The 143,072-nt window shown below is 45.3% G+C and overlaps 3 protein-coding genes across 6 annotated transcripts; 2 read left to right on the top strand and 1 right to left on the bottom strand.

Annotated features, from left to right (window-relative positions):
* The first annotated feature begins 19,302 nt into the window (after positions 1-19,302).
* On the top strand, positions 19,303-37,030 carry RAD21L1 (RAD21 cohesin complex component like 1). The gene is made up of 13 exons (XM_034407860.3): positions 19,303-19,787; positions 20,446-20,575; positions 21,090-21,189; positions 22,723-22,826; positions 23,004-23,168; positions 23,801-23,899; positions 23,983-24,105; positions 26,923-27,152; positions 29,268-29,349; positions 30,241-30,356; positions 31,355-31,447; positions 32,824-32,901; positions 36,203-37,030. Exons 1-13 carry the CDS (start codon positions 19,644-19,646, stop codon positions 36,389-36,391), a joined length of 1,653 nt encoding a protein of 550 aa, XP_034263751.2. The 5' UTR covers positions 19,303-19,643; the 3' UTR covers positions 36,392-37,030.
* A 10,112-nt stretch (positions 37,031-47,142) lies between these two features.
* On the top strand, positions 47,143-92,746 carry SNPH (syntaphilin). 3 transcript variants are annotated; one of them, XM_087888972.1, is made up of 6 exons: positions 47,143-47,234; positions 47,456-47,648; positions 79,119-79,203; positions 82,880-82,987; positions 86,276-86,425; positions 88,353-92,746. In XM_087888972.1, the coding sequence occupies exons 3-6, from the start codon at positions 79,160-79,162 to the stop codon at positions 89,593-89,595; spliced, it is 1,545 nt and encodes a 514-aa protein (XP_087745098.1). In that variant the 5' UTR covers positions 47,143-47,234; positions 47,456-47,648; positions 79,119-79,159; the 3' UTR covers positions 89,596-92,746. The 3 variants fall into 3 exon arrangements, with proteins under 3 accessions (XP_087745098.1, XP_087745097.1, XP_087745099.1); XM_087888971.1 differs by having other exon boundaries at positions 82,781-82,987; XM_087888973.1 differs by lacking the exon at positions 82,880-82,987.
* An 11,066-nt stretch (positions 92,747-103,812) lies between these two features.
* SDCBP2 (syndecan binding protein 2) lies at positions 103,813-132,295 on the bottom strand. Of its 2 annotated transcripts, none has more exons than XM_087888976.1 (9): positions 132,174-132,295; positions 128,609-128,805; positions 122,149-122,236; positions 121,373-121,482; positions 117,907-118,068; positions 111,999-112,174; positions 108,850-109,021; positions 105,687-105,778; positions 103,813-104,092 (listed from the first exon to the last, which is right to left on the bottom strand). In XM_087888976.1, the coding sequence occupies exons 2-9, from the start codon at positions 128,660-128,662 to the stop codon at positions 104,038-104,040; spliced, it is 909 nt and encodes a 302-aa protein (XP_087745102.1). In that variant the 5' UTR covers positions 128,663-128,805; positions 132,174-132,295; the 3' UTR covers positions 103,813-104,037. The 2 variants fall into 2 exon arrangements, with proteins under 2 accessions (XP_087745102.1, XP_087745103.1); XM_087888977.1 differs by lacking the exon at positions 132,174-132,295 and adding an exon at positions 132,036-132,086.
* Positions 132,296-143,072: the final 10,777 nt, after the last annotated feature.

Raw genomic sequence — 143,072 nt, 5'->3', positions numbered from 1 at the left:
AAACAGCCTTCCCCACCACCTCGGAGGCCCTCCGGAGGCCCGAAAACACCCATTTCCCAACTTCCAGTTGGACAGGAAGTGATTTTTTTGCTGTCTCCAGCCTCCAGAGACTCCTAGAGAGGAGGTGGGGAAGTCTGTTTTCACCCTCCCCAGACGCATAGAGAGGATCTGGAGACAGGTGAGAAAGAAAAACGGGCCTTCCGGGCCATTGTGTGCCAGGAGTGGGGGGGAGGGGGTCAGGCACGCACGCGTGAGGCGCATAGAATTATGGGCGTAGGCACGTGTGCGCGCGAACCTCCCCCACCCCTCCCTTCCTGGCACGCGATGGCGAAAAGATTAGCCATCACTGCCCTATACCATTCTGGATAAATGGTTGTCCGATCAAATGACACCTAAACGCAAGACAAGGAGCAATGGATGGAAACTGATTAAGGAGAGATGCAACCAAGAAATAAGGAGGAATTTCCTGACAGGGAGAACAATTAACCAGTGGAACAACTTGCCTCCAGAAGTTGCAAATGCTCCAACACTGGAAGTTTTTAAGAAGAGATTAGACAGCTACTTATCTGAAATATTATAGGTTCTCCTGCTTGAGCAGGGAGGGGGGCTGGATGAAGAATGAAGGAAGGAAAATAAAAGAGGTTGGAGGTAGTTAACCTTGAAAAAAAAACAATTTGGGAACATAGGACAGCCCTCTTGAATCTTGAAAGGATGGGATCTTGAAAGGAGTCTTGAAAGGGTGGGATCGTGAAATGATGCCTTTCTGGAAGTTTCTGTGGAATCTTAAAAGGAAGGAATCTTGAAGGAATGAAATCTTGAGAGGACTTTTAAAAGATGGAGTCTTGAAAGAATCTTGATAGTACAGTGGTATAATGCACCCTGTTATTAACACAGCTGCCTGCAATTTCTGCCGGTTTGAATCTCGCCAAGGCTCAAGGTTGACTCAGCCTTCCATCCTTTCTAAGGTAGGTGAAATGAGGACCCAGTTTGTGGGGGCAATAAGCTGACTTTGTATAAAATATACAAAAGGATGAAGGCTATTGCTTTGTCATGATAAAATGCCTAACTGCCATGTCTCCCTGATCCCCCGGACCCTCAAGGGTTAACTAACCACATATCCCATAATCCTTATAACCACTCCTTACCTCTTAACCCCTCCTCCTGGGTACAAAAGGTCCAACCGCATGGTCCACAGCACATTCCAGATGTATACCTGAAAGAGAAAGGTACAAGGTCAGTGACCTCCAGTACCAACTGATCAACAATAAAACTACTGAAAAGAATTGGGCTATGTCTTTGAGTTATTGGGCTAGATCCAGTTTCTAACAAATTGGTAGCAGAGGTCGGTTGCCCATAACTCCAGACAATGACTGAACCCAACACCTACCCAGAAGAAGCAAACAGAGCACAGACCAGAGCTCTTACCAAGAAGATGGCTGAGAAGCTTCCCACCAAAGCCACAGCCATGGAGGAGACAGAAGCTGGAAGCGAGCAGGACTCCAGCCTGGACTCACAATCAGACGAAGAGGGGCCATCCAAGGAGATCACCGCCCCGGAAGAAGAAACAGCACAAAAAATGAACAAATTCAAACTCTCCATCCTGAAACTGATGGAGGGAAACAGCGACAAAGAAAACCTCATCGCGGACCTTCAAAGCCTCTTCGAACAACAAGAAGCAGCGATCGAGGCCCCAAAAACAACCGAGAAGGAAAAGCCAGCAAAAAAGGGTAAGCCACCCCAACCCGATGATCCTGAGCCGGCAGAATCCATTTCCGTGCCCACTTCCCGGCGGCCATCTTGGGACGAGCACCAGCCAATGGGAAGCCAGGATTTGAATCCCTTGGCGCGAAAATGCCCGAACCCCGAAACAGACGAGGGGAGCTCAGAAAGCGACTACGAAGAACCCAGCTCTGAGAGCGACCACGAAGAGATCGCAATAACAAAAAGAAAAACGCCTACCGATCTCGAATTGCAAAAGGCAATCGAGACCATCACCGCTGCCCTAGGCTCCGCTTTCGAGCCCCCTGCGGCACTCAAAAAATCAAAGAGAAATCCTGGAGGGCACAAGAAGGCCAGGACAACCAACAAAGACCGGGCAACCGAGTCACAGCCAACTAAAAACACCGCGCACACCAACAACCGGCACAAAAGACCGCCCACCTGCAGGAAAAATCAACCGCAGAATTCGAACTCACCACCCGCTACACCGGCAACGCGAGGCCCGAGGCAGAGAAGAAGAACCGGCTACTCACCAACGCCACGACACCCATCAGGCCAGTCCACACGACCAGGGACCAGCGACCACGAGGGAGGATCAGCCGCCGTCGCCGCCATCGCCGCCGAGCCGCTGGGTGCAGAAAATCCTCGACCTACGACCTCCGCTGCTGCCGCGCCGCCGACCCGCGAAAGTCCTCGACTTGCGACCGCGTCGCCCCCTCACCTTCTCCCCTTCTTCGCCGGGGATCCGGCCGTCCAGCAGTGGTGTCCAGCCTCAGGGGGGATCTTCGGACCCACCGGGGGCGGGTCCAGCCTCCCACCGACAGGCCTAGGCCTAGGCCTGGGAGCTCCAGCAACAGGAACCTCACCCGATGGACTCCAGCGCGGAATGAGCTTCGCGCATGCCCAGTACCTGCCTGTAATAAGAGAAGCAAATTGCATAGATCCAAGCAAGTACAGAATGGCCACAGACATCCCAAAGCCTTATTGTGAGTTTAATCACAACTTGGACCATGGACAGCTCCCCCCAGTAAGTAACCTTACTAACATTTCTGGGGCAAATTATGCCAATTTGCCAAAACTGCAGTTAGATGGGGGTAATATTATAGAATGGAGCCAACAATTAAGGGTTGCTCTCATGAGAGAGAATGCACTGTTCCTAGCTAACAAACCTCCCCAAAAGCCCTGGTCATTGGAAATTGACTGCATTCATCACAGGGCATTTTGTATCATGTTAACCTCCATTCCATCTGCTATGTATCCATCTATTGAGGACAATCTAACTGTTTATGATATTATGCAAAAACTATGTAACCTGTTTTATAGTCAAAGCAGAGCCACCACCACTAGACTATCTAGGGAGTTCCACTCCACCAAGCATAAGGCAGGGGTCCCCATGAGTGAGCACATCTTAAAGATGAATGCTGCAAGGGCAGAACTCATGCAGAGGGGGGAAATCATCACTGAAGAGAGCATGATAAGCATAATCATAAACTCTCTTGATAGCAGCTGGGACATCTTCATGACCCAACTAAATAGCCTCAACTTGCAATACCTCACACTAAGCGCACTGACCAGTCAGCTCGTTGCAGAGGACACTCTGAGGAGGGAACGCCAACTAGCCAAAGGGGACCCTAGACCCACAAAAAGGGTGGATTTCCAGGATAGGGCCAGGGATACCTCAGAATGTTATTCTTGTGGATCAAGGAACCACTTAAAGAAGGATTGCCCCAGGAACCATAGGGATAGGGGACAGCACGACAGTAGAGGGGGAAGGTCACCCGAACGCAGGCACCCAAAGGAAAGAGGGCGAGGGTGGTCACCCAACCCCAGGAAACACCACGAGCGCAGAGACCACTCCAGGGACAGTAACTCTGGCTCCATGTATGGGATCAGGCACGATGACCCAAATGACAAACATAAGGCAGAGAGAAACACATGGCTCCTGGATTCAGGGGCCACAAATCACACTACTTGTAACCCAGAGCTGCTAGATTCACTCACAGAAATAGACTCAGAAGTAAAGGTAGCAAACCAAAGCAAGGTCAAAGTAGTGGGAAAGGGAAACGTACACATCACACAGGTAGGGGACCTAAAAGGAGTACTGTACGTACCAGAAATCCCCCACAACGTGCTAGCCATCACAAAGCTGACACGAGACACAAATATAGAAATAAAATTTAAAGATGGAAAGGCACACTTGATCAAGCAAGGGAAAGAGATAGGAAAGGTAACCATACACGAGGGGCTTCCCTACTTCACACCCAACGCAAGGGAGGAAGAAGGCATTGATGCCAGCACAAACCACGAGGTAGATAAGTATCCAGAAACAGAGGGGGTGCAGCAGGAGGCAGGGTGTAGCCATGAGAAGACAAACAAGTCTGTATCTATCGGCAAACCATTACATGATAACTGCGCCCACCTCCTACACAGGAGACTGGGACACATAAGCTTCCCCATTGTAAAGAAAATGACGGAATGTACCGAAGGTCTCAAAGTAAAGAACTGCGAAAACTACTTAGAGTGTTCAGTTTGTAAGCGTTCCAAGATCAAGGTTAAGGCCATCCCCAGGGGATCCAAACGAACCACGGAATACCCCTTCCAATTGGTGCATATGGACTTGGTAGGGCCAATGAAACCCTCTGTAGGACATAGGAAGCGATTCTTCCTCACGATTGTAGATGACTACACCAGATACGGGTATGTCTACTCCCTCAGACACAAAAACGAAGTGTTCCAAAGGTTTAAGGAATTCCACAGAAGAGTAGATATGCAACATAACATGAAAATAAGGCAGATAATGACTGATAGGGGGTCAGAATTCATGGCCAAAGAATTCACAAGGTGGCTGAGGGAGCAGGGCATAGCGCATTACACCTCTTCACCTTTCTCTCCCTTTCAAAATGGAGTCTCAGAGAGAAAGAACGGAGTGTTGCAAACCATGATGAGATGCGCCCTGGAGGATGCTGGGATGGGGCAGCATTTCTGGTCAGAGGCAATACACTACGCTAATTACACCCTGAATAGACTGTGGTCAAGCTCTATCAATAAGACACCATACGAGATGCTATACAACAGAAAGCCCAACATTGCACATTTACACATATTCGGCGCCCCAGCTGATGTCCACATTCCCAGACAGCTAAGAAGAAAAGGGGAAAAATTATCAAAAAGGTTAAGGTTCGTGGGTTACGAACCGGGCACAAAGGGCTACAGATTTGTCGACAACAATAACCGTTTTGTGGTTTCCAGATCAGCCAGTTTCCACGAAAACGCAAACTGGTCGAGGGTACACTCCAACGACATCCCAGCCAATAGAGTCACGTTCGAGCATGGCCAAGAGGAAAGGGAGGTCAGAGAGGTCACAGGGCACAAGGCCAACCATCGCAAGACAAGCGTCAAAGGTTGGAAAGAAGGGCACCCTTCACTGAAGATAGATGACCTGACGGACAAAGAGGCAGACATCATGCAGGAGACCGAGCCAACCCCCAGTAGGCCAATCAGAGAAACCAGAAACAAGCTACCAAAGAAGCTAGAGGACTACGTTATGACCATCCACAACACCCATTTCACGCCCAGCTCATATGAAGACATCCTCGGGCTCCCCCGGGAGGAGAAAGAAAAATGGATGCTTGCCATGGAGAAGGAGATGGAAAGCCTAAAGGACCTTCAGGTATACTCACCTGCCCAAGTTCCAGAGGACAAAAAACCAATAGGAACCAAATGGGTGTTCAGGGTTAAAACATTAGAGGACAACAAGGTCCTATACAAGGCAAGACTAGTCGCGCAGGGTTTCGCCCAAAGATACCCCGAAGACTATACGGACACCTACTCGCCAACCGTCAGGGCAGAGAGCGTCAAGAGCGCCCTGGTGGTGGCCACCATCCTGGGCTTGGAGGTCTTCCAATTCGACGTACAAACAGCATACTTGCACGCCGAGCTGGATAAAGAAATATACGTCAAAGCCCCGCCTGGGTACAACAAAGACAAGAACCAAACCTGGCTGCTGAATAAAAGCCTGTACGGGCTCAAGCAGTCGGGCAAAAGGTGGTACGACTGCTTGGCCAAGGCCCTCAGATCCATGGGCTTCGAGGCCACCTCAGCTGACAAATGCTTCTTTACGAGGAGAGAAAACGACTCATTCGAAGGTGTGCTCGTTTACGTGGACGACATCTTGTACATCAGCAAGCACAAGGACAGGTGTGACAAGTTCGCCACCGACCTAGGTAGCCACTTCTCCTTAAAGTCACTTGGAAAGATTGACAGATACCTAGGGGTCCAAGTGATAAAAACCAACAAGGGCTTCCGACTCTCCCAGAGAGAAAAGATCATCGAGCTGCTGTCCAAATGCAACATGTCCGAAGCAAAACCCAGCGAGACCCCCATGCAACCCGAGTTCCTGAAAACCATGTATGAGGAATCTGAACCCTTCACAGACAACAAACTATATAGATCAACGATAGGGTCACTGCTGTACATATCCAACTGGACCAGGCCCGACATCGCCTTGGCCGTCAACCTGCTGTCCAGACATGTAAGCAAACCTACGGTAACACACTGGAACGCCATCAAAAGACTACTTAGATACTTAAAATTTAGTGCAGATGCCCTACTCTGCCTAGAACCAGAAACATCCAAGGAACCAAAGCTGACCTGCTATGCTGACGCCGACTGGGCTGGGGACATAGAGTGCAGAAAAAGCACCTCAGGCTACGTGCTACTACTCAACAATTGCCCCATCCACTGGTACACTGGAAAGCAAAAACTGGTGGCCACATCAACCACGGAAGCAGAATTTGTTTGCCTATCAAAGGCCGCAAACAATTTAGTATGGTTCGATGACCTGCTCTGCGACATCTGGGCTGAACCCTCATATCCAATAGTTATCCACGAAGACAACAAGGCAGCGATAGAAATCTCTAGGGCCGATGCCATAGGTCAGCGTTCTAGGCACATTGACATTAAATACAAACACGTCAGGCAGTTTTCAGAGATAGGCTTCATTAGGGCAGTGCACTGTGACACAGAGGAGCAAACAGCAGATATTCTCACTAAACCCCTACCACATAAACAACATGCTTACCTCATGTCAAAAATGCGTGTTTGCTTATAATTCATGCCTGTACCAGTGTATTCTCTGTATGTATGCTAACACCGCCTCAGGTACCCAGTTAGGCATTTAGAGGGGGTTTTGTCATGATAAAATGCCTAACTGCCATGTCTCCCTGATCCCCCGGACCCTCAAGGGTTAACTAACCACATATCCCATAATCCTTATAACCACTCCTTACCTCTTAACCCCTCCTCCTGGGTACAAAAGGTCCAACCGCATGGTCCACAGCACATTCCAGATGTATACCTGAAAGAGAAAGGTACAAGGTCAGTGACCTCCAGTACCAACTGATCAACAATAAAACTACTGAAAAGAATTGGGCTATGTCTTTGAGTTATTGGGCTAGATCCAGTTTCTAACATGCTTAACGCATTGTAAGCCGCCCTGAGTCTCCGGAGAAGGGCGGCATATAAATCAAATAAAAAAAAAAAAAGAATCTTGAAAGGATGATTTTCTGGAATCTTGGGTAGATTATTGAAGAGAAGTAATCTTGAAAGGAAGGAAGGGATCGAAAGGAAGGAATCTTGAAAGAATGACATCTTGAAAGAATCTTGAAAGGATGGTTTTCTGGAATCTTGGATAGATCATTGAAAGGATGGAATTTTGAGAGAATGGAATCTTGAAAAAACAAAATCTTGAAAGGAATTTTGAAAGGGTGGAATCTTGAAAGGATGCTTTTCTGGAATCTTGGGTGGATTTTTGAAAGGAAGGACTCTTGAAAGTGTTCTTGAAAGGGTAGAATCTTGAAAAAATGCTTGAAAGGATGCTTTCTTGGAATTTTGGATGCAATCTTGAAAGGAAGGAAACTTGAAAGGAATCTTGAAAAGATTTCCCCCCCACCTCCCCAAGAGCGCACAAAAGGTGTGTTTCTGGATGCAATTCAGGGTGTCATCTTTAAAGGGTGCTTGTCATCTTCAAAGCCATTTTTGTGGTCCCCTGAGGGACCATTTCTATCCATCCAGTCTGGTCTGTACGCTTCCCACTTTCTTCTGCTGCTGTTGTTGCTTTTCCTTCTGTAAAAAAAATCAAACAAAAAAACTCAGCCAAGGAGCGCCTGGCAGGGCTGACCAAGCGAACTATTTTGAATGAACTATTTTAAGTGCCTGTAAAAAGAGCCTGTAGTACAGTGGACTAAGCACTGTTATTAACAACTGCTGCTTGCAATTACTGCAGGTTCGAATCTCGCCAGGCTCAATGTTGACTCAGCCTTCCATCCTTTCTAAGGTAGGTGAAATGAGGACCCAGATTGTGGGGACAATAAGCTGACTTTGTATAAATATACAAAAGTATGAAGGCTATTGCTTAACGCACTGTAAGCCGCCCTGAGTCTCCGGAGAAGGGCGGCATATAAATTAAAGCAAAAAAAAAAAAAAGTGAACTATTTTAAATACTGAACTGCAAACTAGGGCTTGCAAAACATTTGCCAGACCAATTCTCAAATACAGCTCATCTGTCTGGAACCCGCACTGCATATCGGACATTAATACACTCGAACGAGTCCAGAGATATTTCACGAGAAGAGTCCTCCATTCCTCTACCTGCAATAAAATACCTTATGCTACCAGACTCGAAATTTTGGGCTTAGACAACTTAGAACTTTGCCGACTTCAGTCTGACCTAAGCATAGTACATAAAATTATCTGCTACAATGTCCTACCTGTCAATGATTACTTCAGCTTCAACCACAACAATACACGAGCAAATAATAGATACAAACTCAAGGTAAACCGCTCCAAACTCAATTGCAGAAAATATGACTTCAGTAACAGAGTTGTTAATGCCTGGAATGCACTACCTGACTCTGTGGTTTCTTCCCCAAACCCCCAAAACTTTAACCTTAGACTGTCTACTGTTGACCTCACCCCATTCCTAAGAGGTCTGTAAGGGCCGTGCATAAGCGCACCAGCGTGCCTTCCGTCCCTGTCCTAATGTTTTCTTTTATTCGTATCCATTTAATGTATTCATAATTATGTTTACACTTGTATCTGTTATCAAATACAAGCTTGATGAAATAAATAATATAAATTAAAAAAAATAAAAATTAAATAAGTGGAGATGACCCAGAGCTGGCAGCTCAGTCAGTCTCCCTGCTGCCCTCTGGACTCTGCACACCGGTAATTACACTCCTGGAGCATCACACGGGCCATGCCAGCTCTCCACCTCTGCCAGGAAAACGTCACCCGGCACTGAGCATCTGACTTTCATGGCGGAGGCACCAGCTGCTCCAGGCTTTTTCTCTTCTCTTCTCTTCTGCTGATGCGGCGTCGAAGCTGCTGCTGCCTTTCCACTCGGCTGAACTGCCCTGACCTCATTCCTCAGTCTGCAGACTGCCAAGTCCGATGCCCAGCAGGGAGATATCCATGAGTCAAGCAACCTCCAGAAACAGCCATAAAATGATAGGGTATAATGAGGAATGAGGCCAGGGATGGACTGGCTGGCTAGAGAAGGGAGCCCAAGTGAGAATAACAGAATAACAGAGTTTGAAGGGACCTTGGATGTTTTCTATTAAAACTGCCCAGAATATGATCGGGCTCCAGCTATTAGCCCTGGACGACATCTTCGAATCTCGCTGTTTGAGAAAGTTGCATAACATTCTCAGAGACTTTTCCCATCCTGCTTACCATCTTTTTGGACTGTTGCCTTCTGGCAGAAGATACAGAACAATGAAAACTCGGACCACACGTTTTTCTGAATAGTTTTTATCCCAGAGCTATAATGACGCTCAACAATGAACTAAAGGGCCACCATCAGTGAGCTGTTGGACAGCATTACTTGGTCTGTTGTGTAGATGTTTGGGTGGTTTAGGGGTGAGGAATTGTGGTGGGTGGGAGTGTGTTTGGGGATTGTTATGTGTGTTGGACCTGGTCTTTGGGTGTTAAGTGAATTTCGTTATATGGGTATACTGTGTATACACGTACAATGACAATAAAGTTATTATTATTCTAGTCCAACCCTCTGCCCAATGGTGTAGAGACCCTACACCATTTCTGACAGATGGCAGTCCAGTCTCTTCTTGAAAGCTTCCAGTGATGAAACTCCCACAACTTCCGAAGGTAACTTCTATTCCATGGGTTGATTGTTCTCCCTGTCAGAAAAATTCTCCTTATTTCTAGGTTGAATCTCTCCTTGTTCAGTTTCCATCCATTATTCCTTGTCCGGCCTTTGGGTGCTTTGGAGAATAGCTTTACCTTCTCTTTAACAGATTAACAGAGTTGGAAGGGATCTTGGAGGCCCTCTAGTCCAACCCCCCCCCCGCCCAAGCAGGAGACAATTGCTGACTGATGGCAGTCCAATTTCTTCTCGAAAGCCTCCAGTGATGAAGGCAAGTGGTTCCACTGATTAATTGTTCTCCCTATCAGAAAATTTCTCCTTATTTACAGGTTGAATCTCTCCTTGATCAGTTTCCATCCATTATTCCTTATCTGGCTTTCGGGTGCCTTGGAAAATAGGTAGGAGAATGTCATGGACAGCTGAGTATCTATGGAGATTTTCAGTCCAGAGATCCTATACCATTTCAGACAGATGGCTGTCCAGTTTCTTCTTAAGAACCGCCAATGTTGGAGCACCCATAACTTCTGGAGGCAGGTCGTTCCACTGGTTAATTATCCTGTCAGGAAATTTCTGAATTGCTTCTCTCCATGATGAGTTTCCATCCGTTGTTTCTTGTCCTGCCTTCGGGTGCTTTGGAGAATAGATTGACTCCCTCGTCTTTGTAGGAACCCCCAGATATTGAAATACTGATGATTGATGCAGACTTTTAAAAACCACTTTCTAGAACAAACTGCACAACCATTCCCTGCACCCAGGCTGTTAAAATAAACAAAACATCAGTAAACAGCAATTATCCTAAATCAGGCCCATTTAACAATATTGGTGTGATCAAAGACCACTGTTGTTTATTTATTAGATTTTTTATAATAATAATAATAATAATAATAATAATAATAATTTTATTTCTATACCGCCCTTCTCCCGAAGGACTCAGGGCGGTGTACAGCCTATTTAAAAACACAAAAAACACGACAACAATTTAAAATTTAAAATCATTAAATAATTAGGCTCCAATTAAAATCCCAGAAATTTAAAATACCCCAATTTAAAACGTTATGTTAGTAACCCTGCCTGGCGGAACAACAGGGTCTTCAGAGCGCAGCGAAACACCCGGAGGTCGGAAATCTTTCGTATTTCGGGGGGCAGTTCATTCCACAGGGCTGGAGCTCCCACAGAGAAGGCCCTCCCCCTGGGTGTCGCCAGCCGACATAACTTGGCTGATGGCACCCGGAGGAGACCCTCTCTGTGGGAGCGGACTGGTCGGTGGGAGGCTATTGGTGGCAGAAGTCGGTCCCGAAGGTACCCGGGTCCTATGCCATGGAGCGCTTTAAAGGTGGTAACCAACACCTTGAATCGCACCCGGAAGACCACTGGGAGCCAGTGCAGCTCGCGCAGGAGGGGTGTCATGTGGGCGCAACGGGTTGCACCCATAACCACCCGCGCGGCCGCATTCTGGACCAGTTGGAGCCTCCGAGTGCTCTTCAAGGGGAGCCCCATGTAGAGAGCATTACAATAGTCCAACCGGGAGGTGACAAGGGCGTGAGTGACCGTGCGCAAGGCGTCCCGATCCAGAAAGGGCTGCAACTGGCGAATCAGGCGAACCTGATAAAAGGCCCCCCTGGCCACGGCCGTCATGTGCTCTTCTAAAGACAGCCGTGCGTCCAGGAGGACACCCAGATTGCGAGCCCTCTCTGTGGGGGGCAAAGATTCACCCCCAATAGTCAGCGATGGCACCTGCTGACTATATCGGGGCGCCGGAAGCCACAGCCACTCGGTCTTGGAGGGGTTGAGTCTGAGCCTGTTCCTCCCCATCCAGGCCCGCACGGCCTCCAGGCAGCGGGACATCACATCAAGGGCATCGTTGGGGTGGTCTGGGGTGGAGATGTACAGCTGAGTATCATCAGCGTACAGATGACACTTCACCCCAAAACCACGGATGATCTCACCCAGCGGCTTCACATAAATGTTGAACAGGAGAGGCGAGAGGACCGACCCTTGCGGCACTCCCCATGCGAGATGCCTCGAGGTCGACCTCTGTCCCCCTGCCAACACAAACTGCGAGCGGTCGGAGAGGAAGGAGGAGAACCACCGCAAAACGGTGCCCCCTATTCCTAACCCCCTCAACCGCTGCAGCATGATACCATGGTCGATGGTATCAAAAGCCGCCGAGAGGTCTAATAGGACTAGGACAGAGGAGCAACCCCTGTCCCGAGCCCTCCAGAGATCATCCACCAACGCGACCAATGCCGTTTCAGTGCTGTACCCCTGCCTGAAGCCCGACTGGTACGGGTCTAGATATCCTGCTTTTCTTGCCTCATAAGTGTTGTGTTCCACCAGCAGCCTCCGGAGCTGGCAGCGGAGTCAAACAGTGAGGAAGCTAGGGTGGACAATGGGCCAGTCCTGGAGTCAGGGGAAGGCCCGGATGAGGGCTCTGCGTCGGAGGCAGAGATGGGACCAGGGCCACCTGGGAGCGATGCGCAAACTCCAGAGCCTCCAGAGGCAGACAACAGAGAGGCAGAGGAACAGGAGGAGCCTGTTCCTAGTGCACGCATGCGAAGAGCTGCCAGAAGGCAAGAGCAGCTGAAGAAAAAAGGACGACTCAGGAGTAAGGGCAGGAGATGATTGGCCCCTCCCATAAGGCTTAAAAGAGCAGCAACCAGCCGTTGGGTTCTTTGTAGAAAAGCAATGTTGATTCCCGTGCTTCTTGTCAGCATCTCTTGAACTTTGTGGGGGTTTTGCCAAGAAAAGCCTTTGGCCGGTTGCCAAAGACATCAAAGGTTGGTGATAAGGCCGACGGACTGGTTATGAAGAATTTTGTGTGGGTTTTTTGGGGTGGGGGAAAAGAATTTTGTTTTGGACTCAGCTGAGAATGAATTAATTCTCAGCTGTTTTAATAAAATAAGTTTGTTGAGGGCTGAATTGTGTTTGATAATTACTACTTGGGCCTTGGTCACAACAATAAGTAACTCAAGGCAGTGGACATACATAATACTCCTTCCTCTTCCTATTTGCCCCATGGCAAAGACAACCCTGTGAGGTCGGTCGGGATGAGAGACAGGGAGTGGCCCAAAGTCACCCAGTTGGCTTTCATGTCTAAGGTAGGGCTAGAACTCAACATCTCCTGGTGATTGGCCCAAAGTCACCCAGCCCACTTTTGTTAGCCATGAAAGCCAACTGGATAATTTTGGAACAATCACCAGGAGACAGTGAGTTCTAGTCCCGCCTTAGGCATGAGAGCCAACTGGGTAACTTTGGAACAATCACCAGATGATGAGTTCTAGTTCTGCCCTAGCCATGAAAGCCAGATGGATGACTTAGATCAGTCACTGTCTCAGCCCAACCCATCTCATTGGATTGTTGTTGTAGGAGAGATAGGAAGAAGAAGGCTTACGTATTATGTATGTTCACCGTCCAATAATAATAAAAGAGGAATATAAATAAATAACAAAATAAATAAATGGTATAGATTCTCCTGCCTGAGCAGGGGGCTGGACTAGAAGGCCTCCAAGGTCTATTCTATTCTATTCTATTCTATTCTATTCTATTCTATTCTATTCTATTCTATTCTATTCTACTCTACTCTACTCTACTCTACTCTACTCTACTCTACTCTACTCAATTCAAATCTTTATTGTCAGTGCACAACATATGTACAATGAGATTGGTTGAGCTCCCTCAGTGCACCCCCAAACACAGAACAACTCAGTGAAGGCAGAAAATCCCTAACCCAATAAATCATATTAACAAAACACCCAGTCCTATTGCATTCCATTCCATTCCATTCCCTATTCTATTCCTATTCCTATTTCTATTCTATCCAATCCTATCCCATCCCATCCCAATATTCTATTCTATTCTATTCTATTCTATTCTATTCTATTCTATTCTATTCTATTCTATTCTATTCTATTCTATTCTATTCTATTCTACTCTACTCTATTCTATTCTAATATTCTGTTCTGTTCTATTTCTATTCTATTCCATCCCAATATTCTATTCTATTCTATTCTATTCTATTCTATTCTATTCTATTCTATTCTACTCTATTCTATTCTATTCTAATATTCTGTTCTATTTCTATTCTATTCCATCCTAATATTCTATTCTATTCTATTTTATTCTATTCTATTCTATTCCTCTATTCAAATAATTCTCTCAACACTGTCAAACTATTTACTAAGTCTGCACTACTATTAGTCTTCTCATGGTTCCCACCACCCATCTCCTCCCACTTAGGACTGTATGACTGTAATTTTGTTGCTTGTATCCTTACGATTTATATTGGTATTGTTTCCTGATTGCTTATTTGTACCCTGTGACTATCATTAAGTGTTGTACCTTATGATTCTTGATGAACATATATTTTCTTTTATGTACACTGAGAGCGTATGCACCAAAGACAAATTCCTTGTGTGTCCAATCACACTTGGCCAATAAAAATTTCTATTCTATTCTATTCTATTCTATTCTATTCTATTCTATTCTATTCTATTCTATTCTATTCTATTCTAATTTCAGTCTTCCTTATTTGCCTAATGAACGTCTCTTGGTATGGGCATTTCTTAACAATAGCCACAAAGTAAACTACTAACTACAAAAATGAGATTGTAATACACTTGGAGTTGGATGACGTCATCAGGCTCCGCCCATCCCCCGTTCGAACATGACAGTCCGAGGCTCCTCCTTCCTGCCCCTCCCTTCTTCCTTTCATCCGGCCCGTCCTTCTCCTTTCCCTTGGTTCGCCTCAGCAATCATCTGCGCGTGCGCGTCGGAGACGCGGCTCTCGGTCTAGAGCGCGGGAATGGTGGTGGGGGGGTGGGGGCCGGCGGAAAAAAAAATAGATTAATCCAGCGCGCGTAGGCGCGCTTGGCTTTTTAGAAACACGCATGCGCTCTTTGCTTGCGCTTTTGGGCGGGAAGATTCCGGAGGTGAGAGATGGCTTTGTAAACGCCTGAGGAGAATTTGCATGCTTAAATCTACAAAACTTAATTAAATCCTGTTGTTTTTTTTTCTCCTCACATAGAAACGCCTTCTCTTCTTTTTTTTGCTCCTGAAGGATAGGATTACGAAACGAATCACCTCAGCAAATGCCTTAATCCGATTTTTATAGCCCAGAGAGGAGGGGAAAAACACTTTCCTAATTGGCAAATAAGGAAAGGAAGGGGAAAAAAAACACACCATCCCTCAGGCTTCCTTCCGCAGCTTTTCTATCAGGTTGCCCGGCTGAGGATAATGGGATATGCAGTCCCCTGTGGAAGTTTTATTTTTTCATTTTTTTCCTCACAAGTTGCCCCTTTTTTTAGTGCCTTAATCACAGAGATTGGTTTTATAGTGTGGGTAAATTTATAAAATCACCCCAAGAGTTGTCAGTGAGATGGGTAACAAATTTATAATTATACATTATAAAAATAATAAACATAAATTTAATAAGTAATCCTAGGGCTGGAAGCGACCTCAGAGGTCTTCTAGTCCAACCTCCTGCCTCAAGCAGGAATCTTCATTCCATCTGAAAACAAATGGTGGTCCGATCTTTCCTTGAAAACTTCCAACAAATGAACATCCATTTGTTATTATGTTATACATTAGGAATGTTCTTTAGTTAGAATCATGGAATCTTAGGGCTAGAAGGGAACCTTAGAAGTCTTCTAGTCCAGGGGTCACCAACTTTTCGGACCTCAGGGACCACTAAGTTCATAATTTTAAATCCCGTGGACCGCTAATATGATCTGCCTAATGACCGGCTGGATGGGCATGGCTAGGTGGTCATGTGACTGGGTGGGTGTGGACAACTTGATGTCACTCACATCAAGTGAGTGGGCGAGGGGCACCTCGCCAGCCTCTACACGCCCTTCCCCTCCCAGCCACTCCTCCCCTGCCCGCCTGGGCTCCTTAGGGCCCCAACAGGAAGCAGTTGTTGGAGCCTAAGCAGCCACCACAAGAAAGAGTTGGCAAAACAGCTGGCTCAGTTCAAATTGGATCTGACCGAGAAGGAGGCTCAGCAGAAGCACATCATTGAGGACTCCAAACATACACTTTTCAAGCAGAGGGAAGACCTGCAGGAGTGCAAGGCCAGGTACCGGTGCTTGGAGGTTCAGCGGGCTGAGATGGTCAGCCAGTTCCAGGCCATGATGCAACAGTCCCACTGGAACAAGGCCCTCTGGTTCTTCGCCACCAGCGGCACTTCCCTCCAGCTTTTGTCCAAAGCCCTGCATCAGGAGGCTGAAGCAGAAGTTGGAATTTCTGCCCCACTCCAACCCACACAAGAAGACCCCGAAGGGGGAGACTCTCTGCAGTAACACAAACATTCATTGCACATATCTTGCCCAGGGTTTGAAGACCCATGATATAATGCAATATAAAAAATGCAAATAATTTTTCTGCAGGCCACCAAAATTTTCTCACGGACCACCAGTGGTCCACGGACCACCAGTTAGTGACCGTTGTTCTAGTCCAACCCCCTGCCTCAAGCAGGAGATGGGCACAGTGTTAAAAATGACAGAATGATTGGTTTGAATCCAAGGCAAATCATTCAACATCACAGTAATCCGAGCATATGGCCCTACCGCTGATTCTTATTGCAAAATTCAAGCTTAAATTGAAAAATGTTGGGGAAACCAGTAGGCCATTCAAGTACGACTTAAACCATATCCTTTATGCATGGAGGTGATGAATAGATTTAAGGAATTAGATCTGATAGACAAGGTGCTTCAAGAACTATGGATGGAGGTTTGTAACTTTGTACAGGAGGTGGTAACAAACAATCCCAAAGAAAAAGAAATGCAAGAAAGCGAAGTGGCTGTTTGAAGGAAAGCAAAAGATGAGACAAAGGGAAAACTATGCCCAACTGAATGCAGATTTCCAAAGAATAGCAAGGAGAGATAAGAAGGTCTCAAATGGCAATGCAAAGAAAGAAAGGAAAATAATAGATTGGGAAAGACTAGAGATCTCTTTTAAAAAAAATTGGAGACACCAAGGAAACATTTCGTGCAAAAATGGGCATGATAAAGGATAAAAATGGTAGGGACCTAACAAAAATAAAAGAGATTAAGAAGAGATGGCAAAAATACACAGAAGAACTATATGAGAATGATCTTAATGTTCCTTATAACCACAGTGGTGTGATCACTGATCTCAAGCTAGAGATCCTGGAGTGTGAAGTCAACTGAACCTTAGGAAGCATTGCCAACAACAAAGCTAGCGGGTGTGATGGTATTCCAGCTGAGCTATTTAAAATCCTAAAAGATGATGCTTTAAAAGTGCTGCACTCAATATGCCAGCAAATTTGGAAAACATAACAGGAGCCACGGGATTGGAAAAAGCAATTTATAATCCCCAAATGGACAAAGCCAAGAATGACCAAACTACCGTACAATTGTGCTAATTTCACTTGCTGTCAAGATTGCACTCACAATCCTACAAGTTAGACTTCAGTAATATGAGAACCGAGAACTACCAGAAGTACAAACTGGGTTTCAAAGAGTCAGAGGAACTAGAGATTAAAGTGACAACATTTGCTGGATTATGGAAAAAGCAAAGAAGTTCCAGAAAAACTATTCTGCTTCATTGACTATGCTAAATCTTTTTTTTTTATGTGGATCGCAACAAAGTTCTTAAAGGGATGGGAGTGCCAAACCACCTTACCTGTCTCCTGAAAAAACCTGCAGGCGGGTCAAGAAGCAACATTTAGAATTGGACATGGAACAACTGATTGGTTCAAAACAGGGAAAGGAGTACGAGAAGGCTGATATATTGTCACCCTTCTTATTTATCTTATATGTAGAGTACATCATGCAAAATGCCAGGCTGGATAAATTATAAACCGGAATTAAGATTGCCAGGAGAAATATCAACAACCTATGCACATGATACCATTTTGATGGCAGAGAGTGAAGAAGAACTAAAGAGCCTCTCGACAGGAGAGTGCAAAAGTTGGTTTGAACTTCAACATTAAAAAAAAAGCCTAAGATGACATCTGGTCCCATCTCATCCTGGCAAATAGAAGGGAAAGAAATGGAAGCAGTGACAGATTTTATTTTCTTGTGCTCCAAGATCACTACAGACAGCAACTGCAGCCATGAAATTAAAAGAGGCTTGCTCCTTGGGAGGAAAGCTAGGGCAAACCTAGACAGCATATTAAAAAGCAGAGACATCACCTTGCCAACAAAGGTCAGTATGGTCAAAGCTATGGTTTTCCCAATAGTAATGTATGACCATGAGAGTTGAACCATAAGGAAGACTGAGCACCAAAGAATTGATGCTTCTGAATTATGGTTCTCGAGATGACTCTTGAGAGTCCCTTGGACTGCAAGGAGAATAAATCAGTCAATCTGAAAATAACTCAACTCTGTTTTTTGGAAGGGCAGATACTGAAGCTGAAGCTCAAATACTTTGGCCACCAAATGAGAAGAGAGGGCTCCTTGGAAAAGACCCTGATGTTGAAAAAGATTGAAGGCAAAAGGAGAAGGGATGGCAGAGGAGGAGATGTCATGAATGAACATGAATTTGAGCAAATGCCAGGAGACAGTGGAGGACAAGGGAGCCTGCCATGCTATGGCCCATGGGGTTGTAAGAGTTGGACACGACTTGGCGACTAAACAACACCTCACAAGGAGCAACTGTCCAGGGTAGAAGTGGGCAATCTCATGATATGTCCTTTTTCCAGAGAGAATTTGCTAGCCAGAATTCACCTATGTTCACTGCAATGCTCTCTCCACTCATCTGGGGATATCTAATTTGCCTTGAAGCCCCACCAGAAGTTCAGTCCTTCCTGGAAGTTGTGGTGATCTTTTATGCAAATATATTTGAATTATTAACAAGGATCACAGACTAAAGAACAGCTTGTTAACAGACCTGATCTTTGAAAGATGTAATGGTGCTCCTATTCTGAGACCATCCCTTGATTCAGCCATCTTAAACAACTATCAACTAAGCTCCAACTTTTCCTGTTGAAAAGTGCTAGGGAAGCTTAATATGTTCAGAAATATGTGTCTTCTCTGGAAATTTCTTTTCTTCTTTTTATCTCACCCCAAATAGCTAGCTCTTCTTTTTGAATTTACTTGTATGTTGTATAAAGTAACCTCTCATGAAAGCTTTGCTTGCATCCCAAACCATTCTTATATCTGTACCTTTAAGATAATTATTCTTAAAAAACCTCTCCCAGAAAAGTATTTCATTTCTTGTGTGTATTTTCTTTGTGGTTTCTAAAAACAAATGTTTGCACACCCTCATATGTTTGATTATTGTAGCTACTTGCTTACTTAATACCACATGAATAAAATTGGACTCACTTATATTTCAAATAGACTAAAATTCATTGAGAAAACAACAATTTTCTTATTTTTGCAACAGAAGCAAGGAAAACAACATTGTTTCAATATATTCACTTTGCCAAAATTAATTATGTATTTCAGTAACAATATTATTAGTTTGATTTGGAAACTGTTTCAGTACATAAATGTTGCATGAAGACAAATTAATTATAACATATACAGATTATGTATCGTAAACGCAAGTTGCCAATAGTACTTTAAGCAATTACCTAGACTGTACACAAGTCATGCATTTGTTTAAAAGAACTTGCAAGCATGAAAACATGAAAATACAAATGAAAGGGCCTCCCCTTTTTTGTAAGTCATTTATTTCAAATTAAGATTGCCATTTTTTTTATTTTAGCTTTGAAAAATTACAAAAAAACTATGTATTCAACATTTAAAATATTTTCTTCCCTCTAGCTTGCCAAGTTAAGGAATACATTTCTGGCAAAATGTTCTACATGCAGCTGCTTATAAATAAGCGTGGGCCTTTGTCCAAGATATGGCTGGCTGCTCACTGGGATAAGAAAGTCACAAAGGCTCATATATTTGAATGCAATTTAGAAGCTACCATTGAAAAAATGCTCTCCCCTAAGGTATGGCTCTCATAAAATGTCACCAAAAATAATGTCTCCTATTTTTATTCAGCACTGGGTGTGGCATTGTAAATTAAGTTCTATAGCAAGACCTTGAAGATCTAGATATGTTTAGTCTTTCAGAAAAAACAAAACTAAAAAGGGTTGTCACACCAAAGAAAGTCAAGAACTCTTTATCACCTCGGTATGTAACATATAGAATAATGTTTTCAAGTTACAGGAAGGCAGATACTAATTTAAGATCAAGAAACAGTTCCTAACAATAGGAGCAGTTCAGTGGTAAAACCAATTATCCAGAGTGCTGGTAGGCTGAGAGAATAATTGCCCTAAAAGTCACCCAGCCAGCATTCATGCCTAAAGTGGGACTAGAACTCCAAGTCTCCTGGTGATTGGCCCAAAGTCACCTAGCTGTCTTTCATGCCTAAGGCGGGACTAGAACTCACTGTCCCCTGGTGATTGGCCCAAAATCATTCAGCTGGCTTTCATGCCTAAGTACAACATGATTAAGCCAGTATTTTCCGAAAGTGATGCCCTCTCTTCCCATTTGGATACCATTTGCTACTCTCTTTGACTGGTTTTAAGAAAAATGAGAACCAGGAAAATTACTCTTAATTCCATTGTGATCTTTTCCATAAATAATACCAACTTTTCCCCCCAGTTTAAAATTGCTCTTCGTACCTTGGGACACCTTTTGCTAGGAGTGGTGAGGATTTATCACAGAAAAACCAAGTATCTTTTGACAGACTGCAGTGAAGCCCTACTTAAAATGCAATCAACTTTTCAACCAGGTATGATTTTCCTCTACTTATTATTAACAAGCAGCTTATTAATGGTAAAGAAAGGGCTTTAATTTTCAAAAACAAAACAAGTGGTTCTTCAGAATTCAGGAGATACTTGAAAGGCAGTCTCAAGATCATAATAAAGCTGGAAGGAACCTTGGAGGTCTTCTAGTCCAACCCTTTGCTCAAGCAGGAGACCCTATACCATTTCAAACAAGTAGTGGATCATAAACTACTTCATTTAGAGATTGCAATTCTAAAAACCAAAGTAGAAGTAATTTCCAAAGACTTATTTCTGAATAGAATTGCCCTAGCAACAGAATATTTTTGTAATTGTAATGGTATTATTCAATTGACAAATGAAGTAATATTTTCTACCATATAATTAATGACCACCAGGTAAAAAGAAAAAAATGTGAATACATTTGCTGGATGCCTTCAAATACCTGCCCATTTTTATCTTGCAGGATATATAAAGCTACATCATCCCACAGTTAATCTTACTTTATGTATTTTTCTTTAGGGCTTGTTGACCTTCCAAAAGGAAATTCTGAGGCTAATTATGATGCCATCACACTTCCTGAAGAGTTTTATGATTTTGACACCCAACTTCCAGACACAAAGTAAATATTTTCCAACGTTTGTTTATTGCTAAGAATAGAGCAAGTGAAAAGGGAATGAATTCCTTCTGAATTCCCTTTTCTCAGGGATGGTGAATCACTCAAAACTTTATAGCAATAGCACTTATATCATTTAGACTCACTGCCCAGGGACCAGATGCGTCACACACTGGCCACGCCCATCCCCAATTTAGCAAAGGGGGGGAAAGTTGCGATACATCATGTGACAACAACATGTCATCGCGAGTTTGATATCTCTGACTTAGACTTACATACTGCTTCACAGTGCTTTACAGCCCTCCCTAAGCGGTTTACAGAGTCAGCATATTTCCCCCCAACAATCTGGGTCCTCATTTTACCCACTCGGAAGGATGGAAGGCTGAGTCAACCTTGAGCCTGATGAGATTTGAACTGCCAAATTGCAGGCAGCCGGTAGGCAGCAAAAGTAGCCTGCAGTACTGCACTCTAACCACTGCGCCACCACGGCTCTTGCCTACTTCTGCATAATACATGTGGAGGAACAAAAACACAATCCTTTTTCTCTGCTACAGGAAGTCATTTAGTGTCCACTCAATGTTACAATGGCATTGAAAAATGTGACCATTTTTCTCACGATCATTACAGCATCCCCCATTTTCATGGGATCCGATATTTGGCAACTGACCCATGATGGTTTCAGTGTCCTGGGGGTCATGCAATTACCTTTGGCCATCTTTTTGCAAGCAAAGTCAATGGGGAAGCCAGATTCACTTAACAACGGTGTTACTAATTTAACTACTGTAGAGATCCACTTAACGATTGTGGCAAGAAAGTTTGTAAAATAGGGCAAAATTCACTTAACAATTGTCTCAGCAAAAAAAATTTGGGGCTCAATTGTGGTTGTATGTTGAGAACTACCTGTACTGCCCTACAGGTCCTTCCCCATTATAAATTTTATTTTTATGGTGATGAATTTGAACTATTGTCTCTCCTTGCCTGTCAAATCCACAATTCTGTATAGCTATAGTTCATCTAGTGGTGGTGCAGTGGTTAGAGTGCAGTACTGCAGTACTACTTCTGCTGACTGCCGGCTGCCAGCAGTTTGACAGTCCGAATTTCACCAGGCTCAAGGTTGACTCAGCCTTCCATCCTTCCGAGGTCGGTAAAATGAGGACCCAGATCATTGGGGGCAAATATGCTAACTCTGTAAACCGCTTAGAGAGGGCTGTAAAGCACTATATAACACTAAGTGCTATCAGTTATTATGGTCGTAAGTCGAGGACTACCTGTACATTGTTAGTTTCTAATTCTTGAACTGTATTTTTGGGATGAAGACAGGTGAATGTAGTAACTGAAGCAGCCCTTGTTGCTAAATCTGTGCTACTAACCATTTCTTAATCCCTTTATGGAGTAGTAAGTGAAAGGCAGTAGAAGTGCAATTTCATTAGGATCAAATATATTAAAATATGATACGTTTTGTGAATTAGGACATTATGGTCCAGTTATGTAGCATTTCCTAAAACTCTTTCTTCAGTTCATTTTCTTCTTTTCCAATAGTGCCATTGAGGTCGCCCAACATTTTACACTGCACCAGAGCAAAACTGAGGACATCACATTGACAGAATTTTATGGGCTGAATGTTCTCCATAGGGGCAATTTTGGTGAGGTTGCAACTCTTTTTCCCCTCATAAATCAAAATACAAAGGGTTTTTATTTTATTTTCAAAAGTTGCTTTCTGGGTTCAGTTTTTATAAGCAACTGATTTTAACTCGCTGCAAAGTATTTGCATGTCCGAGATATATAAACATAGCTGAGTTATTCATATGTGTTTCTCACAGATGAAGACATTGAAATTCCAAGGCACGCTAGCTTTTTCAGTGACAGTTTCATAAACAGCTCCAACAGCCTCCTGGCTGATCACAGTTCTTCGAATTTAACTGGAGACAAAATTGCATTAGAGTATGATGGATTTGGAGATGAAGGAGCTGGAAGAGATATGATTGGTAGGTATAAACAAAATCCAGTCTAACTATAGCTGACCAATAGATTTTCTAAGATGTGCATAAATTACCCAAAAAGTTTAATAGCCTGGTTATGTTCTAGTAAAGCTTTTGCTTTTTTCTACATAGTCCTCGACTTACGATCGCAACTGAGTCCCACATTTCTGTTGCTAAGCCAGGCAGTTGGTAAATGAGTTGTGCTCCATTTTACGTCCTTTTGCCATGGTTGTTAAGCAAATTGTTGCAGATGTTAAGTGAGTCATGTGATCGTCAAGCAAATCTGGCTTCCCCCATTGATTTTGCTTGTCGGAAGCCGACTGGGAAGGTCGCAAACATTGATCACATGACCTGGGATAGTGCAACTGTCATAAATACACGCCAGTTGCCAAGTGCCTGAATTCTGATCACGTGACCATGGGAATGCAGCCACAGTCATACAGTAAAAGTGTGGGAACTGGTCATAAATTGCTTTTTTTCAGTGCCATTGTAACTTCAAACAGTTACTAAGCGAATGGTTGAAAGTCAAGGACTACCTATATAAAATATGTACATAAATATGTACATAAAAATAGGGTTTTTTAAAAAAAAATTATATACTATAATTATTTATTATATACTATAATTATTTTCTTAAGATGATGTTCTTGGAACTGACCAGAATGGCCTCCTTGCAATATTTGACATGGAAGAGGAACTTCCTTTACCCCCCAAAGATCCAGTTGATAACAGAAAAGGTGAGTTTATTTTAAACTGTTTTACTAGTGTGAATAATGCTTCTAGAAATTACTCCTAACTCTGTGATTGTCTGAATCGGCAGACCCTACTATGGATCCAAACAAGGCTGTATCTAAACATGAAACAAGACATCACCAACTTGATGAAACAACGTTATTGTGCAGTGAGGAAGAGGGCTTTGTTCTTTATCCTATTGTTGATCCAGGTTAGAATTGTTTGTTTCTGTCAGGAATAAAAATGCAATATAGAAGTGATGACATATCCAGAAAAGCATTTCATGGAAACATTTTTTTTTTTTCAATAGAAGTGGTCTTCTTAGTCTTCTTTATTTTCTAAAAAGGATTGTCCTTGATATGTTACATTCATTTGTTTATTTATTCATAGGATTTGCCTACTGCCTGAAACCAAATTCTAAGCAGCTTACAGAAATTACAAAACACAGTTCAAAATAAAATATAATTAATTACAACAGTAAATCTAAATCTAATTTGCCCGTTTTCAGCTCCTAAAGTAAGCCAGCTGAAGGAACAGACTTACTGGGAATCTGTTTTATTGTTAAGAGTATATCAGAACCTTGAAAACCTAACAGACATTCTCTCTCCTTCACCAACCCCTAACCCATACGCCTTATACCAAAGTGTCTATGGAGATTCTCAGTCATCTAGGTCATGGTTGTCCCAAAGGTGCTTTTTTCAAGAAGCATCTGGACTTTCTGGTTATCCTTTGGAGACGTTTCACTCCTCATCCAATAAGCTTCTTCAGTTCTGACTGGAGGGTGGGGAAGGGAAGGATTCATATTCCTTCCAGACAGCTGGCCATTGCATCCTTTTAGAGGGTCGTTGAGGCCACTTGGAGGTTTGTCTGGGTCCCCAGTGTCACCTGAGTGGTGCAAATGGGTGTGGAGCCTTCTTGGAACTGTTGAAAGGACCATGTTGTAGACGGGAGATAGATGATGTCGTATCCCTTCCCCTCTGTTGAGAGAGGGCTGTTCAATTTGGACACAGATGGCCTCTTTGACACCCTCTTCCAAACCAGTGGTCCTCTCTGTCCAAAATGTGGACTTTGCTGTCTTCAAAAGACTGGCCTTTGTCTTTTAAATGCAGATGGACGGCTGAATCTTCTACTAGATAAAAGAATGCAAACAACCAGGTGTCAGTCAGAGCTGAAGAAGCTTCTTGGATGAGAAGCGAAATGTCTTCAAAAAGAAAAACCAGGAAGGTCCCTGGTTTTTGGGACCTTATAGCAAAGAGAAATAAAGCAGAGTAATCTTGAGTTTCTTTCCTACTCTCTCTTCCCTTTAACAGCTCAGTTGGTGTTTATATAATGGGTGTTGAATTCCTCCTACAGGTAGGTAGTCTATCTATAGGTAGTCCTCAACTTATGACCACTATTTAGCCCAAGCTTTTCCTTGCTAATCTGCAGTTAAGTGAGTCACATGGTTGTTAAGTGAATCTGGCTTCCCGATTGACTTCGCTGGTCAGAAGATTGCAAAAGGGGATCACCCGACGCCGGGACATTACAATCGTTATAAATATGAGTCAGTTGCCAAGCATCTGAATTTTGATCATGAGGCCATGGGGATGCTGCAAAAGTCATGTCAAAAACGGTCATAAATCAATTTTCACTGCCAGTTTAATTTTTTTTTTTATTAAAAAGTTTTAAAAAGAAAATCCCCCCGCAATATTCCCCCCACCCTTTTTCCCTCCCCACCACCCCCACACCCCTTCCCCCCTTCCCATCCCGCCCTCCCCCCCCCCGGACTTTCCAGAGCAAAATCCAGGGTATTTCAATTAACAATCATAAGCTAAATTAACCTAACTATTCTTTAAACTACCAAATCCCTTCCTGAAAGCTTAACTCCACTATAGGTAACATAATACTTCTAAAGTTTAACATTCATTCATAACTGCCATTTTAATTTTGAATGGTCACTAAATGAATGATTGTAAATGGAGGACAACCTGTATATGCTGATACTCCTCTACACTAATTTAAATGCTACCAGCTGGACTTGCCCACTCAGGTAGGTGCAGAACACTATAGCACCTTGCCCCAACTCCCAACCTTTGCAGGAAACCCAAAAGGATACTATGTTGAGTAACTGGAAATGGAAAGAGGATAAAAATAGTCTCACCACCTCCATTTAAGCTCGACCCCAAGTCTTTCACAAAGAGTGACCAGTGTGGTTTACCTCAGGAATCCCCAAACCTCGGTCCATGGACTGGCACCGGGCTGGGTATGCCAGAAACTGGGCTACGCAAACAAGCGAAGCCCCATCTGTGGGATACAGGCAGCACATGAAACCACGACCCCTCCAGAACGCAGAAAAATCTCTCTCCAGGGACCCCCACCCTGTCGCCCCAAAGGCTTGGGGGCCATTGGTTTAACCTCATGCCCAGATCTGAACCTACCAGAGAGGTCTAGATCAGTGTCTGCCCCTCATCCACTTTTTTTTTTTTTTTAGTTTTATATTTTAACCTTGTCCTGAACAAAATAAATATAGGTAAAGGTAAAGGTTCCCCTCGCGCATATGTCCTAGTTGTTCCCGACTCTAGGGGGCGGTGCTCATCTCCATTTCAAAGCCGAAGAGCCAGCGCTGTCTGAAGACGTCTCCGTGGTCATGTGGCCGGCATGACTCAACACCAAAGGCGCACGGAACGCTGTTCCTTTCCCACCAAAGGTGGTACCTATTTTTTCTACTTGCATTTTTTACCTGCTTTCAAACTGCTAGGTTGGCAAAAGCTGGGACAAGTCACAGGAGCTCACCCCGTTACACGGCACTCGGGATTCGAACCACTGAACTGCCGGCCTTTCGATCAACAAGCTCAGCATCTTAGCCACTGAGCCACTGCGTCCCTTTTTATGTATATGTATGTAAAAAAAAGGTGGAAGGTTCTTTGCAATACCAACATTTTATTAGCCCTGCAAAGATAAATATGGATTAGTACGATGTGATAATTATCTGCTTAGCACTCCCTGGTTGGCATGTAACATGTCCTTTGTGTATGTCTCTTGTATGTAGCTCTCCTAAAGAAACAAAAAAGTAAAAAGAAAAGGAAGTTACTCATTGACCCGGTGAAGCAGCTCAGCAAAGCTACCATGCAAAAGCAGCTTACAAATTACGAGGATACGCTAGCCGCCTTGCATATTGCACCTCCAACCAAGAAGCTGATGGTTTTACAAGAGTTGGGCAGTGTAGACAAACTTCTGACCAGACCCACCCAACCTTTCTTTAGTGAAGATCTGCAGAGGGTAACAATTTAGGGCCTTATATGTTATTTTCATTATTGCTATATAACACAAAGTAGGCATATGTAAGCCTTTACCATCCTAGATGGTTTCATAGATTTAAATGATGGGTGGAGGGCAGGTGAAGACCAAGTGAAGAGTTTCTCATAATGATGGCTATTTGGTTCTTTTGTGCCTTCAACACTCTTTTTGACTCCTGGTAACTGCCTGATCTAGTTCCTGTAGGGTTTTGGAAACCTTTCTCCAACGTAGTTTGCCATTGCCTCCTTCCTAGGGCTGAGAGAAAGGGTTTGGCCCAAGATCACCCAGGTGGCTTTATGTCTAAGGCAGGACTAGAACTCGGAGTCACCCAGTTTTTAGCCTGATGCCTTAACCGCTACATCAAACTGACTCTTCAGTTGCAGGGGAGTCAGAATTAAGAGTGAGTTCTTAAGAGCTACTTATGGGATTTCCTGGGCATCTAATTAGATACTGTAGAGGTCTTTAATTTTATACACCACCATTTTTATGTCCTTGAAGTATTGCCCAATATTGGGCCTCTGCTTAGAAATTTATGTCAAATTCAGGGGTCTCCAAACATGACAATTTTAAGACTTGTGGACTGGGAAATTGTATCCTTCCTTTCCTTCCTTCCTTCCTTCCTTCCTTCCTTCCTTCCTTCCTTCCTTCCTTCCTTCCTTCCTTCCTTCCTTTGCCTTTTTGCATTACAGCCATCTTTTAAAAATATCTGAGACTGTGTGTTAGGAGTTGTCTGACATACAGATACACACAAATATACACCCACACCATTTGCTGCTTGCAGGTTCACATGTTTAAAATTGCAGTTTACGTAGCTCAAATTGGCTGGGGGATTCTGGGAGTTGAAGTCCACGAGTCTTAAAGTTGCCACAGTTGGAGACCCCTGATGTAATTGATGAATACTAATAGTGAAAGTTAGTGTTTAATGATCAGGACTGGTGATTGTCCTTTGCTGGAAGAGCAATTAAAGCCTCACTAGATGTGAATACATTAGTAAATGTAAAAGTGAAATATCCAACAATATGGCCACTCCATCGTAATTCAGGTAGGTGGTCTATGTTTCAGGCTTTAATGCCTAGTTTAACTTCACACATATCAAATATGACTGTTAGATGTATAACCTGCCTTTTATTCAGGAGTTCAAGACGGTATATATTCTGCTCTCTTTTCCCATTTTTCTCTAAGATAGCATCGATGATGTAGGTTTAGCTAAGAACAATGATTGGCCCAAAGTCACCCAGGGGACTTCCATGGCTGAGGGTACAATTAAAATGCCTGTAGTGCTCAACGTATGACCAAAATTGAGTCCAAAATTTCTGTTGCTAAGCGAGGCAGTTCTTATGATTTTTTTACCCCGTTTTACGACTTTTCTTGCCACCGTTATTAAGTCAATCACTGCAGTTGTTAAGTCAGTCCCATGGTTGTTAAGTGAATCTGGCTTCCCCATTGACTTTTCTTGTCCCAAAATGTGATCACATGACTCCAGAACACTGCAACTGTCACAAATATGAGTCAGTAGCCAAGTGTCTGAATTTTTATTACCTAACCTTGGGGATGCTGCAACAATCATAACTATAAAAAATGATCACCAGTCAATTTTTTTCAGTGCCCTTGTAATTTCAAATGGTCACTAAATGAACTGTTGTAAATCGAGGCCTTCCTGTATAATCCTTTTTTCCAAATGATATCATGTTGACACGCCAGGAAATGATTGGCTATTTTTCTCCTTCCTGTTTTAGTATAGTCTTGGCACTTGACATGCTTTTTCCAGCATAGTCAATGGTTATAGTCCAGCAGCAACTATAATGAAACCTAATTGATAGATTCCCGGGGCAAAACTGTTTCTAAATTGATCCAGCTGAACAGAGGGATCACTTTGTAGAGCAATAAAGAGCTTCTTGGCAAGATTAAAAAACAGATTGCAGTTTACGTGAAGGCTCACATTTGAAATAGCTTGACAGCTATATACCTAGACGTTATATTTAATTATGAATTAAACATTGCTCGGTAGCTGTAGAAAGCTTTCTGTAGCAACAAAAAGCTTAAGCAAAATAAGACTTATCAAATTACCTTGAGTTAATTTGTGGGGTTTTTTTGCAGCTGTTTGCTAAATGTCTCAAGATTAGAAGAAAAAAATGGCAACAAAAGACTGAAGAAAGAAGCAAACAACAAAATGCCCAAGGCAGGACTCTAGATTTTTTTCCCCTTACAATTCTTTAATATCATTACAGATAGTCCTCGACTTATGATCCCAATTAAGTCCCAAATTTCCATTGCTAACCATTTTTGCAGTTGTTAAGTAACCACAGCAGTCATAAGTACAAGCCCATTGTTTGCTGTGGGATCGGTTTTGCCAAAAATGGAAGTAAGCACCAGTTTTCCACAAAAGTATCATAAAATGTTGTTGAGTGACCGCAGGATATTGCAAACAGTCATAAATGTGGCTGTGCTGCCAAGCTTCCAAAATATGGTCACATGACCATGAGGAGTGGGGGGCAACCATCAGAATTTTGGATTCGGTTATAAATTCTCATTTTCAGATAGATTATAACTTCAGTCGCTAAGTGATCTGTCTTAAATCGAGGACTAGATGAAGTGGCACCTCATTGCTTCATGAAAAAAAAAATCTTAAATGTTTGACTAGAATATGGTGAACTGCAATTTGGACACATTGGAAATTTCAAAACTTAAATAGTATAAACTGAGATTATATGCAAATGATTATTTATTGGTAATGGCAATTAATTGATAAGTAATCCCGGATCTGCGCACCTTCCGCCACGCTGTGAAGACCTTTTTATTCCATCAAGCGGGCTTGGCCTAATCTCCTCCCTCTTTTAATATGTAAATTTTAATCTGTTTTTAAATTATTGGGGTGTTTTAATCTGTCTGGGCCAAAATGATTTAATTTGATTTTATCTGGTTTTAAGTTTTGTGTATTTATGTATTTTATTGCTTGGCTGTTCACCGCCCTGAGTCCTTCGAGAGTAGGGCGGTATACAAATCAAATAAACTAAACTAAACTAAAGTACCTTGGACAAGAATTAACTACTTTCTCTTATTATCAATATAGAACTATCAGTAGCAGAAAGCTTAAATATACAGCAGGACATAAATTATCCCCAAAAAGAATCTGTGTTACAAAGTAGCAGAAATGAAAGGGGTGACAATACATTTTTTATAACTATGGTAAGTACTTTCAGAACAAATTAAGCTTTAATATGTTTAGGCAATAGGTGTACTTCCATCAAAATGGGTAAACTGGACTTCTTACAAAGTTGACAAATTACAGTTTAATCCTCCTAAACCTTCTAAAATGTTCATATTTAACATCACAGAACTCTAAAATTCCATCACCCTCTTGAACAGGAGTGAGACGGATATATTTTTGACTTTCCAAACTTCATTCCTATTTGGTTCCTACTTATTCCTATTTGGTTAGTATTTTTACAAATATTAGCCAAATCCTTCTCTACTTAACTTTTAGAGATCACAAGCTTAACTGGGTACTGTCACTTAATTGAGCAGTTATTTATATTTACTTATTAAAGTATCTATTTCTAGCTCTTCTCATATCAAAGCATAATTCATGATGACTTAACAGTATTGAAATTCATAACAAGTTTGAGCCACAGTTAAAATGTAAATTTGGTAAAGAGACAGTTCATAAATATTATGGGCTATATAATTTCATTCACAAATGCCCAAATAAATGGGATTTATATCCCGATTTGCCTCCAGGCCTGATTACATGGCTCTTCCAGCCCCGTTTTATCATGATGTTAATCCTCTGGTTGGATTAAAAGATAAAGTTTGATCTCAAATTATCCAGTGAAGTGATAAGCTATCCAGTTGAATGGGGATTTTATAGCTTCAGTTCAACACTCTCAGTATACTGAAGGGGGGTGAAGGATCTCAGAAAAAAAAAGAAGTCATAATATTCTGTGTTTCTAATTAAGAATTGCCTGAAACAGAATTGTTTGGAATAGGGTAGGTTGTCATGTTTTCTACCTGCAGCTTCCATTATTTTCTCATTTCTTTTTTTTTTGTGTGAAGTATAAAATACAGCAGAGAAATACAGACTCCATTTTAACCATTCATTTTCTGCAGAATAATAAACACAGGAGCAGAACAGAGCTGACGCAGATTCGTTTCCCCCCCCCCCCACACTCTTCTTTTAATACTAGGAATCAGTTAATGACGTGTCTGCTTTGTCCGATGACCTTTTACCATCTTCAGTACAACAAGAATTCGAAAACGGGCAAGCTGTCTTGGAAAATGTAATGTTTACAATCATCTAAACTTCAATACCAAATAGTGACCATGTAGCACTTGTGGAACAATCTGAATCTGGACAATGGATCCTTTTCTGAATGGGAAAAAAAAAATATTTCAAAGATCTTTCCATTCCAGCTAGTTCTCGATTTACAGCCGTTCATTCAGTGGCCGTTGGAAGTAAAGACAGCACTAGATGAATGGTGGTTAAGATCGGTCCTTAGAGTTCTGGCAATCCCAGCATCCCCCCCCCGCCCCCGCAGTCACATGATTGCAATCTGGATATTTGGTAACCCGTTCCCAGAACCAATCGCCAAGTGCCCCCATGATCGCAAGATCACAATTTGCAACTTTCCATGCCGGCTTCCCCAGAAACTCAAAAGGAGATGCCAGCAGGGAAGATCACAAATTGCTGGGGTAAGCCTCCCCTACCTACATACCTCTCCCTAGCCCTTCTTTCCGTCCGTCACTAACCTTAACATTCCATGCACTCCCAGTTGCTATCGTCAATCCCACCGTTAGGCAATGCAACTTCCTGATCCACTTCCCACAACCAAAGTCAGTAAGGAAGCTAATAGGAAGTTGCATGACCCAGGTCCACAGGACAGGTGACTGCTGCTAGATGGGGGAGAAAGTGAGGGTGGGAAAGGATGTACTGGAGTGCACAAGAGAGGTGCAGGGTGTGGGTGCAAAGGTGCAAGGGTGTGTGTGAAAGGTGCTGCATAGTAAGGTGAGGATAAGATGAGGGGTGCAGGTTGGGGAGGGAGCATAGTAATGCATAAGAGTCACCATGTGCGTCAGGGAGCGTGCATGAGAAGTGCAGCATAGGGAGGGTGGCCGAGGCGCCATGGGGTAAACTCAGTTTTCATCCATTAGGAAAAGTGTCTTTTGGAGGTATGTTTTCTTAGAAAGTTTTATGTTTCTGATGCTTTCTTTTAATGAGTTTTTTTGCTCACCTGGTAATATCAGTAGAATAATAAATTTTTAATTTGTACTTTTGATTTGAATTCGATGTGCATTATTCTTTGCTCAGTGTGTGATGCAATTTATTTCATTTTTTAAAAAGTCCTTTAAGAATAATCAGATAGAGTTTTTAAAAATTAAATAACGTCTCTGATAGTTCTATGCTCTATGGGCAGTTTTACTGATACTTTTAATCAACTTTATTAAAGAATTGCAAATTTAGGTATGTGGTCTGGTTTGCCAAATCAATTATGTAGAACAAATGTTCCTAGTGAAATTTCCTAGAGAGGATAATAACTAGAAGACAAGGCTTGGGAAGTCATATATGAGCTATGTCTATTCTTTATTTTTTATGCTGCCTTTTATCTTCATTCAGGTGAATTTTATCAATAAGTAATTGTTTTGATCTGCGATATAGGGATCCCAGACAAGTAATTTGGACAATGAAGAACAAAGGAGAAGTAAGAGAACATTAAAGCTATTAAATACTTTCCGGGTAAGATATTACCAAACATAATAAACCTTTCTTCATATTATTTAATCACTAAAATGGCCTGATAACTCCAGTTTAAAAGGATGTGAAACTGTTTTTTTTAAAATATAATAGTAACATATAGAAAACAAACAGAAAAAAACAAATATATGTTGATTAACAATGAAGGAAAAACTCTAAATATACTAGGGTGATTAAAGCAAATTAAATGTGAGTTGGGAAAAGGCAGAAAGAATGACAGAAAAGACCTATATCCGTGTTGGCGAACCTATGGCACATGTGCCACAGGTGGCACGCGGAGCCATATCTGTGGGCACGCGAGCATTGCCCTAGCTCAGCTCCAGTGTGCATGCGTACGCCAGCCAGCTGATTTTCGGGCCTTTTGGGCCCACCAGAAATTGGGAAACGGGCCGTTTCTGGCCTCTGGGAGGGGTGGGGAAGACTGTTTTAGCCCTCCCCAGGCTCCTAGAAAGCCTCTGGAGCCTGGGGAGGGCAAAAAAACAGGCTTACCGGGCCCACTGCCATCGCGTGCCGAAAGCAGAGGGAGCGCGGGAGGTTCATGCGTGCATGCATGGGGGGCAGGGCACATTGAATTATGGGCGTTGGCACACACGCGCTCGAGCCCCCGCGCTCCCCCGCGCTTTTGGCACGCGATGGCAAAAAGGTTAGCCATCACTGACCTATATAATATCCATGGACATATTAATATAAATACATTTGATATCTAAGCACATTATTAAATCTAAAACTATCTAAAACTTCTCATTTTAGGCCATGAAGAATTTTTTTTAAAAAAAAACAACAGATGCATACCCTGAATCTGTTCCTTGAAATCAAGAGGATATTTGTCATATTTGCCATTCTATTTCTGTAAAATCATCCTCTTTGCTGTGCCCCAAGCTCAAGCCAAAGCTCTTCATGAAATGGCAGATAGCGTGTTTTAGCAATATAATCCAACCTCATGCTAAGGTCTTTATCATTTTACCCAGGCCGTAATTCTAGCCAGCTCTTATTCCTAAACTGCCAGTGACTCATCCTTATCCTGCGTTTTCTGGACTGAAAATCAAGAGGGCAAAAAGAATACTTTATCCTTATGCCAGCTGACTTGCGCTACCTTTTCCCCAATATTCAGTTGAAATGATGTGCGGATCTCTTCAGATATTCATAGAAGTGGTCCTCAACTTACGACCACAATTGAGCCCAAAATTTCCGTTGCAAAGCCAGACAAGTTGTTAAGTGAGTTTTGCTCCGTTTTTCGACCTTTCTTGCCACCGTTGTTAAGAGAATCACTACGGCCGTTAAGTTAGTAAAAAGGGTGTTAAGTGAATCTGGCTTCCCCATTGCCTTTCTTGCCAGAAAGTCACCAAAGGTGATCACATGACTCTGGGACACTGCAGATGTCATAAATAGTATATTCCATTAGGAAGTGTCTGAATTTTGATCACCTGACTATGGGGTCAGTCATGCAAAATGGTCATAAATCACTTTTTTCAGTGCCGTTGTAACTTCAAACGTGACGGTTCAAATTTACAAAGGCACCGAAAAAGTGACTTAGGATTGTTTTTCATACTTAATGATTGTTGCAGCATCCTCATGGTCATGTGATCAAAATTCAGACGCTTGGCAACTGATTCACGTTTATGACGGTTGCACTGTCCCGGGATCATGTGATCAGAGAAGAGTGCAGAGAAGAGCAATAAAAAGGACTAGGGGATGATTGGAGGCTAAACAGATGAAGAACGGTTGCAGGAACTGGGCATGGCTAGTCTAGTGAAGAGAAGGACTAGGGGAGACATGATAGCAGTCTTCCAATATCTCAGGGGCTGCCCCAAAGAAGAGGGAGTCAAGCTATTCTCCAAAGCCCCTGAAGGCAGGAGAAGAAGTAACGGGTGGAAACGAATCAAGGAGAGAAGCAACCTAGAACTAAGGAGAATTTCCTGACAGTTAGAACAATTAATCAGTGGAACAACTTGCCTGCAGAAGTTGCTAATGCTCCAACACTGGAAATTTTTAAGAAGATGTTGGATAACCATTTGTCTGAAGTGGTGTAGGGTTTCCTGCCTGAGCAGGGGGTTGGACTAGAAGACCTCCAAGGTCCCTTCCAACTCTGTTATTCTATTCTATTCTATCACTTCTTGTGTCCTTTTAACAAGCAAAGTCAAGGTGGAAGCCAGATTCACTTCGCAGCCAAGTTACTAACTTGACAATTGCAGTGAGTCACTTAACAAGAAAGGTCATATACAATGAGGTAAAAGTCACTTAACAACTGTCTTGCTTAGCAACAGAAATTTTGGGCTGCATTGTGGTCGTAAGTCTAGCTAGCACTACCTGTATATAAGAAGCCCCATAAACTACTTAATACAATTAGGACAAAAATTTTAAGACATGAAGCATTATAAATTAAAACATTCCAATTGATATCATACTGGACCAACGCATAACCAGGATGGAGATGGATCATCTAATCTATTAGCCATTTTTGCCTCTGGGCTCTAAATCAATTGGCCGAGCCAGAACTTCAGGCCATTCCAGAAGGACAAGAGGGTGGGAGCAGATTTAGCCAGTGGATTGCCCCTTGTGGCTACATGCTTGACAAAGTAGGATTAACAGATTAAGAGAGTTGGAAGGGACCTTGTAGGTCATCTAGTCCAACCCCCCACCCAAGCAGAAAACCCTACACCATTTCTGACAGATGGCAGTCCAGTTTTTTCTTGAAAGCCTCCAGTGATGAAGCTCCCACAACTTCTGAATAACCGAATAATAACAGATTAAGAGAGTTGGAAGGGACCTTGGAGGTCATCTAGTCCAACCCCCCACCCAAGCAGGAGACCCTACACGATTTCGGACAGATGGCAGTCCAGTTTTTTCTTGAAAGCCTCCAGTGATCAAGTTCCCACAACTTCTGAAGGCAACTTCTGTTCCTTCGGTTGATTGCTCTCACTGTCAGAAAATTTCTCCTTATTTCCAGATTCAATCTCTCCTTGATCAGTTTCCATCCATGATTCCTTGTCTGGCCTTCATCAATTCTGCACATTTGTTCTTCCACCTTAGACTCTCTATCCCATTTTCCTATCAACAGTTCTTAGTCCGTATGAACCGGCAAAGGCAGACAGCCTCTCTCATAAAGCTGCTTTGTGGTCCATTCCACATACAGAATTAGCCTCCGCTCATAATACATCCATCTCAGTTATTTATTTATTTATTTATTTATTTATTTATTTATTTATTTATTTATTTATTTATTTATTTATTTATTTATTTATTTATTTATTTATTTATTTATTTATTTATTTCTCCCCTGCAGCACTTCGAACAACAAGGAGCAAAATCGTTCAGCTTTCTCTCCCTCTGCAAGGACCAGAACAAGAAAGAAGTGGCAGAGAACTTCTACAGCTTGCTGGTTCTCCAGAAACAACAAACGATTGAGCTGGCCCAGTCAGCTCCTTACGCTGATATTATAGTGACCGCGGGACCCAGGTTTCGTACTCTCTGAAGGCCAGAGAAGGCCCCTCGAAACACAGATTGGAAACTGACTGTTCCCTTTAAGCAAAATTCAGCTTCCCTTCTCTGAGTCAAGTAGAGACAACTAGCAACAATTAAGCTATAATGTAAGTAGCCTGCCTAGCAGTCAAGCCACAAGCTGAAAGTTAAGAAAAGGATGGTTTTTAACCAGTATTAAAAGTTACACGGGCTACTTGTTTCTTCACGTTAAGTTTGCTTATTTTTGGTTCTTCATGCTTATTTACCTAGATGCCTGCTTTCAGGCATTCCCTGGAAGGGGTAGATACGGAGCAAGGATGCTGTCTCCAAAGTTCCACTTTTTCAAGCCAAAAATAATAGAGGTGGGGCGCCAGTTCTTCCCTTCTCTTCATCTTGGACCTTATCTGAATCTCCTGGCTGTCTCTTTTCTTCTTATCTAAAAAATGATAAAATGAAATAATTTGCCCATCAGAAAGCATTGGAGGGAGTAAGAATACGATGAAATAATGTGGAAAAGTTTTTAAGCTGTGTCTAATTAAGATATTTATCCATGCTGGTTTAAACTATGGATTTTATTGTACCTTATTTTGTTCTTGAAAGCTTTGGACTATAATGTGGTCTTAATTTAATTTATTAAACCTCTTAAACACCACAGAGAAGCACAGTGTTTTTTTTAAATAAAAGGTTAATTCGGTCTTTATAAGAACCGTAGGACAAGTTTCAACTGCTGCTGTATCCATGCCTAATTCTGTCCAGCCTCTGTTTAAAGAATCCAAGGGAAGAAGAGTCTGCAACATCCTAAGGCAATCTGTTCTACTGTTGAACGGGCTGACGCGTTAGAAAGATGGAAAGGATCTGTCTCAAAATCAGATCTCATTGGCCCTGTTTTCATATCTAATTTGGAATGACCCAAGATCTAGTTTCAGCCCTGAAATGAAATGTCCAAAAGGAACATTTTTAAAATTCCACTGAAGGCTCTTGAACTGAAACCTTTTGTCTGTGGAGATTCTCAGTCATCCAGATCATGGTTGTCCCAAAGGTGCTTTTTCAAAAGGCAATTCGACTTCGTTTTTTCCTTGAAGACGATTCGCTTCTCATCCAAGAAACTTCTTCGATTGGTGGAGGATGGGAGGATTCTGCATTCTTTCTGAGAGCTGCTGAGGCAGCTTAGAGGTTTATCTGTGACACTATCTCTCTCCTGTTTACAACATGGTCCCTTCAGCAGTTCCAAGAAGGCTCCACGCCCATTTGCACTATTCTGGTGACCCTGAGGACACAGATAAACCTCCAAGTGGCCTCAATGACTCTCAGAGAGAGTACTAATAACCAGATGACTGCAAGGAATGATAAATCCTTCTATCCTCCACCGTTCAGTCAGAACTGAAGAAGCTTTTTGGATGAGAAGTGAAACTCCTTCAAGGAAAAAAACAGTCCAGTTGCCTTCTGAAAAAGCATCTTTGGGACACTTTGAATGTGTATGTGTGTTTGCATGCACACGTAATACCAAACTTACCCTATAGAATCATTTTTTTTCATGTTTAAAGTTTGAGGGAAAAGAATACAGAATAATCCAGAAGTAACCCATATACCCCACATCTACCCCAAAGGGATGCTATTTATTTTAGTTACTATGCTGATAATTTTTTAACGTGTCTAAGCTTTTGATAATGCAGGATCCATTAAAATAAACCAAAGCAAAACAGAATAGCCTGGTTTAATGCAGGGGTCTCCAACCTTGGCAACTTTAAGACTTGTGGACTTCCAACTTTATTTATTTATTGCTTTAACTGCTTCATCATTGCATTCTTTACCATTAGGTCCTTTTAGGGGTGGGATGGATCTCGAGTCTTTTAAGTTTGTTGTTTACAAAATTATAGAAAGCGCAGTTGGATTTTGTGTGCAGAAGGTTCTATTCTTCTTTGATGTGGTAATTGGAGCTTTCTGTCTGTCAACTTGCAAAGCTTTCAAGTTGCCATGAGCAGGAGGGAGGGAGAACTGACGTGAATTCCATACATTCTTCCTGACCGCAATCAGAAGGAGGGTGTTAGGTTTCACAGCCAGCCAAAGTGGTTAATTGGAGAATGTGATTTATGACATGGCCAGAGAGGAGGGGAGAGGCAGGGTCATAGGGGAACGTAAATCTACGGAGGATCAGTCCTAACTGCATCCCAATATTGCCGGAATGGTGCTCCTAATAAATGACTATATTTCCTTTGAAGTTTGGATCATGGCTCATGAATTAATTAGGGCATCTTTCGAAAACTTGACACCGTCTTTATTTGGTGGCATATATTTTTGTAGCGACTTTTAAAGTTAGCTAACGTTAATTAAAATTTTAACGTTAATTAAAAGAAGGAAAACAAAATTCCCTCTCCCAATCCAGCTTTTCTTTCTACAACAAACTGCCGACGCTCTTAAGATTTTGGATGTATTGCTCAAAGATGCAGCACAACTGATTTTTCTTTCCAGCAATATTTTGCTGAAGCTCTTGGAATATAGTTCTTAGGAGACTATTAAAGGGAAATCGCACCTTTCTTTCCAGACTAAACTTACTTGCCTCCACTTGGCAGTACAGAAAGCTGTTTTAAACTGAAACGCATGAACAGCCCAGTTAGCTCAATTTTGCCCGAGGGATACCAGGCCATCGTATCACTGAGCTCAGAAGGCTCTATTGGAATCCAGTATTCGCCCCTTCCTCCTTTTCTTTTTTCCTCTCAATTTTTAAGAAGAAGCAGGCATGCTGAGAAGCAAGGTATCCATCTCAGCAAATGCCCAAATTTCCAAGTTGGTCTTAGGACTCCACTGAGACCCATCATCATCCTGGTGAAATAAAATCGCCAGCCTCATTATTGAAATGTGAGCTCACAGGCCCTGTTAAAGCAGCCAATTTAAAAGGAACCACAGCAGATTTCGACATTCCCAAGTGTGCCCCATTAAACGGCATCTAACCAGCCGTTTGGTTTCCCAAACTTTGCAGGAAAAATTACCGAGCTGTTTTTGTGAGCTTCCAGGCATAGCCGTAAATGCTTTTATTTCGATATCTTTTTTTGCAATATGTAAACACAGAATTTTTACTGGGGACAATGGCAGGGGAACAGAGCATTCCTGCTGGCTCTTGGAGAGCAATCCGAGGAGGAGGAGGAAAGCCCTGCCATGAAGTGTTAATACCATTTTATAAAGCCTTGGTAAGGCCACACTTGGAATACTGCATCCACTTTTGGATGCCACAACGTAAAAGAGATGTGGAGACTCTAGAAAGACTGCAGAGAAGAGCAACAAAGATGATGAGGGGACTGGAGGCTAAAATATACGGAGAACGGTTGCAGGAACTGGGCATGGCTAGTCTAGTGAAGAGAAGGACCAGGGGAGACATGATAGCAGTCTTCCAATATCTCAGGGGCTGCCACAAAGAAGAAGGAGTCAAGCTATTCTCCAAAGCACCTGAGGGCAGGACAAGAAGCAATGGGTGGAAACTCATCAAGGAGAGAAGCAACCTGGAACTAAGGAGAAATTTTCTGACAGTGACAACAATTAACCAGTGGAACGACTTGCCACCAGAGGTTGTGGATGCTCCAACACTGGAAGTTTTTAAGAAGAGCTTGGATAACCATTTGTCTGAAATGGTATAGTGTTTCCTGCCTAAGCAGGGAGTTGGACTAGAAGACCTCCAAGGTCCCTTCTAACTTTGTTATTCTATTCTATTCTTCCTGCTTAGATCCAGTCTCAAAAGTTGGAAGCGAGTAAATAGCAGAGGGACTGTCAACTGTCATAGCATCCTCAGAGTGAGGTGATAAATATTTAATTTAATTTATTTATTTATTGGTTCGATTTATATGCCACCCAACTCCCAAGGGACTCTGGGCGGCTTACAGCAAAAATAATGTGAACAATAAACATAGAAAAATTATTAAAAAACATTATAAAATCATTTTAAAAACATTAAAAGCCCATGCACACCATTCATGGCCGGATCTCGCAAGATCGCAAGAGCGTGATCAATGGCCCCAGGCCTGCTGGAAAAACCAGGTCTTCACCACTTTCCGGAAGGCCAATAGGGTGGGGGTGGTCCAGACCTCAGGAGGTAACTGGTTCCAGAGAGCTGGGGCAGCCACAGAGAAGGCCCTTCCCCCACGGGCCCGCCAGTCGGCATTGTTTAGCTGACGGGACCCGGAGGAGACCAACTCTGTGGGATCTTACCGGTCGCTGGGAGCTATGCGGCAGAAGGCGGTCTCGAAGATAGCCTGGCCCTGAGCCATGTAGGGCTTTAAAGGTAATAACCAACACCTTGAATTGTGCCCGGAGACCAATAGGGAGCCAGTGCAGCTCGCGGAGAATTGGTGTAATGTGGGTGTATCTAGGTGCACCCATGACAGCTCTCGCAGCTGCATTCTGGACCAACTGTAGTCTCCGAACGCTCTTCAAGGGTAGCCCCATGTAGAGCGCATTGCAATAATCTAACCGTGAGGTGACAAAGGCATGAGTGACTGTGAGGAGAGCCTCCTGATCCAAGTAGGGTCGCAATTGGTGCACCAGGCGAACCTGTGCAAAGGTCTGCAAGGAATATAAATCCTTCCCTTCCCCACCATCCAGTCAGAGCTGAAGAAGCTTCTTGGATGAGAAGTGAAACGTCTTCAAAGAAAATGCAGGAAGTCCAGTTGCCTCTTGAAAAAAGCACCTTCAGGACAACCATGACTTGGATGACAGAGAATCTCCATAGACATTTCAAAATTTGGGTGTATTTATGACAGTTGCAGCATCCAGGGATAACGTGATCACCATTTGCAACCTTCCCAGCTGGCTTCGTCCGAAAAGCAAACTCAACAGGAGAAGCTGGATTTGCTTAACGACCATCTGATTTGCTCAATGACTGCAGTGATTTACTTAAACCTGGCAAAAAAAAAGATCGTAAAATTGTGTGTGACTCGCTTAACATCCTCCTTGCTTAGCAACATTAATTGTGGTCCCGATTGTCATAAGTCAAGGACGACCTGTATACCGAGACATTCCACTTAGCCATCCTCAACAGCCGTGTTTCATCCTTCATTAACCATATCCACTAATATTTGATTAGCTTTTATTTTTCCTCCAAAGAGCGTGACAAGAGCGTAATAATAAATGAGTAAAGGAAAGGGGAGAATTCACACTGTGATGAGAGAAAGCTATCTAATAAAACATTTAAGAGGAGAACATTATTACTGCTAAGCAGGTGATGTAAACCTCCAGGGAATAGCACACAATGAGGAAAAAGACATCCCTGAATTTAGAAATGGAAGCATTAGAGAACCGTAGAATGAAACTCTTTTCACCAAACTACTACAACTACTACTAATAATAATAATTTTATTTCTATACCGCCTTTCTCCCGAAGGACTCAGGGCGGTGTACGGCCTATTTAAAAACACAAGACAAAACAACGGTTAAAAATTTAAAATGAATAAATAGTTTTGGCTCAATTTAAAACCCCAGAAATTTAAAATACCCCAATTTAAAATTATTATATTGATAGCCCGGCCTGGCCGAACAACAGGGTCTTCTACTAGGAGTTAAAGGTAAATGTACAGAATAACAAGAATTGGAAGGGACCTTGGAGGTCTTCTAGTCCAACCCCCTGCTTAGGCAGGAAACCCTACACCACTTCAGACAAATGATTATCCAACATCTTCTTAAAAACTTCCAATGTTGGAGCATTCACAACTTCTGGTGGCAAGTTGTTCCACTGGTTAATTGTTCCAACTGTCAGAAAATTTCTCCTCAGTTCCAGGTTGCTTCTCTCCTTGATTAGTTTCCATCCATCACTTCTTGTCCTGCCTTCAGGTGCTTTGGAGAATAATTTGACCCCCTCTTCTTTGAGGCAGCCCCTCAAATATTGAAAGACTGTTATCATGTCACCTCTAGTCCTTCTTTTCATTAAACTAGACAGACCCAATTCCTGCAACCGTTCATCATGTGTTTTAGCTATCGTGCGGTTTCCAAAATAACATCATATTTTATTTCTTTTATTTTAATAAATGTATAAGGCACCCCAACTCTGTGCCAGCTCTGGCAATTTATAAATTTGAATAAAGAAATAAACTTTGTTTTCCCGTTTGCAGGGTCTCCTGTATGATCCGGTACTACAAAGTCTAAGATCTCCAAGTGTAGCTCCTTCACTACAGGGAACTGTTGATGAATATAGGTAGTCTTTGACTTACGACCACAATTGAACCCAAAATTTCTGTTGCTGAGCCAAACAGTCATTAAGTGAGTTTTGCCCCATTTTTCGATCTTTCCTACCACCGTTGTTAAGTGAATAACTTCAGTCGTTAACACGGATGTTGTTACAAGCATCATAAATACATTCCATTGCCAAGTATTTGAATTTTGATCACGGGACCATGGGCATGTTAAAACAGTCATGAAAAATGATCGTAAGTCAATTTTTTTCAGTGCCTTTGTAATTTTGAACCATCATTACCGAATGGTTGTAAGTCGAGAACTGCCTGTATTTGAAGATGCAGTGATATTCTGAACATTTCATGACCCAACTAGGTAACATCATCAGTGCTAGAAGTGAATGGAGTTTCTGTATTGGAGGTGGAGGACTGTGGACTCCTAATGGTTTCTGCATTTGGTTGATTTTTTTTTGCAGATGTTTCATGACCCCATTAACATGATATGGCCCTATCTACGATAGGTAGATTTATTTTTATTGTTTCCTAATATGATTTGATTGCTTATTTGTACCCTATGACCATCATTAAGTGTTGTACCTTATGATTCTTGATGAACATATCTTGTCTTTTATGTACACTGAGAGCATATGCACCAAAGACAAATTCTTTGTGTGTCCAATTGCACTAGGTCAATAAAGAAGAAAGAAGAATGCCTGCCTACCTACCTATCTACCTCTGCTTCCATCCATCCATCCAACCATCCATCCATCCATCTATCAAATTTATATGCTGCCCATAACGCAGTTTGAGGTGACTCTGGGCAGCTTACAATATAATATTTTTTAAAAAGTAGAGATATAAAAACAATTATAAAAATAAAATGATTACAATAACAAAAGATTAATACAGACTGAATAGTATATGTATGTATATTTATGTATATATATATATAAATCTCATATATATAAGATATATATATATATATATATATATATATATACATACATATATATATACATATATGTATATATGTATGTATATATGTATGTATGTATGTATGTGTGTATATATATATATATACACATACATACATACATATATACATACATATATACATATATGTATGTGTGTGTGTGTGTGTGTGTGTGTGTGTATATATATATATATATGTTTTCTCAGGTTTTCGCGGGTGTTTGTATGTAGGTCTTTGGTTATTCGGGTCTTCTCCCACGTAAAATTGGAAGTGTCTTGGCGACGTTTCGACGAAGTCTCATTCGTCATCTTCAGGCTGGTGTTCTCGGCTTCATGCTTCCAGGAGCAATGTGAGATCGCAGCTGTCTCTTCCTTTTAACTGCTAGTGGAGGTGTGAGCTGATTGGGTGGGAACTTGGCTGTGTTCTGATTGGGTGGAGGTGTGTTCTGATTGGTTAGGGGCTTGGCTGTGCTCTGATTGGCTGGGGTTGTGTTCTGTTTGGGTGGGGGCTTGGTTGTGCTCAGCTTAGTCTGAGTTGCAGGGGGATTTGAGCTGGTGAGCTGCGTTGTTGTTGTTTGGCTTCGTGTTTGTGGCCGTGCGAGCTCTTCATGGTGGGTGTCAGTCTGCTTCATGTATGGATTGGAGGGGTTTAAAGTGGCTAATGATGCAGTATTATATATAATACTTTTTTAGTCAGGGTTTTTTCCTACGTAGCTCAAGATGTTTGTATGGCCATAGTTGGGTGATATCTCAAATCACCACTTTCAGGCTTTATCAGACATTTTGTGTTTGTCTGTTGTGAGACTTAAGGAAGACTGGGATATATATATATCAAGAGCCTTGGTGGAGCAGCGGACTAAAGTGCTGTTAAAGTAGCACTTAGCTGCCAACTGCCTGCAATTACTGAGAGTTCAAATCTCACCAGGTTCAAGGTTGACTCAGCCTTCCATCCTTCCGAGGTAGGTAAAATGAGGACCCGGATTGTGGGGGCAATAAGCTGACTTTGTATAAAATAGAACACTGCTTAGGGGGCCCCGAAAGCCCTACTAAGCAGGTATATACAAAAGTATGAAGGCTATTGCTTAACGCATTGTAAGCGGCCCTGAGTCTCCGGAGAAGGGCGGCATATAAATCGAACCAATAAATAAATAAATTATATATATATATCATATATAAGATATATATCTTATATATATATCTTACTTATAGTCATAAGTAAGCTTTTAAAAATGTCTTTTAGCTTTGCCTATTTTAATTTTTTTTTTAAAACGTTTAAAATTATTCATTGTTCGTATTCCGACCCTTCTTACGGTGGTCTATGATCCTAATAATGATTTGATTGATATGACCAAGTAAATTACTTGCTTGGCTCTGCAGGGAAGCTGGCAGGACAAGTCAGAAGGTGCAGCTGTGTGAGAGTCAAGCCCAATTGCCAGCTGTCCGCCTGAGACAATTCATTACCTCGCTGTTGTCTTCCATTAGACAATATCAAGATAAAACGTCTTTGACCTTCTGCTCAACCCAACTTGCCTTATGAAATATCACTTCCAATTATTTCCCATCAACCCCACTAACTCACCCAATTTCCAATGAATTGTAATAAAGCATTAAGTCATTCTAATGAACGCTTTTGGACAAAGAAAACGGATAGAGGAAGGCAGAAATATCCTCAGAAACAGAAATACAGGTGGTCCTCGAATTACGACTGCCATTGAGCCCAAAATTTCCATTGCTAAGTGAGACACTTGTTAAGTGAGTTTTGCCCCTTTTTATGACCTTTCTTGCCACAATTTTTAAGTGAATCACCGCAGTTGTTAAGTTATTAGCACGGTCGTCGTTAAGCGAATCTAGCTTCCCCATTGACTTTGCTTGCCGGAAGGTCACAAAAGGGGATCACATGACCCCAGGACACTACAACTGTCATAAGTATGAGTCAGTTGTGCCAAGTATGTGAATTTTGATCACAGGACTATGGGGATGCTGCAATGGTCAAAAATGTGAAAAGTGATCATACGTCACTTTTTTCCGTGCTATTGTAACTTCAGACGGTCACTAAATGAACTGTTGTAAGTTGAAGACTACCTGTATCTTTTAAAACATTGATCTGTATTCATTCCAGAAATTGCTTTGGATTTTTAATGTGATAGTGCAGGGGGAAATGTGAAATACATAGGATAAGTCATTATTAACTATTAACTATAAAACATTTCAGTACAAATAAAATAATTATTAATCATAGTTATCACATTCATCCAGATTATATATTTCTAATAGTAATATATATTTATATCAAATAATCTTTTATTATTTCATATTGTTTAAACGTACATAATACTATCGCTATTCAATTTCTAAACCTCTCTCTTACATTACACTTATCTTATCCTATAAAAATATGTATACTAATATTCCTCCTTTCTCTTACTTCTGTCTTTATTCTAACTTTTATTCAGGTGACTATTATATTAAAAGACGTTCCCTTTGTATTACAATACTACCCATCATTATTTCATTGTTCAATATTTAAATATGCAATTCTAATACCAATCACAACATTATGCCAAATCCATTCTAAACACCTATGCAACCAAACCGTAATAATAATAATTTATTAAACGTATATGCTGCCCAGTGGTGAAATCCAAATTTTTTTACTACCGGTTCTCTGGGCATGGCTTAGTGGGCATGGCAGGGGAAGGATATTGCAAAATCTCCATTCCCACCCCACTCCAGAATAGAATATAGAATAGAATAGAATTTTTATTGGCCAAGTATGATTGGACACACAAGGAATTTGTCTTTGGTGCATATGATCTCAGTGTACATAAAAGATACGTTCATCAAGAATCATAAGGTACAACACTTAATGATGGTCATAGGGTACAAATAAGCAATCAGGAAACAATATCAATATAAATCGTAAGGATACCATCAACAAGGTTACAATCATACAGTGATAAGTGGAAGTAGACGGGTGATGGGAACGATGAGAAGATTAATAGTAGTGCAGACTTAGTAAAGGGGAAGGATACTGCAAAATCCCCATTCCCACCCCACTCTGGGGCCAGCCAGAGGTGGTATTTGCTGGTTCTCCGAACTACTCAAAATTTCCGCTGCAGAACCTGTCAGAACCTGCTGGATTTCACCCCTTATGCTGCCCCATCTCTCAACAACTCTGGACAGCTCCTAATCAAACCCAAAAAAATTGACAATAAAACTTTTTTTTTTTTAAAGGAAAATAGATGGAAATTGCAATGAAATGATTCCATTCACAAAGGTGGGGGGGGGACCCCATTTTTATTTTTATTTTTTGCTAGTGGCTTGAACACTGTTGCGCCTTTAACCACAGACCTGCAGAAATGAAGGTTTTTTTTTTACACACACACACACACAAAATTGATGCAAAACACTTTCACCCTTGCTGGGCTGCTCCATGCAAAGCTGAGGACGGAAGTGAGCAGGGGGCTCATTTAAAGGTATAGCAGAGGTGAGAAGTCCGATCCAGTTGGGATCCCCTTGGAACCCGCTTTGTGGACGGCGGTCTCTTTAAGAAGGAGTCACGGAGCCAAAGTACGCAGCTGCCTGGGCAAAGCCACCCTCCTCCTCCTCCTCCCCCTCCTCCCCCCCACCCTTCTGGGCCCCAGACAGCGAGAAGACCTCATCTTGGCTGCCTCTCCTCCAAGCCCCCCCCTCCCCTAAAACTCAGCACCATGGAAGGGGACAGCAGAGGAGGTGAAGATGTCATCATGTTGGTCCTTTGATTAAGGATGCTCTTTGGTGATGGGGGAGGAAGGGGGGAGTGAAGGGCTGCGGGGGGAACCAGGAAGAGCACCTGAAGGGCTGGGGGGGGAACCAGGAAGAGCATCCTTCATCCCTCCGCCAGCTGCATCCGTCTCTCTCTCTCTTTCTTTCTCATCCCCGCCTTTTCTCTTGTCTTCCTCGGCTGTCGACAGGGCGCTGACCGAGCTGGCAAGCATCGGCCCGCCTCCTATGAGCACTGCAGTGGGGTTGCACGCTGACACCCCCCACCCCACCCACACCTCCGTCTCTCTTCCTCTGTCTCCCCGGCTTTCTAAGAGGTCCCCGAGCCAAGATCTGTTTCGGGGAATCGTCCCTGCCATCTCTTCTCCGGCTGGCCTCTCTCAGGTGAGTACCACCACCGTCATCATCGCCACCACTGGTGCAAGCGGTCCTGAGGGGGGAAGGGATTAAAATTGCACGGGTGGGAGAAGTTGGGACTTGTGCAAGTGTGCAAAGAGCCAGGTTTGGTTGATTTTCAGGGGGGTGGGCATCCGGCTGTCAGGGATCACAGCCCGGAGGGCATCAGCATGACTCACGCCTTCCACCGGCCTTTTGGAGAAAAAAAACCAATAAGGTGATCCATGAAAGGAAGATGGTTTGCTTGCAAAAAATCCCCCCCCCCTTTCCAAAAAATAGGGATTTTTGCAAGCAGGAAAACTGGCTCTGGCAGATGGTGGGGTGGGGATTTTGCAGGGTCGTGCATGGATCTCTGGATCAGGAAAATCAATAAATAGTTAAACCTTTCCCTGGTTAGAAAGGTGGATGGGTGGCTGAGAAATCTTCATCATCCTTGCATAGAACATCCATAGATATCTTGGTTTGGTTTACGTGGCTCGTAAACGGACCACGATGCAGGGCCAAGCAGGGTTTCAAACAGGCCAGAGCGTCTCTTAAAATTTTTGCTGAAAAATGCATTTTGAGGTCATGGCTGCAGTCTCTTTAAAATGAGGCCGAACCACCGAAATTTGTCCTTCTGGCCTTAATTCTCCTTTTCTCCATTCAAGGTCATTAGTAGATGTTGTTCTCCTATCTTTTAGAATAACCTTGCTTAGTTCTGGTTTAAAGGGGCGTGAAACTGATTTGTTTAAAAAAGTGGTGACTTCGTTGGGAATTGGTGTGGCATTTTAAAGAATTTTTTTTTCTCCGATCTTTCCCCTGGGTTGGACACCCCAAAATCTTTCAGTCTTAGGCCTGACGTTTGCATCATGTTCTCGGCAGTTTTCCCAGGCTTGATTTATAATGGTGGATTTCTTTTCTCCCTTTGGAAAACCTTTAATTTTGTCTTTTGTCTTAAGCACTGTTCCCAGTTGAGCAGGCCCTCCTTGGATGCAAAGGTGGCATTTTGTCCGCTGTAAACAACCAAATCCTCTATCTTATGACTTTCTGAGTCATCAGTAGGTCCTTGGCATCCCTGAAGAGGTTAGAATAGATTCTTTCAAATATAATTAACACCGTGGCCGCCTTGTTATGTAGGAGATTTCCTTCCCACACCCTTGTCAAAGGATGCAAGCTTGGCAGTTTTCTGATGATAACTGTAGCTGTACCTTAAGTGATCACATGAGAATAACACAATAACAGAGTTGGAAGGGACCTTGGAGATCTTCTAGTCCAGCCCCCCGTTCGTGCAGGAGACCCTTACAGAATTACAGAATAACAAGAGTTGGGAGGGAAGAAGGGAGGGAGGGATGGAGAAAGGGAGACAGAAGGAAAATAAGGAAGGGAGGGTGCTTCTAAACACAACATTATTTGTTGGTTCTTGGTGCTCTCTGAGCTTGGTTGTTTTCTTGCAAGCATTTCATGACCCAACTGGGTAACATCATCAGTGCTTAGAAGAGAGTGGAGGTTAACCTCTATTTATATACAAGCGGTTTGCCCTTGCAATATTTTTGGAAGTATGCTTTTTTCCCCCTGGTTCCTTCATTAGGATACTGTTTCCTCCTTGGTTATTTGTCTGGTATTAATCCATGCTTATCTGGGTTTCTCTTTCTGTGGAGTCCTTGGTAACTCTCTGAGCCTGGCTGTTTTCTTGCAGACTTGCAGTTGTGTTAGAGCTACAAATATTCTCTCCTATCGGTACAGCGATACTTGCGTTGTGAGTCACACAAGCGTATTTTTGCTAGCAAGCGGCCCCTTGTAAAACCAAGACTGGATTACTGTGTGACGCAGTGGAGGCTCAGCAAAACTTGGAAGAAATGCACCGATTCGCTCAGGATCTCATCAAATCATCCTGTTGGGGCTTGGGAAAATTTTCACAGGTTATCCAAATGGTTCAAAAATCAAAAAGCAATGTTGCACGTCCATTTCCCAATAGAGAAGGTTGGAAATGGAGCTGAGTGGCACAATGACTCTCTGGCAGCCCCAGTCAAGAATTCAACCACCTGATTAAACTTTCTGCCTATCAAAGTTCTTCTCGATCGACTAAGCTAACATTGGTTTAGTTTACATTCCTTGTTTTGTTCTCTCCGTTTTTTTAACCTAAAGGAGCCACAAACCTTTAACTGGGTCTCCCTTGAGCTGATTGTTAATGGTTCAGTGCTGGACTTGCCAACTCACCTGGAAGGCAACTCTCTACCTATAGGCTAAAATACCTGGTCTGTTTGTTACTTTGTCCTCCAGGATCAAACCTTCTTCTTAAATTTTGTATAATTGAGGCACCATAAATCTCTCGATAATAAACAAATGGAACCCAAGCAAAGGATTTAACATGGTGGCTTGAGGATTCGCTGCTTTTAAAAATAGAAACCGGTCAAGAGAAGGAAGGAAAGAAGGAGGGAAGAGAGGAAGGAAGGAGGGAGGGAAGGAGGAAGGGAGGAAAGAAGGAGGGAGGGAAGGAAGGAGGGAGGAAGGAAGGGGAGAAAGGAAAGAAGGAAGGGAGGGAGGAGGAAGGGAGGGAAGAAGGGAAGAAAGGAGGGAGAGGAAGGAAGCAAGGAAAAGGATGGAAGAGAGGAGGGAACGGAGGAGGGGTGAGGAGAAAGAAGGAAAGAAGGAGAGCACAGAAAAGTAAAGAAGGGAGGGAAGGAAGAAAGGGAAGAAGGGAAAGAAGGAGGGAGAGAGGAAGGGAAGGAAAGGAAAGGAAGGAAGGAAAGGGGAGCAAGGAACAGGAAGGAAGAGAGGGAGGGAAGGAGGAAGGGAAGGAGGGGTGAGGAGAAGGAAGGAAGGAGAAAAGAAAGAATGGAAAAGAGAGGGAGGGAAGGAAAAGTGCAGAAAAGGAAGGAAGAGAGGGAAGGAAGGAGGGAGGGAAGAAGGAGAAAAAGGGAGGGAGGCGGAAGGAATGGAAGAAGGGAAGGAAGGAGGGAGAGGAAGGAAGCAAGGAAAAGGATGGAAGAGAGGGGGGACAGAGGAGGGGGTGAGGAGAAGAAAGAAGGAGAGCACAGAAAAGTAAAAGGAGGGAGGGAAGGAGGGAAGGAAGAGAAGAAGAGAAAGAAGGAAGGAGAGAGGAAGGGAGGGAAGGAAGGAAGGAAGGAGAGAAGGAAAGGGGAGCAAGGAAAAGGATGGAAGAGAGGGGGGACGGAGGAGGGGGTGAGGAGAAGAAAGAAGGAGAGCACAGAAAAGTAAAAGGAGGGAGAGAAGGAAGGAAGGAAGAGAAGAAGAGAAAGAAGGAAGGAGAGAAGAAGGGAGGGAAGGAAGGAAGGAAGGAGAGAAGGAAAGGGGAGCAAGGAAAAGGAAGGAAGAGAGGGAGAGAAGGAAGGGTGAGGAAAAGGAAGGAAGGGGGAGTGAGGAAAAGGAAGGAAGGAAATAGGAAGGGAAGGAAGAAAGGATAGAAAGAAGGGAAGGAAGGGTGGAAAGAAGGGAAGGAAGGCTATAGAAATTTATAGGGAGGAGCCCAGTAGGACAACCACACACTGCCGCTTGAGCTGGTCCAAACCACACAAACTAATTGTGACACACAGCCAGTGGCAGTTGCGTGAATACGGAGGACGACACATGTATCCCTGCCCTTGAAAAATGCTTAGTAGCCCAGGCACGTTCTGAGTTAAGCTGCAGGCCAACCAACCAAAGTTAGTTAGCGGAGGGAGCGCACACCGGATGCGATGCCTGAGAGATAAGCGGGCCAAAGACCAGGCCAACCAGGAGTGCCAGTTCTCCTGGCACCCCAGAGGCACCCCAGACACAGCCAAGTGACATCACCCCACCAAGTTTACTCAATGAACATGAATCGCTCAACACTCCGGTCGGCTGGCGCCTTAGAAGAACAGTTTAAAAATGACTGATTGCTTTTTAAACAGGTTTTGAAAGTTTGGTAGTGGTTGTTGCATTTTTTATTTTATTTTATTTTATTTTTGGTAGATGTGAGAAGAGTGGTATCCAACGGTGGGTCCTTGATGCTCTCTGGGCATGGTTCTTTTCTTGCAGACCTTTTATGACCCAGCTAGATTGCATCATCAGTGCTAGAAAAGAGTGGAGTTTGCATATACTGCAGTGGTAAAATCCAAATTTTTTTTACTACCGGTTCTGTGGGCTTGGCTTGGTGGGCATGGCAGGGGAAGGATACTGCAAAATCTCCATTCCCTCCCCACTCCTGGGGGAAGGATATTGCAAAATCTCCATTCCCACTCCACTCTGGGGCCAGCCAGAGGTGGCATTTGCCGGTTCTCCGAACTACTCAAAATTTCTGCTACCGGTTCTTCAAACTACTCAAAATTTCCGCTACTGGTTCTCCAGAACCTGTCAGAACCTGCTGGATTTCACCCCTGATATACTGGTATATAAACAGAGAACAAACCCCACTCCTTTCCAGTACTGATGATATTACCTAGTTGGGTAATAAGATGTCTACAAGAAAACAACCAAGCTCAGAGAGCACCAAGGATCCCACAGTCATTGCCCTCCTTCTCCTTCTCTGCAAATCCCCCTCCCTTCTAGCACTGGTGATATTACCTAGTTTGGTAATGAAACATCTGCAAGAAAACAATTAAGACCACCTAGGACCTCTTAATTCAATCCTGAGCTACAAATATTCTCTTCTATCAGAGTGGTACCTAAATTTGACAAATAAATATACAAACATGCAAACAAACTTAGATTACTGTACTTTCTGCATAGGTTCAGAAGAACTTCAGTACAGGTAGTCCTCGACTGACGACCACAACGGAGCCCCAAAATGTATGTTGCTAAGTGAGGCATTGGTTAAGTGAGTTTTGCCCCATGTTACGACTTTTCTTGCCACCGTTGTTAAGGAGAATCGTGGCATTTGTTAAGCGAGTGACCCGGTTGTTAAGCAAATCTGGCTTTCCCGTTGTCAGAAGGTCGCAAAAGCGGATCACGTGACCCCGGGATGCTACGACCGTCATAAGTATGAACCAGTTGCCAAGCGTCTGAATTTTGATGACATGATCATAGGGCTACTGCAATGGTCTTAAGTGTGAAAAACAGTCTTACGGTTATATTTTTCAGTGCCGTTGTAACTTGGAATGGTTGCTGAATGAACTGTTTTAAGTCAAGGACTACCTGTATAACATCTTTGGCAGCTGCTCTTCTCTTCCCATTTCTGCTACCATTGTCTGAAAATGTTACTGCAATGAAGCTCAGGCTGACTGACAGTTGCAAGGATCAAAATCCTCCTAAGAGACCAATATCTTGCTATTTTCATTTCATTCCGTAAAATGAGTAGAAGCTGAGGGCATTTTGGACGCTTCTTCATTATACCTCGCGCAGAAATCTTTTTTTTTTTTCAAACCAAAACTGTCATCCTAGAGGGAATCCGTTGACAGGTAGGAGATAGAATATAGTGAAAATTAAATGCTGTCCTTCTTGCGTCTCCGACTGAAATAAAAACAGCCAGATCTCCAAGGCTTCATGCTGGGAATCTGAGCCATGGGCAAATACAGGAGCAAAATAAAGCTGGAATTTTCTGCATCCTTCCTACAGTGTCAATTGTAGATTTCTATCTCAGTCATCCAAGTCTTGGTTGTCCCAATAGTGCTTTTTTCAAGAGGCAACTGGACTTTCTGGTTTTTCTTTGAAGACAGATCTGTTACATCGGGGAAACAAAACAGCCACTTCACAAACGCATGGCGCAACATAGGAGAACAAACCCATCAGGAGTCCAGCAGTCCATCTGCATTTAAAAGACAAAGGCCACTCTTTTGAAGACAGTAAAGTCCACATTTTAGATGGAGAGGACCGCTGACTTGAAAGAGGGGTCAAAGAGGACATCTATGTCAAAATTGAACAGCCCCCCCTCAACAGAGGGGGAGGGATACAACATCATCTATCTCCAGTCTCTGACACAGTCCTTTCAGCAATTCCAAGAAGGCTCTACACCAATTTACACTATTCAGATGACCCAGTGGTGAAATCCAAATTTTTTTATTGGGCGTGGCTTGATGGGCATGGTGTGGCTTGGCGGGCGTGGCTTGGTGGGCATGGCAAAGGAAGGATACTGCAAAATCTCCATTCCCACCCCAGGGGAATGGATACAGAGGTGGGTTTCAGCAGGTTCTGACCAGTTCTGGAGAACCGGTAGCGGAAATTTTGAGTCATTCGGAGAACCGATAGTAAAAATTCTGATTGGACCCACCCCCATCTATTCTCTGCCTCCCATGTCCCAGCTGATTGGGAGGAAATGGAGATTTTGCAGTATTCTTCCCCTGGATTGGGGAAGGAATGGAGATTTTGCAATATTCTTCCCCTGGAGTGGGGTAGGAATGGAGATTTTATAGTATTCTTCCCCTGCCACGCCCACTAAGCCATGCCACACTCACCAAACCACACGCACAGAACCGGTAGTAAAAAATTTTGAAACCCACCACTGGAAGGATACTGCAAAATCCCCATTCCCTCCCCACTCCAGGGGAAGGATACTGCAAAATCTTCATTCCCTCCCCACTCTGAGTCCAGCCAGAGGTGATATTTGCCAGTTCTCCGAACTGCTCAAAATTTCCACTATCGGTTCTCCAGAACCTGTCAGAACCTGCTGGATTTCACCCCTGAGGTGACCCTGAGGACACAGATAAACCCCCAAGTGGCCTCAACGACCCTCTAAAAGGATGCAAATGACCAGCTGTCTGCAAGGAATAGAAATCCTTCCATTCCCCACCATCCAATCAGAGCGGAAGAAGCTTCTTGGATGAGAAGTGAAACGTCTTCAAAGAAAACGTCGGCCAAACAGTGTCGACTGGCGGCCCCCAGGGGGAGAGCCTTCTCTGTGGGGGCACCTACCATCTGGAACGAGCTCCCCCCAGAGATACGGAGGATCCCGGACCTGCGCACGTTTCATCGTGCTCTCAAAACTTTTTTATTTCAGCAGGCTGGCCTGGCCTAACTCTCCTCTTTTAAATATTTAATTCGTGTGATTTTATAAATTGGGTGTTTTAATCTGTGTTTCGGCCGAAATATTTAATAATTTTAAGGGATTATTTTTTTAATATTTGTATTATCTGTATTTTATCTTGGCTGTTCACCGCCCTGAGTCCTTCGGGAGTAGGGCGGTATAGAAATTTGATTAATAAATAAATAAATAAAATAATAAAAACCAGAAAGTCCAGTTGCCTCCTGAAAAAGCACTTTTGTAAATTGGATTGGACAAAGGGCAGCTTGTTTTAAGAAAACGTGCGTCACACTTAGCTTTCTCCTCCATATCCTTTTCCAGATTTTTAGTTTCAAAAAGGCCCTTCCATTCCATGCGAGCCCAACTTGTAAAGCTCAACTCTGTTTTATGGATTTGATGCTTCTGGAAATCATCGGTGAGATTTCCCGAAGATGTAGAAGGTTGCCTGGGTTAGTACGTAGGTTGGAGGGCAAACATAACCAAGCTGCTCTTGATTTGTGCTAAATCGTGGATTGTTTTTCCAGCACATCAGTGAAAGGTTTTCCGAGCTTTTAAATCATTTAAATCTGAGATTTGGGACCTTGGACCTTCTGCCTGTCCTTCACAAAGTGCTTGAAATAAGATCCAGGGACGTCAGGATCTACCATGTCAGAGTTGCCTGTCAGTCTTTCTAAAATAAACAAATTCAAGATGATATAAGATGTCCTGCCATGGCCAGGCAGTTGGACTAAAAGATATTTAAGGTCACTTCCAGCCTTTGGATTTGATTCTGTTCTGTTCTGTTCTGTTCTGTTCTGTTCTTATTCTACTCTATTCTCTACTCTATTCTGTTCTGTTCTGTTCTGTTCTATTCTATTCTATTCTATTCTATTCTATTCTATTCTATTCTATTCTATTCTATTCCATTCTATTCTGCATTCTATTCTATTCTATTCTATTCTATTCTACTCTATTCTATTCCATTCCATTCCATTCCATTCCATTCCATTCCATTCCATTCAATCCCATCCCATCCCATCCCATTCCATTCCATTCTATTCTGCATTCTATTCTATTCTATTCTATTCTATTCTATTCTATTCTATTCTATTCTATTCTATTCCATTCTATTCTGCATTCTATTCTATTCTATTCTATTCTATTCTATTCTATTCCATTCCATTCCATTCCATTCAATCCCATCCCATCCCATCCCATCCCATCCCATCCCATCCCATTCCATTCCATTCCATTCCATTCCATTCCATTCCATTCCATTCCATTCTATTCTATTCTATTCTATTCTATTCTATTCTATTCTATTCTATTCCATTCCATTCCATTCCATTCCATTCAATCCCATCCCATCCCATCCCATTCCATTCCATTCTATTCTGCATTTTATTCTATTCCATTCTATTCTATTCTATTCTATTCTATTCTATTCTATTCTATTCTATTCCATTCCATTCCATTCAATCCCATCCCATCCCATCCCATTCCATTCCATTCTATTCTGCATTCTATTCTATTCTATTCTATTCTATTCTATTCTACTCTATTCTATTCCATTCCATTCCATTCCATTCCATTCAATCCCATCCCATCCCATCCCATTCCATTCCATTCTATTCTGCATTTTATTCTATTCTATTCTATTCTATTCTATTCTATTCTATTCTATTCTATTCTATTCCATTCTATTCTGCATTCTATTCTATTCTATTCTATTCTATTCTATTCCATTCCATTCCATTCCATTCAATCCCATCCCATCCCATCCCATCCCATCCCATCCCATCCCATTCCATTCCATTCCATTCCATTCCATTCCATTCTATTCTATTCTATTCTATTCTATTCTATTCTATTCCATTCCATTCCATCCCATCCCATCCCATCCCATCCCATCCCATTCCATTCCATTCCATTCCATTCCATTCCATTCTATTCTATTCTATTCTATTCTATTCTATTCTATTCCATCCCATCCCATCCCATCCCATCCCATCCCATTCTGCATTCTATTCTATTCTATTCTATTCTATTCTGCATTCTATTCTATTCTATTCTATTCTATTCTATTCTATTCTATTCTATTCTATTCTTCCTTGGACTTTGCAGAAAACTGCCCACTTCAGGTGTGTTTCTATCCATGGGTAGGAAAGCTTGAAATGACCCGTTGTTGCTTCTAGCAGCACAGAGAGTTTGATTGTTTGACAGTTGACCGAGCTTCCTATCTGAGAGGCATCAAAAACAAACATCTCCTGTCAAATTTACAACGCAGAAGGGAAGCCTCAAATGTATGTGATCCTGGGGTTATGCACTAAGCAGGGGTGGGCAAATGTGGCTCTTTTACAACCGGTGGACTTCAACTCCCAGAATTCCTGAGACAGCTTGGCTGTCTCAGGAATTCTGGGAGTTGAAGTCCACCGGTTGTAAAAGAGCCACATTGCCCACCCCTGCACTAAGGTATCTTGGATTCAGCTCTCTTGCCTTCAGATGTCCTGGTTTTGGTCTGGCGCAGGTTAATCAGGTTCCAGGCTGGTGACTTTGGGCCAATCACTAAGAGATGTTGAATTCTAGTCCTGCCTTGGGCCTGAAAGCTGGTTGAGTGACTTTGGACCAATCACCAGGAGACAGTGAATTCTAGTCCTGCCTTGGGCCTGAAAGCCGGCTGGGTGATTGGGCCAATCACCAGGAGGCAGTGAATTCTAGTCCTGCTTTAGGCAGGAAAGCCAGCTGGGTGACTTTGGGCCAATCACCAGGAGGCAGTGAATTCTAGTCCTGCCTTAGGCATGAAAGTTGACTGGGTGACTTTGAGACAATCACCAGGAGACAGTGAGTTCTAATCCTGCCTTAGGCATGAAAGCTGACTCGGTGACTTTGAGACAATCACCAGGAGACAGTGAGTTCTAGTCCTGCTTTAGGCAGGAAAGCCAGCTGGGTGTCTTTGGGCCAATCACCAGGAGACAGTGAGTTCTAGTCCCACCCTAGGCATGAAACTTGACTGGATGACTTTGAGCCAATCACCAGAAGACAGTGAGTTCTAGTCCTGCCTTGGGCCTGAAAGCCGGCTGGGTGACTGGGCCAATCACCAGGAGACAGTGAATTCTAGTTCTGCTTTAGGCAGGAAAGCCAGCTGGGTGACTTTGGGCCAATCACCAGGAGACAGTGAGTTCTAGTCCTGCCTTAGGCATGAAAGCCGGCTGGGTGACTGGGCCAATCACCAGGAGACAATGAATTCTAGTTCTGCTTTAGGCAGGAAAGCCAGCTGGGTGTCTTTGGGCCAATCACCAGGAGACAGTGAGTTCTAGTCCTGTCCTAGGCTTGAAACCTGACTGGGTGACTTTGAGCCAATCACCAGGAGACGGTGAGTTCTAGTCCGGTCTTAGGTCTGAACACCAGCTGAGTAACCTTGAGCCAACCACCAGGAGACAGTGAGTTCTAGTCCTGCCTTAGACATGAAAGGCAACTAGGTGCCTTTGGGCCAGTCTCTCTCTCACCCCAACCCACCTCACAGGGTTTGTTGTTATGGGGAAAAAATAGGAAGAGGAAGGACTATTAAGCAAAACATTCACTGTCCCAAGTTGCTTTTTAAAGCATTAAAGGTGGGGTTGAAATTAAATAATAAAAGTGAAGCGTGCCAAGAATGGAAAATGGTATCTGGAGTGACTTTGGATCAGAGCCCAGCTGTGGCTTCTGCAAATGATCTCCTGCTGCAGAGGCATCTTCAGCCGATGACCCTTTGGCAAAGTTTCCTAACTGTTCCCTTACACATTACATAAGGGCTTCTTCTCTGCCACCCATAGTAGTCATTTTCCTTTCCTCCCACACACGCAGATCCTCCCCGTAGGATAAAAGGCCTTGTGCTGAATTTCCTCTGGCTTGGATCAGCCTAGACGAGAGGCACATCTATGCCTGCATCATTCTGAATTTTTATACGTAGATCTGGTGGCACCCTCAGCCCATCTTTCACTTATTTTATTTTTATTTTTATTTTCTATTTTTTTAATTTTGATTTATATGCCGCCCTTCTCCGGAGACTCAGGGCTGCTTACAATGCGTTAAGCAATAGCCTTCATACTTTTGTATATTTATACAAAGTCAGTAGGGCTTTTGGCCCCCCCTAAGCGGTGTTCTTTTTTATACAAAGTCAGCTTATTGCTCCCACAATCCGGGTCCTCATTTTACCTACCTTAGAAAGGATGGAAGGCTGAGTCAACCTTGAGCCTGGCGAGATTCGAACCTGCAGTAATTGCAGGCAGCTGGTCTTAATAACCAGCTTAATAACAGGGTGCCTTAGACCACTGTACTACCAAGGCTCTTTTGATTTTATTTATTTATTTATTTATTTTTATTAAGTTTATATGCCGCCTTCTTCCCGTAGGACTCGGGGCGGCGTACAGAATTAAAACATATAACAATAAAAAACCCTAAAAGCAGCCAATATAAAACCCCAACAAAATAAAATCTCGTAGCGGATCAGGGAATTCGCTGAAACAGCCATGTCTTCAGGGCGGTGCGAAAAATGCGGAGGTCGGGGGCCGTCCGGAGCCCGATGGGTAATTCACCAGAGGGTCTGTGCAGCCACTGAGAACGCCTTCATCCTGGGGGCCACCAGCCGACATTGTCTGGCTGATGGTACCCAGAGGAGGGCAGCCCTATGTGACCGCACAGGGCAGTGGGAAGCCGGTAGGAGGTGGTCCTGCAAGTATCTTGGGCCCATGCCATTTTCATCCCACCTAGATGATTGTTTATAAATAACTCAAAGTGGTGAACATATCTTCCTCCTCCTGTTTTCCCCACAACGGCAACCCTGTGAGGTAGGCTGGGCTGATAGAGGGAATGGCCCAAAGTCACCCAGGCGTTTTTCATGCCTAAGGCGGGACTAGAACTCACTGTCTCCTGGTGATTGGCCCAGAATCACTCAGTTGGCTTTCATGCCTAAGGCAAGGACTAGAACTCACCGTCTCCCAATGATTGGCCCAAAGACACCCAGCTGGCTTTCATGCCTAAGGCAAGACTAGAACTCACTGTCTCCTGGTGATCAGCCCAAAGTCACCCAGTTGGCTTTCATGCCTAAGGCAGGACTAGAACTCACCGTCTCCTGGTGATCGGCCTAAAGTCATCCAGTTGGGTTTTGTGCCTAAGGCAGGACTAGAACTCACTGTCTCCTGGTGATTGGCCCAAAGACACTCAGCTGGCTGGTTAAGGCAGGACTAGAACTCACTGTCTCCTGGTGATCGGCCCAAAGTCACCCAGTTGGCTTTCATGCCTAAGGCAGGACTAGAACTCACCATCTCCTGGTGATCAGCCCAAAGTCACCCAGTTGGCTTTCATGCCTAAGGCAGGACTAGAACTCACCGTCTCCTGGTGATCAGCCTAAAGTCACCCAGTTGGCTTTCTTGCCTAAGGCAGGACTAGAACTCACCGTCTCCTGGTGATCGGCCCAAAGTCACCCAGCTGGCTTTCATGTCCTCGTGCCTTAACCAACAGACCCAATTGCCTTCATCCATCTTTGGTGCAGTTGTTATTTTGATATGTTCCTTTGATCACCTTGTTGGTTCATGTTCAGCTTGCTGTGGGTGATGAGGGCCCATTCGCTCTCTGACGTAGCTCTTCCAAGTCACCATTCCTTGTTCATCTTGTAAGCATATCCTATCATTCCCCTCCACCTAATTATATATCTTTCATCGTTGAAGGGCATCTTGTTCCTCTTAGCTCAATCTGCCAGCCTTTGCAGAGTAGATCACAATCGCATTCACTCATTCTGGATGTTCCTCAAATGCACCAATTTTCTATCATTATCTTTTCTTTTCTTTTTGCAATTATTAGATTTTTAAATAAAAGAGATAAAAACTAACAGAAACTAATGTTGAAGATAAAAGAGAGGGAGGGAGGGAGGGAAGAAGGAAGGAAGGAAGGAAGGAAGGAAGGAAGGAAGGAAGGAAGGAAGGAAGGAAGGGGGAAGGGGGAAGGGAAGGAAGGAAGGAAAAGAGGGAGGGAAGGAAGGAAAAGAAGGAAGGAAGAGGAAAAGGAAGGGGGAAGGAAAGAAGAGTGAGGAAAGGAAGGAAGAGAGGGAGGGGAAGGAGGAAGGAAGGAAGGAAAGGAGGGAGGGAAGGAAGGGAAAAAGGAAGGAGGAAGGAAAGAAGAGGGAGGAAAAAGAAGGAAGAGAGGGAGGAGAAGGAGAGGGAGGAAAGGGAAGGAAGGAAAAGAGGGAGGGAAGGAAGAGCGAGGAAAAAGAAGGAAAAAAGGGAAGGAAGGAAGGGGGAAAGGAAGGAGGAAGGAAAGAAGAGTGAGGAAAAGAAGAAAGAGAGGGAGGGGAGGGAGGAGGAAGGAAGGAAGGAAAAGAGGGAGGGAAGGAAGGGGAAAAGGATGGAGGAACGAAGGAAGAGTGAGGAAAAAGAAGAAAGGGAGGGAGGGAGGTTGAGGAAGGAAGGAAGGAAAGAAAGAAAGAAAGAAGGACCAATTTCCAGCAAAAAACATAAATCACCGATGCTGCAAACAGTCATAAACATGGTTGCTGAGTCTTCATAACGCAATCACTAGAGAGTGGGGGAGAGTCCCTGACCGTTAGAACTTTGAACCTAGTTCATATGTCATAAATTGAGGACTATCCATAATCCCATTGAATAAAAATGGGCCCAGGCTAGATTCCCATGGCATCCCTCTGGTTATCACTCTCCAACCAGGGGTGAAATCCAGCAGGTTCTGACAGATTCTGGCGAACTGGTAGCGGAAATTTTGAGCAGTTCAGAGAACCGGCAAATACCACCTCTGGCTGGCCCCAGAGTGGGGACGGAATGGGGATTTTGCAGTATCCTTCCCCCAGGAATGGGGTGGGAATGGGGATTTTGCAGTATCCTTCCCCCGCCATGCCCACCAAGCCACGCCCATAGAGCCGGTAGTAAAACAAATAATTGGATTTCACCAATGACCTCTCCAACGCAACATAAATGCATTCGGCCACTCTCTGAACGTGGTTAGGCAACAAGCTGTGGACTTACATTGTGCATTCCCATCCAAACCACACTTTTAACAGTGTGTCGATGAGCCGAGGTGGCGCAGTGGTTAGGGTGCAGTACTGCAGCTACTTCAGCTGACTGATAGTTCAGCAGATCAGCGGATCAAATCTCACCAGGGCTCAAGGTTGACTCAGCCTTCCATCCTTCCAAGGTGGGTAAAATGAGGACCCAGATTGTTGGGGGGCAATATGCTTTTTAGTATACTGTCGATTGTTGTAAGCCGCCTAGAGTCCTCGGAGAGTGGGCGGCATAGAAATATGACTAATAAAATAAATAATAAAATAAAAACGTCCTTTGGGAAAACGCTCAAAAGGTTTTTGCTAAAATTAAAGCCGATCTCCACTCTGTAGTCATCTTGTCAACGAAGGAAGAGGAGATTTGACTCAGATCGCCTATTTTGGAGAACGTCGTGCTGACTCTCCGCCATCTAGCCATCATCGAGGGGCTAGCGGTGAACTCATCCATCCGTAGCCTTGACAAACATTTAGTGGGCTGCCCCCAAGCCAGCAGGACGTGCAAATCAGCTCTTACGGTCCAACGAAATAGCTGCCTTCAAGATATTTTACATTTTTATATGCCCTTTTATTTTTACATCCTGCATGAGGCATCATAGGCCCTTGCTCAGTCCAAAAAAAACCTGCTTTCATTTTATTTATATATATATGCGTAAGAAAAACTCTTGATATTCTCACAAAAACCACTGTCACACTCTTCTGTTTTTCTACTATTTTGTAGTTGTTTGGTTAAAAGGCTGTTTAGCTTCAGGAGTTGCAACATGAATAATCAGCTTAAAGCAGAGGTCTTCAAACTTGGCAGCTTTAAGCATAGCTTTAAGCATAGCTGGCTGGAGAATTCTGGGAGTTGAAGTCCACAAGTCTTAAAGCTGCCAAGTTTGAAGACCTCTGCCTTTGTTGTGGCTCCGTTACCTGAGCCTGTGTCATCGGCAGGAGAGGACTCCGAGAGTGAAGGAGAGGAGTTGGCAAGGCCTCCCTCTCCAGGACCCTCCTCTCTGGCAATGCCTTCGGTGTCCGCCAAAGGGCAAGAGATAGGGCAGGGGCCAAGCACGTCCACGCAGCCACAGATGGACAGTGATGAGGGTAATGAGTCTTGGCTGGATCCACGCCAGCGTCACAGAGATAAGCACGCGCAACAGAAGAAAAGGCGTGCCCGAGATTAGGCTGAGTCACTGGACCACACCCCACAGGGTATAAAAGGGAGCGTGGTGGCCAGTCGAACCTTGTGACGAACAAAGCTGAAAGCTTCCACGCCATTCTGCATTGCCGGACTTTTGCTATAGACTTTGCTGGATTATCTCTGGACTTGATTGACTCCGTAATTATTGAGCTGTTTCTTTTGATGTACCAGAAGTGGGGAGAAGTTATCTCTCCTCTTTGTAAATAATAAACTCTTGGCAGGCAGCCACTAGGTTGTTGCCAAGTTCTGTTATCATAAGGAAAAGGATTTTGCCGGCTGGTTTGGTCTATAACTCTTGAACGTCTGTTGGTGTGTGTGCATGCGGTTGGGGACAGAACAGCCTTAAAGAAAGCAGAATTAATCTCTGTGGGTTTTTTTTTTTTTTAATCGGAGTGCCATAATTACAATACAGGCAGTCCTTGACTTACAACCATCTGTTTAGCGACAAGTTACAACGGCACTGAAAAAAAAAGTTGTGAGTTGTGGCCGTTTTTCCACCCTTACGACTGTTGCAGCATCCCCATGCTCACGAAAATGCAGATGTTTGGCAACTGACTCGTTGTTATGACGGTTGTAGTGTCCCGGGGGTCACATGACCCCCTTTTGTGACCTTGTGACAAGCAAAGTCAACGGGGAAGCCAGATTCACTTAACAACCGGGCTACTAACTTAACCACTGCAGTGATTCACTTAACAACAGTGGCAAGAAAAGTCATAAATGCGGGGGGGGGGGAGAAATCACTTAACAATTGTCTCGCTTATCAATGGAAATTTGGGCTCAATTTTGGTCCTAAATCAAGTATGATGTCAGCACTTCAACTTGCATTTACTCTAGTGCTGACACAAGAAGGAGAAGAGGGGGCAGCTGGCAAGAGGATGCTTGACTTCTGACCTACTTATTTTCCCTGAAGATAATATCCCCTAGGAAATGAGATGGGAGGTGGGACATTCCTGGGAGCTTAAGTAGTAGATATGGGGAGAGTGATTTGGGAAGAGGCCAATGAGACGCAGAGAATTGGGGAATGGAAAGGGAAGGTTTGGGGTCAGGAAGTCAGTGTTGGCTATGCCACAATCGGGGGCAGGTTGTCGTGCTTAATAAAATGAAAGATTTATTCAAAGACTATTTGTTTGGAAATGCAATTTATTTTATTTGAGACGACATCGAAACCTGACATACATGTTCTTCACAAAGTGCTTGCAAAAATAGTTTTCACTAAGTTGTGAAACTGCTTATAAATGTCAGTCTGCGATGGCACCAGATAATCTTTTGATGTTTCTGTCATTGTGACAACAGTCCGCACAGGTTGCCTCAATCACGGGCTTCCTTCTGAAAATTTTGCAGGCGTTTGAGACTCTTTATGCCTCAGAGTTGGAGATAGAAAGGTTTTATAAGGTCTGCTAGTGGAATTTTGTGGCAGAATCAGATAAGCAGATAAAAACCCAGAACTATTGTAACTTAGACATGAGATTCACGCATTCATTCGTTCGTTCGTTCGTTCGTTCATTTGTTCATTTGTTCATTTGTTCATTTGTTCATTTGTTCATTTGTTCATTTGTTCATTTGTTCATTTGTTCATTCGTTCATTCGTTCATTTATTCATTCATTCATTCATTCACTCACTCAATAGAAGAGATCATTTGTAGCTCAGGATTGAACTGCGGGGTCCTTGGTGCTTGGTGGTTTCTTCCAGATGTTCTATGACCCAACTAGGTAACATCACCAATACTAGAAGGGAGAGGAGGAGGAGGAGGAGGAGGAGGAGGAGGAGGAGGAGGAGGAGGAGGAGGAGGAGGAGGAGGAGGAGGAGGAGGAGGAGGAGGAGGAGGAGGAGGAGGAAGAGGAGGACCATGACTGTGGGGTCCCTGTGCTCTCTGAGCTTGATGGTTTCTTGCAGATGTTTCATGACCCAACTAGAGGACATCATCAGTGCTGGAAGGAAGGAAGGAAGGAAGGAAGGAAGGAAGGAAGGAAGGAAGGAAGGAAGGGAGGAGGAGAAGGAGGAGAATTGTGTGCTCTCTGGTGCTCTCTGAGCTTAGTTGTCTTCTTGCAGATGTTTCATGACCCAACTAGGGAACATCATCAGTGCTAGAAGGAAGGAAGGAAGGAAGGAAGGAAGGAAGGAAGGAAGGAAGGAAGGAAGGAAGGAAGGAAGGAAGGAAGGAAGGAAGGAAGGAAGGGGGAGGAGGAGAAGGAGGAGAATTGTGTGCTCTCTGGTGCTTTCTGAGCTTGGTTGTCTTCTTGCAGATGTTTCATGACCCAACTAGGGAACATCATCAGTGCTAGAAGGAAGGAAGGAAGGAAGGAAGGAAGGAAGGAAGGAAGGAAGGAAGGAAGGAAGGAAGGAAGGAAGGAAGGGGGAGGAGGAGAAGGAGGAGAATTGTGTGCTCTCTGGTGCTTTCTGAGCTTGGTTGTCTTCTTGCAGATGTTTCATGACCCAACTAGGGATCATCATCAGTGCTGGAAGGAAAGAAGGAAGGAAGGAAGGAAGGAAGGAAGGAAGGAAGGAAGGAAGGAAGGAAGGAAGGAAGGAAGGAAGGAAGGAAGGGGGAGGAGGAGGAGGAGAACTGTGGGGTCCCTGGTGCTTTCTGAGCTTGGTTGTCTTCTTGCAGATGTTTCATGACCCAACTAGGGAACATCATCAGTGCTAGAAGGAAGGAAGGAAGGAAGGAAGGAAGGAAGGAAGGAAGGAAGGAAGGAAGGAAGGAAGGAAGGAAGGGGGAGGAGGAGAAGGAGGAGAATTGTGTGCTCTCTGGTGCTTTCTGAGCTTGGTTGTCTTCTTGCAGATGTTTCATGACCCAACTAGGGAACATCATCAGTGCTAGAAGGAAGGAAGGAAGGAAGGAAGGAAGGAAGGAAGGAAGGAAGGAAGGAAGGAAGGAAGGAAGGAAGGAAGGAAGGAAGGGGGAGGAGGAGAAGGAGGAGAATTGTGTGCTCTCTGGTGCTTTCTGAGCTTGGTTGTCTTCTTGCAGATGTTTCATGACCCAACTAGGGATCATCATCAGTGCTGGAAGGAAAGAAGGAAGGAAGGAAGGAAGGAAGGAAGGAAGGAAGGAAGGAAGGAAGGAAGGAAGGAAGGGGGAGGAGGAGGAGGAGAACTGTGGGGTCCCTGGTGCTTTCTGAGCTTGGTTGTCTTCTTGCAGATGTTTCATGACCCAACTAGGGAACATCATCAGTGCTAGAAGGAAGGAAGGAAGGAAGGAAGGAAGGAAGGAAGGAAGGAAGGAAGGAAGGAAGGAAGGAAGGAAGGGGGAGGAGGAGAAGGAGGAGAATTGTGTGCTCTCTGGTGCTTTCTGAGCTTGGTTGTCTTCTTGCAGATGTTTCATGACCCAACTAGGGAACATCATCAGTGCTAGAAGGAAGGAAGGAAGGAAGGAAGGAAGGAAGGAAGGAAGGAAGGAAGGAAGGAAGGAAGGAAGGAAGGAAGGAAGGAAGGAAGGGGGAGGAGGAGAAGGAGGAGAATTGTGTGCTCTCTGGTGCTTTCTGAGCTTGGTTGTCTTCTTGCAGATGTTTCATGACCCAACTAGGGAACATCATCAGTGCTAGAAGGAAGGAAGGAAGGAAGGAAGGAAGGAAGGAAGGAAGGAAGGAAGGAAGGAAGGAAGGAAGGAAGGAAGGAAGGGGGAGGAGGAGAAGGAGGAGAATTGTGTGCTCTCTGGTGCTTTCTGAGCTTGGTTGTCTTCTTGCAGATGTTTCATGACCCAACTAGGGAACATCATCAGTGCTAGAAGGAAGGAAGGAAGGAAGGAAGGAAGGAAGGAAGGAAGGAAGGAAGGAAGGAAGGAAGGAAGGAAGGAAGGGGGAGGAGGAGAAGGAGGAGAATTGTGTGCTCTCTGGTGCTCTCTGAGCTTGGTTGTCTTCTTGCAGATGTTTCATGACCCAACTAGAGAACATCATCAGTGCTAGAAGGAAGGAAGGAAGGAAGGAAGGAAGGAAGGAAGGAAGGAAGGAAGGAAGGAAGGAAGGAAGGAAGGGGGAGGAGGAGAAGGAGGAGAATTGTGTGCTCTCTGGTGCTCTCTGAGCTTGGTTGTCTTCTTGCAGATGTTTCATGACCCAAGTAGAGAATATCATCAGTGCTAGAAGGGAGTGGCGTTTTTGGGGGGGGAAGAGGAGGAGGAGGAGGAGGAGGAGGACCATGATTGTGGGGTCCTTGGTGCTCCAAAGCTTGGTTGTTTTCTTGCAGATGTTTCATGACCTAACTAGGTAACATCATCAGTGTTGGAAGGGAGTGGGGTTTGCTCCCTTTTTATACAGTAGTGTCTTGCCCTATCAAGCGTTGGTGTGAGTGTTTTATTCTTGGTGTTTTATTCTTTATTCTTGATTAGGCTGTTGTTTACTGTTAGAATATTTGTCTCACTTGTAGTTCCTTGATTAGGGTATTGTATTGGTATGGGCCCGCCAGCCGGCATTGTTTAGCTGACGGGACCCGGAGGAGACCAACTCTGTGGGATCTTACCGGTCGCTGGGAGCTATGCGGCAGAAGGAGGTCTCGAAGATAACCTGGCCCTGAGCCATGTAGGGCTTTAAAGGTAATAACCAACACCTTAAATTGTGCCCGGAGACCAATAGGGAACCAGTGCAGCTCGCGGAGAATTGGTATAATGTGGGTGTATCTAGGTGCACCCACGACAGCTCGCACGGCTGCGTTCTGGACCCACTGTAGTCTCTGAACGCTCTTCAAAGGTAGTGTTGTGGCTCTGTTACCTGAGCCTGTGTCATTGGCAGGAGAGGACTCTGAGAGTAAAGGAGAGGAGTTGGCAAGGCCTCCCTCTCCAGGACCCTCCTCTCTGGCAATGCCTTCGGTGTCCGCCAAAGGGCAAGAGATAGGGCCGGGGCCAAGCACGTCCACGTAGCCACAGGTGGACAGTGATGAGGGTAATGAGTCTTGGCTGGATCCACGCCAGCGTCGCAGAGATAAGCGCGCACAACAGAAGAAAAGGCATGCCCGAGATTAGGCTGAGTCACTGGACCACACCCCACAGGGTATAAAAGGGAGCGTGGTGGCCAGTCAAACCTTGTGACGAACAAAGCTGAAAGCTTCCACGCCATTCTGCATTGCCGGACTTTTGCTACAGACTTTGCTAGATTATCTCTGGACTTGATTGACTCTGTAATTATTGAGCTGTTTCTTTTGATGTACCAGAAGCGGGGAGAAGTTATCTCTCCTCTTCGTAAGTAGTAAACTCTTGGCAGGCAGCCACTAGGTTGTTGCCAAGTTCCGTTATCATAAAGAAAAGGATTTTGTTGGCTGGTTTAGTCTTTAACTCTTGAACGTCTGTTGGTGTGTGTGCATGTAGGACGGGGACAGAACAGGTAGCCCCATGTAGAGCGCGTTGCAGTAATCTAACCGTGAGGTGACACGGTTCTTCCTTCTTCTCCTTCTCTTCCTCCTCTTCACAAACCCCTCTCCCTTCTAGCAGTGATGAGCTCAAAGAGCACCAAAGACCCCAATCCATCCATCCATCCATCCATTGACCCAACTGATCAAGCCATTCCATTTCTATGGCAGCCCGTCTCAAAAGCATAACCTCGGTGACTAACAACGAAGAGGTACAGGATTAAAACAAAGCATTATAAATAGATCGTATTTCAGGACCAACACAACATGTAACACACCCACGACACAGGGCTCAACCTCATACATATCAAAGCTGAGGCTTCTGTATCTATGTCCCAAGTCAGTTGAGTTGAATGCAAAGAAGAAGCTTGTTTTCTGTTGATATTTAACCATAATGGAAGCAAATGTCCCTTGGCATTAAATCTTCTATATCCTCTTTCTCTATATACTCTGGTGAGTTTGTTTCCATGCTCCAGCTAAAAACAGACCTTTGCATAGACTGAAAAAAATATCAGAATGCAGAATAACAGAGTTGGAAGGGACCTTGGAGGTCTTCTAGTCCAACCCCCTGCTTAGGCAGGAAACCTTACACCACTTCAGACAAATGGTTGTCCAATCTCTCCTTAAAAACTTCCAGTGTTGGAGCATTAGCAACTTCTGGTGGCAAGTCGTTCCACTGGTTAATTGTTCTCACTGTCAGGAAATTCCTCCTTAGTTCCAGGTTGTTTCTCTCCTTGATGAGTTTCCACCTGTTGCTTCTTCTCCTGCCCTCACATGCCTTGGAGAATACTTTGACTCCCTCTTCTTTGGGGCAGCCCCTCAAATATTGGAAGATGCTATCAGAAGATGCCTTCTCTTCACTAGACTAGCCATGCCCAGTTCCTGCAACCGTTCATCGTATGTTTTAGCCTCCAGTCCCCTCATCATCTTTGTTGCTCTTCTCTGCACTCTTATTTCGAGGTGGAACTTAATACACTGGGTATCTCTTTTGTTTCTCCTCCCTGGCAAGTTTCTAGTCCATAAGGCTGGCGCAGTGGTTAGAATGCAGTACTGCAGGCTACTTCTGCTGACTGCCAGCTGCCTGCAATTCTGCAGTTTGAGTCTCACCGGCTCAAGGATGACTCAGCCTTCCGTCCTTCCGAGGTGGGTAAAATGAGGACCCAGATTGTTGGGGGGGCAAGAGGCTGACTCTGTAAAGCGCTTAGAGAGGGCTGGAAAGCACTGGGAAGCGGTATATAAGCCGAAGTGCTATTGCTATTCCTTCCTTCCTTCCTTCCTTCCTTCCTTCCTTCCTTCCTTCCTTCCTTCCTTCCTTCCTTCCTTCCAACCTCCTTCTCCTTCCTTCCATCCAACCTCCCTCTCCTTCCTTCCTCCCTCCCTCCTTCCCTTCCTTCCTTCCTTAGAATGCAGCATTGCAGGCTAACACTGCCCACTGCCAACAGTTCGATCCTGACCAGCTTAAGGTTGACTCAGCTTTCCGTCCTTCTGAGGTGGCTAAAAGAAGGACCCAGATTGTTGGGGGGAAAAGGCTGACTCTGTAAACTGCTTAGAGAGGGATGTAAAGCACTGTGAAGCAGTATATAAGTCTAAGTGCTATTGCTATTGCTATTGCTATTCCTTCCTTCCTTCCTTCCTTCCTTCCTTCCTTCCTTCCTTCCTTTCTTCCTTCTTTCCTTCCTTCCTTCCTTCCATCCATCCATCCATCCATCCATCCTCTCTCCTCTTCCTTCCTTCCTTCCTTCCTTCTTTCATTCATTCATTCATTCCATCCAACCTCCCTCTCCTTCCTTCCTTCCTTCTTTCCGTCCTTCCTTCATTCCATCCAACCTCCCTCTCCTTCCTTCCTTCCTTCTTTCTTTCCTTCCTTCCTTCCTTCCATCCATCCATCCATCCAACCAACCTCCCTCCCCTTCCTTCCTTCCTTCCTTCTTTCTTTCCTTCCTTCCTTCCTTCCTTCCATCCATCCATCCATCCAACCAACCTCCCTCCCCTTCCTTCCTTCCTTCTTTCCTTCCTTCCTTCCTTCCTTCCTTCCATCTAACCTCCCTCTCCTTCCTTCCTTCCTTCCTTCCTTCCATCCATCCATCCATCCAACCAACCTCCCTCCCCTTCCTTCCTTCCTTCTTTCCTTCCTTCCTTCCTTCCTTCCTTCCTTCCTTCCTTCCTTCCTTCCTTCCTTCCATCTAACCTCCCTCTCCTTCCTTCCTTCCTTCCTTCCTTCCATCCAACCAACCAACCAACCTCCCTCCCCTTCCTTCCTTCCTCCCTTCCTTCCTTCCTCCCTCCCTCCCTCCCTCCCTCCCAGTGCTTTTACAGCCCTGTCTAAGCAGTTTACAGAGTCAGCCTCTTGCCCCCAACAATCTGAGTCCTCATTTTACCCACCTTGGAAGGACGGAAGGCTGAGTCAACCTTGAGCTGGTGAGATTCGATATGCTGAACTGTCGTAAGTCGAGGACTGCCTGTAACTGTGCAGAAATGTGCACGGCTGATTTCAGTTCTGGAATTTGGTTTTTTGGTATGGATGCAGCAGATTATATTCGGAGAGAGCGCGAAAAAGGGGGGACGGTGGATATAAATAAGTCTTTTAAAGCTTCTGCAATTCCGTCTCTATTTTTTTCTCTCTCTCTCTTTCTCTCTCTCTCTCTTTTGCTTGCAGCTGTAACGGTGACAGTTCCTCCTTGCTGAGTCACTCTTCTTCCAAAGGCCCCTCTTAACCTTCTTCTCCTTCACAGCAAGGCATGTATTTTGAGCGCTTAGTGGGGGCTTCCCACTCAATTTAGATTTTATTTTTCTATCCACCACTAAAGTTAGGTCTAGGGCACTCATATGCAGGGTGTATTGTCCTCCCAGGTCAGGAAATGGGAAGCAAATTCTCATCTGCCTTTCCTCGGTCACGAGGAGGAGGAGGAGTTCTTGGTGCTCTTTAAGCTTGGTGGTTTCCTTGCAGACATTTCATGACCCAACTAGATAATATAATCAGTACTAGAAAGGAGTGGGGTTTGCAGAGAGGAGGAGGAGGAGGAGGAGGAGGAGGAGGAGGAGGAGGAGGAGGAGGAGGAGGAGGAGGACTGTGAGGTCCTTGGTGCTCTCTGCAGAAGTTTCATGACCCAACTAGGTAACATCATCAGAGCTAGGAAGGAGAAGGGTGGAGGAAGAGGAGGAGGAGGAAGAGGAGGAGGAAGAGGAGGAAGAGGAGGAGGAAGAGGAGGAGGACTGTGGGGTCCTTGGTGTTCTCAGAACTTGGAGGTTCCCTTGCAGATGTTTCATGACCCAACTAGGAAACATTATTAGTGCTAGAAGAGAATGGGGTTTAGGAGGAGGAGGAGGAGGAGGAGGAGGAGGAGGAGGAGGAGGATGGGGTTCTTGGTGCTCTCTGAGCTTGGTTCTTTTTTTGCAGACCTCTCATTACCCAACTAGGTAACGTTATCAGTTCTAGAAGCAAGTGTGGTTTGCAGAGACAAGGAGGAAGGGGAAGAGGAAGAAGAGGATGACTGCGGGGTCCTTGGTGCTCTCTGAGCTTGGTGGTTTCCTTGCAGGCATTTCATGACCCAACTAGATAACATCATCAGGACTAGAAAGTAGTGGGGTTTGCAGAGAGAAGGAGGACGACTGTGAGGTCCTTGGTGCTCTCCACAGACGTTTCATGACCCATCTAGGGAACATCATCAGAGTGGGGCTTGCAGAGGAGGAGGACTGTGACATACCTGATGGTCTCTGAGCTTGTTTTCTTTTCTTGCAGACGTTTCATGACCCTACCAGGGAACATCATCTGTGCCAGTGGGAGGGTTGCTCTCAGTTTCTCTTCTAATGGCTTGCCCTGTCAGTGTTGCTGGGGGGGGCGGTCTTAGGGGTCCTTTGGTTGGCAGTGGTGGGCTGCAACTGGTTTAACAACCAGTTCGGTGAGAGAGAGCACTTCGTGCATGCACACGGCATTAAAAAAAACCATCCATTTTAAGCTCTAAAATTTACCTTCTACTGCAGCGCCGGTGAGTAAAACAGCTGAGGCGCGGCAATCCGCTGAGCTGAAAAACACGGAAATATAGGACAGGATAGAGCAGGGGCGGGTAGGCGGGGCCAACTGCTCACCAGAGCTACCGGTTTGCCCGAACCGGCAGCAGCCCATCGCTGTTGGTTAGGCTGTTTAATGTTAGCTCGGTTGCCAGTTCCTGGATTACTGTCAGGTTTTGAGGTCGTCTCAAATAAATTGCATTTCAAACAAAGTCTTCGATGAAAAACTCCCATTTATTAAGCACGACATTCTAATTCCGACTCCATCGTAGCCAACACTGACTTCCAGACCCAAAACCCTCCCTTTCCGTTCCCCACTCCTCTGCACTCATTGGCCATCTTCCAAGTCATTCTACCCCTAATCTACTGCTCCCACTCAAAGGAATTTCCCCCCTCCCATCCCATCTCCTAGGGGATATTATCTCCAGGGAAAATAAGTAGGTGAAAAGTCAAACGTCCCTTCCCAGACGCCTCCGCTTCTCCTTCTTATGTCAGCACTAGAGTAAATGCAGCTTGAAGTGCTGACATCTACGATATTGTTTACTTCTTGATTGTTGGTATGATGTTAATCTTGAGCAGTAGTGGGTTTGAAAATTTTTTTACTACCGGTTCTGTGGGTGTGGCTTGGTGGGCGTGGCAGGGGGAGGATACTGTAAAATCTCCATTCCCGCCCTACTCCGGGGGAAGGATACTGCAAAATCTCCCTTCCCACCCCACCCCAGGGGAAGGATACTGCAAAATCCCCATTCCCTCCCAATCAGCTGGGACTTGGGAAGCAGAGAATAGATGGGGGTGGGGCTAGTCAGAATTTTTACTACCAAACTACTCAAAATTTCTGCTACCGGTTCTCCAGAACTGGTCAGAACCTGCTGAAACCCACCTCTGCTGAAATTAACCTCTGTGTCAGACTTTGATGCTATCTCAAAATAAATGAATTTCCAAACTGCCAATCTTTAAGGAAATCTTTTCTTTAATTGAGCACAGCAACCGGATCATGACTCGATGCAGACAAGACTGACCTTTTGCCCCCCAATCCCTCCCTTTCTGATCCCCAAATCTCTGCTTCTCATTGGCTATCTTCCAAGTCATTCTCCAGACTTCTTGTCTTGTCATTTCCCAGGAATGTCTCCCCCCTCCTCATTTCCACGACAACCCGGCTTCAAAGGGATTTAGCAGGCAAAAATTCAGAGCTTATCTCTCTCCTCTCTATGCCAGCGCTGAGGCGCTGACACTCTGATCTTGAGGTTAATCTTGAGGTCCTCCGGGTGTCGATTGGTCTTTTTTGAGCTTTTGGAGGGTTTTGTGTTCCTTTTTTGGCTTGTTGGTTATTTCTTTTGCACAGCATGTAAATATTGTTTATGGTTATGTGTCTAGTAATTTGTCCGAGTACCAAGCTTCTAGAAATTCCCTAGCATCTTCTTTATCTTGGTTTGGTCTAGGATGGTGACGGCTTCCCTATGGTTTATAAAACCTCCCAAACAGACACTGATAGAGAGAGATGGACAGCATATGAGTTCAATAAATAAAAATCCTAAGGCCGGAAGGGACCTCGGAGGTCTTCTAGTCCAACCCCCTGCCTCTATTCTATCCAGGACAAATGGTGCTCCAATCTTTCCTTGAAAACTTCCTTTGATGGACAATCAAATTCGTTTCAATGTTATACAAGTAGTCCTTGACTTACAACTGTTCATTTAATGAATGTTGGAAGTTATGACGGCACCGAAGAAAGTGAATTAGGGCCTTTTTTCACACTTATGACCGTTGCAGCATCCCCCGGACCCGTGATTAAACTTCAGACACTTGGCAACTGGTTCCTACTTATGACGGTCGCAGTGTCCCAGGGTCATGTGATCCAGTGATGAAATCCAAATTTTTCTTTACTAGTGTGGCTTGGTGGGTGTGGCTTGATGGGCATGGCAGGGGAAGGATACTGCAAAATCCCCATTCCCACCCTACTTCTGAGGGAAGGATATTGCCAAATCTCCATTCCCACCTCACTCCTGGGGAAAGGATATTGCAAAATCTCCGTTCCCACCCCACTCCTGGGGGAAGGATATTGCAAAATCTCCACTCCCACCCCACTCCTGGGGAAGGATATTGCAAAATCTCCACTCCCACCCTACTCCTGAGGGAAGGATACTGCAAAATCTCCATTCCCACCCACTCCTGGGGGAAGGATATTGCAAAATCTCCACTCCCACCCTACTCCTGGGGGAAGGATATTGCAAAATCTCCACTCCCACCCTACTCCTGAGGGAAGGATACTGCAAAATCTCCATTCCCACCCACTCCTGGGGGAAGGATATTGCAAAATCTCCACTCCCACCCCACTCCTGGGGGAAGGATATTGCAAAATCTCCACTCCCACCCCACTCCTGGGGGAAGGATATTGCAAAATCTCCACTCCCACCCCACTCCTGGGGGAAGGATATTGCAAAATCTCCACTCCCACCCCACTCCTGAGGGAAGGATATTGCAAAATCTCCACTCCCACCCCACTCCTGGGGGAAGGATACTGCAAAATCTCCACTCCCACCCCATTCCTGAGGGAAGGATATTGCAAAATCTCCACTCCCACCCCACTCCTGGGGGAAGGATATTGCAAAATCTCCACTCCCACCCCACTCCTGGGGGAAGGATACTGCAAAATCTCCATTCCCTCCACACTCTGGGGCCAGCCAGAGGTGGCATTTGCCGGTTCTCCGAACTGCTCAAAATTTCCGCTGCCGGTTCTCCAGAACCTGTCAGGACCTGCCGGATTTCACCCCTCATGTGATCCCCTTTTGCGACCTTCTGACAAGAGAAATCAAGCGGGAAGCCAGATTCACTTAACAACCGTATTACTAATTTAACAACTGCAATGATTCACTTAACAAATTTAGCAGGAAAAGTTGTAAGATGGGGCAAAACTCACCTAACAAAATGTCTCACTTAGTAACAGAAATTTGGGATCAAATTTCCTTTCCTTTTTAAGAAGATGTTGGATAACCATTTGTCTGAAGTGGTGTAGGGTTTCCTGCCTGGGCAGGGGGTTGGACTAGAAGACCTCCAAGGTCCCTTCCAGCTCTGTTATTCTATTCTATTTTAAACTCCAGACCCATCTCACAGACCAAGGAAATGAACTGAAAATAAGAGGATAACGTTTAACATGGCAAAATGTAGAATTACAGGCAGTCCTTGACTTGCAGCCAATTGTTTAAAGTTCAAAATTACAAAGGCAGTGAAAAAGTGGTTTATGTCCATGTCCCACATTTATGGCGGTTGCACCATCCCCACATTCATGTGTTCAAAATTCATACCCTTATAATAATAATAAATAGTAATAATAATAATAAAATATATAAAGCGGGGCTTTTTTTATGGGAGATAAGCCACTGTTAAATAATTGATCAATGAGAATAATAATACAAAGGGATATAATAAATTGTCAAATAAGAGAATTTTGGATATGGGATTAAGCGCAAAAGATTTGTAACCGATCGATACACTTTCTGTAATTGTAATGGATGATGGTTGTTTTAAGTTTTGTTTAAAAATAAAAATTCCAAAAAAAAATTCATACCCTTGGCCACCAACTCGTATTTATGACGGTTGTGGTCAGTGGTGGGTTTCCAATATTTTTACTACCGGTTCACCGCCAGACACGCACACTTGCTTCGCGCATGTGTGCACCTTCCGTGCATGCTCCCGGCCTCGAAAACATGCCTAAATAGGACATCATAGAGCCAGGGCGAATGGCAGTACTCCCGAACCAGTACGAACCGGCTGAATACTACGTGATCCTCGTTTTGCAAATCTCCAATGGGCAAAGTCTACGAGGAAGCCAGATTCATTTAACAACCGTGTGACAGACTTAATCAGTGCAGTGATTCATTTAACAACGGCGGCAAGCAAGGTTGCCAAACTCACTTAACGACTCTCTCGCTTAGCGACGGAAATTTGGGGCTCGAGGACTGCCTGCAATTCCTTTCCCGGCAATTTTCTTTTTCATCCAAGAGGCCAGATTTTTGCCCCCTAGTTCCTCGCTGCAGAGAACAATGCCCTTAAGTTTTAGAACCGCGCGAGAAAACAGTCGGCGAGAATCCTTCTTCAGGTTGTCAATCTGTTCCTATTTTTTTCCTCTGCAAAAAAAAAAAAAGGAATTGAAAAGCGGTGGGAGTTTTGCAGCTGAGCGCAGAACCGGGTTCGCCTGTCTGAATAAAAGCTCCCAAGACAATGCACTGCCTCCCCGAGCCACGAAGCTGGGGGAGCAATGCGCCAAGATTAGTCATCAGCCGGTTTGCTTGCATGCTGTGAGTTAAAAGGAGGCAGCTATAGTGATGCCTGCAGATTGCAGGAGAGAAGGAGGGAATGGAACGATTAGCAGATTAACAAAGTTGAAAGGGACTTTGGAGGTCTTCTAGTCCAACCCCCATCCACCCCCTCAAGGAGGAGACATTATACTACTTCAGACAAATGGCTTTCCAGTCTCTTTTTAAAAACCTCCAGTGATGGAGCACAACTTCTGGTGGCAAGTTGTTCCACTGATTAATTGTCCTCATTGCTGGGAAGTTTCTCCTTAGTTCCAGGTTGCTTCTCTCCTTGATTAGTTTCCATCTGTTGCTTCTTGTCCTGCCTTCTGGTGCTTTGGAAAATAATTTGACCCCCTGTTCTTTGGGGCAGCCCCTCAAATATTGAAAGACTGTTATCATGCCACCTCTAGTCCTTCTATCCTGAGGGACACAGTGTGCTTGAAGAAAGCATCAGGAACAAGCTGGCTCATCAGTTTTTTAGCACTTTTTAAAATTCAAGTTGGCCACTCTTTTCTCTCTTGGAAAGCCTCGCCTGCATTGAAGCCAACGGAGGAACTCGGGTGGCAAATGGGACCGTATCTCATTTCTATATTGCAGGAAATTCTCCGGGAAGCATTGCTTTGGGCCGTTAGGATCTCAGCAGCTTTGCTGGAGGGGCAGAATTACAGAATAACAGAGTTGGAAGGGACCTTGGAGGTCTTCTAGTCCAACCCCCTGCTTAGGCAGGAAACCCTACACCACTTCAGACAAATGGTTATCCAATCTCTTCTTTAAAACTTCCAGTGTTGGAGCATTCACAACTTCTGGTGGCAAGTTGTTCCACTGATTAATTGTTCTAACTGTCAGGAAATTTCTCCTTAGTTCCAGATTGCTTCTCTCCTTGATTAGTTTCCATCCGTTGCTTCTTGTTCAGGTGCTTTGGAGAATAGCTTGACTCCTTCTTCTTTGGGGCAGCCCCTGAGATATCAGAACACTGCTATCATGTCTCCCCTAGTCCTTCTTTGCATTAAACTAGACATACCCAGTTTCTGCAACTGTTCTTCATATGTTTCAGCCTCCAGTCCCCTAATCCTCCTTGTTGCTCTTCTCTGCACTCTTTCTAGAGTCTCCACATCTTTTTTTTACATCGTGGCAACCAAAACTGGGTGCAGGATTCCAGGTGTGGTCTTAGTACCAAGGCAGTTTGTTCTTGTCTTATAGAATCATTCAGCAGCCCACTTAATTTGTGTCATCCACAGATTTGATCAGCATCCACCAAACCTTTTTATCTGGGCCATTAAGAAAATCTGGGCCCGAGACCCGAATATCTGGCACGCCTAAATATTCCACTGCAGTTTGACGAGGAATTGCTGGAGGATACAATTTTCAATTTAAGACCTGCGTTGCACTCGACAATTAGCCCAAAATTTGCTAAGCGAAACAGTTGTTAAGTAACTTTTGCCCATTTCATGACCTTTCTTGCCACGGTTGTTAAGTGAATTACTTTGGTCGTTAGGTTAGTAACACCGTTGTTAAGCAAATGTGGCTTTTCCCTCCCCCACCCTTGACTTTGCTCATCAGAAAGTTGCAAAAGGGGATCGCATGATCCCAGGACATTGTCACCTTCATAAATATGTGTCAGTTGCCAAGTGTCTGAATTTTGATCATGCTAACATGAGGATGGGGACCGGTCATAAGTGGGAAAAATGGTCATAAGTTCCTTTTTTTCAGTGGCGTTGTAACTTTGAACAGTCAGTAAACGAGTGTTGTAAATCAAGGACTACCGGTACTTTATAAAATGCTTTGAGATAGTTAATACTCATCAGGTTTCCACAATCTGCTTTCAGAACTATTTGGAATAAACTGCAGCTTAAGTTTTTTAAAAAAGTGATTTTATAAAAGCGTGCAATCTATACGCAATCTGTGGTAGGTATTTTACAGGTCGCCTCTTTACTGCAATATCTGATTTAATCGGATAGGAACAGCAGGTGAAAATAAAGAAAGGAAAGGAAAGGAAAGGAAGGAAAGGAAAGGAAAGGAAAGGAAAGGAAAGGAAAGGAAAGGAAAGGAAAGGAAAGGAAAGGAAAGGAAAGGAAAGGAAAGGAAAGGGGGAGGGAGAGAGGGAGGGAGGGAGAGTGGGGGAGAAGAAAGAAAGAAAGAGAGAGAGAAAGAAAGAGAGAGAGAGAGAAAGAAAGAAAGAAGGAAGGAAGGAAGGAAGGAAGGAAGGAAGGAAGGAAGGAAGAAAGAAAGAAAGAAGGAAGGAAAGAAAGAAAGAAAGAAAGAAAGAAAGAAAGAAAGAAAGAAAGAAAGAAAGAAAGAGAAAGAGAGGGAGGGAGGGACAAGAGGCAGAGAGGGAAGGAAGGAATGAAAAGAGAAGGAGGGAAGGTGGGAGAAAGGAAGGAAGAGAGGGAAAGTGAAGGACAGAATAAAAGAGAGTGTCAGGTTTCAGAGAGAAGAAGAGAGGGAGGAAGAAAAAGAGAGGGAGGGAAGGTGGGAGGAAGGAAGAGAGGGAAAGTGAAGGAAGAAATGAAAAGAAAGAAGAAGGAAGGAAGGAAGGAAGGAAGGAAGGAAGGAAGGAAGGAAGGAAGGAAGGAAGGAAGGAAGGAAGGAAGGAAGGAAAGATTGGATTTGAACCCAGAACTCATCTGCTAGATCTCACAGCTTCCTGGTCTTAATTCTCACCCTCGCTCTTCCTCTTTCTCTCTTCTTTTCATTTTCTCCCCATCCCAGCTGGCCTTGGCTTCACGGCCAAACTCTGTGCTTTGATTGCTATGTCCTTGCCAGGAAGCCGAAGACCCTCGACGGGATCCCGAAGGTGAATATGATTTAATTCTTTCTCCGTCTCATCGAAAGTGGACGCCTGAAGCAGTTGGTCCATTCACAGCAAAGCATCTCAAAACTTAATTCTGTAAAGTTTTCCCATGAAAATGTGTCTTATCTGGCAGTAAATCCTTTTGAGGGAAGCCTCAAGAAAAAATGGCAGCATCATTCCACCCTCATTTTGTTTGATTTTATTATTTTATTTTGTTTATTTACTTTATTTTATCATTTTTATTGTATTTATTTACCTGCCTTTATTATTTTTATAGATAACTAAAGACGGTGAACATATCTAATACTCCTTCCTCCTCCTCCTACTTTCCCCACAACAGTCCTGTGAGGTGGGTTCGGCTGAAAGAGACACACTGGCCCGAAGTCACCCAACTGGTTTTCATGCTGAAAGCAGGACTAGAACTCCCCGCTACCTGGTGATTGGCCCAAAATTACACAGCCAGCTTTCATTCATTTTATTTATTTTATTTTATTCAATTTGTATCCTGCCCTTCTCCAAGTGGACTCAGGGCGGTGCACAGCCAGAACTAAAACACATACCAATATAAAATTTAAAAATTTTAAAAGAATTATATGACTTTGGCCTAAAATTTAAAACATTCAAACTAAAACCCATTGACAATTTAAAAAGCTAAAAAAGGGGGGGGGGGTGTTTCACGCCAGCCCTGCTTGATGGAAAAGAAAAGTTTTTAGGGCACGGCGAAAGACCCGGAGATCCGATATCCTTCGTATCTCTGGGGGCAAATCGTTCCAGAGGGCGGGGGCTGCCACAGAGAAGGCCCTCCCCCTGGGGGTCGTCAGCCGACATTGCCTGGCCGACGGCACCCTGAGGAGTCCCTCTCTGTGGGAGCGTACTGGCCGGTGGGAGGCTATCGGCGGCAGAAGGCGGTCCTGCAAATACCCAGGTCCTATGCCATGGAGCGCTTTAAAGGTGGTGACCAACACCTTGAAGCGCACCCGGAAGTCCACCGGGAGCCAATGCAGCTCACGCAGGAGAGGTGTCACATGGGAGCGCTCCCTCGCTCCCATAATCCCCCGCGCGGCCGCATTCTGCACCAGTTGGAGCCTCATGCCGTAACTACCCGTGTTTCCCCGAAAATAAGACCCAGTCTTATGTTCTTTTCAGCCCCAAAATAAGTACCAGGTCTTATTTTGGGGGGAATGTCTTACCCGCTTACCTTGTGACCATCACAGCCAGGCCTCCCACACCCTGACACCTGTCGTGCTGCTGCCCGATTCCTTCTGCGGCCACTCGCGGCCAGACGCCGCAAGGCTCATTGTGCAGGTGCCACCACTTGCAGCAAGAAGGCTGTGTGGTGTGCTGTGCCATTGCATGTGTGAGCGGCGGCACTGATGTGATGAGCCTTGCGGCGTCCTTCCACGATTGGTGGCACCAGCACAATGCGCCATGTAGGGTCCGGCAGTGAGCAAGCACAAGCAGCTGCAGAAGAAGTCAGGCAGCGTTGCGACAGGTGTCCTGGCTGCAGCAGTCCTAAAGTGATGGCCGTGGCCAGGGGGACTTTTTATCAGGGCCGCCTGATTCTCCAGTTGCGCCCCTTTCTGGATCGGGACTCGTTAAACACGGTCACTCATGCTCTCGTTACTTCCCGCTTGGACTACTGCAATGCTCTCTACATGGGGCTCCCCTTGAGGAGCACCCGGAGGCTCCAGCTGGTCCAGAATGCAGTCGCGCGGGGGATTATGGGAGCGAGGGGTCGCTCCCATGTGACACCCCTCCTGCGCGAGCTGCACTGGCTCCCAGTGGTCTTCCGGGTGCACTTCAAGGTTTTGGTTACCACCTTTAGAGCGCTCCATGGCATCGGACCGGGGTATTTATGAGACCGCCTTCTGCTACCAACAGCCTCTCACCGACCAGTACGCTCCCATAGAGAGGGGCTCCTCAGGGTGCCGTCGGCCAAACAGTGTCGACTGGCGGCCCCCAGGGGGAGAGCCTTCTCTGTGGGGGCACCTACCATCTGGAACGAGCTCCCCCCAGAGATATGGAAGATCCCGGACCTGCGCACGTTTCGCCGTGCTCTCAAAACTTTTCTATTTCAGCAAGCTGGCCTGGCCTAACTCCCCTCTTTTAAATTTTTTAAATTTTTTAATTCGTGATTTTATAAATTGGGTGTTTTAATCTGTGTTTCGGCCAAAATATTTAATAATTTTAAGGGATTTTTAATATTTGTATTATCTGTATTTTATCTTGGCTGTTCACCGCCCTGAGTCCTTTGGGAGTAGGGCGGTATAGAAATTTGATTAAATAAAATAAAATAAATAAATAAAGTAAGTAAGCAAGGGCCAGGCGCATGGGGCAGCTCCACTCCCCATCCCTGCCCTAGCTTGATTTTTATGCCTGCGCCCCTCGCCCCACCTAATACAACCAGATCGTCAGGTTCCAAACAGAAAGAAAAAGAAAGAAACACAGCCAAACACAAACTTGGTTTGTTGCTGCCTGCTTTACTTCTTTTTTGGCACGCACTGACAATCGCAAAAGGAACTTTTTGTTAGGGCTAAACACACGTGCTTAAGGTTGAACAGTTCATGGAAGTTATACTGATCATTTTAAAGTTTCTCATAGGAGGTAAGAAATAGATTCAGGGGTACTGAAAAGTAGATTTAAAGTAGATTTAGTTGAACCATCTTAAAGTTGCCGTAATTGAAAAACACTGTGATAGATGGATATGATGAAGCAGATGGACATGATCGGCAAGGACAAAGAAAATGATTTGTGTCAAATGGTAGAGTTAAGATTTCCTGCTCTTTCTTATTTTCTACCTTTAATTTTCTCACCCCTTTTTTGCGTAACATTGCTTAACCAGAAAAGAAAAACTCTATTTGATGGGTGCGCCCATGATCTGGAACTTCTCCAACAAGTTCCTCTTCTTTTATTTGCCTTTTTTTCCTCAACTTTCTTAAATATCAAGGGATAGCACTACATCACTGTGTTAGCTTCCTTTTTTTTTTCTTGGCACCATTTCCAAAGAGTGTTACAAATCACAATTTTGGGATCATGAGTCGCTCTGTAGATTTGCATGTAGGCATTGTGATATTGGAAATTTGATTTGCTTCCTTCCGTATGTGATAACTTAATTATTGGTAATTGATTTTCTTTCCTCCGTATGTGATAACTTCATTATTGGTAGTTTGATTTTCTTTCTTCCGTATGTGATAACTTAATTATTGATACTTTGATTTTCTTTCCTCCGTATGTGATAACTTAATTATTGATACTTTGATTTTCTTTCCTCCGTATGTGATAACTTAATTTTAAGAACTCCCTAACATGCATGGCCATCGCTGAGAGTTCTGGCAGTCAGTCTACATATCTGAAGGTGTCCAATTTGGGGAGAACTGAGTTAAGGAGGGCAAGAAGGGGGAAGGGATCTATAGACCCCTGAATTCCACCCCATATGCACCCCTGTTGCTACTTGTAGATACACTTTTGCCCCCTTCCATTGTGATCTCCCCCTTTTTCCTCTCCTCTTTGTATGGTCCTGCTTTTTACCTTAATTCTCTTCTCCTGTCTTGTGCATTTGTGTTCCCTCGGGTTGTGGAAGCCGTGAGTTTTACGGAAGGAGTGGCTCAGCCTCCCTCTTTAAGTCTGCAACGGCCCCAGCCACTCCGACTGAGAAACAGCCTCTTCTTCCTGCCTCCAGGCGCCCCTCCCCGCCCGTCAGTATGCGCGACACCTACGGCACCTCTTCGCTCAGCAGCAGCAGCAACTCCGGCTCCTGTAAGGGCAGCGACAGCAGTCCCACACCAAGGTAACCCCAGGGGGCGCCGCTGAGCAATGTAGGTCCAAGCCGAAAAGCCAATCTGCCCAGTGCAGGGGGCAATGGCGTGGCAATTATCCTGATTTTAACCCGCACGCTATCTCAGTTTTGCTTCAGTTGGCAATGCTACATATTGCAATGCTGACTCTGCCCACTGCCTGCAGTTTGATTCTCACCGATTCAAGCTGACTCAGCCTTCCCCCCCTTCCCAGGTCAGTAAACTGAGGACCCAGATTGTTGGGGGCAAAGATGCTGATTCTGTAAACCACTTAGAGGGCTGCAAAGCACTATGAAGCGGTATATAAGGCTAAGTGCTATTGCTATCTATCTCTGTCTCATCTCTCTCTCTTTGTCTATCTCTCTGTCTCTCACTGTTTCTTTCTATCTCTTTCTCTGTGTCTGTCTCTCTGTCTGTCTGTCTATCTAGCTAGCTATCATCTATCTATCCTCTCTATCTACATCTACCTACCTATCATAGCTATCTATCTATCTATCTATCTACCTACCTACCTACCTTTCTATTATCTATCCATCCATCTATCATCTACCTACCTTTCTATTATCTATCCATCCATCCATCTATCATCTACCTACCTTTCTATTATCTATCTATCTATCTATCTATCTATCTATCTATCTATCTATCTATCTATCATCTATCTATCCATCCATCCATCTATATCTACCTACCTTTCTATTATCTATCCATCCATCATCTACCTATCTTTCTATTATCTATCTCTATCTATCTATCTATCTATCTATCTATCTATCTATCTATCTATCATCTATCTATCTATCATCGATCTATCATCTATCTCTATCTACCTACCTACCTACCTATCCTCTCTATCTCTATCTCTATCTCTATCTACCTATCATACCTATCTATCAATCATCTATCTACATCTATCTAGCTATCTAGCTATCATCTACCTACCTACCTTTCTATTATCTATCTATCATCTATCTATCTATCATCTATATATCTCTATCTACTTACCTATCTATCCACTCTATCTCTACCTACCTACCTGTCATACCTATCTATCTATCTATCATCTATCTAACTACATCTATCTAGCTATCTATATCTACATCTATCTAGCTATCTATCTATCCATCCATCCATCCATCCATCCATCTATCATCTACCTACCTTTCTATTTTCTATCTATCTATCATCTATCTATCTATCTATCTATCTATCTATCTATCTATCTATCTTGCAGTTCACTTCCAATTTTGATAACCTACTGATCCTCATCATGTATGTTGAGTCCAAAATTTCTGTTGCTAAGTGAGACACCTGTTAAGTAAATTTTGCCCCATTTTACTGCCTTTCTAGTGGTCACATGGTTGTTAAGCGAATCACCGCACTGGTTAAGTTAGCCACACATTCGTTAAGCAAATCAGGCTTCCCCATTGATTTTGCTAATCAGACGGTCACAAAAGGGGATCACGTGACCCCGGAATGCTGCAACCGTCATAAGTATGAGTTTGTTGCCAAACGCCTGAATTTTAATCTTGTGACCGGGGGGATGCAGCAATGGTCCTAAGTGTGAAAAGTGGTCCTAAGTCATTTTTTTGCAGTGCGCCGGTAACTTTGCATGGTCAGTAAATGAATTGTTGCAAGTGGAAGTCTACCTGTACAAAAGCAATAAAAATCCATTGAAAACCCTGGAAAAAGATGAAACGGCCTTCATTGGGTGCAGAAATAAAGTTAGCCAGCTCATCTGGAGAAGGACTACCTGGATGGGAAGCCACCACAGAAGCAGCTCTCCCCTTGTAGAGGTCCACCTCACTCCGTGGTGAGAAGAAGGCTGGTTCTGGGGAATGGCCATGAATGTGGGGAAGAGGCAATAAAATTCGGAGTCTGGCTAGTCCCTACTAGACATGTGCCTTCTGTGTTGTGAGGATAAAGTCCTGTCTTCCTTCTAAAGGTCCATCCAGTCTTCTCCAACCCCACCGTCCCTTCCACGTCCTTCGTCTCCTGTATGTTGCTTCATCAATCACTCTAGACTAGAGCAAGGAGAAGAGCAGGATGGTGGCTTTCCCCATCTCTTGCAAAACCTGGAAGAAAAGGAAGCACCTTTTGAACCAAGCACACCTGAGTCTGGCAGGTGTGCTGGAGGGAGGGACAGCAGGGTCACCCAGTTGTGTGAACACATGCGCAAAAGTGGGTAACCATCCTCGCAGAGTTTTATAGGATTCAAAGGGAAGGAGGGCAGGCAGGCAGGCAGGCAGGCAAGAAGGAAGGAAGGAAGGAAGGAAGGAAGGAAGGAAGGAAGGAAGGAGGGAGGGAGGGAGGGAGGGAGGGGAGATATGAGGAAGGGAGGGAGGGAGGAAGGAAGGAAGGAGAGATGTGAGGAAGGAAGGAAGGAAAGAGAGATGTGAGAAAGGAAGGAAGGACAGATGGGAAGAAGGAAGGAAGGAAGGAAGGAGAAATGTGAGGAAGGAAGGAAGAAAAGGGGATAGAAAGAAAAGGGAGAGAGGGAGAGACAGAGGAAGGAAGGGGGAGAGAGAAAAAAGAGAGAAAGAAAGGGAGGGAGGGAGGTGGGAGAGAGGGAGGGAGAAAGAAAGGAAGGTGGGAAGAAGGGAGGGAGGGAGGAAGGAAGGAAGGAGAGATGTGAGGAAGGAAGAAAAGGGGATAGAAAGAAAAGGGGGAGAGGGAGAGATGGAGGAAGGAAGGGGGAGAGAGAAAAAGAGAAAGAAAGGAAGGTGGGAAGAAGGGAGGGAGGGAGGAAGGAAGGAAGGAGAGATGTGAGGAAGGAAGGAAGGAAACGGGATAGAAAGAAAAGGGAGAGACGGAGAGACGGAGGAAGGAAGGGGGAGAGAGAAAAAGAGAAAGAAAGGAAGGTGGGAAGAAGGGAGGAAGGAAGGAAGGAAGGAGAGATGTGAGGAAGGAAGGAAGGAAGGAAGGAAGGAAAGGGGATAGAAAGAAAAGGGAGAGACGGAGTGACGGAGGAAGGAAGGAGGAGAGAGAAAAAAGAGAAAGGGAGGGAGGGAGGGAGGAAAGAAGGAAGAGAGGGAGGGAAAGAAAGGAAGGGGGAGAGAAAGAGAAAAAAGTCAGGAAAAAAGAGAAAGAAAGAAAGAAAGAAAGAAAGAAAGAAAGAAAGAAAGAAAGAAAGAAAGAAAGAAAGAAAGAAGAGTGGGAGGGAGGGAAAGAAAGGGAGGAAGGACGGGAGAGAGAGAGAGAGAGAACAAAAGAAGGAAGGAAAGAAGTGGAAAAAAAAGGAAGGAAGGAAAGTCATTAATTGTGTCTTCCTCCCTTTTCAGGCGCCCCGTGAAGTACCTCCTGTGTAGTGACAACCATGGGATCAAGCCCCCAACTCCTGAGCAATACCTCACCCCCCTCCAGCAGAAAGAGGTCTGCATCCGGCACCTGCGGGCCAGGCTGAGGGACACCCACGAGAGGCTGCAGGACAGGTGAGCCTCCGGGGCAGAGAAATGGGGGTTTCCTCCTTGCCTAATCCAGCAGGAGATCTTGTGTCACTCGTGGTTCCTTGAGACGTTATTGCTGCCTCCCATACCACCAAGGAGTAGGCGATGAACTACTTGGGGTACAGCATGCTGTGAGAACCAGCCCTTGGGCTAGCGAACTTAGCAACTCCTTCAACAACATCAGCTGGATTGTCCTGCAACTAATCCCGGAGGATGGACTCACAGTGTTTGCCAATAGAAGAGAATCTCTGTAGCTCAGGGTCGAACTGTGGGGTCCTCGGTGCTCTCTGAGCTTGGTGGTTTTCTTGGAGACGTTTCATGACCCAACTAGGGAACATCATCAGTGCTAGAAGGGAGTGGGGTTTGCAAGGAGGAGGAGGAAGGGGACTATGGGGTCCTCGGTGCTCTCTGAGCTTGGTGGTTTTCTTGCAAACGTTTCATGACCCAACTATATAGCATCATCAGTGCTAGAAGGGAGTGGGGTTTGCAAGGAGGAGGAGGAAGGGGACTATGGGGTCCTCGGTGCTCTCTGAGCTTGGTGGTTTTCTTGCAGACGTTTCATGACCCAACTAGGTAACTTCATCAGCGGGAGTAAGTGTGGAGTTTGCTCAACAGAGCTAGCTGGGAATAGGGTTTGCAGAGTCGGGGAATAGAGAGGAGGAAGAGGAGGAGAAGGAGGAGGACTGTGGGGCATTGGTTCTTTCTGAGCTTGGTTGTTTTCTTGGAGACGTTTCATGACCCAGCTAGGGAACATCATCAGTGGGAGTAAGTGTGGAGTTTGCTTCCTGTTTATATACAGTAGCTTTCCCTGCCAGTGTTGGCAGGGAGGTACGGTTTTCCCTTTGGTCGTTCCCTGATTAGGATATTGTTTTCTCTTTGGTTGCCTGGTGTTAATCCCTATGTCAGGGTTCCCACCGATGCCCTAACTAAATCATGAGCCCCTTGAGCCATGAATCAAAAGAAATCCAGTTATTTATTAGGAGCGTCACATCAGCATGTTCGAAGTGAAGCCAACTCTGACCCCACTTAATTTACGTTACGGCTCTGATCCTGTTTCCCCTCTCCCCCCAAGGTGTGTCATTCTCCAACGAAGCAATTTCCTGGTTTGTGGAAATCACTCCCCTCCAGCCACTGTGGGTAACCGCGGAGACAGCCTTGACAGAGATATGGCTGGAATGTGCTTTTGTTTTGACTGACGTGCTGCCTCGCTGCAGCTGCAAAGTTCATTTCCCCATCCCCCCCCTGCCTAAGGCAACTCGAGAGCAGGCCAGGGATTCTGTCAGGTTTCGAGGTTGTCTCAAATAAATTGCATTTCAAACAAAGTCTTTGATGAAAAACTCCCATTTATTAAGCACGCCATTCTAACTCCGACTCCATCGTAGCCAACACTGACTTCCTGACCCAAAACCCTCCCTTTGCTTTCCCCACTCCTCTGCACTCATTGGCCATCTTCCAAGTCACTCTACCCCTAATCTACTGCTCCAGCTCAAATGAATTTCCCCCCTCCCATCCCATCTCCTAGGGGATATTATCTCCAGGGAAAATAAGTAGGTGAAAAGTCAAACATCCCTTTCCAGATGCCTCTGCTTCTCCTTCTTATGTCAGCACTAGAGTAAATGCAGCTTGAAGTGCTGACAGATGCTTTGCAAGTTGACACCCTGTGGTTGTAAGTCAAGGACTACTTGTGTATCAAATGGGGTCTCTGAAATATTATCCTCTGCCTACCAAAAGCTCTGTTCAGCACTGTGTGAGTTATACTCTCCAGTAAGTGCAGAGAGGGGTTACAGAAAACAAGCAAAGACATCGGCGCTGCCCTATATGTAGTATTTAACCCAACCCTAATAATGTGCTTTGGCGTCCAGTATGGTAATTGTAATCAGCCCATGACCATCTGCTTGTCTGTCCACCGCAGGGATGGCGAGATTGAAGACCTGAAGACCCAACTCTCAAGGATGCAGGAAGACTGGATTGAGGAGGAATGTCACCGAGTGGAGGCTCAGCTGGCCCTCAAAGAAGCCCGGAAGGAGATTAAGCAGCTCAAGCAGGTCATCGACACCGTCAAGAATAACCTGATCGAGAAAGACAAAGGCCTCCAGAAGTACTTCGTGGACATCAACATTCAGAACAAGAAGCTGGAAACGCTGCTGCACAGCATGGAGGTTGCGCAGAACGGGACGGTCAAAGAGGAAGGGCATGCCGAGTCAGCCGGGGGGTCCCCCGCACGCTCGCTCACCCGCAGTTCCACGTACACCAAGTTGAGTGACCAGGGAGCGACGGACAGGAACATCGGCGGCTCTCAAACCATCTCGGTGGACGACGGAGCCGATAGTGGCTTTGTGGCTGCAGAGAACTCCTTGAGCCGGACAGATTTGCTGGACCACAGCAGCCTCCTGTCCTCAGGTGTGGAGTGTGGCCCCGACGACGCCTCGTCCCTGCACACCTCCTACACCTTGGGGTCCCAGATGCCCACCAGCTCCACATACGAGAAACTGATGGGATCTCAGCAGAGCGTGGAAGCCGCCGTACAAGCTACCTGCATGCAGGAACAAGCCATCCAGACAGATTTTGGACATTACCAGCCAGATCTCGACACCATCTTGGAGAAAGTCATGAAGTCTCAAGCGGGCAGCGTCGCCAGTCCCACCTCAGAGTGGCCCTCTGAGATAGAGGAGGTGACCGAGCCCACCAGTTTAGAGAGTGGTGTCCCCAACTGCTCGAATCCCACGGACAGGACGGCCCCCGAACCCTTCTCAGCTGTCGTGATCAATGCCGGAGAACCCACCGAGAAGCCTGATGGCCATCCGGCCTCGCAAAACCCAGCTGTGCATCAGCCGTGCAGCGCCAGCCCATCCGTGAGCATCGTCTGTACCCCTGAAGATGAGGCAACCGAGCCAGGAGAGGACACCACAGAGGCAGAAGCCTTAGTCGAGCCCAAAACTTACTGGAGCCGCCACTTCCTTGTGGATCTCTTGGCGGTGGTCGTGCCAGCTGTGCCTACAGTCGCCTGGCTGTGCCGTTCGCAGAGGAGGCAGGGGCAGCCCATTTACAACATCAGCTCTCTTCTAAGGGGCTGTTGCACCGTTGCCCTGCACTCGATCCGGAAGATCAGCTGCCGGTCGGTCACCAACATAAACAGCTCCTGCTCTCAGCCATAACTTCTTCCTTCTTCCCCGCCCGACCAGCTCTGTCATGTGCACGCACATCTGCTTTGTTGCCCTCAGAGCCAGCAGGGTTTAGGGGACCACGATTGTAAATCCCGTATACGCACACTTGAATTTCTCTTTCCCTGTTACCTGATTTATTTAGCGCACAGGCGGGCGACTTAACTGGCATCCTTATGTGCTGGATCTTGATTTATGCAAATAGCTTGGGAGAAGAAGCCATCGCTGTGGTGACCCTGGCGCAGCGTGGACAGGATAAAAACCGTCTTCTCCTTGCTGAGAAACCATCTCCTTTCAGGGATGCTGCTCTTGAAAACTCAGTTTTTGCTCTAGGAAACGTGTGTCGCGTTTCCTCCGTGATTGGCTGACTCACTTCTCCCTCCTCTTAACATCTGAATGTTTTTGAGTGATGCAGAAAACGTTACTCCATTGTCGCGGCCTCCCTCTTCTCTCTTTTTCCTGCTTTTTTTCAGGTTTCATCCTCTAACCAGCCCTGAGTCTACCTCACCTTCCCTAAACCATTTCTCATCCTGCTTTAAGTCCAGGTCCATCTCTGTTCTTCACCCTACAGGAACCTGTCTTGCAGCATGGCTGACTGGGGAATTCTGGGAGTTGAAGTCCACCCATCTTCCAGTTGCCAACTTTGAAAAACAGTGCAGTAGAAGAAGGACGGTGTCTGATTTGCAGAGAGGAGGCAGAGGCCATGTTGAAAAGATGTTTGCGACAGCAGCTCCCCAAATTCCACTGGTTCCTTTTTCTACCCGCCCACAAATTTCCAGAGTCCTGACTTCATCTTCTGCCTCTTTGCAAACTGGTGGCTTCTTTCCCTCGTTTCTTGTTATCTAAGACAGAGATCCCTAACCCCCGGTCCACAGTCTGGACCCAGTCTGTAGCTCGTTGTGAACTGGGCTGCGCAAGCAATGGGCGAGTGTGCAAACGTGTGAAGCTCCATTTGTGAAAGCGGCGAGCACGCACACAAAACCATCCCCTGTCTGTCCTCACCACAACCGCCGTCGCCACTGCCAGTCTGGGGAATCCAGAAAGGTTGGGTATCGCCGATCTAAAAGAGATACAACAGAGAACAAACCCCACTCCCTTCTAGCACGGATGATGTTACCGAGTTGGGTTCATCAAACGTCTGCAAGAAAACAACCAAGCTCAGAGAACACCAAGGACCCCCCCACACACACACAGTCCTCCTCTTCACAAACCTTCCAGCACTAATGAAGTTACCGGATCATGAAACCTCCTCCTCTTCCTCCTCCTTCTCCCCGCAAACCCCACTCTCTTCTGATCATGTTACCTGTTAGAGTCATGAAACGCCTCCAAGGAAACCACCAAGCTCAAAAGACCACCAAGGACACTCTGGTTCAACCCCGAGCCACACATATTCTCTTCGTATAATGGTATCTAAGATGGTGCAGAAGTCTTGCAGGACCCCAAATCTTTGACCTGGATATTTAGGGGCGGGGGGCAGGCTTGCTAGAATAATATGAACCCCAATACTTTCTAGTTGACCCCAATTCAATAATAGACACAGGGTTTGTGAATCACTACATTTATAAGCTTGTTCCATATCCTTTACCATCACCTGCCCTTTTGGTACAAATACTGTCCTTAGTCAAACTACCCTGGTGTTTCTAGTGAAAAGAGTACACACCCAATCCCCTTTGTATTTTGCATAAAATTAGAATGACCCTTCCTACGAAGATCTGCCGTTTTGTAATGCAAACTGTAGGCCAGCCTCCACATCACGTCCACTGTTCGGATTTCACTCTTCCCCCAGTCCTCCGTCTACTAGAGCTACTTGACGTACCGTAGGAGAAAGGGGGGGGGAAAAGCACACTCAGCACTTTGTTCAGAGATTGTCTACTATCACGTCGCCTCTTCCGAGGCTAACCCTTTGGCGAACCTTGCCTCAGAGGAGGTACCTTCCTGCAGATACACGTTGCAACATGACGCTGCACCGTTTTCGAGGGATACCGGGGAACGCAACGTCGGAGCAACACACGCGAGAGGAAATGTAGTCAGGGGTTCCCCATGCCCCGTTGATGCCAGCCCTCCTCTTGAGAAATGTTTGTGCAAGAGGACTCGGGCGTCATTCCCTTCACCTCCAAGAATGTTGTGAAATGTGTTGAATCGTGAGGGCGGCGCGCAAGGGTGCCTGTGGATGCGTCGCTCGCCCCCGTCACATTCATGAGACTTTCTGAACCGTTTGCTCTGAGCATGCTCTGCTCTCCGCGTTTCGGAAAATGCTCCCGGGAATGAAGATCAAGAGAAGGCAGAGATATACCTCACGTGGAGCAACCTGCCGTCCCCTCCTGGGGGGGGAGGGGAGGGTCAAAGAAGCCCTTAAGTTTGTTGTTGTTTAGCTTTGCACTATGTTCACTTTTGGCAAACTTGAACGCTGCTATCCTGGTTGATCGGCGGGAGTGGGTTCCAGTGGTGGGCTGCTCTCCTCAGCGATGCTAACCCTGTCTTTGTAAAACTGGAGAGGCTAACTATGGAGCAGGCTCCAGCGTACTGTGTGCCCCCACACTGGTTGTGACTTCTGCCCATCCGGTAGGCAAGAATGTTGATGCAACTCTTCAGTACATCAAGGCCTGGACATGGACCGTTATCGTAGTACTGGCCTAGGAAAATGTGCCTCCTTTGGATTTCCATTGTTTGCTTGTAACGTGTAGAACAAACGATCAAGGGAGTAGAGAAACTGACTAGGTAGGGATTAAACTCCACATCCGTTTGAAGTGGGGAGGGGGGAGGGGCGGGAAATGGGCAAAACAAATATCACACTGTCTGTCTTAAATCCTGTGGCTGCCATTTCATCCAAGCTAGCAAAAGTCCCCTATTTACAGCCGTCCGTGAGCAAAAGCAAAATGGCTTAGATAGGGACCCTTCTTGTGAGAGAACGCGAACTCTCTTAAGATCCCTTTCGCTGGGAGCAAGGCACATGATGACAAGGTTCACTCATCACACTAAACTCTTATACGGCGAGCTTGTTTGTGTGGTGTGCGTGAGTTTGCACGGAGGAAGCCAAGCTTGGCTTGGCCCCACGTGTGAGGCTAATTTCTGTTAGGGAAATTTCTGCCGAGGGATCAAATTGTCTGGGGGGGTTTATGCCCAAGAATAAAAGTTAGTCCACTCATTTATAGAGAGAATGTTTTGATGGGATGAGAAGAGTCACATCCGCTCCCAGGTATCCTGCGGACACCTGGAAAGAGCGAAAGTGATGAATTTTTACCACTTGTTCTGCTCCAGAAAAAGGTAATTGCGGAGATTGTTTAATGCCTGGCTATCTTTCTACACAACCGTTCAGCTCTTTCCCAAATGACACTGTGGTAGTGGTGAAATCTAAAATTTGTGACTACCGGTTCTGTGGGCGTGGCTTGGTGTGGTGGGTGGGTAATGTGATGGGGTGGGCGTGGCCAATTTTTTTTTTTTTTTACTTTTAAAACCATTTTTTCTACAACCTCTTCGGCGAAAAAATGCTTTCAAAAGGCTCTGACGATCCCAGCTGAGTTGCCTGATCGGCAGAGGCTTTTTTTCTTTTAAATGCCTCTGACGATCCCAGCTGAGTTGCCTGATCGGCAGAGGCTTTTTTTCTTTTAAATGCCTCTGACGATCCCAGCTGAGTTGCCTGATCGGCAGAGGCTTTTTTTCTTTTAAATGCCTCTGACGATCCCAGCTGAGTTGCCTGATCGGCAGAGGCTTTTTTTCTTTTAAATGCCTCTGACGATCCAAGCTGAGTTGCCTGATCGGCAGAGGCTTTTTTTCTTTTAAATGCCTCTGACGATCCCAGCTGAGTTGCCTGATCGGCAGAGGCTTTTTTTCTTTTAAATGCCTCTGACAATCCAAGCTGAGTTGCCTGATTGTTAAGAGGCATTTAAAAGAAAAAAAGCCTCTGCCAATCAGGCAACTCAGCTGGGATCGTCAGAGGCTTTTAAAAGAAAAAAAGGGTTTTTTTCTTTTAAAAGCCTTTGATGATCCCAGCTAAGCCACACGATCATCAGAGGCTTTTTTTTTTTACTTTTAAAAGCATTTTTTCGGCCGAAGAAGTTGTAGAAAAAAATGCTTTTAAAAGTAAAAAAAAAGCCTCTGATGATTATGCGGCTCAGCTGGGCATGGGGGCGGGGGGCAGGGATTTTTGCTACCGGTTCTCCCAACCACCCACCGCCATCGCTACCGGATCGGGTGATCCGGTCTGAACCGGGAGCATTTCACCCCTGCACTGTGGTTGTGTTCGCACAACCTGCAAAACATGGTCATTGTATTGATCCATTTCTCTGCATATGGAGACAGCGGGATGATAATCCCACACAACAGTTTGCATTGATTTCAGCCCATGATACTGCTAAATTTACTAGACTCGGTCATCTTCCATAAATGCAGGTAGTCCTTGACTTACAACCATTCGTTTAGTGACCGTTCAAAGTTACGACGGTGCCGTAAAATTAACTGATGGCCATTTTTCATGCTTACAATTGCTTTAGCGTCCCCTGGCCCCGTGATCAAAATTGGCACCCGGATTCATACAGGTAGTCCTCGACTTACGACCACAATGGAGCCCAGGATTCATGTTGCTAAGTGAAAAAAATTCGTTCAGTGAGTTTTGGATCTGGCCCACGGGGGGCTTAGATCTGACCTGAGGCCCCACCCTGGAAACAGCAAAGAACTGCCCTGCAGTGGAGGGCTGCGTGCTCCCCCCCCCACGTTCCATTTTCACTGGCAGGGGGCTAGCAAAACAAATTAAATGACCTCAGATCTCCCATTTGAGCAGGGGGTTGGACTAGAAGACCTCCAAGGTCCCTTCCAATTCTGTAATTCTGTTAAAAACCAAAACAGAAGGAGAAATGTTTCCCCTTTTGCATTTGAGCATGCAAGAAGGGAGAGGAAAGGAGAAAGGGAAAGAGGAAAGATAGAGAAAAAGAAGGGAAGATGGGAAGGGAGCAAGGAAGGAAAAAGAAGGAAAGAGGGGAAGGGAGAAGAAAGGAAAAGGAAGAAGGAAGGAAGGAACGGAAGGAAGGAAGGAAGGAAGGAGATTATAATGAGAGTAAGGGAGGAAAGAAGGGAAAGAGGAAAGAAAAAGAAAAAGAAGGGAAGATGGGAAGAGAGCAAGGAAGGAAAAATAAGAAAAGGGGAAGGGAGAAGAAAGAATGAAGAGGGAAGAAGGAAGAAAGAAGGAAGGAAGGAAGGAAGGAGATTATAATGAGAGTAAGGGAGGAAAGAAGGGAAAGAGGAAAGAAAAAGAAAAAGAAGGGAAGATGGGAAGAGAGCAAGGAAGGAAAAATAAGAAAAGGGGAAGGGAGAAGAAAGGAGAGGGAAGAAGGAAGGAAGGAAGGAAGGAGATTATAATGAGAGTAAGGGAGGAAAGAAGGGAAAGAGGAAAGAAAAAGAAAAAGAAGGGAAGATGGGAAGAGAGCAAGGAAGGAAAAAAGAAAAGGGGAAGGGAGAAGAAAGGAGAATGAAGAGGGAAGAAGGAAGGAAGGAAGGAAGGAAGGAAGGAAGGAAGGAAGGAAGGAAGGAAGGAAGGAAGGAAGGAGATTATAATGACAGTGAGGGAGGGTCTGAGGTCCTGAAGTCCTGCCTTAGCTCTTGGCCACCACAGATGCCCCCCCCCGACACGAGTGATGGCAAGATGGCCACGCCCACCCTGGCCATGCCTAACCCAGCCACGCCCCCACGCCCCCAAGGTCAAACACAACCATGATGCGACCCTCAATGAAATAGAGTTCAACACCCCTGCCGTAGAATAAGATAAGAACATCAAACCAGGGTGAAATGCTACCGGTTCAGACCGGTTCGGCCGAATCGGTAGCAGCGGCAGCGGGTGGTTCGGAGAACTGGTAGCGCCGCCCACCCACCCAGATGTTGTTACTTCCTGGTTTTAACCAGGAAGTGACCTGTTTTTTACCCTCTGCGCATGCCCAGAGGGTCCAGGCGCGTGCACTTCCGAACCGGTAGGGCAGTTAAGTAGATTTCACCCCTGCATCAAACCACAGCTTTTTATTTTTACACAGTAGTGTAAACTAGCCATTTCCCTAACTCCGTGTCTATCTGATCAGTAAAGCCCGAAATCAAAGTTGCATTTTTTTCCCCCTACCTCGAGCACAAAGTCCAGAAGCGGTTTCCAAGTAGAAACAAAGATATTTGTGTGTGTAGGGGGGGGGGGTTTCTCCCTTGATCAAAGCAATCAATTTAGCCATCTCTGCTAATTTTTCCATCCATTTTTGCAGCCTTTCGTCCATTCTCAAGGTCGAAATGTCCTTCCATTTTTCAGCATAAAGTAATCTGCCGTCAAAGCATCAAAGTTCCCCCCCCCAAATTTTTTTTTCCAAATTTTTTTCCATTAAGCCCATCGTCTCTGGTTTTATAAGGTATAAAGCAATGGCGAAAAGTAAAATTTGTCACTACCGGTTCTGTGGGCGTGGCTTGGTGGGGGGTAATGTGACTGGGTGGGCGTGGCCATTTTTTTTTTCTTTTAAAAGCATTTTTTTCTTTAAAAAAGTGCTTTTAAAAGCCTCCGACGATCCCAGCTGAGTTGCCTGATCGTCAGAGGCTTTTGTTCTCTTTTTAAAGCATTTTTTTTTTTTGCTTTTAAAAGAAAACAAAAAGCCTCTGACGATCAGGCAAGGCAACTCAGCTGGGATCGTCAGAGGCTTTTAAAAGCATTTTTTTTATAACCTCTAGAGGTGGTAGAAAAAATGCTTTGAAAAGCCTCTGACGATCCCAGCTGAGCCGCACAATCATCAGAGGCTTTTTTTTTTTTTTTTACTTTTAAAAGCATTTTTTCTACAACCTCTTCGGCCGAAGAAGTGTTAGAAAAAATGCTTTTAAAAGTAAAAAAAAAAAAGCCTCTGATGATCGCGTAGCTCAGCTGGGCATGGGGGCGGGGGCAGAGATTTTTGCTACTGGTTTTCTGAACCACCCACCGCCATCGCTACCGGATCGGGCGATCCGGTCCGAACCAGGAGCATTTCATCCCTGGTATAAAGCAATTTAAAAGATCTCTCCCCACAGCTTTGGGGAGACCCACAGATCTGGGACATGCTTTAAGGGGTGTGCAGATGCCACGTGAAAATGCTCTAAAACATAAAAAAGTAGAATCCTAGGGCTGGAAGGGAACCTCGGAGGTCTTCTAGTCCAGCCCCCTGCTCCAGGTAAAAAAAACCTCCTACAGGTAGTGCTGGATTTACGACCACAACTGAGCCCAAAATGTATCTTGCTGAACGAGACCGTTGTTAAGCAAGCCTTGCCCTATTCTACCCCCTTGCTTGCCACCGTTGTTAAGTGAGTACTGCAGTTGTTAAATTAGTCACACGGTCACAAAGTGAATCTTGTCTTCCCCGTTGGCTTTGCTGGTTTTATTTTATTTTTATTTTATTTTATTTTTCAATTTATATACCGCCCTTCTCCCTGAGGACTCAGGGCGGTGCACAGCCAGAATTAAAAACATGAAATACAAATATTAAAAACAATTAAAATATATATATAAATTTGGCCCAAAAATTTAAAAAAACCACAAACCAATTAAAACATTTAAAAAATTTAAAAATTTCTTCCTAAACCAGCCCGGCTTGCTGGAAAAAGTGGGTTTTTGTTGTTAAATTGTTAACAAATTGTTAAATTTGTTGTTAAGTTGTTAAATTGCTGGCTGGCCCTCCCCCCCTCCCCTCCCTCCACCCTCCCCACCCCTTCCAGAAGTCCCCGCGCACCCCATTTTGGCACCCAGGTAAGTGCAGGGAGGCCTATTAAGCCCAAAACAGGGCGGGGGGGGGTACAGTGCCCCCCCGCACCCCTTTTTGGCTCCCAGGAGACTGCAGGGAGGCCTACTAAGCCCAAAATGGGGCACAGGGGGGGCAGGTTGTGGGTGCTGCACAGGGGTGAAACATAAAATCTGTTACTACCGGTTCTGTGGGCGTGGCTTGGTTGGGGGGGGGGGGTAATGTGACTGGATGGGCGTGGCCAACTTTTTTTTTTTTTAACTTTTCAAAGCATTTTTTCTAATGCTTTGAAAAGCCTCTCTGACGATCAGGCAACTCAGCTGGGATCGTCAGAGGCTTTTATAAGCATTTTTTTTACCACCTCTCCAGCCAAGAGGTTGCAGAAAAAAATGCTTCGAAAAGCCTCTGATGATCCCAGCTGAGCCGCGCGATCATCAGAGGCTTTTTTTTTTAAACTTTCCAAAGCATTTTTTCTAAAGCTTTGAAAAGCCTCTCTGGCGATCAGGCAACTCAGCTGGGATCGTCAGAGACTTTTCAAAGCATTTTTTGTACCACCTCTTCGGCCAAGAGGTTGCAGAAAAAAATGCTTCGAAAAGCCTCTGACGATCCCAGCTGAGCTAGGCATCATCAGAGGCTTTTTTTTTTTTTTTACTTTTAAAAACGTTTTTTCATCGGTTCTAGAAAAAATGCTTTTAAAAGTAAAAAAAAAAAGCCTCTGATGATTGCGCAGCTCAGCTGGGTATGGTGGGGGGGGCACAGGGATTTTTGCTACTGGTTCTCCGAACCACCCGCCGCCATCGCTACCGGATCGGGTGATCCGGTCCAAACCGGGAGCATTTCACCCCTGGTGCTGCATCCCTGGAGGTTTTCAAGAAAAAGATTGCACAACCAATAAACGGCCATAAGTCCATTTTTTCCAACGCCATTGTAACTTCAAACGGTCACTAAGTGAATGGTTATAAGTGCAGGAGTACCTGTCCAGTACTGCAATTGTTACAGTGATCTTAAAAGGGGACAGGATTGGACTGTCCCGGTATAAGGTTTCCTTCTTAAGCAGGGGGTTGGACTAGAAGACCTCTGAGGGCCCTTCCAACCCTGTTACAGGGAGTCCTCGGGTTGCAACAGTTCGCTTAGTGACCATTCAAAGTGACGACAGCACTGGAAAAAGTGACTTACGACCGTTTTTTCACACTTACGACTTGTGTGGCTCCCCGTGGCCTCATGATCAAAATCCGTCGGCTTGGCAACTGGCTCACATTTATGACGGGTTGAGGGATCAGACAGCATCCGACAAGCAAAATCGATGGGAGGAAGCTGGATTCGCTTAACAACCATGTGATTCGCTTCACAACGGCAAGGACTCGCTTAACAGGCACGGTAAACTCGGCCGCCGCTCACTTAACAACTGCCTTGTTTAGCATGGGGAATTTTGCGTCCCGTTGTGGTCGTAAGTTGAGGAGTTACCTGTACACAGAATTATTTTTCGTTCAGCAGAAAATTCCCTCATTCTGGCCTGGATCCGCATCATTCTGCTTACAGCTTACTCCTCGATTTGTTGGGCTGAGTAACGCCTCCAGGAACTTAACTTAAAAGGCCGTCCTGATTTTTAATCAATCAGAAGAGAGCTGGAAGGGGCCTTGGAGGTCTTCTAGTCCAACCCCCTGCTCAAGCAGGAAACCCTATGCCATTTCAGACAAGTGACTGTCCAGTCTCTTCTTAAAAACCTCCAGTGATGGAGCACCCAGAACTTCTGGTGGCAAGTTGTTCCACTGGTTCATTGTTCTCACTGTCAGGAAATTTCTCCTTAATTCCAGGTTGGTTCTCTCCTTGATTAGTTTCCATCCATTGCTTCTTCTCCTGCCCTCAGATGCTTTGGAGATTAGCTTGACTCCCTCTTCTTTGGGGCAGCCCCTGAGATATTGGAAGACTTCTATCATGTCCCCCCCAGTCCTTCTCTTTGTTAGACTAGCCATGCCCAAATCCTGAAACCGTTTTAACCTCCAGGCCTTTAATCATCTTATTTGCTCTTCTCTGCACTTTTTCCAAAGTCCCAACATCTTTTTTTTGTAATGTGGGGACCAAAATTGGTTGCAGGATTCCAGGTGTGGGCTTTACTAAGCCTTTACAAAACGGTACTAATACTTCACATGATTTTGAACAGAGCTGGGGTGCGTGGACTCCACTGAGATGCCATTTGCAGCATCTTCACCCTGGAGAACATTGAACATGGTGGAGATGACGTTATGTTGAGCGCTCAACCTTGGTTCAAAAACACCGGTCTTCCGTCTGATCCCAAACAAACCAGGTTAACATAAGATAGGATACTGGTGCTAATCCTTGCTTAAGGAGAGAGCATATCTAACCTTCTCTCTCCAGGACAATCCAGGAGCTGCATTCTCCCATCAGCCCAACTTTCATCCTGGTTTGGAGAAGCCCCAATGGATGGAAGCTAATCAAGGAGAGAATCAACATATAACAGAATAACAGATTTGGAAGGGACCTTGGAGGTCTTCTAGTCCAACCCCCTGCTCAAGCATGAAACCCTGTACAATTTCCAACAAATGGTTGTCCAATCTCTTCTTAAAAACCTCCAGTAATGGAGCACCCACAACTTCTGGTGGCAAGCAGTTCCACTGGTTAATTGTTCTCACTGTCAGAAAATTTCTCCTTAGTTCTAGGTTGCTTCTCTCCTTGATTAGTTTCCATCTGTTGCTTCTTGTCCTGCCTTCAGGTGCTTTGGAGAATAGCTTGACTCCCTCTTCTTCGGGGCAGCCCCTCAAATATTGGAACATGCTACCATGTCACCCCTAAATCCTTCTTTTCACTAGATTATACCCAATTCCTGCAACTGTTCTTTGTATGTTTTAGCCTCCGGTATTTTAATCATCTTTGTTGCTCTTCTCTGCACTCTTTCTAAAGTCTCAACATCTTATATTATTCTCTATTCTATAGCAGAATTCTATTTTTATATCATTCTGTATAAAATATTATATATTTATATATATTATATAATATATATTATATTATATTTATTATTATATTATATTATATTATATTATATTATATTATATTATATTATTATATATATTATATAATATAAAATATTATATATTTTATACAGTTCTAGAAATGTCCTAACAGAACAATTAATCAGTGGAACTGCTTGCCTCCAGAAGTTGTGAATGCTTTAACACTGGAAGTTTTTAAGAAGAGGTTGGACAACCTTATGTCTGGAATGGTATAAGGTTTCCTGCTTGAGCAGGGGGTTGGACTAGAAGGCCTCCAGGGTCCCTTCCAATTCTGTGAAGAAGTGAAGGCCCTGAAATAGGAAACTTTTCTGCCCCAGAGTCTTGTCACGGTGCAAGATCTTTCCTGAAGAACTGAAATGGGATGGAGAGAGAGAGAGAGAGTAGGAAGGGGGATAAGCCAAGAATTTTCTGGTAGGGGGCGAAGAGCAGGAGAAATGAAGTGGGACATAAGCAAAGATGGAGAAGGATCTTCTGCCCTTGAGTTTGGCCAAATGACACTGCTTGATGACCTCTGGCAGAGGAAACACAACCCCAGGCTCGGGGTTCCCCAGATAGGAAAATCTGGGGAACCCCTCTTGTCACTGATATGCCCTGGAGATGATGCCCTTGTTTTCAGCAGAGTAATAAATCTTGGCTGCCAGTGGGCACAGAAAATCTGAATTATTTGCAATGATTTGAAAGCAAGAGGGCCCGTTTCAGATGACCCAACTTTTTCAAGATCGTCCGGCACATGGGAGGGGGGACCACGGGGGGGGGTTGTTAGAGACACTAAGTCATAAGCAACGCCTCCTTCTGCAACATTTGGGGCTCTATTTCCAAAGTTGGCTTGTCTTCCGTGGCTGTTAAGACTCGAGGGGTGCCCTCCTCGATGTTCCAGAATGGCCTCGCCTGCCACGGACTTGCGTTACGTCCGCCATTTTGACAGCCGGTCCCAGGTGCTCTTTAAAGCAGCCGCATCGGCAGCCAACTTTGCAAACCGACGACCCATCCCCACCTCCTCGAGTTTGGATCAGAAGCAACCTCCTCAAAGACCCCAGAATCTCTCCTTTGCAAACTATTGGTCCCGAGGACAGCCAGGTGCTCTTTAAAGCAGCTGTGTCGGCAGCCAACTTTGCAAACTGGCAACCCACCCCAGAATCTCTCCTGACTCTCTGGGGTGAGGCTGCACAGTCTCTCCGGCCACGGACTTGCTTTACGTCCGCCATTTTGCAAACTATTGGTCCCGAGGACAGCCAGGTGCTCTTTAAAGCAGCTGTGTCGGCAGCCAACTTTGCAAACTGGCAACCCACCCCAGAATCTCTCCTAACCCTTTAGGGTGAGACTTGCACAGTCTCTCCGGCCACGGACTTGCTTTACGTCTGCCACTTTGCAAACCATCGGTCCCGAGGACAGCCAGGTGCTCTTTAAAGCAGCTGTCTCGGCAGCCAACTTTGCAAACTGGCAACCCACCCCAGAATCTCTCCTAACTCTCCGGGATGAGGCTGCACAGTCTCTCCGGCCACGGACTTGCTTTACGTCTGCCACTTTGCAAACTATTGGTCCCGAGGACAGCCAGGTGCGCTTTAAAGCAGCCGTGTCAGCAGCCAACTTTGCAAACTGGCAACCCACCCCAGAATCTCTCCTAACTCTCTGGGGTGAGGCTTGCACAGTCTCTCCGGCCACGGACTTGCTTTACGTCTGCCACTTTGCAAACCGTCGGTCCCGAGGACAGCCAGGTGCTCTTTAAAGCAGCCGTCTCGGCAGCCAACTTTGCAAACCGGCAACTCACCCTCTCCGTCTCGAGTTTGGATTTGAAGCAACCTCCTCAAAGACCCCCGAATCTTCCTCATCCCTCGGGGGGTGAGTCTGGAGGGAGCAACCGAGAGTGCTAGGTTCGAAAATGGGCAAAGAGGTTGGCTGCAAACTTCCGCAGCTGGGCAGAGGGGGAGGAGGGGGCGCTGCACCAGTTGAATTAGCCCGTCTGGGCGGAATGGGGATTTGGTGGGGAAAATGTGTTTGGTAGGAAACCAGCCTCGTGTGTGATGTATTTGTGGATATGTGTGTGTGTGTGTGTACGTTTGTTAGGCTATCCAAAGTTCTGCCAGGAATTACCACGTACGACTATATTTGAAAGAAGAAGAAGAAAAATCTATATATTTTTAAATACAGAACTGAACTGCTGTATGCGCTCCCTTGGAGTTTAATTCCCATCGTCCTGTAAGCTTTGTCTGTTTGGTGGCTGTAATAAAAAAAAATATATTGTTTGGGTCACTAGACGACTTTATTTTTATGGGCACTCAAAAAGGGGAAATTTCTTTCTAGAAAATCAAAAATAAAATACAGATAATTCTCGACATACGACCCGTTCATTTAGCGACTATTCGAAGTTAAAATGGCACTGAATAAAGTGACTTAACGCCGTTTTTCCACACTCGCGACCATTGTAGAATTCCCCGTGGTCACGTTATCAAAATTCAGATGCTTGGCAATGAACTCATATTTATGACGGTTTTAATGCGATCCCCTTTTGCAACCTCGTGATAAGTTAAGTCAATGGAGAAGCCAGATTCACTTAACAACCGTGTGACTCATTTAACAATTGCAGTTGATTCACTTAACAACAGTGGCAAGAAAGGGGGTACAATGGGGCAAAACTCAGCTATCTCGCTTAGCAACAGAAATGTTGGGCTCCATTGCGGTCGTAAGTCGATGACTACCTGTAGGATGCAGAATAAGAGAGTTGGAAGGGACTTTGGAGGTCTTCTAGTCCAACCCCATGCTTGAGCAGGGAAGCCTGTGCCAGCAAATATCCAAACATGGCCCCTTTTAAGACTTGTGGACTTCAACTCCCAGAATTCCCCAGCCAGGAATTCTGGGAGTTGAAGTCCACCCCTCTTAAAACAGGCTGGCTGGGGAATTCTGGGAATTGAAGTCCACACATCTTAAAGTGGCCAAGTTTAAGAAATATTGAATATGGCTAAACCATGTTGGGCTGTTCCAGCAGCAGCCGCTGAAAAAAATGGAATTTTCTCAGAAATCATAGCTGAGCTATAACACTGACTGTTTCCCTTCCTACTGCCGAAGCAATAGCCACAAATTCAAGATTGAAAAACTTTTTCTGGTGGGCCAGACGTTAACAGTAAGATTATGTCAACTTGCAAAGCATCCCTGGCCCGCTCTCGAGTTGCCATAGGCAAGGGGGATGGGAAACCGACGAAGCAGCACGGCAACCAAAAACAGAAGCGCATTCCAGACATATCTCTCTCAAGGCTGTCTCCCAGGGTTACCCACAGCGACCGGAGGGGAGTGATCTCTGTGAAATTGCTCTGTTGGTGAATGTGATTGATGACACATCCTGGGGGGAGGGGGGGAAACAGGATCATGATTGGGGTGTAAATTACGTGGGGGTCAGAGTTGGCTTCACCTGGAACGTGCAGACATGAAGCTCCTAATAAATAACTGAATTTCTTTTGAAGCTTGGCTCGAGGCTCATGATTTAATTAGAGCATCCGTCGGAACCCTAACAGATTACTATTACTTTATTGATTACTGAGGCCTAGAAACTTGAATGCATGTCAAAAGATTAAAGCAATATAGTTGTCCATCTTTTTCCCTCCTCTTGCTAGAATAATTCCAGAAAATTCCAGGGAAGTCCCAGACATTCGTGCAACTCACGTCGGAGGTAGAACGAAGGAGGAGAAAAAAAATTATATATCGGGGACTGAATGATCCATGGATGACTTCACTAGTCCGCTGGAAAGCCTTACAAAAGAGAAGCAAAGAGACAAAAATCAGACTCAATTTAAAAAATGCAGGTACTCCTTGACTTACGACAGTTCATTTAGTGACCGTTCAGAGTTACAGCGGCACTGAAAAAAGTGACTTATGACCATGTTTCACACCTGCGACCGTTGCAGCATCCCGATGGTCCCTCGACAACTGACTCGTATTTATGACGGTTACAGAATCCCGGGGGTCATGCAATCCTCTTTTGCGACCTTCCGACAAGCCAAGTCAATGAGGAAGCCAGTTTCGCTTAACGACCATGTTACGGACTTCATAACTGCCATGATTCACTTAACAACTGTGGCACAAAAGGTTGTAAAATGTGGCAAAATTCACTTAACAAAATGTCTCACTTAGCAACAAAAAATTTGGGTTCAATTGTGGTCGTAAGTCGAGGACTACCTGCATTCACTGGGGTTGGTGTAAAAAAAAGCATCACAACTGCTTTTTCCTCTTCCAGTAATACAGGCCAGTCCTTGACTTACGACCACAATTCAACCCCAAAATTTCAGTTGTTAAGCAAGACAGTTGTTAAGTGAGTTGCGCGCCCTTTTACAACCTTTTGTGCCACAGTTGTTAAGTGAATCACTCTCATTGTTAAATGAATCATGAGGTAATCCAGTTTCCCTCATTGACTTTGCTTGTCAAAAGCAAAAAAACCCCAAACTTATGACCATTTTTCACACTTACGACCATTGCAGCCTCCCCACAGTCACATATCAAAATTCAGACACTTGGCAACTGACTTGTATTTATGACGGTCGCCATGTCCCTGGGTCACTGTGGCAAAAAAGGGTGTAAAATGGGGGAAAATTCACCTAACCATTGTCTCACTTAACAACAGAGATTTGGGGCTCCATTGTGGTCGTAAGTCGAGGACTCGCTGTATTTATCCACAGGGCTGTTCAGCCAGTGTGATGCCTTTTGGGAGACACAGCTGTACAGGTAATCCTCAACTTACGAACGGTCACTTAGTGAACTTTCAAAGTTACGACGTACTTCCCCAGAACTACTTACGACATGATTCCAAAGTTCTGACATCTGTTGTCGTCCCTCCACTGTCATGTGACGTGGCCATGATTTGCAATGTTTTTTTTTTTTTGCCAGAAACCATTGTTTAATTCTGGTTTCCAGCAAAAAAAAACAACACACCATTGTGGACAATATATTCACTTAACAACCGTAGCATTCCTTTAACAACTACCGGGTTCGCTTTACGCCCATTGCCTTCACTGAACAATTGCCACAAAAAAACCACCATAAAATCGGATGCAGTCTCATGGTGACTCACTTAACGACCTATAATTCAAAGCTCAATTATGGTCGTAAAGCGAGGACTACCTAGAGATTGTGTAAATCCTGGTCTGCTGTTCACATCCATCCCCCAACTTTTTCCTTTGGCCAATTAAATTTTGGTTTTTCGCCGATGCCCAATAAATAAACTTCAGCTCGAGTTTATGACATCGGAAGCTTGTTTTGATCTGGAACTAGGCACCGACTGGGAGGGTGCAGGGTGCAAACTAAACTAGAATTCCCCCAAGACTCTCTTGTTCAGGCCTCGGAGACGTACTTTTTAATCATGTGCTCGTAGATCACAGCCGGGACGATAGTGAGGGTGACGATCTTCCCAGCGTTGGCGAGGATTTCGGTGATCTCCTTGTCCTTGAGAAGGGAGATGTTACAATCAGGTTATGAGGCGTTGCAAAGAGGGAGCAGAGCAGCGTTGGAGGCGTCCCCGGGGCTCTCTGAGGTGGGTGGTTTCCTTGCAAATGTTTCATGACCCAGCTAGGGAATATCATCAATGCTAGGATGAAGTGTGGAGTAGAGGAGGAGGAGGAGGTGGAGGAGGAGGATTCCGGGGGCCTTGGTGCTCTCTGAGCTCGGTTGTTTTCTTGCAAACGTTTCATGACCCAGCTAGATAATATCATCAATATCATGAAAGAAAACCACCCAGCTCAGAGAGCACCAAGGACCCCACAGGGATAGTCCTCGTCCTCGTCCTCCTCGTCCTCATCCTCGTCCTCGTCCTCGTCCTCCTCGTCCTCATCCTCGTCCTCATCCTCGTCCTCGTCCTCCTCGTCCTCATCCTCGTCCTCGTCCTCCTCATCCTCGTCCTCCTCGTCCTCATCCTCCTCCTCTCCACCAACCCCACTCCCTTCTAGCACTGATGATGTTCCCTAGTTGGGTCACGAAGCGTCTGCACAAAACCCACCAAGCTCAGCGAGCACCAAGGACCCCTCATGTCAACCCTGAGCTACAAATACTCCCCTTTATTGGTTGAGAGAGGTTTTCGCCCAGTGGAAGACTTCTGCATGTGTGTGTATAATTTATATAGGTATAGGATATGTATGTATGTATGTATGTATGATACATATACATATCCCTATACCTATATAAACTATACACACAAACACACATATAGGATAGGATAGGATAGGATTTTTATTTTATTTTATTTTATTTTGAATTTGTATACCGCCCTTCTCCCTGAGGACTCAGGGCGGTGAACAGCCAAGTAAAAACATCAAGTACAAATATTAAAATACAGTTAAAATATACATATATAAATTTGGCCCCATTAGTTAAAAATAATAAACAAAACACTTAAAAACACTTAAAAAATTAGGCCAGCCCGGCTTGCTGGAAAAGGAAGGTTTTAAGGGCACGGCGGAAGGCACTGAGGTCTTGGATTCTCCTTATCTCTGGGGGCAGCTGATTCCAGAGGGTGGGTGCCCCCACAGAGAAGGCCCTCCCCCTGGGGGTCACCAGCCTGCACTGTCTGGCTGATGGCACCCCGAGGAGGCCCTCTCTGTGGGAGCGCACGGGTCGATGGGAGATCGTCGGTGGCAGCAGGCGGTCTCGAAGATAGCTAGGCCCTATGCCATGGAGCGCTTTAAAGGTGATAACCAACACCTTGAAGCGCCCCCGGAAGACCACTGGGAGCCAGTGCAGCTCGCGCAGGAGCGGTGTTACATGGGAGCGCCATGCTGCTCCCGTCACTACCCGCGCTGCTGCGTTCTGGACCAGTTAGAGCCTCCGGGTGCCCCTCAAGGGGAGCCCCATGTAGAGAGCGTTGCAGTAGTCCAGGCGAGAGGTGACGAGGGCATGAGTGACTGTGCACAGGGAATCCCGATCAAGAAAGGGCCGCAACTGGCGGATCAGGCGAACCTGACAAAAGGTCCCCCTGGTTACAGCCGTCAGATGTTCCTCCAAGGACAGCTGTGTATCCAGGAGGACTCCCAGATTGCGAGCCCTTTCTGTGGGGGCCAAAGACTCGCCCCCAATAGTCAGTGATGGAGTCAACTGACTATATCGGGATGCCGGGAACCACAGCCCCTCAGTCTTGGAAGGGTTGAGCCTGAGCCTGTTCCTCCCCATCCAGATCCGCACAGCCTCCAGGCACTGGGACATCACTTCAAGGGCATATCTTCTTTGAAGTGTGTCAATTTTTGGCATCCAAAATCCAACAGACCCCAACAGATTTGGCCTATTGGTCGTCATCCTCTAATGATGACCTTGGTAGTACAGTGGTCTAAGGCACCCTGTTATTAAGCTGGTTATTAAGACCAGCTGCCTGCAATTACTGTAAGTTCGAATCTCCCCAGGTTCAAGGTTGACTCAGCCTTCCATCCTTTCTAAGGTAGGTGAAATGAGGACCCAGTTTGTGGGGCAATAAGCTGACTTTGTATAAATATACAAAAAAATGAAGGCTATTGCTTAGCGCACTGTAAGCCGCCCTGAGTCTCCGGAGAAGGGCGGCATATAAATCAAATTTAAAAGAAGAAGAAGAAGAAGAAGAAGAAGAGGAGGAGGAGGAGGGGGGGGAGGAGGAGGAGGAGGAGGAGGAGGAGGAGGAGGAGGAGGAGGAGGAGGAGGAGGAGGAGGAGGAGGAGGAGGAGGAGGAGGAGGAGGAGGAAGAAGAAGAAGAAGAAGAAGAAGAGGAGGAGGAGGAGGAGGAGGAGGAGGAGGAGGAGGAGGAGGAGGAGGAGGAGGAGGAGGAGGAGGAGGAAGAAGAAGAAGAAGAAGAGGAGGAGGAGGAGGAGGAGGAGGAGGAGGAGGAGGAGGAGGAGGAGGAGGAGGAGGAGGAAGAAGAAGAAGAAGAAGAGGAGGAGGAGGAGGAGGAGGAGGAGGAGGAGGAGGAGGAGGAGGAGGAGGAGGAGGAGGAGGAGGAGGAGGAGGAAGAAGAAGAAGAAGAAGAGGAGGAGGAGGAGGAGGAGGAGGAGGAGGAAGCAGAAGAAGGAGGAGGAGGAGGAGGAGGAAGAAGAAGGAGGAGGAGGAGGAGGAGGAGGATAGGAGCCCTGGTAGCGCAGCAGACTAAAGCACTGTTATTAACACCAGCTGCCTGCAATTACTGCAGGTTCGAATCTCACCAAGGCTCAAGGTCGACTCAGCCTTCCATCCTTTCTAAGGTAGGTAAAATGAGGACCCAGTTTGTGGGGGCAATAAGCTGACTTTGTATAAAATATACAAAAGTATGAAGGCTATTGCTTAGTGCATTGTAAGCCGCCCTGAGTCTCCGGAGAAGGGCGGCATATAAATTAAAAAAAAAAAAAAAAACTGCGGTCGTAAATCAAGGACTACCCTGTATTCTAGACTATAGAACAGGGTGCAAAAGGCAGCTTTAAAAAAAAAACAGCCAAGTTTCTAGTCCTGAAGACCTGGAACAAGATTCAGGTCATCCAAGCGTCCTCCACCAACTCAAAAGCATCCATTGTTCTCTGTGCGATGCTCACCTTCAGGCCAATCACGTTCTGTCCGTTCACTTCACAGATGTAATGCTTGGTGAGGAGCCCGTTCCGGGCCGCAGAGCTGTCTCTGGCCAGTGAGGTGATCTGGCCCCTCTTAATGACGAAACCCACATGGCCGGTGCTGTCTTTATGCATGGTCACCGTTCGCTGGAAAGGCCTAGAGGAGAAACCAGATTAAGAGTTGGAAGGGACCTTGTGGGTCTGTGATGGCAAACCTATGGCACGCCCTCTCTGTGGACATGCGCGCCATCGCCAGCTGCTCTTCTGGTTTCCAGCACCGGCCAGCTGGTCTTCACGTGCCGGAAAACGGCCTGAAAACGGCCTGAAAACGGCCTGAAAACAGCCTGAAAACAGCCTGAAAACGGCCTGAAAACGGCCTGAAAACAGCCTGAAAACAGCCTGAAAACAGCCTGAAAACGGCATGAAAACGGCCTGAAAACGGCCTGAAAACAGCCTGAAAACAGCCTGAAAACAGCCTGAAAAACAGCCTGAAAACAGCCTGAAAACAGCCTGAAAAACGGCCTGAAAAACGGCCTGAAAACAGCCTGAAAACAGCCTGAAAACGGCCTGAAAACAGCCTGAAAACAGCCTGAAAACGGCCTGAAAACGGCCTGAAAACAGCCTGAAAACGGCCTGAAAACAGCCTGAAAACAGCCTGAAAACGGCCTGAAAACAGCCTGAAAACAGCCTGAAAACAGCCTGAAAACGGCCTGAAAACAGCCTGAAAACAGCCTGAAAACGGCCTGAAAACGGCCTGAAAACAGCCTGAAAACGGCCTGAAAACGGCCTGAAAACAGCCTGAAAACAGCCTGAAAACGGCCTGAAAAACGGCCTGAAAACGGCCTGAAAACGGCCTGAAAACGGCCTGAAAACAGCCTGAAAACAGCCTGAAAACGGCCTGAAAACGGCCTGAAAACGGCCTGAAAACGGCCTGAAAACGGCCTGAAAAACGGCCTGAAAACAGCCTGAAAACGGCCTGAAAACAGCCTGAAAACGGCCTGAAAACAGCCTGAAAACGGCCTGAAAACAGCCTGAAAACAGCCTGAAAACGGCCTGAAAACGGCCTGAAAACAGCCTGAAAACAGCCTGAAAACGGCCTGAAAACAGCCTGAAAACGGCCTGAAAACGGCCTGAAAACGGCCTGAAAACGGCCTGAAAACGGCCTGAAAAACGGCCTGAAAAACGGCCTGAAAAACGGCCAAAAAACAGGCTGTTTTCCAGGCCATTTTCTGGCTGTTTTTTGGGGCGTTTTCAGGCCGTTTCTGGCCCCAAAAATGGCTTGAAAATGTCCTGAAAACAGCCCGAAAAATGGCTTGAAAATGGCCCAAAAAACGGCCGGAAAACGGCCTGACAAACGGCCCAAAAAATAGGCATGCACATGCTGGACAGCTGGTCTTCGGGTTTCCGGTACTACGGCATGCACACATGCCCACACGTTCTGGTTTGGGCACTCGGTGCCGAAAAGGTTCGACATCATTGTTGAAGGTCATCTAGTCCAACCCTCCGCCGCCCAAGCAGGAGACCCTACACCATTTCTGACCGATGGCAGTCCGGTCTCTTCTTAAAAGCCTCCAGTGATGAAGCTCCCACAACTTCTGAAGGCAACTTCAGTTCCATGGGTTGATGGTTCTCACTGTCAGGAAATTCCTCCTTATTTCCAGATTGAATCTCTCCTTGATCAGTTTCCATACATTATTCCTTGTCTGGCCTTCAGGTGCTTTGGAAAATAGCTTGACCCCCTTCCTCCTCTCTGGGGCAGCCCCACAAATCTTGGAAGATGCTCTCCTGTCTCCCCTGGTCCTTCTCTTCACTAGACTAGCCAGGCCCAGTTCCTGCAACCGTTCTTTGTATGTTTGAGCCTCCAGTCCCCTCATCATCCTGGTTGCTCTTCTCTGCACTCTTTCCAGAGTCTCAAACTCTTTTTTATAGTGTGGTGACCAAAACTGGATGCAGGACTCTAGGTGTGGCCTTACTAGGGATTTATAGAGTGGTCTTAGTATCTCCCTTGATCTTGATTGTATCCCTCTGTTAATGCAGTTTAGGATTGCATTGGCTTTTTTGGCTGCCGCCGGACACTGCTGGCTCCTATTTAATTGGTTGTCCACTAAGACTCCCAGATCCCTCTCCCAGTTCCTGCTATTAAGCCTGGTTTCCCCCAGTTTATATGTGGACTTTTGGGTTTTCTTGCCTAAGTGAAGGACTTTACTTTTCTCTACATTCTCTTGACTGTTGCAATCGAAATATTGGTTTTCAACAATTAACAAAATGACAGGCTTAGGAGGGAGTCAAGCTATTCTCCAAAGCCCCTGAAGGCAGGACAAGAAGCAACAGGTGGAAACTCATCAAGGAGAGAAGCAATTTAGAACTAAGGAGAAATTTCCTGTCAGTGAGAACAATCAACCTGTGGAACTGCTTGCCACCAGATGTTGTGAATGCTCCAACTCTCAAAGTTTTCAAGACGAGATTGGACAACCGTTTGTCTGAAACGCTATAGGGCAGTGATGGCTAACCTTTTTGCCGCCGCGTGCCAAAAGTGGGGGGAGCGCAGGGGGGTCACACATGCACGTGCCCACACCCATCATTCAATGCACCCCACCCACCCCCTGCGCATGTGTACGCGATCCCCCCGCACTCCTCTCGGTTTTGGCATGTGATGGCATGGTGGGCCCAGTAGGTCCGTTTTTTTGCCCTCCCCAGGCTCCAGGGACTTTCTAGGAGCCTGGGGAGGGTGAAAACAGCTTTCCCCATCCCCCTGGAGGCCCTCCGGAGGCCAGAAACAGCCCATTTCCTGACTTCCAGTGGGCCCGGAAGGCCTGAAAATCAGGTGGCTGGCACATGCCTGCGTGCTGGAGCTGAGCTAGGGCAACGCTCGTGTGCCCACAGATATGGCTCCACGTGCCACATGTGGTATGCATGCCACAGGTTTGCCATCACAGCTATAGGGTCTCCTGCGTGAGCAGAGGGTTGGACCAGAAGACCTCCAAGGTCCCTTCAAGTCTTATTCTGTTCAGAAGAAAAGTTGTCAACGTTCTCCAGAAGACAGCATGGACTGGAATCTCATAGATGAGGAACATGGGCACTCTGGGCACAACATAGGCCTGGCTGACCACCGTCCCCAGTTCCCCAATCCTCACCTGTCCCGAACCACCATAACGATCTTCTCCGGCGAGGCCTTCTTCAGCGCCCGCTTTGCCTTGTCCATGTTCCATCCCGCGCAGTTCCTCCCATTGATCTGGAGGATCTGATCGCCAAAACGCAGCCCCGCCAGAGCCGCCGGGGAATTCGCTTTGACCAACTGCACGAAGAGCCCCTGGCGGGAGAAGAGACAACTGGTGTGGCATCTTGCTGATATGGAGCGGATGTGTTCTGCCCCAACTACGGACCCCAAAGAACGCAGCACACACAAACTCTATACAAAGCTTATTTTACTCAAAATAACTCAGTCTTTATCATTCAAAGGCTGTTAATGAACTGTCTTAACAGCCTACCAGAATTCTAAGATAAGGTAATCAGTCTTACTAGAGTTGGCAGAAAGCCCAGAAGCAATTTTGCAGACACGAAAGAGAGTGAACTAAAGTTGTTCTCTACAGCTTGTTGCAATCGGCGTTCCTTCTTAAATAGGCTAAGGGAGTGGCCAATTAGCCCCAAGCCTTATTCTCAAGGAGACTTCCTCCTGAGGAGCCACTCCTGCCTTTTGGCAGCTCTGCGCATCCGTGCATCGAGAAGAGGCTCCTCCTCTTCTTCCTCTTCACTTATGGGAGCTTCTGGAGGTTCTGAAGGCCCTGGCTGAATCCCTGCCTCTGGCACCACATCTTCTCCAGCCTCCTCACTGTCTGACTCGAGTGCCAGCTGCACAGGCTGCTGGCGCAACACCACACCAGCCTCCTCGCTGTCAGAATCAGCTACTAGCTGCACAGGCCGCTGACGGGCCACAACAGGATGTTCCACCTTGTAAGAAACTGTTCTGACCCAGCTCTTATCTGACTAGGTGGCTCAGTGGCTAAGACACTGAGTTTGTCGATCAGAAAAGTCGGCGGTTCGAATCCCTAGTACAGGTCTCCTGGGGGGCAGGGGGTTGGACTAAATGACCTCCAAGTTCCCTTCCAACTCTGTTACTGTTAAGCTCCCCAAACACGACAAACCCTCTGAAGCGAACTCAATTAAACTCCTTTAATTAGGAGTGCCGACAGCCCCGGCAAAAGATTTCTCTCTTACCACAAGCTAACAAGTCTGTCCAACCAGAAAATGAATCATTGTCTGCCACATCTATTCATCTCCGTCCCCTGCCTTTTATCCCCAGAATTAGGGTGGGGCCTTGCTTTCAGTGGTTAGTGGTTCTTCCATCCCAAGAACCGGCCCACAGATTTCCACTGCTCTCCTCTCCTTGGATGTTTTTAAGAAGAGATTGGACAGCACTTTGTCTGAAATTGTTCAGGGTTGCCTGCCTAAGCAGGGGGTTGGACTAGAAGACCTCCAAGTTCCCTTCCAACTCTGTTATTCTGTCTTTCTGTCTGTCCACCTTCTGCACATCCATGCGTCAGGCACTGACTGGACCCCGCTGTTCCTCCTCTTCCTCATCAGCCACCTGCAGACCTGGGGGCTGTTGAGTCTCCATCTGAAGGCTGACGGACGGTCCAGGCTCTGCCCTCTCTCTCTCTCTCTCTGCCAGCTCCCTTCCCTCTTCCCCCTCGGAGCTCTCAGGTTGCCTTGATGCTGCCCCTTACTCCCACACTGTTGTGGCTCCATTACCTGAGCCTGTGTCATCGGCAGGAGAGGACTCCGAGAGTGAAGGAGAGGAGTTGGCAAGGCCTCCCTCTCCAGGACCCTCCTCTCCGGCAATGCCTTTGGTGTCCGCCGAAGGGCAAGAGATAGGGCCGGGGCCAAGCACGTCCACGCAGCCACAGATGGACAGTGATAAGATACGTAGGATCCCGGATCTGCGCACCTTCCGCCGCGCACTTAAGACTTTTCTATTTTATCAAGCTGGCCTGGCCTAAATCTTCCCCCTTTTTAAATGTGGAAATTTTAAATTTTTAAATTTTAAATTCGTCTTTTTATAGGGGTATGGGTAAGGCATTTTAAATTGGGGAGCCATCTTAGATTTAATTCTGTTTTAAACGTATTTTAATTGTTTATATTGTATGTTTTTAACTTTGGCTGTGCACCGCCCCGAGTCCTTCGGGAGAGGGGGCGGTATAAAAATCTAATAAATAAATAAATAAATAAATAAATAAGGGTAATGAGTCTTGGCTGGATCCACGCCAGCGTCGCAGAGATAAGCACGCACAACAGAAGAAAAGGCGTGCCCGAGATTAGGCTGAGTCACTGGACCACACCCCACAGGGTATAAAAGGGAGCGTGGTGGCTAGTCAAACCTTGTGACGAACAAAGCTGAAAGCTTCCACGCCATTCTGCATTGCCGGACTTTTGCTATAGACTTTGCTGGATTATCTCTGGACTTGAATTACTCTGTAATTATTGAGCATTTTACTTTGATGTACTAGAAGCGGAGAGAAGTTATCTCTTCCCTTCGTAAGTAATAAACTCTTGGCAGGCAGCCACGAGGTTGCTGCCAAGTTCCGTTATCATAAGGAAAAGGATTTTGTCGGCTGGTTTGGTTTTTAACTCTTGGACGTCTGTTGGTGTGTGTGCATGTGTGGGACGGGGACAGAACACACACCTCCTCCTCCTCCTCCTCTGATTCAGCTACTAGAGGGGCTGGCATCAAGGCCACAAGAGAAGCCATTTGGAGCTGTGGTTTAAGCTGCTATTCTAAAAACTGGGAAACAGTGACTTCAGATTCAAGTTGTGTCTTCGGCACAAAGACAGATGGGTAGACCTTGGGGCAGTCCATCCTTCCTCCCCCCACGGAAGAAGAGCCGAGGTTAGAAGAGCCGATGTGGCGCAGTGGTTAGAGTACAGTACTGCAAGCTACTTCAGCTGACTGCTAGTTCAGCAGATCAGCGGATCAAATCTCACCAGGCTCAAGGTTGACTCAGCCTTCCATCCTTCCGAGGTGGGTAAAATGAGGACCCAGATTGTTTGGGGGCGATATGCTATTTAGTATACTGTCGATTGTTGTAAGCCGCCCAGAGTCCTCGGAGAGTGGGCGGCATAGAAATATGATTCATAAAATAAAAATAAAATAAGAAGATGACAGTGGCCCACAGGTTCTGAAAAGGTTGCCAAGAAAACAGCAGGAACGTGTCCATGTAGTTGCCAGGGATCAACTCTGGCTTGGAGGCACACAAATAAAAAAGAAATCAATCTTGTAGGCACCCCACAAGCTTCTAATTAGCCACCATCTGGTCTTCAAAGGCAGTTGGATAAATTAAAGGAAGACAGCTCTATCAAGGCCTTTGAAGGTTGGGGCAGAGTGTCTTTCAACATCAGTTGTGGGCAAAGGTTCTGTCTTCCTCTTCTGGTTTGGGGTTCTCCAAGGTGGGTGTCTTAGCTGAAGAAGACTCTGGAGAAATAAAATGCTATGTTGGAGTTCCTCAACCATGGGCATATTAAGGACTTCAGCTCCCAGAATTCTCCAGTCAGCATAGGTGGACTTCAGCTCCCAGAATTCCCTAGCCAACATGGCCTTCTCCAGTGAGAATACACAGTTCAGAATATATAATATATATGCTGAACGCGTGTTTCTCAACCTTAAGATGAGTGGACTTCAACTCCCAGAATTCTCCAGCCAGCATGGGTGGACTTCAGCTCCCAGAATTCCCTAGTCAACATGGGTGGACTTCAGCTCCCAGAATTCTCCAGTCAGCATGGGTGGACTTCAGCTCCCAGAATTCTCCAGTCAGCATGGGTGGACTTCAGCTCCCAGAATTCCCTAGCCAACATGGCCTTCTCCAGTGACAATACATAGTTCAGAATATATAATATATATGCTGAACCCGTGTTTCTCAACCTTAAAATGGGTGGACTTCAGCTCCCAGAATTCTCCAGTCAGCATGGGTGGACTTCAGCTCACAGAATTCTCCAGTCAGCATGGGTGGACTTCAGCTCCCAGAATTCCCTAGCCAACATGGCCTTCTCCAGTGACAATACATAGTTCAGAATATATAATATATATGCTGAACCCGTGTTTCTCAACCTTAAAATGGGTGGACTTCAGCTCCCAGAATTCTCCAGTCAGCATGGGTGGACTTCAGCTCACAGAATTCTCCAGTCAGCATGGGTGGACTTCAGCTCCCAGAATTCCCTAGCCAACATGGCCTTCTCCAGTGACAATACATAGTTCAGAATATATAATATATATGCTGAACCCGTGTTTCTCAACCTTAAAATGGGTGGACTTCAGCTCCCAGAATTCCCTAGTCAACATGGGTGGACTTCAGCTCACAGAATTCTCCAGTCAGCATGGGGCTTCTCCCGTGAGAATATGCTGAACCGGTATTTCTCAACCTTAAGATTGGTGGACCTCAACTTCCAGAAGTTGAAGTCCACTCACCTTAGCATTTCGAAAGTTGAGGAAGATCAGTTGAGCATTTTATTTCTCCGGGGTTCAGCTAAGACATCTATCTTGGAGAACCTCAAACTAGGAGAGGAAGACAGATCCAGGAGTGAAATCCAGCAGGTTCTGACAGGTTCTGGAGAACCGGTAGTGGATATTTTGAGTAGTTCGGAGAACCGGCAAATGCCACCTCTGCCTGGCCCCAGAGTAGGGAGAGAATGGAGATTTTGCAGTATCCTTTCCCCAGGAGGGGAGGGAATGGGGATTTTGTAGTATCCTTCCCCTGCCACCAAGCCACACCCACCAAGCCACAGAACTGGTAGTAAAAAAAAATGGATTTCACCACTGAGACAGAGTCCTTGCCCACAGCTGGTGTTGGGAGACACACTGCCCCAATCTTCAAAGGCCTTGAGAGAGAGAGAGCGGTCTTCCTTTAATTTGTCCAACTGCCTTTGATGACCAGATGGTGGCTAATTAGAAGACTGTAGGGTGCCTACAAGACTTGACTTCTGGCAATTACCTACACAAGTCCCTTCTGGATGCAACAGAGCTCTTCTCAAGTTCTTATTGGGCACCTGGAAACTTGGGGGTTGAGCAGATAACTAAAGCTAAATAAAGAGAAGACGGTTGGCAGAGATTCGTGGTATGTCTACCTTTGTCTATCAATGAGTTATTTGCAGATTGACAGTCCTAAGAAAGCTCCAGAGGGGGGTTCCTCTTGCATTTAGCCAGGAAAAGAATAGAATAGCAGAGTTGGAAGGGACCTTGGAGGTCTTCTAGTCCAACCCCCTACTTAGGCAGGAAACCCTACACCACTTCAGACAAATTGGTTATCCAACCTCTTCTTAAAAACTTCCAGTGTTGGAGCATTTATAACTGAAACTGAAACTTTTGACTCCAGCGTTGATTCGACACCAACGGATTAACTCAGTAGGTCACAATTAAATAATCCCCTGTCCTTAGATCACCTCACAGGGATGAAGCATTTTATCGCTGGTTTAGCCAGCTCTCAAAGGAGATAAAACCAACTTGCGATGTCAACTCTCAAAGCATCCCTAGCCTGCTCTCGAGTTGCCATAGGCAAGGGGGATGGGAAACTGACGAAGCAGCACGGCAGCCAAAAACAGAAGCACATTCCAGACATATCTCTCTCAAGGCTGTCTCCCAGGGTTACCCACAGCGGCCAGAGCGGAGTGATCTCCACATCTGCAAAATTGCTCTGTTGGTGAATGTGATTGATGACACACCCTGGGGGGAGGGGGGAAACAGGGTCATGATTGGGACGTAAATTACGTGGGGTCAGAGTTGGCTTCACCTGAAACACGCCGACATGAAGCTCCTAATAAATAACTGGATTTCTTTTGAAGCTTGGCTCGAGGCTCGTGATTTAATTAGAGCATCCGTTGGAATCCTGACATGTGGCAGATAAAACCTGCTAACTCTTATCAGTCCTATTATATCAATCCTACCTCCAGATCCACCTAAGAAGACCAGATAGAAAACAGTGGTGATCCCAGGATGTTCTAGAAACTGTAGATTTCCCCAGATCTTAGGCTGCTTAGGAGCTCCTTTCCAAAACTGACCTTATCGATGTTCCTCAGCTTCAGTCCAGTCTTCCCACGTTCGTCCTTGCATAGGTGGATCTCACGCAAACCTGGTTTGATCTCCGCTCGACGCAGCCCTGCATCACTTCCTGTCACGGGAGCCACCAATGGACCTTGAGCTGAGGAAGATGGACCCACAGCCTGCCGAGGAAGCCAAGTTGAAGAAGCCATGCAGAAAGAAAGAAAGAATTATTCTCCTCAGATCAAGAAGGTTTGTGAAGATCCAAGTTCAACTTCAACTCTTAGGGGTTGAATCCATCAACCCTGAAAGGACTGGAGGCTAAAAGATAGGAAGAAGGGTTGTTGCAGGAATTGGGTATGTCTCGTTTCATGAAAAGAAGAAATCTTCAGAAATCGTGAGCGCTCCATCACTGGATGGAAACTCATCAAGGAGAGAAGCAACCTAGAACTGAAGAGAAATTTCCTGGCAGTGAGAACAATTAACCAGTGGAACAACTTGCCACCAGAAGTTCTGGGTGCTCCATCACTGGAGGATTTTAAGAAGAGACTGGACAGTCAATTGGGTGAAATGATATATAGGTTCTCCTGTATGAGCAGAGGGCTGGACTAGAAGACCTCCAAGGTCCCTTCAAGCTCTATTCTATTCTAAATTGTAAGGACTAGGGATGACTTGATAGCAATGTTCCAATATCTGAGGAGTTCCCACAAAGAAGAGGGGGTCAACCTCTTCTCCAAAGGACCTGTAGGCAGGACAAGAAGCAACGGATGGAAACTAAACAAGGAGAGAAGCAACCTGGAACTAAGGAGAAATTTCCTGACAGTGAGAACAATTCATCAGTAGAACATTAGGTTGCCTCCAGAAGTTGTGGGGGCTCGAAACCAAGGAGGTTTTCAAAAAGAGATTGGACCACCATTTGTCTGACATGGTATGGGGTCTCCCGCTTGAGCAGAAGGTTGGATTCAAACAGGGGTCTCCAACCTTGGCAACTTTAAGACTTGTGGACTTCAACTCCCAGAATTCCTCAGCCAGCTTTGCTGGGTGGGAGTTGAAGTCCACAAGTCTTAAAGTTGCCAAGGTTGGAGACCCTTGGACTAGAAGACCTCCGAGGTGCCTTCCAACTCTGTTTTTCTGTTATACCCTTCACACTTGAACCAAACCAACCCAGTCCTTCTGAAGACCATCAAGAAACTTCGAGGAATATTTATTGAAGCAAATTAGGACACCAATGCCCTAACTTTTGTCCGCTGAAAATGGTTTCATAATCCTCCCGTTGTCCCGACAGGTTTTGAATCACAACATGTTGATGGGATGCTGGAGTAATCTAGCTATCAGACTTCGATGCTATCTCAAAATAAATGAATTTCCAAACTGCCAATCTTTGCTTGATGCGGACAAGACTGACCTTTTGCCCCCCAATCCCTCCCTTTCCGATCCCCAATTCTCTGCTTCTCATTGGCTATCTTCCAAGCCACTCTCCTGACTTCTTGTCTCGTCATTTCACAGGAATGTTCCCCCCTCCTCATTTCCACGGAGACCGAGCTTCAAAGGGATTTAGCAGGCAAAAGTTCAGGGCTTATCTCCCTTTTCTACGTCAGCGTTGAGACGCTGACACTAGCTCCTTAAATTGCCAAAGGAGACCTGGTCTCACGCAGTTCCTAAGTAACGTTCTTCCCACACAACCTCAAAACCAGCCATCATCCATCAGTGAGTCACAAGCCATCTGACCCTCAAAGACCTTTCTGGTAATAGAAATGATGGTGTCCCTCTACTTAATGGAGAACATAAGAGTCAGACAATGGTTATGTGTGTCGCCATGGAGACACAGCTCCCACCCATCACAGGTGTGAGGTGTCCTTCTTCTGAAAAAAATTAACATCTAGATTAGAAGCAGGGACATACTAAATCTTGGAAGAAGCAACCATGAATATGTTGCAGGACATAGAATAATAGAGGTCTGTAGAAATTCTCAGTCATTGGGGACTTCCGGTGGCACCGCAGGCGCGGGGGACGCTCTTTTCTTGAGCGCCAGCCCCGCGATCTCGTAAAGCCGCTAGAACAGCGCAAATCAGCTGTCTAGCGGCTTGGAAACTTTCTCCCCGGGAAAAGGGGAGGAAGAGAGCAGACGGGCGTAGGTAGAGCTCCCTACAGGGAAAATTGTTGTAATGATTGTTAAAACTTTTTAAATAAAAAAGAAAGAAAGAAAGAAATTCTCAGTCATCCAGGCCATGATTGTCCCAAATTTGTTTTTTTTCAGGAGGCACAATGGACTTTCTTGTTTTTCTTTGAAGTCGTTTCGCTTCTCATCCAAGAAGCTTCTTCAGCTCTGACCAGATGGTGGGGAATGGAAGGATTTATATTCCTTGCAAGACAACTGGTCATTTGCATCCTTTTAGAGGGTCGTTGAGGTCACTTGGAGGTTTATCTGTGTCCTCAGGGTCACCTGAGTGGTGCAAACAGTTTCTGTAGTCTGCAATTGTTTTCTCTGCAGATCATACTCCCTCACCTTCAAAGCATGTTCATCCCAATCTAAAAGGATGCAAATGACTGGAATATAAATCCTTCCCTTTCCCACCATCCTGTCAGAGCTGAAGAAGCTTCTTGGATGAGAAGTGAAATGTCTTCAAAAGAAAAAACAGGAACATCCAGTTGCCTCCTGAAAAAGCATCTTTGGGATAGATCAATAGAGTTAGAAGGGATCTTGGAGGTCTTCTAGTCCAACCCCACTATACTTTTCTCAATAAATGGAGTTAAGGATTACTCTTATGAAGAGATTCAACTTGAAGCAGTTCTGACAAGGAGACTTTATGCCATTCTGGTCAAATGGCTGTCCAATTTCTTCTTGAAACGCTCCAGTGAAGGAGCATCCACAACTTCTGCAGGCAAGTCCTTCCCACTGATTAATGGTTCTCACTGTCAGGAAATTTCTCCTTAGTTCTAAGTTGCTTCTCTCCTTAATTAGTTGCTTCTTGTCCTGCCCTCAGGTGCTTTGGAGGATAGCTTGACTCCCTCTTCTTTGGGGCAGCCCCTGAGATATTGGAGACTGCTATCATGTCTCCCCTGGTCCTTCTTTTCATTAAACTAAATGTAGAAGCAATAGTTCTTTTAATGTTTTATCCTCCAGTCCCCTAATCCTCTTTGTTTATCTTCTCTGCACTCTTTCTAGAGTCTCCACATCTTTTTTACATCGTGGCGACCAAAACTGGATGCAGGATTCCAAGTGTGCCCTTACCAAGGCCTTATAAAGTGGTATTAACACTTCACGTGATCTTGATTCTGTCCCTCTGTTGATGCAGCCTAGGATTGTGTTGGCTTTTTTGGTAGCTGCTGCACACGGCTGGCTCATATTTAAGCGATTGTCCACTAGGACTGCAAGATCTTTCTCCTAGGTTAGTTACAAGCTATCATCTCCTGCATGGACATGAATTTATGTGGGGGGAAAAGGCGCATGGAATCTCCACCACAGCTGCGTTCCAAAATGCTTACAGAATTGCCTGTCGGAACGAGACCCAAATTCTTCTGGATCTCTTCACTGGAAAGGGAGAGGCCCATGTAATCGTTCAGATCGGCAAGATTTGGGTACAAAACCGGCGGCACTGGGGAAAAAAAAAGAAAAGGAAGAAATAACTATTTATTCAAAGGATTGGCCGGTTGGTACATTTTGGTCTTGGTTCAGACAAAGCGTGCTAGAGTCAGTGATGGGATTCAGCCGGTTCAGGCCGGTTCGGGCGAATCAGTTGTTAAATTGCTGGCTGGCCCTGCCCACTTGCCCCTTCCAGGAGTTCTCACATGCCCCATTTTGGCTCCCAGATAAGTGCAGGGAGGTCTACTAGGCCCAAAATGGAGCACGGGAGGGGGGGGTGCAGCACGCCCCCCTGCACCCTGTATTTGCTCCCAGGAGGCTGCATTGAGGCGTACTAGGCCCAAAATGGGGCACAGCATGGCCTCCCGCATCCCGTATTTGCTCCCAGGAGGCTGCAGGGAGGCCTACTAGGCCCAAAACGGAGCGCAGGGGGGTGCCCCCCCTCAGCCCATTTTTGCTCCCAGGGGGGTGTAGGAGGCCGAGTGCTGCCTGTCACAGACCCCCTGACCACGCCCATCATGACCACGCCCACCCAGCTGGTCATTAGGGCAGAGAACCGGTTGTTAAATTATTTGAATCCCACCACTGGGCTCCACTAGGCTGTCGCCATTTGGTTCTCCATAGAAGAGCTTGTTTTGATGATGACCCAAAAGATTTGATGATGTCTGAAGTACATTACCATCTGCTTTGGGTGGCTCCGGCATCTCTCTGGCAGTAGGGGCCGGAGCTGGAGCTATGGGCTGTGGTCCTACAGTATTCTCCTGGGCCTATAATGATAAAAACGAGAAGACATGAGGCACATAACTCCCTAGTTCAAAAGAGAAGACAATACGACCGTTTCATCTCTAAAAGACATTCTTTTTTTTTTTTTAATATACTGTATTTTTTGGAGTATAAGACGCACCTACCTTTTTTGGTGAGGAAAAGAAGAAAAAGAAATCTCCCTCTGCCTCTGAGCCATTTTGCCTCGTTGCAGCAAACAGCCTGCTTTACTTTCAGTTTCGTTTTCAGCATAGCTTGATTAGCACAAGGAAAAAAAAAATCTGCTCCAGCAATTTACCTCTTTGCAGCAAGCAGCAGAGCCCTGTGCAAAACAGCTGAGAGCAAATCAGCTGAGAGTCGGGAGGCCGATCCAATCAACTTGTGCTAATTAGGCTGTGCTGAAGCTGAAAGGAGCTGTTTTTTCTTGCTGTTTGCTGCAAGGAGGTAACTGCTGGGAGGCAGAGGCCAAAGGGCCAGTGGGTGGGCGGGGCTACATTCGGTGTATAAGAGGCACCTATATTTTCACCCCCTTTTAGGGGGGAAAAGGGTGCATCTTATACTCCGAAAAATACGGTATTTTTTATTTTTTAATTTAAACATTTCATCTTCCATTAAACCAGGTGTCATCTGAGTACAAATATCTGTGCAATAATGATCAAAATTCACAGTATTCATTACATTGATATTGATTCTCTAATCTTAGAATAATAATAATAAGCATAATGAATCTATTCATTTCTCCCTCTTAACTTATCTTCTAATAAGAGTATAATAGTAATATTAAACACAATAGTCTTATCAGACATATTAGTCAAAATCATCATATTATTTACATCTTTGTTTTAACATTTTTTCTATATTTCACTAATCTCCATTTAGGGATGCAGTGGCTCGGTGGCTAAGACGTTGAACTTTATAAAGCCTTTAGTTAAGGCCACACTTGGAATCCTGCACCCAGTTTTGGTTGCCACATTACAAAAAAAGATGTTGAGACTTTGGAAAAAAGTGCAGAGAAGAGCAACTAAGATGATTAAAACATATGAAGATGGTTGCAGGAATTGTGTTTGGCTCAGTGGCTAAGACGCTGAGCTTGTCGATCGAAAGGATGGCAGTTCAGCGGTTCGAATCCCTAGTGCCGCTAACGGGGTGAGCTCCCGTGACTTGTCCCGGCTTCTGCCAACCTAGCAGTTCGAAAGGACGTAAAAAATGCAAGTAGAAAAATAGGGACCACCTTTGGTGGGAAGGGAACAGCGTTCCGTGCGCCTTTGGTGCTGAGTCATGCCGGCCACACTACAGAGACGTCTTCGGACAGCGCTGGCTCTTCGGCTTTGAAACGGAGATGAGCACTGCCCTCTAGAGTCGGGAACAACTAGCACATATGTGCGAGGGGAACCTTTATCTTTAATCTCCATTTATTTCTAGCGTCTGTTTTTGTTCTCCAAACATCCATAAAATAGCTCCCATGTTATATAATATTCAGCTTGTTCTTTCTCCTGTATAGCCAACGTTAATCTATTCATTTCTGCACATTCTAATATTTTCCTAATCACATTCTCCTCCGTAGGGACTTCATCACTCTTCCAGTTTTGTGCAAATACAATTCTAGCCACAGTTAATACATGTATAATTAAATATGCATTCCGTTTACTATAGGTTTCGGGCAAAATCCCCAACAAAAAATATTTCTGGTTTTAAGTCGATATGCTGCTTTGTAAATTTTTCCAACCACCTTTGTATTTTTGTCTAATATTTTTTTTGCTTCTACACATGTCCACCCCATATGATAGTATGACTCAGGGGTCAAGGACATTCCTTGTTTGTTATCACCTTAAAGGATCATACGACCTTCTGGGAGTTGAAGTCCACACCTCTTTAAAGTTGCCAAGTTTGAGAAATACTACTCTACGGAGAGATTATTGCACCATGGACAGATCTTACAGTCAAGAAGTTGTTTTTATCCCCCCTAATATTAAATGATTTTTGAAAAGGTACAACTTCTGTCCGTGAACTCTGCTTTACTTCTGCAGCAGGAATAAAACATGAAAACAGGAGTCAGCCACAACAATGCCTAATGTTATTTTAGAAGAGAGTATCGTTCTAAATCATGAGAGATCAATCCAGACAGACCAGAGTTGGGGTTTGATCAAGGGTGAAATCCAACAGGTTCTCACAGGTTCTGGAGAACCGGTAGCGGAAATTTTGAGCAGTTCGGAGAACCAGCAAATACCATGTCAGCATTCTGATGCTGCCATAAAAAGATGAGGCTTGACTTTTCACCTATTTATTTTCTCTGTAGATAATATCCCCTAGGAGATGGGATGGGAGGGGATCATTCCTGTGGGCTGAGGTCAGAAGCTGGGGAAGACTGGCTTGGAAGATGGCCAATGAGAAGATGAGAATTGGGGAACGGAAAAGGAAGGGTTTGGGGGTCAGAGGGTTAGTATCGGCTAAGACGAAGTCGGGGCCAGATCTGTCGTACTCAATAAATGGAATATTTCAGCAAAGATTAATTGTTTGGGAGTGCAATTTATCTGAGATGACATCGAAACCTGACATACCACCTCTGGCTGGCCCCAGAGTGGGATGGAAACGGAGATTTTGCAATATCCTTCCCCCAGGAGTGGAGAGGGAATGGAGATTTTGCAGTATCCTTCCCCTGCCATGCTCACCAAGCCATGCCCACCAAGCCACACCACACCCACCAAGCCACGCCTACAGAACCGGTAGTCCAAAAATTTGGATTTCACCGCTGGGTTTGATGCTCAAATTTAGACACCTTTGAAGCAGAAATAGAGAAAAACCAAGGTGATCCGAGATCTGAAGACGAAATTTTCTGGAGAAGCATGTTTGAGTCGTGAGAAAAATGATTTGAGCTCCTGATTCCCAAAGCAGGAGATACATCTAATTGGGCATTGGTTTCCTAATTGGCTTCCATAAATAGTCCTTGAAGTTCTTCTTGGGATTGCACCCAAGGTTAAAAGTGTGAGAGGTATAAGAGAGAAACAGAGTTGGAAGGGACCTTCGGAGGTCTTCTAGTCCAACCCACTGCTCCGGCAGGAGATCCTATACCAAGTCAGCCAAATGCCTGTCCAAGCTCTTCTTGGAAGCCTCCAGTGATGGAGCACCCACAATTTCTGACGCCAAGCTGAAATGGTATAGAGTTTCCTGCCTAAGCAGGGGGTTGGACTAGAAGACCTCCCAGGTCCCTTCCAACTCTGTTATTCCATTCTAATTGTTCTCACTGTTAAGAAGTTTCTCCTTAATCCCAGCTTGGATCTCCCTCTGACTTCAACTCCCCAACCAGCATGCCTTTAGATGGGTAGGATCTTAGGGCTGGAAGGGGTCCCAGCCCACTCCCAAGGCAGGAGGCCCTATATCAGTGTTTCTCAACCTTGGTAGCTTGAAGATGGGTGGACGTCAACTCCCAGAATCCCCCAGCCAGCGCTGCTGGCTGGGGGATTCTGGGAGTTGACGTCCACCCATCTTCAAGCTACCAAGGTTGAGAAACACTGCCCTATATCATTCCATCCGGACAAATTTTATTTTTATTTATTTATATTTGAATTTATATACTGCCCTTCTCCCCCTAGGGACTTCAAAATCTCTAGCAATGAAGCACCCACATCTTCTGGAGACGTTCCTTTGATTATAAAGGTTAGGAAAAACTTTCCAACTGTTGGCAAGATCTCAACCATCCAGTCCTGGGTGTTGCCATCTTGCCGAATATCGGATGACAAAGCTTGGAGAACCAGAAAAGTCACTAAAATTATTGCATTGCATTCTTCTTGGCAACAACGGGATAAGGCTTATCTTTCGCCTTGGCGTTTCCAGACCTAGGAAACCCACAGGAGACGCTCCCAATATTTTGGATTGCGCTCCCATCATCCCCGGCCCAAGGAGTCCTTAAGGCTTGGGAGTGATGGGAAGGAAACAAGGAGCCTGGATAGCTCAACAGACGAAAAGCCTGTTATTAACATTCAGCTGCCTGCAATTATTGCAAGTTCGAATCTCGCCAAGGCTCAAGGTTGACTCAGCCTTCCATCCTTTCTGAGGTAGGTAAATTGAGGACCCGGATTTTGGGGGCAATAAGCTGACTTTGTATAAAATATACAAAAGACTGAAGGCTATTGCTGAGCACATTGTAAGCCGCCCTGAGTCTCTGGAGAAGGGCGGCATATAAATCAAATTAAAAAAAAAAAAGTCCATGATTTGGAGTCCTAAGGTTGAGGGAGGATTGATGGAGAAATAAAAAAGATTTAATGGTAACCCATTAATAGGGGAGAGATTGGCATTTCAGCCCCTTTTTGGAAATTCCCATTTTTCAGCTGCCTTTGTTTAAAATGAAACTATCAATTGTGGTTTCAAACAATTAATTTAAATTAATTTAAAACATTCGTTATTTTTGCTGTACAGGTCGTCCTCAACAGACGACCGCAATTGAGTCCCCAAATTTATGTCGCTAAGCGCGACAGTTGTTACAGGGGTTTTGCCCCATTTTACGACCTTTCCTGCCTCGGTTGTTAAGTGAATCGCTGTCGTTGTTAAGTGAGTCACGCCGTCGTTCAGTGAATCTGGCTTCCCCCATTGACTTTAATTTAATTTAATTTAATTTATCGCATTTCTATGCTGCCCGAGGGACTCTGGGCGGCTGCTTGTCAGAAGGTCTCAGAAGGGGATCACGTGACCCCGGGACATTGGAACCGTCATAAATATGAGTCAGTTGCGAAATGTCTGAATTTTGATCACCTGATCCTGAGGATGCTGCAACGTGTGAAAAACGGTCCTTTTTTCAGCGCCGTAACTTTGAATGGTCACTAAACGAACTGTTGTAAATCCAGAACTACCTCTATCTGTTGAAAGTGATTGGAACATTAGTTATAATTTAATTAAATTATATTTTTGTTCTAGTTGAGTAATACAAGTAATCCTCAATTAACAAGTATTCGTCATTATTCCAAGTTGCAACGGCACTGAAAAAAGCGACTTACGACCGATCCTCACACTTATGACCGTTGCAGCATCCCCACAGTCACGTGATCAAAATTCAAGGAAACCTTAGAAACCAGCATATGTTTATGGCAATTGCAGTGATCCTGTGATCACTTGTGACCATCCCAGCTGACCTCCGACAAGCCAAGTCACTGCAAAAAGCCAGATTCCCACTTAATGACCGCCTCATTCATTTAATGGCAGGAATTCACTCAACAACCATGGCACAAGAAAAAAATTGGGCGTGACTCACTTAACAACCGCCTTGCTGAGCAACAGAAATTCTGGTCCCAATTGTGGTCATAAGTCAAGGACTACCTGTGGTTGGCACTAGGGGTGGAATGCTCCCGGTTCGGACCGGATCGCCCAATCCCGTAGCGATGGAGGCGGGTGGTTCGGAGAACCGTTATCAAAAATCCCTGCCCCCCCTCCATGCCCAGCTGAGCCGCACAATCATCAGAGGCTTTTTTTTTTAGTTTTAAAAGCATTTTTTCTACAACTTCTTCGGCCGAAAAAATGCTTTTAAAAGTAAAAAAAAAAAAAGCCTCTGATGATCGTGTGGCTCATCTGGGATCGTCAAAGGCTTTTAAAAGAAAAAAACCCTTTTTTTCTTTTAAATGCCTCTGACGATCCAAGCTGAGTTGCCTGATTGGCAGAGGCTTTTTTTAAAAAGCCTCTGCCGATCAGGCAACCCAGCTGGGATCGTCAGAGGCGTTTAAAAGAAAAAAAGCCTCTGCCGATCAGGCAACTCAGCTTGGATCGTCAGAGGCATTTAAAAGATAAAAAGCCTCTGCTGATCAGGCAACTCAGCTTAGATCATCAGAGGCATTTAAAAGAAAAAAAGCCTCTGCCGATCAGGCAACTCAGCTGGGATCGTCAGAGGCGTTTAAAAGAAAAAAAGCCTCGGCTGATCAGGCAACTCAGCTTAGATCATCAGAGGCGTTTAAAAGAAAAAAAGCCTCTGCCGATCAGGCAACTCAGCTTGGATCGTCAGAGGCATTTAAAAGAAAAAAAGCCTCTGCCGATCAGGCAACTCAGCTTGGATCGTCAGAGGCGTTTAAAAGAAAAAAAGCCTCTGCCGATCAGGCAACTCAGCTGGGATCGTCAGAGGCATTTAAAAGAAAAAAAGCCTCTGCCGATCAGGCAACTCAGCTGGGATCGTCAGAGCCTTTTGAACGCATTTTTTTACAACCTCTTCGCCCACCCAGTCACATTACCCCCACCACCACCAAGCCATGCCCACAGAACCAGTAGTAACAAATTTTAGATTTCACGACTGGTTGGCACCTCTTAAGACCCAGAACAGAATCTGTCTATCACTTTGTCCCTTGCATTGTCCCTACTCCAAGCGGTGGCTTCCGCAGAGAGGAGAAGAAAGCAGTTCTCACCGTCAACATGTGATAAATCTTCATATCTTCCAGCGTCGGGTACAAGGTTGACATGGCGGAGGCCGAGTCTCAGAAGAAAACCAACTGGAAAGGCGCAGGGGACACGGTCAAGGCCGAATTGTCCTAAATCGTCCAGCTTCTTTCCAGAGAAGATGTCCTTTGTGGCTCAGCTCCTCCTGTTTGCTTGTAGGCCAATCCTTCAATTAAAAACAATCCGAATTAATGAGGTGTGTTTAAATCCGATTCGCGTAAAATAAGTTAAACATTCCGCGGCCAACGTTTTTCAATGCCCCCCATTTTTTTTTTCTTATCTACAAATTCTAAATTTTGCTCCTTTTTTAAAATCTTTTCTGGCCAAGATTTCTTCACCTTGCAAATTACAGACAGTCCTCGATTTACGACAGTTAATCCAGTGACCGTTTAAAGTTACAACGGGGACTGATAAAAAGTGACTTAGGACCATTTGTTCACACTTACGACTCCACCGTCATGTGAAAATGAAGACACTTGGCCCCTGGTTCATATTTATGACGGTTGCAGTGTCCTGGGGTCGTGTGATTCCCTTTTACGACCTTCTGACGAGCAAAGCGAACGGGGGAAAACCAGATTCACTTAACAACCGGGTTACTCACTGAACAACTGTGACAAGAAAAGTCACGAAATAGGACAAACGCACTTAACTGTTTTGCTTTGCAACGGAAATTTTGGGCTCAGTTGTGGTCCTAAATCAAGGAACTGCTTTTACTTGCCTTCATTTAATCTCATTGAAGGTTTGACTGGGTGGATCTAATTAAATGCGTTTGATTTGTTCTTAAGAGAAGGAGAGATTAATCTACTCACTTGGTTGCCAAAACACAGAATAAAAAAATTGGAAGGGACCTTGGAGGTCTTCTAGTCCAACCCCAACATGGGAGACCTTATACCATTTCAAATGGGTTTTCAATCTCTTCTTAAAAACCTCCAGTGATGGAGCACCCACAACTTCTGGTGGCAAGTTGTTCCACTGGTTAATTGTTCTAATTGTCAGGAGATGGTCTATCTCCTTAATTTCCAGGTTGCTTCTCTCCTTTGCTTCTTGTCCTGCCTTCAGGTGCTTCGGAGAAAGAATTCTTGTTTGGTTTTGAGTGTTGAAATTCCCCAGGGGAGTTTCTCAAACAGCCCAATTCCCGTAGAAAAGAGGATTCCCAGCTTTACAAAACCAGAACTAAGAATCAGAATCAGAATAGGGACCTTGGAGGTCTTCTAGTCCAGCCCCCTGCTTAAGAAGGAGACCCTCTACCATTTCAGACACGTGACTGTCCAGTCCCTTCTTAAAAATCTCCACTGATGGAGCACCCACAACTTCTGGTGGCAAGCTGTTCCACCAGTTAATTGTCCTCACTGTTAGGAAGCTTCTCCTTAATTCCAGGTTGCTTTTCTCCTTGATTAGTTTCCATCCATTCTTTCTTGCTCAAAGGAAAATATTAGTCACTTAAAGAGGCTGGACTATAAAACTGGAACTCTCTCTCTGGTTTCCATATTGCGTGAATGGAAAAATAAAGCTGGGATTTAAAAACCAAATTACAAAAACGTGGATTTGAGTTCAATGAGTTTAATGTAAATTTTAATTTGTTCTTAATCTGGGGTTTTAAATTTGTCTTGGGCTAAATTGATTTAATTCGATTTTACTTCTGTTCTTAATTTTTGTATTTTACGTGTTTTATTTTGTACCTGTTCACCGCCCTGAGTCCTTCGGGAGTAGGGCGGTATACAAATTAAATAAAATGAAATGAAAAAAATGAAATGAAATGATTTTCTGAGGGGGGCCCATATTGGCCCTAGAAACTCAAGAAATGATTCCTTTCTAGTGCTTGATTGGCTGTGGATAATGGGAATGAGAATCCAATATTGGGAGAGGGGGGAGGAATATGATGCTTTCCCACAAAAGCCAACGCAATATGGAAGAGTTAGGAAGCGGGAGAAATTTGCGAGTGGAAAGGACACCATTGAGACACCAAACACCCTCAGGAACCGTAAATTTTCCTAAAAATTAAAATAACAGTTAGTCCTTGACTTACCAACACAACTGAGCCCAACATTTCTATGGTTAAGTGAGATATTCGTTATGTGAGTTTTGCCCCATTTTACGATGCTTTCTTGCCACCGTTGTGGCAAGATAAACTAAATGAACTGTTTTAAGTCGAGGACTACCTGTATTAAAAATCCAGGATTATATCCCATCCTAAAGGAATCTTGGGACTAAAGGAATCTTGGAATCTCTCAAATGAGAATATGCTGGACCGGGGTTTCTTAACTTCGGCTGTTTTAAGATGGGTGGACTTCAACTCCCAGAATTCCCCAGCCAGGAACGCAACCTTCTGACAAGCAAAGTCAACGGGGAAGATGTGACTCGCTTAACAACTGATTTGCTTAGCAATCCTGGTCCCAATTGCGGTTGCAAGTTGAAGACTATCTGTAAAAATCTGTACCACCCAACTGCCAGCATCTCTGGGCAATATTAACATTATTCTCTCTTTGCATGAGCAATCTGATTTGTTTAACCTCATTCTGCTCCATTGTTACATTCAGCTTTCTCCTCAGTGGAAGCATCTGGACGAAAGAGACATGCTATTATCTATCTGTCTATCCATCCATCCATCCATCCATATCTGTCTGTCTGTCTGTCCGTCCATCCATCCATCAACCATCTATATCTATCATCTATATCTATCATCTATCCATCCATCCATCCATCCATCCATATCTGTCAGTGTGTCTGTCTGTCTGTCCGTCCATCCATCAACCATCTATATCTATCATCTATATCTATCTATCTAGCCATCCATCCATCCATCCATCCATATCTGTCTGTGTGTCTGTCCATCCATCCATCCGTCCGTCCATCTGTCAATCATCTATATCTATCATCTATATCTATCTATCTATCTATCCATCCATCCATCCATCTGTCCATCCATCCATCCATCCATATCTGTGTCTGTCCATCCATCCTCCGTCCATCTGTCAATCATCTATATCTATCATCTATATCTATCTATCCATCCATCCATCCATCCATCCATCCATATCTGTCTGTGTCTGTCTGTCCGTCCATCCATCCATCCATCAACCATCTATATCTATCATCTATATCTAGCTACCTATCCATCTATCCATCCATCCATCCATCCATATCTGTGTGTCTGTCCATCCGTCCATCCATCCATCCATCCATCATCTACATCTATCATCTCTATCTATCTATCTATCTATCTATCTATCTATCTATCCATCCATCCATCCATCCATCCATCCACTATCCATCACCATCTTACCCAGCTTACAATATTAAAGAGAGAAAACTATGCCAATAAAATACTAACAAAATACAATACTATTCCTTTGGTCCCTCCAACATTAAATAACTTACACTTTCCCCACCATTTACCTGCACAGGTGCGTCGCACCTACAAACCCCGTTGGAGGAAGCAGTCTGAAGGAGGAGACGGTCAACAGGAAGAGAAGGAAAAAGGAGCTCCCCCCCAAAAAACAGCTGGATCCCACTGATGCCAAGCAGGTTCCTTACCTGTCAGACTCCTCAGGTGAGAATGCCGTTCCTGGCTACAGTGCTCCCAGCCTTCCTGCCAGGTGATAAGAGAGGCTGGGAGAGGAGGAAGAGAAATCAGCTGACTGGGAGCGAAACTTAAGCTAGGTGGCGAAAGAACCAGGTGAGGCTACCTGTTTGACGTCAGGGAAACAAGCTGGCTGGGGTTTGTTCCTCCCTTACCTGCGTGGTTTCCAATCTGCTGGGTGATGAAAAGGATAGGTAGGTGCCAAACAGCACCCCTTTCCAGGTGACTTTGGAGCAGACAAAGAGTTTTGCTCTAAACCTCTTTTTTTCTCAAACTTGGCAACTGTAAGATGGGTGGACTTCAAATCCCAGAATTCCCCAGCCAGCAGGCTTTAAGATGGGTGGACTTCAAATCCCAGAATTCCCCAGCCAGCAGGCTTTAAGATGTGTGGACTTCAACTCCCAGAATCCCCCAGCCAGCAGGCTTTAAGAAGGGTGGACTTCAACTCCCAGAATTCCCCAGCCAGCAGGCTTTAAGATGGGTGGACTTCAACTCCCAGAATTCCCCAGCCAGCAGGCTTTAAGAAGGGTGGACTTCAACTCCCAGAATTCCCCAGCCAGCAGGCTTTAAGATGGGTGGACTTCAAATCCCAGAATTCCCCAGCCAGCAGGCTTTAAGATGTGTGGACTTCAACTCCCAGAATCCCCCAGCCAGCAGGCTTTAAGAAGGGTGGACTTCAACTCCCAGAATTCCCCAACCAACATGCTGGCTAGGGAATTCTGGGAATTCAAATCCACTCATTTTAAAGTCATTGAGGTTGAGAAAACTTGTTCTAGGCAAACAATTAAGATGTGTCCATGTGAAGTGGACGCTCTGATGGGATAAATGGTTTTAATTTGGTTTTAATGGGGTTTTAAAATTGGTTTTAAATGAGAGTTTTAAATTTGGTTTATGATTTAATTACTTTAATCTGCTTTTAAATTCTATTTTGTACACTGTTTTATTATGGCTGTTCACCGCCCTGAGTCCTTCGGGAGAAGGACGGTATATAAATTAAATAAATATTGCCTTGCAAAGAAGCTGTACCTCAAGAAAGTCCAAACCTTTCTGTTCCCCTGATTTTGAGATTGTACGTTATTCAGTGCCTCTGGCCAGCAGCTTCTGTGGAAGGGGTCTGGCCAATATCCCAGTATTTGAGGGGCTGCCCCGAAGAAGGGGGGGGTCAAATTATTCTCCAAAGCACCAAAAGGCAGAACAAGAAGCAATGGATGGAAACTAATCAAGGAGAGAAGCAACCTGGAATTAAAGAGAAATTTCTGTAAAGCTCCCGTCGTGATCTGTGTGAGAGTAAATATTTTGTTGTAAAGAAATAAATAAAATTCAAAAAAAAAAAAAGAATTAAAGAGAAATTTCCTAACAGTGAGGACAATTAACCGGTGGAACAGCTTGCCACCAGAAGTTGTGGGTGTTTCATCATCGGAGGCTTTTAAGAAGAGATTGGACAGCCAGCTGTCTGAAATGGTATAGGATCTCCTGCTCGAGCAGAGGGCTGGACTAGAAGACCTCCAAGGCCCCTTCCAGCTCTATTCCGATTTTGCAAATCCAGCCCAACGGATTGCTTCCTAACTGCCTTGCCATCCATCCTTCCTGTGGGCACAGCCTGGAGCCAAGAGCCTGTTGCTTTGGGATTCGAGTGGCAGGCTTAGATTCCAGAATCTCCACCTCACCAACTGGTATTAAAGCAATTTCCGGTTAAGTTTTCCTTTGCTGACGCAATCCTCCCACACCTTAAGGAGTTGCAGAAGTGAAGGCCCTTCTGGATCTTCATGACAGCCTGTTAAATCATGATCCGTGTTTACAAGGCCTTGGTACTAAGGCCACACTGGGAATCCTGCATCCAGTTTTGGTCGCCACGATGTAAGAAAGATGTGGAGACTCTGGAAAGAGTGCAGAGAAGAGCAACCAAGAGGATGAGGGGGCTGGAGGCTAAAACATATGAAGAACGGTTGCAGGAACTGGGTATGTCTCGTTTGATGAAAAGAAGGACTAGGGGCAGTGGTGGGTTGCCCCCGGTTTGCAAGAACTGGTAGTAAAACCAGCAGGAGGCTCCGCCCACCAACCCGGACGTCATCAGGAAGTGTTGTGGCCCATCAGCGGCCTGTGCGGATTGTAGCTGATTCCGACAACAAGGAGGCTGGTGTGGTGCTGCGACAGCAGCCTGTGCAGCTGGCACTCGAGTCGGACAATGAGGAGGCTGGAGGAGATGCGGTGCCAGAGGCGGGGATTCAGCCAGGGCCTTCAGAACCTCCAGAAGCTCCCATAAGTGAAGAGGAAGAAGAGGAGGAGCCTCTTCTCGATGCACAGGCGCGCATAGCTGCCAAAAGGCACGAGTGGCTCCTCAGGAGGAGGTCTCCTCGAGAGTAAGGCTTGGGGCTAATTGGCCACTCCCTTAGCCTATTTAAGGAGGAATGCCGACTGAAGCAATTTGTAGGGAACAACTTTAGTTCATTCTCCTTCGCCTCTGGATTCTCTGCAAATTGCTTCTGGGCTTTCTGCTAACTTTAGTAAGATTGTGATTACTTTATCTTTGGTTTCTTGTAGGCTGTTAAGAAAGTTTATTAACAGCCTTTGTTTTGATAAAGACTGAGTTATTTTAGTAAATTAAGTTTTGTACAAACTTTGTGTCTGCTGCATTCTTTGGGGTCCATAGCTGGGGCAGAACAGGAAGCTTCTGTACGGTCCCGTTGCGAACCGGTAGTAAAGATAAGTAGAACCTCACTAGGGGTGACATTGCAGTCTCCCAGTATTTGAGGGGGCTGCCACAAAGAAGAGGACAAGAAGCAACGGATGGAAACTAATCAAGGATAGAAGCAACCTGGAATTAAGGAGAAACTTCCCAACAGTTAAGATTAATCGGTCAGTGGAACAACTTGCCACTAGAAATTGTGGTTGCTCCAACACTGGAGGTTTTTAAGAAGAGATTGGACAAGCATTTGTTTGAAATGGTTTGGGGTTTCCTGCCTGAGCAGGGGGTTGGACTAGAAGACCTCCAAGGTCCCTTCTGACTCTTGTTATTCTGTTATTCTCCCAGAGCAGAAGCTCTGGGAGGGCAAAAAACAGGCCTCCCAGAGGTTTGCAAATGGGCCAGTTTCCGGTCTCCGCAGGGCCTCTGGAGCCCAGGGGAAGCTGTTTTCACCCTCCCGGAAGCTGGAGGAAAGCCTCCGGAGCCTGGGAAGGGTGAAAACACCCACCACCACCGTGGTACAGGAGGCTGAGTAGGCCTTACCCACCAAGCAACCAGGCAAAGAATCAGTTGCTAAAAAATTTTAATCCCACCCCTGTATAGGATCTCCTGCCCGAGCAGGGGGTTGGACTAGAAGACCTCTAAGGTCCCTTCCAATTTTGTTATTCTGTTAATTTTGCAAGTCTGGTCGCATAAATCTCCCACCATCTCATTTGCAGCTTGAGAAATTATGGAGGGTTTCCCCCCCCCCCGTCTTTTTCCCAGCCCGTTATGCAGCTCAGGGCTATGCTACCTCTTCTCTGATCACTTCCCAGGCAGCATCTCTTCATCTCATCTTCCAAGGCCGGTTGTTAACTGAGCCGTACCCAGTTTTATTTTATTTATTTTTATTAGTTTGATTTATATGCCGCCCTTCTCCGGAAACTCACAGCGTCTTACAATGCTTTTTTAAGCAATAGCCTTCATACTTTTGTATATACCTGCTTAGTAGGGCTTTCGGGGGCCCCCTAAGCGGTGTTCTTTTTTTATATACAAAGTCAGTTTATTGCCCCCATAATCCGGGTCCTCATTTTACCTACCTCGGAAGGATGGAAGGCTGAGTCAACCTTGAGCCTGGTGAGAATTGAACTCGCAGTAATTGCAGGCAGCTGGCAGCTAAGTGCTACCTTAACAGCACTTTAGTCCGCTGCACCACCAAGGCTCCTCTCTTATGACTTTTTTTTTTTTTTTTTGCTATAATTGCTAAGAGAATTAAAGCACTTGTTGAGTGAAATTGGATTCCCCCATTGACTTTGCTTTTCAGAAGCCGGCTAGGAAGGTGACAAATAGCGGGATGCTGCAATAATCATAAATACATGCGACTGAATTTTGATCAGATGACTGTGGGGAAGCTGCAACAATCATAACTATGAGGACTAATTATGTCACTTTTTTCAGTGCTGCTATAACTTTGAAAGGTCACTAAACAAATAGTCGTAAGTCGAGGACTACCTGTACTATATACGTCATTGGGGATGCTCTTAAGATTAGCAAGAGGAAGTGAAATGATGAAAACTATTAAAGAGTTTGAAATAATTTTGCCAAGACCTCCCCAAACTTACCGGTTGGCTGTTTAAAGTTGGCTTCTCCAATTGGCTCCACCAGGGGGCGCTTTGGTTCTGGCAACCCCTACGGTTCATGGGGCAGATCCAGAAATTGGGGAAGTGGGGACAAGAGCAGAATCTCGGAGCCGAAGTGGCGCATGTTCTGTCCCCATTCCACTCACGCACCCCCACAGACGGCCCCGAGTTAATAAGCCACACGACAAAATTCTTTGAAAATAAAGCTGGCAGCAACCCAGTGTCTAGCTGCCAATTCAGACTTTACTCACACAAAACAAAGATTAGACTGCCAGCATTCCGATAAAACAGGCAGAGTTTTCAACAATACAAGGATTAATCCAAATGCAGTCCGATAAAGCAGGCAAAGTCCAGTAACGCAGAGATCATGGATTATTTCTAGTTTTTGCTCGTCACAAACTGAACCGGCCACCACAACACCCACATTTATACCCTGTGGGGTGTGGTCCAGTGACTCAGCTAATCTCTGGCATGCCTTCCCCTCTACTGCACACGCTTCTCCCTGGGCCTCTGCTGAGGGTCCAGCCAGCACTTATCTCCTTCGTCGCTGTCCACCTGTGGCTGCAGGGACGTGCTTGGCTCTGAGCCTATCGTTTGGCCTTCGGTGTCCTCCGGAGGCATTGCCAGAGAGGAGGGTCCTGGAGAGGGAAGCCTTGCCAACTCCTCTTCCTCACTCTCAGAGTCTGCATCTGTCGATAGCCCAGGCTCAGGCAATGGAGCCACAACAGCGTAGTGGTTAGAGTGCAGTACTGCAGGCTATGTCTGCTGACTGCTGGCTGCCTGCAATTTGGCAGTTCGATTCTCACCAGGCTCAAGGTTGACTCAGCCGTCCGACCTTCCGAGGTGGGAAAAATGAGGACCCAGATTGTAGGGGGCAAAGAGGCTGACTGGACTAGAAGACCTCGAAAATCCCTTCCAACTCTGTAATTCTGTTAAGACTACTTAGAGAGGGCTGTAAAAGTACTGGAAAGCTATTGCCACTGAGACCCTAAAAGCTATTGACCTTGAAGGAGACAGTGGATAACAGAATACGGAGTTGGAAAAAACCTTGGAGGGTTTCTAGTCAAGCCCCCTACTCAAACAGGAGACCCTCCACCATTTCACACAAGTTCCAGTCTCTTCTTGAAGACCTCCAGTGTTGTAGCACCCACAATTTCTGGAGAGAAGCCGTTCCACTGGTTAATTGTTCCCACTCCTTGAGTATTTACCATCTGCTGCTTCTTGTCCTGCCTTCAGGTGCTTTGGAGAATAGCTTGACTCCCTCTTCTTTGGGGCAGCCCCTCAAATATTGGAAGACTGCTATCATGTCTCCTCCAGTCCTTCTTTTCATTCAACTAAAAAGGTAAAGGTAAAGGTTCCCCTCGCACATATGTGCTAGTCGTTCCCGACTCTAGAGGGCGGTGCTCATCTCTGTTTCAAAGCCGAAGAGCCAGTGCTGTCTGAAGACATCTCCGTGGTCATGTGGCCGGCATGACTCAACGCCAAAGGCGCACAGAACGCTGTTCCTTTCCCACCAAAGGTGGTCCCTATTTTTCTACTTGCATTTTTTACATGCTTTCGAACTGCTAGGTTGGCAGAAGCCAGGACAAGTCACGGGAGCTCACCCCGTTACGCGGCGCTAGGGATTCGAACCGCTGAACTGCCGTTCTTTCAATCGACAAGCTCAGCCTCTTAGCCACTGAGCCACCACGTCCCGTTTATTTCATTAAACTAGGCATACTCAATTCCTGCAACCTTTCTTCATATGTTTTAGCTTCCAGTCCCCTAATCACCTTCGTTGGGCTTCGGTGCCCGACATCTGCAGGAAAGCCCTTTGCTAAAATCCAATTAATGCAGAGAACCAGAGTTGCAGATATATGCCCGTGTTTCCCATTTTCCAGGATATCCAGGGAGCAGAAGGAAACTGAAAATACATCAGTAGCTACTGGGAGGGGAAAAAAAATCTGCATTTCCCTAGAGGTGGCAGTAGATGCAAGCATGCAGCGCCACCTGGAGGCCAAAGCTGGGATACTTTCCAGCAAAACTCATCAGTTCGATACCTGTAGTTGGGAAAAATTTATACAGGTAGTCTTTGACTTACAACCATTCATTTAGTGACCAAAGTTACAAGGGCACTGAGAAAAAGTGACTTATGACCGGTAACGGCTGTTGTGGCATCTCCAAGGTCACATGATCAAAATTCGGATGCTAGGCAACCGGCTCCTATTTGTGACGGTCACAGTGTCCCGAGGTCATGTGATCTGCGACTTTCTGACAAGCAAAGTGAACGGGGAAGCCTGATTCACTTAATGACTGCGTTACTAACTTAACAGCTGCAATGTTTCACTTGACAACTATGGCAAGAATGGTCGTAAAATGGGACAAAACTCACTTAACTGTTTCGCTTAACGACAGAAATTTGGTGCTCAGTTGTGGTCGTAAGTCAAGGACTACCTGTCTAGTAAGCTTGGAAAGAGAGCGGTTGAAAATCCCACCTTCAGCAGAAAAGAAGGAAGAGAAGAAAAATGGGAGTCAAATCAATGCTTGCAAAAAGTTTTATCTTGCGCTATTAGGAGATCAAAGGAAGAAATAATAATTTTGCGCACCTGTGTATTTGCATGCAATGGACTACTCGGATATCCAGGGAGTCATTTTGGCTCCATTTTTCTGGAGTGGCATAATTGAGACAAAACAGGTCTGTGCCGCCCCAAATCCTGAAGTATTCACGTCGTGTTAAGATGTGGATCTTGGCTTTTTCACTTCTCTGGTTAAACATGTTATGAGTTCAAAATAGAAGATAATAATCACGCCTGGAAGAGGCCAGGATGAGGCAGGCAGGCAGGCAGGCTGCGATATTTCATGCCAGCATAAATGGGCCACTCTCCTTTTATCTTTTCTTTTTATGTACACTGAGAGCGTATGCACCAAGACAAATTCCTTCTGTGTCCAATCACACTTGGCCAATAAACTATTCTATTCTATTCTATTCTATTCTATTCTATTCTATTCTATTCTATTCTATTCTATTCTATTCTATTCTATTCTATTCTATTCTACTCTACTCTACTCTACTCTACTCTACTCTACTCTACTTTATGCTATTCTATTCTATTCTATTCTATTCTATTCTATTCTATTCTATTCTATTCTATTCTATTCTATTCTATTCCATTCCATTCCAGCATCCTTTAAGATGGACTTCAACTCCCAGAATCCCCCAGCCAGCATCCTTTAAGATGGACTTCAACTCCCAGAATCCCCCGGCCAGCATCCTTTAAGATGGATTTCAACTCCCAGAATCCCCCAGCCAGCAACCTTTAAGGTGGATTTCAACTCCCAGAATCCCCCAGCCAGCATCCTTTAAGATGGACTTCAACTCCCAGAATCCCCCAGCCACCAACCTTTAAGATGGACTTCAATGTCCAGAATCCCCCAGCCAGCATCCTTTAAGATGGACTTCAACTCCCAGAATCCCCCAGCCAGCATCCTTTAAGGTGGATTTCAACTCCCAGAATCCCCCAGCCAGCATCCTTTAAGATGGATTTCAACTCCCAGAATCCCCCAGCCAGCAACCTTTAAGATGGACTTCAATGTCCAGAATCCCCCAGCCAGCATCCTTTAAGATGGACTTCAACTCCCAGAATCCCCCAGCCAGCATCCTTTAAGGTGGACTTCAACTCCCAGAATCCCCCGGCCAGCATCCTTTAAGATGGACTTCAACTCCCAGAATCCCCTGGCCAGCAGGCTTTAAGATGGATTTCAACTCCCAGAATCCCCCAGCCAGCAGGCTTTAAGATGGATTTCAACTCCCAGAATCCCCCAGCCAGCAACCTTTAAGATGGATTTCAATGCCCAGAATCCCCTGGCCAGCATCCTTTAAGATGGACTTCAACTCCCAGAATCCCCTGGCCAGCATCCTTTAAGATGGACTTCAACTCCCAGAATCCCCTGGCCAGCAGGCTTTAAGATGGATTTCAACTCCCAGAATCCCCCGGCCAGCATCCTTTAAGATGGATTTCAACTCCCAGAATCCCCCGGCCAGCATCCTTTAAGATGGATTTCAACTCCCAGAATCCCCCAGCCAGCAACCTTTAAGATGGATTTCAACTCCCAGAATCCCCCGGCCAGCATCCTTTAAGATGGACTTCAACTCCCAGAATCCCCCAGCCAGCATCCTTTGAGATGGACTTCAACTCCCAGAATCCCCCGGCCAGCATCCTTTGAGATGGACTTCAACTCCCAGAATCCCCCAGCCAGCATCCTTTAAGATGGACGGTCTGAGTTTTGACCTTGTGACCCCCAGAGATGATGCAACGGTGTTCAGTGTGAAAAATGTGCGTGTCATTTTTTTTATCAGTGCCCTTGCAACTTCAAACGGTCACTAAACGAAGAGTTGCAAGTCGAGGACTGCCTGGTTATTTCGTCTTCTACTTGGCGCCCGGGCCATCCTTAATGTTTTGGGTTTTTTTAACGATTAAAAAAATCGGGAAGCAGACAAGTTGGAAGGGAAAAGCACCAGCTTCCTTTGCAAATCTGGGTTGACATGACCTCCGAGTCGTGCACAGGCGTGAGAAATAGATGGGGGGGGTAGCGGCTCTGGGGTTTGGGGAGGGGGGCGGCTTACAATGCTTTTAAGCAATAGCCTTCATCCTTTTGTATATACCTGCTTAGTAGGGCTTTCGCCCCCCCCAAGCGGGGTTCTTTTTTTATACAAAGTCAGCTTATTGCCCCCACAATCCGGGTCCTCATTTTACCTACCTCGGGAGGATGGAAGGCTGAGTCAACCTTGAGCCTGGTGAGATTCAAACTCGCAGTAATTGCAGGCAGCTGGTGCTACTTAACAGCACTTTAGTCCACTGCTCCACCAAGGTACCAAACTACCAAACTAAGTAACATCATCAGTGCTAGAAAGGAGTGGGGGAGAGGCAGGAGGAGGAAGAGGAAGACTGTACAGTCTTCGGTGCTCTCTGAGCTTGGCTATTTCCTTGCAGACGTGAGGACAATTAGCCAGCGGAACAGCTTGCCACCAGAAGTGATGGGTGCTCCATTGGAAGTTTTTAAGAAGAAACTGGACAGTCATTTGTCTGAAATAGTATAGGGCCGTAATGGCGAACCTGTGGCACGCGGAGCCATATCGGTGGGCACTCAAGCGTTGCCCTAGCTCAGCTCCAGCGCACATGCGCGTGCCGGCCAGCTGATTTTCGGGCCTTCCTGTCCCACCGGAAGTCAGCAAACAGGCCATTCCCAGCCTATGGATGGCCTCGGGGTGGGGGTGGAAGGCTGTTTTCGCCCCCCCCCCAGACTCCAAGAAAGCCTCTGGAGCCTGGGGAGGGCGAAAAACAGGCCTACCGTGCCATAAGTGGGGGGAGTGCAGGGGGGGTCGTGCGTACATGCGTGGGGGAGGGGAGGGCACATTGGATTATGGGTGTGGGCACGTGTGTGCGTGACCCCCTGCACTCCCACTTTTGGTTAGCCATCACTGTTATAGGGTGTCTTGCTTGAGCAGCGGGCTGGACTAGAAGACCTCCAAGGTCCCTCCCAGCTCTATCCTGATTAAATTAAATGGATTTCATTACCCAACTAGGTAACATCATCAGTGCGAGGAGAACTGTGGGGTCCTTGGTGCTGTCTGAGCTTGGTTGTTCCAACTGGGTAACATCGTTACTGCTACTGATAGTTACCTAGTTTAGTAATTTTTAATAATCTAAATTTAATTTGTTTTAAATTGATTGGGTTTTTTTTTTAATTTGTCTGGGCCAAACTATTTAATTCGATTTTATTTCTGCTTTTTAAATTTTGTATATATATATATTTTATTGTTGGCTGTTCACTGCTCTGAGTCCTTCGGGAGTAGGGCGGTATATAAATCAAGTAAAAGTAAAGTAAAAGTAAAGTAATGAAACGTCTGCAAGAAAACCAAGTTCAGACAGCAAGAAGGACCCCATTATCTTCTCCTGAACCTCTCCCTTCCCACCTCTTGCTCGTTTTTGTCATTATCTGGATCGGAGGGAACATTCCCCAGCGCTGGGGATCTTCAGCCCAGTTTTCTATTTTCTAAGGAGGCTCCAGGCGTTCTCAACAGAATGACAGAGTTGGGAGGGACCTTGGAGGTCTTCTAGTCCAACCCCCTGCTCAAGAGCCTTGGTGGTGCAGCGGACTAAAGTGCTGTTAAGGTAGCACTTAGCTGCCTGCAATTACTGCAAGTTCAAATCTCACCAGGCTCAGGGTTGACTCAGCCTTCCATCCTTTTTGAGGTAGGTAAAATGAGGACCCGGATTGTGGGGGCAATAAGCTGACTTTGTATAAAAAAAAGAACACCGCTTGGGGGGGCCCGAAAGCCCTACTAAGCAGGTATATACAGAAGTATGAAGGCTATTGCTTAACGCATTGTAAGCCGCCCTGAGTCTCCGGAGAAGGGCGGCATATAAATCGAATCAGGAAAGAGAGGAAGAAGGAAGGAAGGAAGGAAGAAAGAAGGAAGGAAAGAAAGAAGAAAGAGAAGAAGGAAGGAAGGAAGGAAGGAAGGAAGGAAGGAAGGAAGGAAGGAAGGAAGAAAGAAGGAAGGAAGTGGG

Source organism: Pantherophis guttatus, chromosome 3, assembly GCF_059756535.1.
Source record: "Pantherophis guttatus breed Tessera chromosome 3, ASM5975653v1, whole genome shotgun sequence".
NCBI lineage: Eukaryota > Metazoa > Chordata > Lepidosauria > Squamata > Colubridae > Pantherophis > Pantherophis guttatus.
The sequence above is the reverse complement of the archived record's forward strand: the minus strand, read 5'-3'. Positions and strand labels throughout refer to the sequence as shown.

Coding starts and splice junctions, on each gene's coding strand:
- RAD21L1 (XM_034407860.3), top strand. CDS start 19,644: ATGTTCTACATGCAGCTGCTTATAAATAAGCGTGGGCCTTTGTCCAAG. Junction 20,576..21,089: donor GCAATCAACTTTTCAACCAG/GTATGATTTTCC, acceptor ATTTTTCTTTAG/GGCTTGTTGACCTTCCAAAA. Junction 23,900..23,982: donor TCCAGTTGATAACAGAAAAG/GTGAGTTTATTT, acceptor CTGAATCGGCAG/ACCCTACTATGGATCCAAAC.
- SNPH (XM_087888971.1), top strand. CDS start 79,160: ATGTCCTTGCCAGGAAGCCGAAGACCCTCGACGGGATCCCGAAG. Junction 79,204..82,780: donor CCCTCGACGGGATCCCGAAG/GTGAATATGATT, acceptor GGGTTGTGGAAG/CCGTGAGTTTTACGGAAGGA. Junction 86,426..88,352: donor CACGAGAGGCTGCAGGACAG/GTGAGCCTCCGG, acceptor TGTCCACCGCAG/GGATGGCGAGATTGAAGACC.
- SDCBP2 (XM_087888976.1), bottom strand. CDS start 128,662: ATGTCAACCTTGTACCCGACGCTGGAAGATATGAAGATTTATCACATG. Junction 122,237..128,608: donor AGATTTATCACATGTTGACG/GTGAGAACTGCT, acceptor TTATCATTATAG/GCCCAGGAGAATACTGTAGG. Junction 105,779..108,849: donor AGAACGTGATTGGCCTGAAG/GTGAGCATCGCA, acceptor TCCCTTCTCAAG/GACAAGGAGATCACCGAAAT.